Genomic DNA, 121,896 nt, shown 5'->3' with positions numbered 1-121,896 from the left:
ACACACACACACACACATATCCTAGCAAGTCATCCAATTTCTTTTTGCCTCAGGCTACTTTTTAGGATTAACTCATGTCCTAGATTGGTTATGATGTATATCAGTAGCGAAACTTCCCACAAAGGGGAAGTCTCTACGTGGACAAGATCACAGACATACACATACGTGTCCATACACATATGTGGGAAATGGGGGCTGAATAAATTTCACAAGCCCTTTTGTGGAGTCAGAAGGAGATATCTGTGTCTTTTCAGGGGTCCAATCTGGTTTCAATGACAACAAGCTTAGTACTTAGAGGGAGTATTTGATTTTTGAAATGACCGAGGCAGCCACCTACCACACCGATCCTTCCTGTATTTAACTGTGCAACTCAATTTCACACCGCCAAGTCACAAAGCACTGTGTGCTTGGGGACAAGTTGGCATTTACCTGTATCAGGTCTCGGTAATACCATCTGGTGCTCAGGAAGCCAAGTCTTTTCGACAGCGAGTTGCCATCTGGTGCCTGCTAATAGAACAATTGGGTAACATGCCCAACTGTCCTGAATGCTCAGTAAATGGCATCCAGGAAATTCCAAGGCTCCCGATTAACAAGAGCAGGGCAGCTTTGGGAGGACGGCGGGCATCCTTGGCTGATGGCACTGTACACATTCAGTGGGGGGCCTATGCGGACTCTCAGAGGAACTTGAGAGGAAAACTGCAGTAGCTTACCTTAATTTTTCCCGTTTCATGAAGCATAATGAATTGAAACACATGGAGGCAGTGATGAGGATGGGATATTCCTGCAACACTTGATCTAGTCTGATTTCAAAAATTCACCAGTCCAGTGTGAATCCTACTGATATTGGCCATCTGTGGCAATCAAGAATTCCCATTAAGAGTCTAATCTTTTACAACAGTTGTGCTTTTGTTTCAGGACATTTAATAATTGTTTGGACTGAAGTCCTCAAATTAATCTTGCCCCTGCCCCGCCCCAGACATTTTGGTAAGAGGATGGAAGGATAGCAACAACTTACATGACGCAATCCCATGCTAGCCAGTACTTCTCTGGTTCAATCTGTGACTTAATGAACTTTTCACAGAGGTTCCATAATCACTCCCCACACTCAGCCAGGCTCAAACTGGTTTTTCACATTAATGTTCAATGCTAAGCCTGCTTTCCTGAGTACAAGTGTGTGTGGATTACAAGGAGAGGAGAGGAGAGAGAGGGAGGCCACAAAAACCAGGCTAGCCAAGCTCGATCATCTTAACAGGTAGTGTTGAAATACCTTTATTTCTTTTTTTCCTTTTTTTTTTTTTTTTTTTTTTTTGCATTCTTGGTTCCCTGCTCAAAGCTACTGTTCAAAATAAGACTCTTCTACAAAACAAAAGAAAACCAAAATCTCTCCAAAATTAGACATTTAAGTATCTCATGGCTGTACTGCTAAAAATTAAATAAAGCTTTCCCCATAGAACTTCCTCAATTTACAAAAAAGCCCCAAACCCCAAACACTAAGCTTTTAAATCCCATATTTCTTTTCACTCTAAATTGCAACCGTTCTATCATGTCCATCCTTCACAGAATCTGTCTGCTTCCCTCAATTTGTTTTTCCAACTGAAGGGTATCAGGCAACAAAATGCAGTTATCTTGAAATGCACACCTGTTAGGCAACCCAAAGGCTGCGGCATAGATTGCCCCCCATCCCTCCCCCTCCCCGAATCACAAACTGTCGGAGGCATTTTTCTCTGATAAAGAAGACAAACTGAATGAGGTATCATCAGGCTCTGGCGAGGCGTGATGGAAATCCAGCTCTTCTAATTCAGGAGGTAAATCTGACAGCAGGGCCTGGGTCAGAAAAAAAAATCAATTTTTTTGGATTAGTATATGGACAGATTCTCCTAGGTTTATGTTAAAAGTTGCAAGCATCTCATTTTGGATTTATTCCTAGGGATTTAGAGAAAGAAGCCTCTGTCTGCATGGTTTTCTGGTGAGAACAGAACACATTTCTTATCTGACAGGGAAATTTTCATCGACAATTTAATAATTATAAAGCAGGAGATAGTGAGGAGCATGGATTATACAAGAGAGGTACTCTGGACAAAGGGGAAATCAGGAGGGAAGATGAGTAACCATTCTCCAACAAGTACTTTGGAGAGCTTGAGGCATCTCTAGTTTGTCACGACTAATGCAGTAGGGCCTGATAATCATCGTTAAAGAGCCTGAAAATTGTGGGCCTTATTAAACTCTGCCAGTGCCAGTTATGCTCTCCATCACTGAGACAATTTCCATTTCATTGCAAATGATTTTGCATTTTGGTGGGAGAATAAGTGCCTTCGGCAGATGACAACTTCAAAATGGACCAGGCATCCTTTCTACAAGCCATGGCCCAATCCACAGGTGACTCAGTAACCACCTGGGACCCAGACACACCACTGAATCCAGACGGTTAAGTGATCTGTCTGGAACGATGTGTGGCAAACGGGCTGCCTGGGCAGACCACCGGGGACTCACCTCTGCCATTGGCCAATTGTTTTGGCAGAATGAGCAGAACTAGTATCTGCCCACTCCAAACAAATAGTCTTTATTTGGCTGGCTTCTCCACGGCCATCTTGCCATTAGGACTTGGAAATCAAGGAGCCATTTGGCCATTCCCTCAACTGAAAACAACACGGTAGCTTTAGGCAATTTCTAGTCCTTAGTTGGGGTCCAAGACTAAGGAATGTGAACAAATTCAAGAAAGGACTTGTGTGAAGACATAAGATCTTCTGATGAGATAAGGCAAGATACATTTCCTTCTTTGAAAAGGCAAACTGAGGGGCAGCTAAGTGGCTCAGTGGATAGAGCACAGGCTCAAAGTCAGGAGTTCAAATCTGGCCTCAGACACTTAAAGCTTCCTAGCTACATGACCCCAGGCAAAAAAAAAAAAAAAAAAAAGTAAAATGCATTTTAGCCTACCATGCCTGAAATGAGAAACATACTCCTTGGATAGATTATGTTACAGAGACCTAGCCAAGTTACTTTAAGGCCTGTGTGGAAATGAGGCTTTCATTACCGAAGCAGGGCTGCCATTTATTCTGCTCAGTTTCAAAATCTGAACTTCTGGCTGAAATGGAGATTACTGATACAGAAAGGTCATCTCCAAAGTACCACGTGCCTTCTCAAATGCCGTATCCCAGTAACGGGATGCAGAGACTTTCATCTCCGGCATGTTGGTTAACCTCTAACCAAGGTCGGATACAAGAAAGTCATTACTGGCACTGGCTAGACAGAATCTGTGCAAAATAAACGACTGGACTTAGTTCAATTTGTAATTGCCAAGCATCCTCATTAAGGAAGGCAAACCGCTGCAACAGACACTAACGAGACCTTTTGTAAAGATTTTCAGGAGATATAGCAGGGGCCAAAAGGACGTGAGACAACTGCATTATCAAATCTAGGAGTAATAATTTCAAGTCTGGGAAGAGGATTATGTATTTGTTCAACACTGAATTACCCATGGCTGACTAATGTCAGTGTCTCGTGAAGTATGAAGACTTGGGTCTCAGAGGCAACATGTCTCCCTATTTATATTTATTTATGGATGTGTATGTATATGTATAGAGAAAACAAATAAAACCGAGTGCTGAGGCATACAGTTGACTAAGAAGTGGTGATTTTCAATGTCTCACTGTGACCTTGGCTTTTAATATTAATACCCTGAACAAATTTCCGGCCTAGTTTCACTGCCTATATTACAGAGCAAAGAAAGTAAACCAGTGACTTTACTGACACCGCTTTCCCTTCGATTGCTATAGGTCTTGCAAGCGGAGACAAGTGGAGTCTGGCTGAGATAGTCCCATGTCAGTCTCTGTAATGTTAATCAGAGGCCCCTGTGGGGGTGGAGAGGGGCAGAGGCATGGGGGGGAGGGGAGAATGACAAACTTTTTGATAGTTATTGCTCTTTACCCTCATGTAAAGGTGAAGGAATCAAAGTTCAGGGAAGAAAGCTGATAGACTCACCCCTCTCTATCTCTGTCTGTCTGTCTCTCTCTCTCACATGCACACACACTATGTAAGTTTCCTTGATGTCTTTTGTTTTTCACAAGAGATATTTCCTCCTAGCCATGTCCTTGCTCCCCATGGGCCAAGCAAAACCATGTAACATAGCTGGTTGTATCTGAGGGAGTATGCAACATTTAGAGCCATGGTCCTTGACCTTTTTATCAAGGAGACAGAAAGAGCTTTCATCAAGTGTCTTCAGGAACCAGTTTTTTCTCTCTTTGTTTTAGAGAACTTTTAGTGATGCCTTTGGTTTTTATATCACAGTCATTTCAAAATATCCCTCCCTTCCCCACCAGAAACTCAACCATTCCTCACAATAAAGAAAACCAGCTGAGTAAAAACAACTGCTTTAATGGCTGTGGCTGCCAACGTCTGTAATAGTCTGGGGCTATGGTATGGTGCTCATCATCATCCTTATTATCATGGATTAGAAACCCAGAACCTGCAATCTCTCTTTCACCAAGGAGTCTCCAACTTTTTCAACAACATGCTGTTGAGGCAAAAAATTCTGTGCCTCACCTGCCCTTCCTGTTTCTCTCTGTCACGGCAAAGACAAGCAAAACATAGTTATCAATATTTACAAGAAAATGATACTGCCTTATGATATGCTAACAATATTATACTCTATTTCAAAATTATTAAATGTCAAATTTATTCCTTCCTTCCAGTAATGGAACTATAGTCATGTGACTTGTTAGCAAGACAAACAGTCCTTAGGCCGCCTGAAGACCACAGCACACCATACTTTGAGATTCCCAGGCTAACCACTGGCCACCAAAAGAGGTCTTTATTCATTATTCAGGCATCCGCCATCAGCACCACGTCTCTACACCTCTAGCTCCCCTTACCAGAGAAGAGAGAAAGGAGGGAAGGTTTGACCCACTGTTGGCAATAATAATAAAAACAGCAACAACAATGATAATGGTGTGGATCGGTTCATGCCACTTTGGTACTTTACAGTTTGCAAACCCCCTTTCATAGATTGGAACCTCATAACAACTCCCAAGAGTTACTGGACATTATTATCATGATATCCATTTTGCATCTGAAGAAACTAAGGCACCGAGAAGGTAAATGTCTTACCCAGAAGTCAAAGTTATCATTGCAGCACAGACTGTGGATCACATGAGCAACTTCCTTTTTCTTTTTCAACTAAAAATGAATGTGTTTGTTCACATATTTAAATACCACTGGTGATTCCAAATCAACTGCATAACTAATTCGTAGGACTATGGCCTTAGAGTCTAGGACCACTTTCCGAAGGTCAGGGCCAGGATTGGATCACATTTTGTTCTTTACAATTATCCAGACTGCATAATGCCCCGGGCCTGTATTCTAAAGCACCACCATTAGTCCTTAGAGCCTATACTTGAGCTTTCTGAGAATGAAGGGACTGCAGAGTCCCATTACATACATGCAATTGAGAGCAATTCACTTGAACCAAGTTGGTAGGGGTAATTAAAAGGTTGATTGAACTGAGGCCGGAGGCAGATGGAAGAAGACTGGGTTAAATCTCATGAGTGAGTTACCTCTTTGGCCTTAAGTTTCCTAGCTGAGGTTTCCTCTAGAGTACAGAGAAAGACATTTATGAGAAGCACGGCCTGTTAGACTTGGGCGGCAACTCAATCTTCCACATGATGTAAGAGAGAGGAATGCTGGGCCTGGAGTAAAGAGAACTGGGTACGAAGCCACATTCTGCCCCATAATATATGTGTGACCATAAGCAAGACTCTTCCCTTTTCTAAGCCTCAATTTCCTCAGCTGAAAAATGAAAGAGTTGGATCAGGTTTTCACTAGAGGTCTATGATCCTCTGATCCTTGAGTTTCTTGGGATGGGCTAAGTGTGGCCCTGCCTTGGGACAGAGACACAAACGCAATGAGTCCTAGGATTTCTTATACCTCGAAGAACATTCCCTGAGAAAGGCTTCTTTGTTCCTTGAGCTGCTAATATATGTCCTATGTTCTATCCCAGATTAGTGATCCAACATATGGTAAAACCTAGCTCCATTTTAGCATAAAGGGCTTTGTGAAAAATTCATCCTAGCAAGATTAAGAAATTATTAGAAAAAATGAAGAGGGCAAAAGTCTTCATTTTAACAATTCAAATATAAAAAGGTAATGGTGCCCACTGATGCCCCTGAATCACTCGGTTTTTAAGAATGTCTCATGATTCCCCATCCAAAAGCAAGGATACAAACTGACCAAATGTGCCAGTCCACCTTCTTGTCTTTCCACGAAAGGATTGTGCCCAAAATCTGAAGAGGGAGTGAATGAAATTTTGTTCCCGGGGCCAGGGTGGGGAGAGGGCAAATCCCAGCCTGACAGACCCTTCTTCAGTGCAAAACCACAAGGAAGAATAGATGTGACAGAATATGCAGGTAAGTAGTAGTGTGTCCCACTTATCATGATACACTGCAGCCTCCCGGTCTCTTCTCTGACTTACCTGCTGTTGTTCTTTATCATCAGTCTTCATGGCTAGAATCAAGCTTCTCACAAATGTCTGGAGTTTAAAGTACTTCTGTTTCTGAATCTCCAGCTCATTTTCCATGAATCTGACTTCTTCATTCTGCAGGCCGAGACAGAAACAGCCCCAATGACATTAGCATATGTGAAAGGTGGAAATTCTGAAAATCTATCAATGCAAAGGGACAAGGGAGAAAATCTAGTTCTAACAGGGGAGAATATAATGAAGTGAGCTAAATTATTCCAGTGCTCAAAGATTGGCCCTTAATAGAATCGCCATAGAAAACATCCCTCAGGATAAAGATGATCAAGTCTGAGTTTGCAAGGTCAAAAATTCTGTCACAAGTGAAACTGGTAAAGGAAGAGGAAATAAACTCAACGAAACAAGAAACAATTCCATTCATAGAAAATCCCCCAAAGTCTAATGAGCACTTAGATTAGGATTAACAACAGACAGACCCTTATTAACTGAGAGCAAGGAGGCGAGGGAGAATCTTATAGCCTTCTTAATAAAATGAGGTACTGGGAATAGCTAAATATGTCACTCTCTGACAAGATGGCCTGGAAAGCACAATTGAGATTGTGAGGACTAATTTAGGGGCTGCATAGAAGCTTGATTCCTGGATCTTCTCATACAACAAACTGGGGACCTAACTTCTCCTAAGCACTCATATCAGCGGGGTGCAACCTGGCCAAAGTTCTCACTTGGAAAGTCAGGAAACCTCAGCTCTAAACCTGGCCCATGTGACCCTGAGCAAGTCATCTCTTTGGAGACTCAACTTTTCTCATCTATATAATGGGCACCATACCTGCCCTAGTAGAGCAGATGGCCTCGGTCCTAATCCTGGTTCAACTATTTATGAGCTGTGTGACCTTGGCCAAGCCTCTTAATTCAACAAATATTTATTAATTGAACCTTCCTACATACCGGGCACAGAGAATACAAAGACAAAAAAGGGAATGGCTGACCTTTCTCATTTGTAAAAGAAGGAGAGTGGTCTAGATGGCATCCCAAAGGCCATTTCCAATTTCTGATCCCACACACTTATCGAGCGCAAATTAAATAATGGACATGAAAGTGTTTGGGAGAAAAATTAATTAAAAACATAAGTTGCTGTTTATTAGTCTCCAGTTAAAGTGCATCAGGGATATACACTTCACTTAGGCAACTCAGGCCAGACAATCAGAGAAAGGGAGAACTGAAAGGGCCCTTCTGAATCATCTCTCAGCTCTCTCATTGTATAGAGGATGGAACTGAGGGAATTAAAGTAGCTTATCCAAGGTCACAGAACTAGAAAAATAAATAGTACCAGAATTCAAACCCAAGATTTCTGACAAGTATCTGACTTATGCTTATTTAGCATGAGGTGACAAGATGAGAGAGACATGGGGTCAGATTGATGGACACTGAAGCCCACCTGGGGTGGTGGTTTCAACTAGTACAGGAGACTAGCAAAAGGGTTCTTAACAGTATAGACTAAAGGCCAGAGCCAAGATGGCAGAATAAAGGTAGGGACCCATCTGAGCTCTCTAAAAATCCCCTCCAACTATGAAATAACCCACCAAATAAAATTCTGCAGTGGCAGGACCAACAAAAGGTCAGGAGAAAACAATTTTTCAGTCCAAAACAACTTAGGAGGTTGACAGAAAAACTCTGTTAATCAGGAGTGGTGGTTGGACCTAGAACACAGTGCAGGCTGGACATCGGCAAATCAGCACTGGGTCTGGAGGGCAACTGCATTGGCTGGTCAGAAGGAAATTAAAGAGGACCCTTTGCTGGCACTGGGAACAGAGTTCTATTATACTCGGTCCCAGGGTGAGGAGAAGCACTCACTAAGCGCTTACAGCCAAAGGGATGGGGACTTTGGTCACAGTTCCAGGGTGGAGAGGATGTTTTTGACTACATGAAAGTAGGACAGTATCCTCTCTGCTCTGTAAGCAGAGCCCAACTTTAACAGAAAGTTAAAAGTCAAGAAATAGGCTAAAAATGATCAAATGACAACAAAAGAGAACCTGACCATAGACACTTCCTATGATGACAGGGAAGATCAAGACAGTAACTCAAAAGAAGAAAACAAAATCAAAATGGCTGCAGGCAAAGCTTTTAAAAAAATGTGAATTGGTGACATGACACACAAAATCTTCTTAGAGGACTTCAAAATGAATTTTAAAAATCAAATAAGACAGATAGTGGGAAAATTGAGAAAAGAAATGAGGAATGCAAACAAATTAAGAAAACAGAGTCAACAGCCTGGTAGAAGAGGCACAAAAAATAATAAAGAAAACAAAAGAGAATTAGCCTAATGGCAAAAGAGGCACAAAAATCCCCTGAAGAGAACAACTTGTTAAAAAGCAGAACTAGATAAATGGAAAAGGAGGTGTAAAAGCTCACTGAAGAAAATGATTCCTTAAAAATCAGAAGTGAGCAAGTGGAAACTAACAACTCCATGAGATATTAAAAAAATAATAAAACAAAATCAAAAGAATAAAAAAAACAGAAGAAAATTTGAAATATCTGATTTGAAAAAAATAACTGACCTGGAAAATTGATCAAGGAGAGATAACTACCTAAGAGTTATGATCAAAAAAAGAGCTTATACATGATAATTCAAGAAATTATCAAGAAAAACTGCTCTGATATCTTAGAATCAGAAGGTCAAATAAAAATTGAAAGCACCCACTGATCATTTCCTGAAAAAGATCCCAAAATATATACTCCAAGGAATATTATGACCACATTTTAGAGCTCACAAGTCAAGGAGAAAATATTGCAAGTAGCAGGAAAGAAACAATTCAAATATTGTAAAGCCAGTTGAGATAACACAAGATTTAGCAGCTTCCATATTAAAGGATAAGAGGGCTTGGAATGTGATATATTAGAGGACAAGGGAGCTAGGATGACAAGGAAGAATCATCTACAAGGCAAAAGTGAGTCTAATTCTTCAGGGGAGAAAAACGGATATTTAATGAAAAAGAAGACTTTCAAGCATTTCTGATAAAAATACCAAAGCTGAATAAAAAATATGACTTTTGGATACAGGACTCAAGGGAAGCATAAAAATGGTAAACAAGAAAAACAAATAATGATTCAATGAGTTTAAAATGTTTTTATTCCTACATGGGAAGATTATACTTGTAACTCCTAAGAATCTTGTCATTATTAAGGCAGTTAGGAGTATGCACAGACAAGGAGAACAAGAAAGAGTTGACTATGACATGATTTCAAAAAAAGATTAAGGAATGATAAAGAAAGAAAGATGTACTGGGAGAAGAGTTAGGTAGAGTGGAATAAAATTATGTAATATGAAAGAAATTGAAAGGAAGAGCTTTTACAGTGAAGAGGAACACAAAGGCAGTACCACATTGAACCTTACTGGTTCAAAGAAGGAATAATTAGCACACTTGCTTAGGTACAGAAATCCATCTTGCCCCATAGGGAAGCAGTAGAAAAAGGGAATAAGAGAAGGGAAGAATGATAAAGGGAAGGGTGGATGGGAAGAGGTGATGATTGGAAGCAAAACAGACTTTTGAGAAGGGAGAGCTCTGGTGAAAGGAGACAGAGAAAATAGGATGGAGGGCAATACACAATCATAACTAGATATGAATGGGATGAACTTATCCATAAAGCAGAATCAGATAGCAGAGTGGTTTTAAAAACCAGAACCCAATAAGATGTTGTTTCCAAGAAACAGACTTGAAGCAGAAAAACACATATAAAATAAAGGTAAGGAGCTGGAGCAGAATTATTATGAATAATTATGAATAATTATTATGAATAATAAGCTGAAGTAAAAAAAATAGAGGTAATAATAATGATCTCAGACAAAACAAAAGTAAAATATATCCAATTAAAAGAGATAAGCAGGGAAACTACATTTTGCTAAAAGGTACCATAGCCAGTGAAATAATATCAATATTAAATATATATGCATCAAATGGTATAGCATCCAAATTCCTCAAGGAAAATTCTTCAAGGAAAAATTAAATGAGTTACAGATGGAAATAAGACAACAGAACTATCAGCGAGGGAGTTCAACTTTCCATTCTTAGAACTAGATACATCTAACCATAAAATAAAGAAGAAAGAAATTAAGGAGATGAATAGAATTTTATAAGGATTAGTTGATAGACCTCTGGGGAAAATTGAATAGGAATAGATAGAAATATATTTTATCCTCAGCAGTTCAGGACAACTGAATTACCATGCACCAGGGCATAAAAACCTCACAACCAAACACAGAAAATCCAAAATATGTAAACTTTTCAAATCATAATACAATAAAATTATATTCAATAAAGAGCTGTGCAAACATTAAAAATTAGTCTATTTTTCTTTCTCTGTTTTGACTCTTCCTGGTTTAGGTAACAGTAGAATATTTGGGTCATAGAAGGAATTTGACAGGACTCCATCTTTACCTATTTTTCCAAATAGTTTACACAGTATTGGAATTAATTGTTCTTTAAATGTTTGGTAGAATTTACTTGTGAATCCATCTGGCCCTGGAGATTTTTTCTTAGAGAGTTCATTAATGTTTTTTTTTCAATTTCTTTTTCTAAAATTTATTTATTTCTTCTTTTGTTAATCTGGACAATTTTTATTTTTGTAAAGTTTCACCCAATTCAGTTGGATTGTCAGACTTGCTGCCTTATAGCTGGGTAAAACAGTTCCTAATTATTGCTTTATTTTCTTTGTCACTGATGGTTAAGTTCGCTCTTTTCATTTTTGATGCTGGTGCTTTGTTTTTTTCTTTCCTTTTTCTAATCAAATTAACCAAAGATCTATCTATTTTGTTGTGTTTTTTTTCCCCATAAAAACCAACTCAGTTTTATTTATTAGTTCAATAGTTTTCTTAGATTCAATTTTGTTAATCTTTCCTTTGATTTTCAAAATTTCAAATTTGGTATTTAATTGGGATTTTTAAATCTGTTATTTTCCTAGCTTTTTTAGTTGCATAAAAATTAATTAGAACTGAAATAATCCAATCCCAAAGAATGAGTGAGTCAAAGAACAAATCAAGAAACAATTTCACTAAAGAGAATAACAACAATGAGATACCATACCAAAATCTGAGACAGAAAATTTATAGCTCTAAACAGTTACATCAATAAAACAGAGAAAGAAGAGATCAATGAATTGGGTATGCAACTAAAAAAAAAAAGCTAGAAAAAAAAAACAAATTAAAAACCCCCAATTAAACACCAAAGTAGAAATCAAAGGAGAGATTGATAAAAGTGAAAGAAAACCATTGAACTAAAAAGTAAAACTAGGAACTGGTTTTGTGGAAGAAAAAAAACCAAAAAAACAAAGAAGCAACAACCACAAAATAGATAAACCATTGGTTAAGCTATTAAAAAAAAATTGCCAGTATCAAAAATGAAAAGGGTGACTTCACCACCAATGAAGAGGAAGTTAAAGCAATTATTAGCAGGTTTTTTGCTCATATATATGCCAATAAATCTAACAATCTAAGTGAAATGGATGAATATTTATAAAAATATAAATTGTCCAGATTAACAGAAGAGGAAATACGATACTTAAATAGCCATTTTAGAAAACTAAATTGAACAAGCCATCAATGAGCTCCCTAAGAAAAAGTTCCCAGGATTAGATGGACTCACTAGTGAATTCTACTCAACATTTAAAGAAGAATTAATTCTAATACTATATAAGCTTTTTGGGAAAATAGGCAAAGAAGGATTCAAACCACATTCCTTTTAACACACAAATATGGTGCTGATACCTAAGACAGGAAAAGCAAAAACAAAGGAAGAAAACTCTAGATCAAATTCTTCAATGCATATCTATACAAAAATTTAAAATAAACAACTATCAAGATTATAGCAATACATCACACAGATCATACACTATTGACTAGCTAAGACTTATATTAAGAATTCAGGGCTGGTTCAATATCAGTAAATCTATCAGCATACATGACCATATCAGTAACAAAAAACATGATTATCTTGGCAGATGTAGAAAACAACTTTTGACTAAATAAAGCAGTTATTGTTATTAAAAATATTTGAAAAGGTAGGAATAAATAGAGTTTTCATTTAAATGATTAATATCTGTCCCAAACTATCAGCAAGCATTTTCTGTAATGGGGATAAGCCAAAAGCCTTCCCAGTAAGATCAGAGGTGAAGCAGGGATGTCCATTATCACTACCATTATTCAATATTGTATTTGAAATGCTTACTATAGCCATGAGAAGAAAAAGAAATTATAGGATGGCCATGAGGACACACAACTGTCACTCTTTGCAGATGATATGTTGGTATACTTGGAGAATCCTAAAGAATTAACTAAAAAACTAGTTGAAAAATAAATAATTTCAGCAAGGTGCAGGATGTAAAATGAACCCACATAAATTATCAGCTTATTACCAAAAAAAAAAAAAAAAAGCCAGCAGCAAGGGATAGAAAAAGAAATTCCACTTAAAATAACTGGAGACAATATAAAGTACTTGGGAGTCTACTTGCCAAGACAAACCTAGGAACTATACAACACAGTTATAAAACACTTTTCATATAAATCTAGTCAGATCTAAATAATTGTAAAAATATTACTTGCTCATGAGTAGCCCTAGCCAATACAATAAAAATGACAATTCTACTTAAATTAATTGACTTGTTCATTAAATTAAATTACCCAAAAATGATTTTATGGAGCTAGGAAAAAAATGACAAAATTCACATGGAAGAAGAAAAGGTCAAAAAACATCAAGGAAGATCAAAAATTCAAGGGAAAATGTGAATGAAGGTGGCCTAGCAGTACTAGATTTCAAATTGTATTAAAATTGGCAATTATAAAAAAAAATCTGGTACTTGCTAAATAAAGACAGTGGTAGATCAGTGGAATAGATTAGGGGCCCACTATACAGTACCAAATGACCACTGTAATCTAGAGTTTGACAAACTCAAAGAGCCAAGATTTTGAGACAAGAACTCATGAGTTGACAGAAATTCCTGGGAAAATTGAAAAGCAGCTGGACAGGAACTAGGCATAGACCATATATCTCACACCATATATCAAGATAAGGTCAAAGTTGGTACATGATTTAAACATCATGGATGACATAAAAAACAAATGAGAGAAGCATGTAATATTTTACCTGCCAGATCTATGAATGAGAGAAGAGAGAAGAATGACAAAACAAGAGATACAGAACATTATGGGATGTAAAATGGATCATTGTGATTATATTAAATTAAAAAGGTTTTGTACAAACAAAACCAGTGCAGCCAAGATCAGAAGAAAAGCAGAAAACTGGAAAAATTTTGGAGCAAGTGTCTCTGATAAAGGCCTCATTTCTCTAATATATAGAGAACTGAGTAAAATTTATAAGAATACAAGTCATTCCCCCAATTGAGAAATGGTCAAAGGATACGAACAGGCAGATTTCAGAAGAATCAAAGCTATCTATAGCCCTGTGAAAAAACACTCTAAACTATCACTAAAAAAATTAGAAAAATACAAATTTAAATAACTCGAAAACAACCTTATACCTATCAGATTGGCTAATATGACAGAAAAGGAAAATGACAAATGTTGGAGGGAATGTGGAAATACTAGGATACTAAAGTGCTGCTGGTGGAGTTGTGATCTGATTCAACTTTTCTGAAGAGCAATTTGGAACTATTCCAAAAAGACTATAAAACTGTACATACCCTTTGATGTAGCAATACTATTAGCTCTATATCCCAAAGAGATGAAAAAAAAAAACAAAAAGAAAAAAGGACATGTTTAAAAATATTTATAGAACAATTTGGAATTATGCTCAAAGTGTTATAAAACCACACACTGTCTGACCCAACAATATCACTATTACGTCTATGCCAAAGGAGTTTAAAAGGGAAAAGGACTTATTTAGCAAATAAATAATAATAGCTCTTTTTTTGTGGTGGCAAAGAGTCGGAAATTGAGGGGATGCCAAACAACCAGGGAATGACTGAGCAAGCTGTGGTATATGATTATGATAGAATCTTATAGTACTATAAAAAACAAAGAGCAGGCTGCTTTCAAAAAAATCTGGGAAGACTTACATAATCTGATGCAAAGTAAAATGAGAAGAATCATGAGAACATTGTATATATTGACAGCAATGTTGTAATGATGTAAATGACTCAGCTATTCTCAGCAATACAACGACCCAGACAATTCCAAAGAACCTACAATGAAAATTGCTATCCACCTACAGAGAAAGAACTGATGGAGTCTGAATACAGCTGGAAGTATAGTTTTCGAAACTTTATTTTTCTTGGTTTTTTGGTGTGTCTTTTCTTTCACAACACATCTAATATGTTTTGCATGACTACACATGTATGATCTATATCAAATTAATTGCCTTCTGAAGGAGGGGAGAGGGAAAGGAGGGAAGAAGAGAATTTGGAATTCAAAAATTTTAAAAATAAATGTTAACTGTTTTTATGTGTAATTGGAAGAAATAAATAACACATTAAACAATTTTAAAATAGTGCTAATTAGGAGCTACATAAAAACATGCCGACAATTAAGAGTTTCTTGGCATTTTGGCTGTCGTGACTGAGGTGGTCAAGGGAAAAATCATATCCTATGCACGAAATCTGTTGGCAGCAACATTTACCATGCTGCCTCTGGGATCTGCCTTTGCAGACGGCTTGATCAGAAATAAATCATCTGTACAAACAGAGTTCCTTATCAAGAGGCATTTTGTATTGACAAGCAGGGTTACTACAAGCTTGGCAATAAAATTGCACATGTCCTGCTTCTAGCAGGCAGGCCTCATTTAAGGCCTCTAGCATTTATTAGTAGTAGTTGTCAAGACAGCAGTATTAGTAAAGTGCTATCCAGGAAGACTTTTTTTTTTTTTCTATAAAGCATCATTATCTTCCATTTGGTCTTTATGCAGTACTGTCCTGGCTGCACTCACAATCCATTAAAGATCACTTTTAAAAAATTAATTCATGCTTATAAAGGTCATAGAGTGTTTGCAGATTCGGGCCCCTGATTTTTCAGACAAATTTTAAGGAACCATGTAGTGTTTTGAAAATATAAACAGCTTTCAAATCACTTTCCAGGCCCTTCTAAGGGCTGCTCTTTGCAAATATACCGACCATTTTCTAGATTATCTATAATTTGTTATGTGTAGCCCAAGTAATTTCCGGGGGAAAAGAGGGGTCTGCCTGTAGGAGGCATGGAAATAAGAACACTGACTACTGAGTTACCCACACCACAATGAGCTCATTTGTTTTGCTGCTAAATCCACTCAATTAGATGGAAGCTCTCATCCAACCGGATGATATACAGGAAGAATTTGAGAGGATCTTTGAAGAGCAAGGAAGGCAACTACCAACACAGTAGACAGATCCCTCAGCCTGAATTTGGGAGGATCCAACTTCTAATCAGCCTCAGATACTATTAGCTGTGTGACTCTAGGTAAGTCCCTTAATGTCTTTCTGCCTCACTTTTTTTAACTATAAAATGGGAATAAAAACAGCATCTATCTCCCAGGGATTTTGTGAGGATCAAATGGAAATAATATTTGGAAAGTACTTGCTAGTGCCTGGCAAAGAGTAGGTGCTTATAAATGTTTGCTTCCTTTCTTCCCTGCTCACTCCATCACTGACCCTGTTTACAGCTGCCAAAGTTAAGGTAGTTTTTTCGACCAAAACAATTGGATCTCAGGGCCTATGCCTACCACCCTGCAGCACATAAGAACTTGGTCTTGGCTTGGCACTCCTACACAATATGGGTTTCCAAAGCTACAACCCAGTCGGAAGCTTCCAAATGTCTATACTCGGTGTCAATGGGTAGCAATGAGAGAATACACAAAGAAGGTATTCTTTTCATTCGTAACATAGAATCACAAGAATAACATGTAGATTCAACTCAGTGCTTAGGGAAAAAAAAGACTGAGTAATTTATAATTAGCACCAAACAGAAAAGCTGAATTGATTTAATAACACCTAGTGCCTGTATCTCAGCGCTGCAGGGGTTGGGGGTGGGGGAGGAGGATCCTTCCCAGGATGACATTCTACTACATAAATCAACATTAAACTTAAAAAAAAAAATTACTTGTCTAGGGGCGCCAAATAACTCTGTGTGTGTGTGTGTGTGTGTGTGTGTGTGTGTGTGTGTGTGTAGGCGTTTGCACGCACAGTGTAATAATTTCTTTTAAGCAGGGTAAAGGTAAAATACACATTATGATCCAATACAGATTAGGCTGTCAAAAACAAAAACTGGCATTGCAATTTGCTTTTCAATGCAGCCTTCCTTGGGAAGCAGGGCAGCAAGGTGCCTAAATGAATGGAATTGGCAAACACGCCAATACCAGTTCTGCAATTCTCTGGCTACTCTACATGGACTGGTGTTTGTGAGTTCCAACAAAGTCGCTCATGGGGTTATGGGGGAGGAAGGGAGGACTCAAAAGCCCCTCCTCCCCCCAAGTAACAGTGAAATAGCTCGTTGTTCCCTACAGCACCTGCTACAATGAAAAGGGCCAGGATACTAAATGCCCTTTACAGCCTGGCACAAAAGCTAATTGGCATAACTGGACTATACAACCTCCTCTGGGCCAGGCCTTCAAACTTCCTCAAGCAGCTCAGAAGCCTCAGGGAAAGGAGCCTTAGGAACTGAGCTTACTAAATAAGTCCTGAGCCCACTCTCATCTGCATCCTTGGAGAATCACTTCACAGCTGCACAATGTGGCCCTCTGACCTGGAGTCAGAGATTGTACAGCTACAGGGGCCCTTCCACAATTTAGTCTCCATTCTAATCCCCTTCCACAGACTAGAGGTAGAGAGAGAGGCTTGCCGGAGTTGTTAATTGACTGCAAATGTCAATTATAACAGATGCAGAGCTGACTCCAAGTGGTAGCTTTTGAGGGTTATCAGCTTCCAAATTGGGGTACTGGAGCAAACCACATGATGCCCAGAGCTCTGCATCCTGGAGGTGCCTGCTCAGTGTTTCTTCCCCCTCCCCCCCACTAAATAGTATTTTATTTTTTCCAAGTACATGTAAAGACAATTTTCAACATTCATTTTTCTAAGATTTTGAGTTCCAATTTTTTTCTCCCTCCCAAAGACAACACACAATCTGATATAGGTTATACATGTACAATCATTTTAAACATATTTCCATATTAGTTGTTGTGAAAGAAAAATCAAAACAAAAAGAAAAACCATGAGAAAGAAAAAAAAAACTAACAAAAAAGGTGAAAATACTATGATTTGATCCTCATTCAGTCTCCATAGTTCTCTCCCTGGATGCAGATGGCATTTTCCATCCCAAGTCTACTGGAATTGTATTTGTGTATTTCTGAGAAGAGCCAAGTCCATCAGAGTTGATATCAGATCATCCCATAATCTTGGGTTGCCTTGTACAATGTTCTCTTGGTTCTACTTACTTCACTTAGCATCGGTTCACGTAAGTCTCTCCAGACTTTTCTGAAATCAGCCTGCTCATCGTTTCTTATACAACAATAACATTCCATTATATTCATATCCCATAATTTACTCATTCCCCAATTGATGGACATTCATTCAATTTCCAGTTCCTTGCCACTACAAAAAGCTGGTCAATGTTTCTTGAGTCACTGAATGACATATAAGAGGGATGAGAACATGCTTGTCTGCCAGAAGTGCTCACTTGAGTAATTCTTAGCAGCAAAGACAACTTTAGGTAAACCCACAATTAAATTGTCCTCCCTGACCTTCTTTGCAAAGATTTCTTAAAAGATGGATTCTTTCTGTATTTGTGTTCTTCAATATCTGAAAATCTGATGTTTTAGGAACATTTGGAAAACGGAATCTGGCCAATGAAAAAAACTAGCAAAACTGAAGTGACCTGTCTGCTGTCTTTTCCAATTAAATGCTACTCTCAGTTAACATCTCTTGATTGTCCAGCTCTGCTCTGAACACTACAGGTGCTCAAAGGAAAGAATTCGGGGCATCAAAAGGAGTCAGAGAAAGCTACAAAGTTCTCCCAGGGTAGAGGCTTCCCATTCACCAACAGATGGCATGAACACCTACGTGGCCAACATATGGACATAAAAGACTGATCGTTGATGTCAAAATTTAATAAAAACAAACAAAGTTATGTACAGCATCCTGTCACAACAAGCCATTCAGTTCAGTGACAAGTGACATTAAGAAAAGGTCATCTCTATTCATATTCATTCTGTACTCTCCTTAGCCATTAAAAACGCTCTGAAGATTCTTTTTTGAAATGGCCCATAGAACAGGTAAATTACCATATAAAGAAAATAATTTACTCTTTAGGACAAATCCTATTCCAAGAAAAAATTACAAAAGGCTTTTGGCTACCCCAAAAGGTGCCAGAACAAAAATATCATGGTATGAGTGGTTCCTGCATCATCGCCATTTGAAAAAAATCCATTTTGATACAAACAGATTTGATGATTAAAAAGAAAAAATGTTTGGCACCATGAGTTCCTCCCCCTCCCCCAGTCCATAACCACTGGTCTCACCAAAATCTATTTCCTTTAGCTCCCTTAATGTGAGGGAGCTGATGAAATACCTTGGGGAACTGATCTTCTTCTCAGAAGGAAGGAGCACAGGTCTGGGGCCAACAAGGACCATTAATACCTTGGGGTTATTGAGATGTTTAGTTGTCTATAGGTTTCATTCTCCCTCCATTGAGAGATGAGTTCCTTTAAGACAGGGACCATATTTTGTTTTGTCTTATATCCCCCAGGCTGACACAACGATTTGTATACAGTAGAACCTTAATAAATACTCATTAGATTGTTTCAGATAAGATAGGATGAGAGTTGGAAATACAGAATTCAAAGTTACTTTTACTGACACCAAATGATATTGACAAAATTAAGATAAAAAATATAATTTCTACCTTATAATCCAAGAGAGAACTCATTTGTTCCACTTCTGAATTACTTATCATATCACTTTCTTCATCATCAATTATTTCTATTTTCTGCAACACAGGTAGAAAAGTGTTAATAAACATATAAGGTTTTTGCTATTATACACAACCCTCCCCAGTGTGAGCATATACAATTGGTTTTTGATGATCTGTGTGGAGATCATCCACTCTGGAGAACTGGAATAAACTCTGCATTCGAGGCCAACCTCTTTGTACTGTGGTGGATGATTTCCCTGTACCTTTTGTGAATATGTGCCAAAAACAGAAACTCATTTCAATATTAAGAGAATCATGGAATCTCAGGCTGGGTGGGACCCTCGTGATCATCCCGTTCAATTGTTCATTCACTGAGGTGACCCCTCTGTAGCCTTCTCTTTGGCGAGCTCTCCTTGAACACTTTGAGTGCCAGGAAGCTCTCTACTTGGGCCTCCATTTATTAGATCATTAAAGGCGGGATGTTGGCCAAATGACCTCTGAAGTCCCTCTTAGCTGCCATCTCCCATGGCAAACCATTCATATTTGGATAGCTCTCATCATAAGGACGCTCTTCATAGCCTTGTATCAAAATCTCTCGCGCTAACTTCATCTTTAAAGCAGCAACAATAACAAGTCCAAGCCAGCCAGAGGACACTCCAAAGCCAAATCTACAGGATTGTTATTATCTGTTATTTTCGACGATCCATGCCACTGCTTCTTTCCATTAGGCTAGATAATTGAGAGCTGACTGTACAATTGAAAGGGGCTTTTAGGATTCAATGCTGAAAAAATGCTTGATAATTTGTTTCCTTCGGTGGCCAATAACCACTAAACAAAGAGAGGAATAAAAACTAGAAAACACCACACTCTGGCATTAAGGTATTTGAACCACAGCATTGCATGCACAGTAATGCACTCAATAAATATCTATTGAATGATCGAATCTCCCTCTTGCCAGAGACCCAGACTGCCGGCAGAAAACAATCTAGCCAGAGAGGCAAGTTCGCTAAGAACTGAAATGTCTGGGTTCGGGTTAAACCAAGCCAAAGAGTCCTCTAGAGATTCAGAGCCAGATCTCTCTCCCTTGAACTCAGGAAAAACACAAGAATCAAAAAACCTAATAGTCTCCAATTCTCTCGACTCTCGAAACAGAGGACCAAATTAATGCAAAGCCAGAGCTGGGCACTAGGCAGCCTTTAAGAAAAGAGTACATTAACAGCAATATGTCATAGACAGAAGCTGAGATGAGGCTTCCCACCCAGCAATATATATGGTGATTAAAAGTCATAGGCAAAGTTCGAAAGATCATATTTGATATATTGCCTATGAGGATACAATACCATTATGGGGCTTGTGACCTGAAGGCTTCTGAGTCAATAGGATGGCTGCAGTGAAATTGCTTTCTACTGCTGCCTAGAGATGAATCTAATGTTTTGTTTTCTGTTATAATCACAATAAACTTGGGGCTTAATCATGAAGGGTCGCATCGGACTTTGGAGCTGGTCTTTTTTTTTTTTTTTGATCTGGTTCGGACTCTGGGAAAAGCAATTGGGAAATTTTACTGTCGCCTAATCTGTAGGGAGTGGGCATGGACCACCCTAGAGATTTCAGCCCACAAATAGGCATTCGAAGCCTGGGTAATTTGTCATCCATAAATAATTGGGGGCACTAAAAGGGTACAGGCAGAGGCGAGCAACCTTTGAAAGTTTGGAGTTTGGTCTTTGAAAATCAATTGTTCTTGAAAAATTAGGTGCCTAAGTGACTGTGAGTCATCCCATGCCATGACTTCATTCATTATCTTCAAATGTCTGCTGCAGAGGAGACACAGTGCAGAGAGAGACAGGCTACAAAACAAGCATTTCTTTAAGGGGGAAGAGTTTTATATCTGTCCAGCCTCCAACTGGCATCTTACAATGTAATGGAAATCTACAGCACGGCTCTGCTGTTTATGCTGGGGGGAGATGATCCTGTGGAATTTCAGAACGTTATTAACACAATTCATAACAGGAGAAAATCATTACTCCCTTCTTGAGGAAAAAAAATACAACTCCTAGAATAAAGCAAAAACATCTTCCCATTTGTTGCTGCATTACAGATTGGGGGTGGTGGTGCAATATTTGAATGGAAAAGAGCTAGTGCTAGCACTCGCCAGCATGGACACCAGTGAAGTCCAATTTGCAACGCTACGCCTCTTCTAGAGCTTTGGGTGTTGTGGATGTGGAAGTAATAATGAAGATGTTGACGAGACTGTCCTTTGCATAACTCTTTTCACTTTGCAAAACGCTCTAATGTGCCTTCAGGGTCAATCCTCATAATCTTTTAAGGTTAACAGTGCAAGAATTTCTTCTTCTCATTTTCTGGGGGAGAAAATGTTAGCTCAAAGATGAGGGACTTAGACCTGGAAAGAACCTCAGACCTCATCTGGCCCCAACCCCTTCATTTCAAAGATGAAGAAACTGAAGGCTGAAGAAATTAGGTGATTTTTTCCAAGGTAACACACCCAGGAAGCGGCAGAGGAAGGACCTGAACTGAAGCTCACTGGCTCCAAAGCCAGTTTGCTTTTTATTGTCCCATACTGCTTCCCTAAAAGAAACTGAATGACATGTCCAAGGTAGCCCAGCTAGTACTGGGAGTCAGAACTCTGATTTGGATCACTTTGCCTAATCCAGCGAACGTCACCGATACTACAATCTAACTCCTGAGCTAGGCTGAGAAAGTGCTTTCACAGACTCCCAGTATTTGTGAGATGGGACGGGCCCATGCTTGAAATGACACTTAGACTAGCAGTTCTCAAACTTTTGTTCTCAGTATCTTTAGACTATTAAAAACAATTAAGGATCTGTCCAAAACTTTTTGTTCATGTGGGTTACATTTAGAGATACTTACCCTATTAGAAAAAAAATGAATTTGGAATTAGTAGATCCTCTCCAGGGGTTTCAGAGACCACACTTCAAGAAGCACTGACTTAGCCCATACTGTCATGAGGTCATTTGGCAGCCTTGTCCGGCCCCCCCACCCCCCTTCACCACCCACTGCTAGAAGACCTATCAGGAAGGACACCAGAGCCAGTATCTATACCACATTTTAAGGTTTGCAAAGCACTTTACAAATATTTTCTTATTTGGTCCAGACAACAACCCTGAGAGGGAGATGCAATTGTTACCCCCATTTTAAACTGAGGCAGTGTCTTGACCAGGGCCAAATGAGCTAGTAAGTATCTGAGGCACACTTAAACTTCAGGCTTCTGACTAGGGACCCAGTGTGCTCTCCACTGCATCCACCAGCTGGAGACCACTACCTCTTCCCAAGGCAGCAACTCCCACTTTTAGACAGCTCTTGTTGACAGAGATTCTCCTGATATAAAGATGAAATTTACTGCTTTGTAACATCCAAAGTTCTCTCCCAGTTCTGCTTTGGGGGCCAAACAGAACAAATGTAATTTCTCTTGTGTGACAGCTACCTTTCAAATACTTGAAGAGCTATAATTTTCCTAGTCATCTTCTTTTTTCAGATAAAAAGGCCCAAGTCCTTTCAATCACTTTTTATAGGTCTGCCCTGGGTTTGAGGCCTTTTGCCTTCCTGGCTGCATCTTCTTGAAGCTCTCTAACTTAGCCAATTCCTTCTTAAACTGGGACACCCAGATGTGAACCCGATACTAGCAAAGTGGTGTCTTTTTTCTGTAAGCTTGGCTTCTAGCAGCGTAGGCCCAAGTCTTGTGAGCTTTTGGGTTGCGACATCACACACTGCTGACTTTGGTCAAGTCTGTAGTCCACTCAAAACCCCAGATCTTTTTCTAAACAAATTCTAAACAAATCATTTAACTATGCCTTCCCTAGGGAGGCCAGTTTACTGAACCCAAGCGTAAAACTTAACATGTACTTATACTGAAGTTCATATGATATTTTGCTCCTGATCTTGACCTTATCCTCCAGTGTGTTGACTCTTTCTCCCCTTGCCCTCTAGCTTTGTGGCCTCTGCAAATGTGATGAGCAAGCTAAAGCACCTCTACCCAAGTCATTGAGAAGGAACTATTCTGAGTCTAGCCATTCCAAATACATTGAATTACATCACTTTCTAGTTCATATCTCTCCGTTTTTTCCATAACAGTAACATCAGATACCTTGCTAAATGCTCTGCTAAAATCTAAGTAAATTAGATACTATGTAAATGTGAGCTGTTACTACTAACAAAATGGGGGTGAAGAAGAGTTTTCCAGCAATGAGGAAAACAACTGAAACAATTTCTTCACCTATAGGTCTTATTATTAACAGCTCAGTGTGAAGCCCCTTTGTGATTTAAAAGCAGAAACTTGGAAAGGATAATACCCCTATGTAATCTGGGTAGTGGTAGCTAGGTGGCATGGTGCTTAGACCACTGGGCTCGGAATTACGAAGACTCCTCTTCATGAGTTCAAATCCAACCTCAGATACTTTCTAGCTGTATGATCTTAGGCAAGTCACTCCACCCTATCTGCCTCAGGTTCTTCATCCATAAAGCGAGCTGGAGTGGGAAATGGCAGACCCCTCCAGCATCTTTGCTAAGAAAACCCCAAATGCGCTCATGAAGGGTTGGTTGGGAAAGAGTGAACAACAACAAAAGGTACTGGGGAAAGTATTTAGGAGATTGCATAAGCTGTTTGAAATAACACAGAGTCCATTGGGGCTACAAGACAATGTGACTGATGTAATTTATGGGGAGTGAAAATTCTAAAAGGGGGGGGGGAGGGAGAGAGAGGAAAGAGAACTTAGTAAGCAGGATACAAGAGAAATCGCTTGACTTGAGTGATTTCAAGTGCATGTGTATCTGTATATGTTTATGTGCATGAGAGTGATTCTGTCCTATCCAGGATATCATCATCATCAGCCAGGAGGACTATTTAGGTCTCTTGGTAAAGTGGAGGTCAACCAGCAAGGGAAAGGAAGCGGACTTGACTGTTTATGGACTAAAGTTTGAGGTTTTTTACATTTTCTCTTAGGTTAAATCAAATGTGTTCTAAGTATGATGTTTTGCTAGCCTGAGCACTTGACTGGGAGCTAAAGTCCATTTTTCTTTTTCACAAAGAGCAAGACAAGAGACAAATTCTGACATCCCCAAGGGAAACTGGGGGAATACATGAGGTTTTATTAAATAGAGGTCACCAAGATTGAACCCAGTCCATTTTAGCCTCGAGTTGTGGAAATGAGCAACATATTATTATTACCCATTGTAACATTCTAATGGCAAAAATCCACAAATGGGGGCCAGGGTGAGTCTAGGGAGCAATGCCACGTACATTAGAAAATCAGCCTCAGGAGCCGTATTTTTAAGAGTTGAGCATAAGCACCAAATGCTGACTTATTGGAACCAAAGCGAACACACAGGGCTCTTTTTTAATGTGCCTTAGTTTAAAGTTGGTCCTGGGATCTGAATCAATCACCATTTATTAAGGTGCTGGACATTGTGCTAAGTGCCAAATGTCTCGATAGCATCTAGAGAGAAATGGGTACCATTAAAAGAATGTCAACACTCTTGCCTAGGACAGGGTTTGGGCAAACTATGCCCTTTGAGGCTGTCATTTATTGAGTGGCAAACTCTGACAAATAACTTAACTTTGTGGAGCCTTGCTTTCTTTACATAATATTCTTCACTAATTTTAAAACAACTTGATAGAATCATTGTGACAACTGTATTAGATGATGCACGTATTGTGCTTTGTAGCTATAAAGCACTAATGTAAAGGAATCCTTCTTATTCTCAGTTTAAGGTATGGTATGACATAATGGAAAGAGGGTTGGTCTTGGAGCTCTCAATACTTAGGTTAAAGTTTATCCTCTGCAATAGCTGGCAAATGACTTCAACGCTTAGTGCCTCTCTCAGGCTTTAAGCTGTGTGGATGAATCGAAGAGCTCCATTCTCCATCCCAATGAAATCACAGCTCTGGAGCGGTTTTTCCTTCTCACTCCCTTTCCCCCAACAACAAAGACTCTTATTTATATTTTCAAAAGCTGGTTTGATTCATATGTACATATATGTACACAGACTCCTTGTTCATCTGCCTCTAATGCTTTCTTTTTTCATCATTTCAAACTTTACTAGGTTGTTAAAGGGGTCCCACTTCCCCCAGAAAGACAAGAAATTTCCAAATACTCCAAACACTGGAGATGCCCTAAGAACTGATATGATTCAAAGAGGCAGAGGTGTAGAGCCCCAAGCCAGGAAGGCCTGAATACAAGCTCGAGCACTAACAATGGCTTCCTTCATGTTCTGGTGCTTAATTCCGTTTTCATCCTACCATCTGTCCAAAGAGGAGAATTCTGCTGCTTTCCAAGGGGGCTGAAGAAAAACGATTTCTTAGGTGTAAAATGCTGTATGAATACCGAGCATTCATTAGCTATTTACATTTGTGACTCCCTGAAAAGAATAATTTCCGGAACAGAAATGACAACATAAAAAAACTTCCCTTTCTAACAATGCTGACATTGTCACTCACTGGAAATGTCTGTCCTTTTATAAGCCTGCCATTTGGTTCCAAGGGTATTTCAAAGCATACATACCACGTTGTCTGTGGACACTGCGCTGGGGTCTTCTTCCTTGTGCCTACTCACTTCACTTGGAACTGCTTCACTGGGTTCTTCTATGGAAATGAAAAAGCCACCATTGGTTATATGCTCAAAGTTGCATACTCCTTCAAGGTGACATTTATCACCTGTATTCTTAGAAAGGCATTTTGAGAGACAGGGACACAGAGCAACATATAGGACTCAAGTCAGGGAGGAGTGCTGAGGAGTGCTGACTCACAGTTAAGTTATACAGACACTTCCTGGGCCTCTATCTTTCCCTTTACCAAAAAACAAAAACAAAAAAACACTGCAAAAATGCTAGTGTTTCTAGAACATCGTGACCTGGAGATCTAGTCAATATTTTCAAGGCCTTTGGTTTCATCAGATGGAGCTATCCTTCTATAAGCCATTTGTTCTTCAACAGACATTGGTTGTTTAAAGCGAGGAGGTAGAATTAAATCTTGGGAATTATTTATCTAGCATTTGGATAGTCTTAGCTGTTTAGGGGAATTTTCTATTTTCAGAAAGAGCCAAAAATGGGATTCTATCAGGTCGGAGAACCCTGAGAGTAGAAAATCACTCCACCAGTATAGCTCAGCAACTTGTCTGTAAATTACAATCTTGGAGAGTTGCTGAGAGGGAGGGGAAAAAAAAAGCTAAGTGACTTACCCAGGATCACACAGTTAGAACAGGTTAGAGACAGGCCTTAAACTCAAGCCTTTCAATCTCAAAGGATGACGCCCTATCCAAAATACCACAATCTTTCTTGAAGGAGTATTAAACAAAGCAACTTTTTGGATGAAATGTTGTCCCCACTATACAAGTGGGCAAAGTCGGACCAAGAAAGCCTAATTACATTGATTGAACCCTCTTCTTCCTAGGAGGTAAAAAGAGCCCATTCCCATTGCTGATCAGGCATCTCCACCCAGAGGTGAAGCTGAAGAGGGAAAGGTCCCTGGCAGGGAGAGATTCTAATTTGAAAACTGAGGTGGTTTTTTCCATTGGATGGAGTTGCTTCACTGAGGAAGCCCTGACTTTCCCCCAACACATAGCATAGTGCTCTCTCCATACATACTTGTACCAAGACTTCAAGAAACCCAAATGTCATCAATGTAGGCTCTCCTGTATAGGTGTGGCTCAAAGCTCTTCCACATCTGAGCAAAGGATCTCTGTGAATCATCGCAGCTGAAAAAAAGTCTCACCTCTTAATCAAACTTCTGTTGAGAAACCCTTCCATGTTCTGCAGAGCTCCGACAACACATGTACCATCCATGTCCTTGCCACACAGACTTGAAAGAGCTAGCGCTCCACTCACATAATCTTCATAAACCCACAATCACTTCCATGGCAAGGCCTTAGAACAGTAGTTCTCAATCTTATTGACTCAACACTCTTAAAAATTGTTGAGGACCCCTCAGCCAAGAACTTTTGTTCATGTAGGTTATCTCTATTGACATTTACCCTATCAAAAATTGAAACAGTGAAGTTATTACCATGAAAATAAATTTTGATCTTGCTGAAGATCATACTTTGAGAACTATTATCTTAAAATAAAAGCCTTGAGTTGAGCTCCTAAGTATTACCTGGACAAGGAGAAGGGTACTTCTATTTCTTCAGAGTTAGCTATTACATTAGCCTTATTAATCAATAGCAAAATATGTGTCAGCTCTCTCACGGGTTTTTTCCAAGTCCATGATTCCCCACAGTAATGGGAAGACAAGGAAAGACTAATTCCAAGGCTTAGTGAAGAGAAGTACAATGTATTGAGAGAACTCTTAACACATTTTTAAAGCCAAGCCAACATATAAGTAAAAGTAAGACAATTTTCTTGGAAGAAGAAATTTATCTTGTTAATGATTTTGACATTTCAAAGCATTCTTATAAATCAGCCAACTGATATGGGGTAAAGGTGAGCAAGGTGTCATCAGCTTAGCTGTGACTCCTCCTCATCAGTGACTTCATGTGTATTATTTCTGGAAGTCTGGATAGATTTCTGCTCTCACTTTCTCATAACTTTGGGCATCAACAAGCTTTCCATAAAAACTTTCCCTGCCTGAGTCTTCACATCCTGAAAGTGGTACATAAAAGCTACTGGAGGATTTCAAGATTAAAAGGGTACACGAAGAAAAGGGATGTCACAAAAGCACATTTTTCATGTCTTGATCTTTAGAAAAGAAGAGACTTTATGAAATGGAAAATAAACAAACACTTAGCTGTCGGTTAGTCAAATTCCAGAGAGCCTGCTAGACAAAGTCAGTAACGTTCCAACTAGGAAACTGGCTGGAGAATTCTTTCATGAGCCTAACAGAGCTCAAAAGGGGCATCCCAATGAAATTTAATGTAAGAGGGGCTAACTGGGCTAGTCTTCCAAAAACTTTCCTTAGGATGGTGGTTGGAAGGCTCTGAAAGCTTTCTTGACAACTGTACTCATTTTTCTCTTCATGAACCAAAAGTTTTTGAAGCTTGTCTTTTGAAACAAGACTAAGGGGCTTGACCAACGACAGCATGGTGTAGTAGAGAGAACTCAGGGTGTAGAGGCCAAAAACTTGGATTAGAATCCTAGATCTGTAATTCGGTCATTACCTACCTGGGTCATCTGGAGAAAGTCATTTAATGTGAAGCTCAGATTCCTCATCTGTAAACTGAAAGTGTGGGACTAGATGATCTCTAAGGCCCCATTTAGGGCTAAGCTGCATGAACTTGTGTTGTTACCTGAGCCAGGATCTGAAGTTGGGGGAGGCAAACAGAGCAATCCCAGTGAGTTTCCTGTCATTTCTCACCATGCCTCCTCCTCCTCCACATTTCTGCGGATGGGAGAGAGAAGGATAAAGGGGAGATAACAAAATGAGAAAAGAGAAGGGATGAGATGTGCAAAGTACAGTATTCCCTAGCAGGGAGATAAGGAGCTGAAGTTGTGGAAAGAATCATCAATGTTTTAACAGAAGGTTATACTTTTTAAAGAACAGATGATTCTCAAAAGGTTTTTTTCTCCTTCAATTTTGGGCATGATTTTTACTAGATATAGAGATCATCTCTTGGCCCCAGAAGAACACGTCTCCTCTTTTTAAAGAGAAGTCAAGAGAACATTCACATTGCAGAAATTCATCAATGAATCTGCCTGAAGGACACCTACATAGATCAGAAACTAGCTGGGTTTGCTGGCTTGGGAATGAGAAGAGCAAAAGACTGCATGATCTCTTCTGATTTTCGAGACTTTTGGAGTATGAGGTGTGTTAATATATGAGGCAGATCCCTGAAGAGAAGAGTCGTGATAGTGAAGACCAGGTGGATAATTACAAAAATCACAGCTCGAAGACCCAAGGACATTCACTAATTATTCCTTCAGGGCAAGAAGTGGAACCAAATCTTATTAATTATTTACCTAGAACTTTAGCTGCTAGTTATTTGGGGGTATTACCAGAAGCAATTATATGATGAAATGCTATCCCCATTGTAGAGATGGGAAAACTGGGGCACAGAGAGACTAATTATGTGTACTGAATCTTTTTCTTCCAAGGAGATCAAAATAGCTTTTCTGAGTGAGGGCTGCTGATGCAGCACCTCTAGCCCAGAGGTGAAGTTAAAGAGGAAAAGTTCATTGTCTCTGGTGATGTGAAAGTGAAAATGGAGAATTTTTTTTTCCTAAAGACAATATCTAGCCCCTTGATGCTTAGATTCGTTAATAACAAACAGACAAACTTTAAAAGTCATAAGCCCATATATTTTTAAATCCCTGAGAGAGCAGAAAAGTGTAGCTGGCACAATCTCAGGCTTTGACTGTTGTCTTCTGCAGTGAAACAACTGTTGTTGGGTTAGCCCTGCTCCCTGCAGCTTTGGGGCACCAAAGCGATACAGTGGAGAGAGAGCCTTGAGTCTGTAGTCAGGAAAGCCTCAGTTCAATTCTAGCCTCAGATACTTGCTAACTTGATTGCCTCACAGTTTCCTTGAATATCAAATGGGGATCAAAATCACACCTGTTTCCCAAGATGGCTATGGAAATTATTTATGAAGAGCTTAGCATAGTGCCTGGCACCAAAGTAGAGTTTTGGTTTTGGGATTTTTTTTTTTTTAATTCTCACTTCCTTCTAATTTTCCTTCGTGAGCCAGAAATCAGGAGACTGAGGGTCTGCCCCCTAAAAAATGGGTTGTTTTTATCACTTCCTTTTTCAAGCTTTAGGTGCTCTCCAAAGATCCCTCCTAGCTTTCCCCAACCACTCCCACACCCCCCACCTTGGCCATGAACCAAAGGACTGACTTAGGCTAAGTTTTCCTTTTGTCCTTTTATTTCTACCTCGGGATTCCTACTGGGATCCGGCTTTCCTAGAATCCTAGGCTATCACAATGCCCTCTGGGGAGATTCAAAAGGAATTTGTTTTTTGCTCTGATGTGCATTTTGGTGAGCGAGCTCTCCTCTAATGTTTCAGTGGCATCCACTTGGTCCAGTGGCTGCAACACTGGATTCCTCTCAGTTGTATAGTTTTGGGCACTTGGCAGGGGAAGTGAATAAGATTGTAAAGTTGCTAGCTAGAGGAAACCTCCCACGAAAGATTTGGTAATGAACCCAAGAGGCAGTACAGTACAATGGGAAGTGCTGGGAGAGATCTGTTTTTTGAATTTCCCCCTCCCCTCCAATAATTTACTAGCTAGGTGACCACTGTCACTTTATCTCTGTTCAGGTCTGTTACCTCATCTGGAAAATTCAGCTAATAATAGTTAATGGGGGTAGGGGGAGGGTCCAGTGAGGTAAAGTGTAGCCAGCACTTTGGAAGCCTAAAAACATGAGATAAATGCCGGCTAATGTTATTTGCTTATTGTAATGTTCAGGCCCTGAGAATGGGACCTGGTTAGCCTGGGAGAGCTCCGTTTCTTTTGAGGTTAGATAATATTAGGCCAGGCCAGATGACACAATCGCACTTAATCGCGACATTCAAACCAATCAGATTAGCATTCTCTCTGAACAAAATGAGCAAGAGAATAGGCTGGAACTAGGGGTCAGCTCTCTACACAAGGCTCCTTTCAGCCTGGGAAATGCTTTTATGCTTTTCTGTTGCAATTTCTGAGGAGAATAAAAAGGTTTCCATGCAGCTGTGAAAAATAAGCCACTGAGAGGAATTGGAGGCAATCTCACTTTTCATCAAGTGTTCTCTGCGGCGGGCATTAAATCCTCTCTCCCCTTTCTCTCATTAGGTCTTGATTACCATGCCAGCTGTCTAAGAGAACACACTATTCAGTGATAAAGGATGCCAGTGGAGAAGCCGTGGTCCACTGGCAACTTTAAAATGAACTTTCACTTTTTTCCAGTTTAGATTTTTCTTCTGGGATCTGGAGAGGGGTGGGGAGCAGAGAGAATGACAACCTACCTTTCTTGGTTTTCCCAGTCTCTCTCTGGTCCCTGTTATTTCTTTGCTTTCTTCTTCCCTTATAATATAGGGCTGTCAAACCTTGTTTCCCATCCTCCCAAGTCCAAAGACTAACATCTACTGGCTTCCAAGCACTCCCCCTGATGCTACTGGATGTTCCTTTATGAATTATCCTAAACAGAAGGAAAATACCCAAGATTTCCCAAGCCACATTTTGGTTCCAAAGATTATCTCATGGAGCAAGCCCTGGACTGCAAATGAGATGGCATGTAATATGAATTCTGTTTCTTGGTAAGCCACTGTCACTCTGTGCCTCGGTTTCTCTATTCAATTCTTTCATCTGTCTTTAGTATTAAAACAGCAGATATAGTCAACCTCGCTTCTCTCCCCTCAAACCCAAAGGCCAAACAATCACATACTGGATCTGGTGATGACCTTGTGGAGAATGGTTTCTTTCTCGTGGTTTAGTAGGCTGTGGGGGTGGAAGGGATAGGAGAAGTTTGGATTGTTCTCACTGGGAGTTTGGTAAGGAAAGAAGGAAAGAGATGGGATGGTAGCTTGACGGGAGAGGGGAGGGGACAGGAGCAAAGCTAGTTGCTTGTTGTTGTCATCTTTTAGAGCATAGAAGAGAACAAAATGTGTTTCTAGATGAAGGGGGAAAAGACCCACTGGGGAGGAGAGAGTCTGAAGACTGCAGATGAAGGGAGGCTGAATGGTGCGGCATGTTCCCCAAAGAGAAGGAAAAGGACTAGGCTGAGGCTTAGGGTTTTAGAAGTGAGACTCCTTTTAGGGAGCAGAAGGCCATCTCTGCCTCTGAGATAACAGAGGAGGAAAGGATGGGAGAGGCCACTGGGAGGATTAGATGGGTACAACTAAGTTCCTGTGTGACAGTCTAAATAGAGTCAGTAGAAAAATATCAGCAAGATTATCTGCTGATGGGGAGAGGGGCTTAGCAGTAAGAGGAAAAGATCTGCTACAGTTCCCGTGAGGCTACAATATTGCCAAGGGCTTCTCAAGCTATCCTTGGGAGTCAAGTAAGGTATTTCTGCACATCAGGGAAGGTCTAGGGAACAGAAATCTGTATTGAATCCAGTGCCAGAGATCTCAGTATTTTTTTCCAGCAGTCTTTGGCACCTCAGGGAATAGGAGCAGAGGAGGCAGATGGCAGAATCCCAGAGCTGAGAGTTAACAGGGCCCACATATTCAAAAGTCCAGGGGACAAGGAATTTAGAGTTAGAGGAGGGAGCATGCTGAAGTGGCTGATCATAAGGTAAAGACTGGTTAGAAAGGAAAGTAGGGTAGACTTGGTTTGATAAGGAGAGCGGGGAAGAGTCAAAAGGCCAAAGGTCTCCACATGGGCAAGAAACAAGGATGGAAGGAGTAAAGAAGTGGGAAATGCTGAAGGAGAGGAGATTGTAATCAGGATCTGGAATCTCAAAACTCAGGAGCTGGAAGAGAACTTAGAGGCCATCAAATCTCTCTCCATTTTATAGATGAATAAACTGAGACAAAAAAGAAGTTAAAGGACTTGCCCAGGATGACCCGGCTAGTAAGTGTCAACACAGGATTTGAACTGGAGACTTCCTGACTCTAAGTCCAGCATTCTATCTACTATTCTCTGATGCCTTGATGGTGATGTAATTTCAAGGGATAGTGAAACCTATGGTATGGCTATCCTATTGGGTGCTGGAAGTCTAAGTGAACAAAGAAGTTACAGAAATTGAGTTTGAGAAAGGATAAAGATGGGGTGTTGCAGGGGCCATGAGTGTGACTAGGTGAATCTCTGAGGGGGATGGCCAGCGAGAACATGATCCGGATGCCAAAATCACAGCAAAATGTTGAACTGTAACTAGGTGCGTGACAGCAACAAAGATCAAGAGATGGTGAGGTCAGATGACTCAAACTTCAAAAGAGAGACGAGTGGGTACCAGTAGTTTGTGGGAAGTATTAGATAGGAGGAAGCAAGGAGTTCATCTATGTGTGGGAGAAAATACAGGGTGTCTCAAAATTTTCAATGTAATAATATTAAATTTTAATAGCTTAACATTGTATTAGATCTTTTGGTACATTCTGCACATTTTCTGGGGTTCTGAAAGATTATCAGAACAGAGCTCTTTTTTTCCCTGTTTGAAGTCAAATGAAGCACTGTGTTCCTAAACAAATATTCCAGTGACATTTAAAATATTTGATTCTTGATTTAATGGTCCTGTTGATTGTAAGATTAGAGACCCAGAGCAGGGCTCTTTCCATGATATCATTATTAGTTTTTCAGGATGGTGGGGTCTTGATCCCATATACCTGATTCACATGCCCAAAAAGAATCAAAACAAATGTTTTCTCAGTACTGGTATAAAACCTGTGGCAAGAAGCAGAAATTCCAAATTTGGATTAAGTTTAGGTGAAAATATATTCTGTCTTATAGCCTGATGTAGAAGGATATTAAGAAGAGACATTTTTAAAAAATCAATTTCTGTTTAAATGCTTAACAAAACGTGTGGACCTTAAGTGCAAAGGCTGAAAACCAAGTCAAATAACCACTGAACAGTAGCCCTTTGTCAAGGCTATTTATTAAGAGATGCAGCAAGCAGAGTACCTTGAGAGCTTCCTTCAGATAAACAGATGGATACTTCATCATTTCTGTCGTTATCCTCCACTACCTCAGGCCCAGCTTCCTCTCCTGATGCTAGTGCAGACAAAGGGCCCGACTCTGGCTGCTCCGAGAAGTCAGCAGGACCACCTCTGGGAGGTGGAACTTCAATTCCCATTAAACGATACTTTCTTCTTCGATTCCCAATCCAAGTCTTTATAAGGGAGATACAATAGAAACTTTTGAACACATAGAAAGCTCATTAGTTCGCAGCATGCAAAGAAAGGAAAGACTCTGAGTAAAACAGAGTGGGCTTTTGATTTAAATGAGAAACAGGAAAAAAGCAAAATACACTGAATAACGACTGGCTCTATTCACCTTTAAATAACACTTTACAATTCACAAAGAGCTTTCCTCACAACCATCCTGAGAAGGATTTTGGTTGTTTTTCTGTGAGTCAATGAAGTATAAGCAATATGACGATATGCTCACTTCAAAACAGCTTAGATGCAAAATCATATTTATTTAAAACACCCACAATGCCAAGCAACATGGAGTTCATTACTTTTTTTTTTCCCAGAGAAAATAATCTGCCACATCTTTCAAAAGAAAAACAGATTGGTTGGGTTCCCAAAGGAACTGCGCATGTAAGCTATAACTAAAGCTTATGTCCCATTTCCAATCTTGCTTTTCCTAGGTGAAAATCTGCCTTTCCCTACCAGCTCAGTACTTCAAGTAGCTTCAAAGCCAGGTTAATTATATTGATAATTAATCTGCATCTCAAGATCCTCCCATAATTTCCACAATGCTCATTTTTGTGGCTACAATGTGTGGCCTCACTGTTCTGGTCAATGTCATTCCATAAGACAAGTCAAAATATTATTTCTTTTTTTCCCTCCTAAAGCTATCTGTGAGATAGTACAGAAAACTAATCAATGGAATGCAGTGATTTCCTGCTCTGATTTGAATACGGTTAAAAATAGTTCATATCAACGAGGCTTTCTTCTGTACTGGAGGGCCATCAATGTGGAGGAAATGACCTCCAGCGTTAGAATTGAATGTGCCTCCGAGCTCAAAGATTCTTGAAGGTCTTCTAAGACCTTCATCTACAATTTTACAGATGTAGAAAGGCTTGAGAGAGCACAGGTGGCCAGTCTTAGGTCATAGAGTTCATTCACAGGCTTGGTCTCTGGGCTCCCCAGCAAGTCAGGGTCTCAATACAATGCCTCATCTATTTGGACCTAATTTTAGGGACAAAACTCATTTCACATAAGAAGAAAAATCAAAGACTAAGACTAGGAAGACGTATTTGTTTTCATTTTTGCCTGAGTATTTTCCTTTCAAATTCAGGAAGTGTAGTCTCTTGAATGTATTCAGTATTCAATACTAAATATACACTCCAAAACACATGGATTGTTTTTGTGAAGTCCCAAGTGAAAATTACCCCGTAGGAAAGAAAAATATTTATGTATATTAATTTTCCTGGCTTTGCTAACTTCTCCCCTAGGAGAAATACTCGTTTAAACAGTAGAATTCCATTTAAATTCCCCATTACATTGTCTCTGTGAAAAAGTACTGTTACACTTCAGAAAACTTAGAAGCTGGAACTTCTTACCACGACCCCACTTAATTGTCACATACTTCCTATATTTCCTAACTGAATATTGATTGTTTATCAAGCAATAACAAAAAAAAATTTTCCTATACTCAGGAAAAATCATGGTAGGGACAGAAGTGGGAAGATGTGGATTCTCAAAGAGATTCCTAAACTTGTTCAGATCATACTGAATGGGAAGGAGCTAAGGGATAATGAAAGAAAAGGGGGTATGAGGTCTACAAGCCCAACTCAATTTTTCTGGGGGTTATACATGCATCAGCTGCATATGGACAAAAGGCAAACTGTCCCTCAGAATGAATATTGGGCTTCAGCATCATTTGTATAATGTGTGGGAGCTAAGTTTTCTTCTGTGGAGAAACATCTTTCAAATTATAATGGAAAGCACCGAGAAAATATGATTCTATGAATACACAGAATCCAAGTTGTATTGTGTGATATTACAGGATCACACAATCATTGAGTTGAAAGGACCTTTGAGGTCATTTAGTCTACCAACCACTCCAAATCAGAAGCTCTTCTATGTCTACACTGAAAAGCTCATCCTCTTTTCTTTGCACAAATATTTCCAGTGATGGCAGACTCCTGATTTTGTGAGGCAAACCATTCCATTGTTAAACAGTTTTTTCAGAAATTTCTTTCTTACAATGATCCAAGCCAGACTTCCCCATATCCCTCAGTCTTAGCTTTGCCTTCTGGAGCAAAACAAAGTAAGCCCACTCCCTTTTATATGTGAGTCCTTCAGGCATTTGAAGATGGCAAATACATCTTCCTTTTTTAGGCCAGACACTCCCAGTTCCTTCAAGGATTCTCAGACAAGATGGTTCCCAGACCCTTTGCCATCCCATATTTTGCACAAATCTTGCAGATTGATTAACTTAGTGAGTTGTGTTGCAGCCCCCTGGACTGACCCCCCCCCCCCCCGGCCTCTCCCTTTATCATTTGAAAATGCTGGGCAGTCTAGCTCAAACTTCAGTGCTCTTTTCCTGGAGAGAAATATATTGAGAGCAGTAGAAAGGGTTGTGGCCTAAGAATCAGGAACTCAAGACTTAGTCCTGGCTCTGCCTCCAACTAGCTATGTGTTTGACCAAATCACTATGTGTCCCTGGGCCTTGGTTTCCTCATCTGTAACAGGCAAGGATTGGACCAGATGATTTCTCAGCATCTTTTCAGTCACCAAGACCAGATGACAGAGGTTGCTGTGTGCACTTGGAGCATAACTTTCCAGGAATATATCTAACTTAAAGTCAAACTGTATTATGAGCAAAAAGCCAACCTTCTTTTTAAAGAGATTTCAAATAAATCCTGCTACTCTGAAAGTAAACACCATGCAAAATGATGAAAAACAAATCTGCTTTCTGAGAAGTTTTATCTCAATTTGGAAAAATCACTTTGACAGTGTTTTGCCAACATTCAAACATATGCCCATCATTCAAGTGCTTGGGCGCACAAGGGCGGATTTGGATATCGATACGCTGTGACCCTGTCCCATGTGGGAGAGCTCCTCCACTAAAACTACATGTGCCATGAGAGACCTTTGAGTCCCAGGCATATTACCCAGCATCCTGCATACAGCAGGCGATCAATATAAATCTGCTGATGAGAAACAAGCTGTACATTAAAGACCCATCAAAGAACCAAAGGCAAATAACACAGAAGTCTGGGAGAGAAAGGTCCTGAGACTTCCTCCTAACAAGGAAATGGTAAACTAGCTGTGGAAGGGAGTGTATTCATAACATTTGGAGAGGTACAGACCACAGACGCTTTAGGGAGAAATTATTGTGGGTAGGAAAGATCTCTGAAGACCTTATTGGGGAATGGCTGAGAATTGAATGGACCTTGAGCTAAGAAATGAGTTTTTTTTGTTTGTTTGTTTTTTTGTTTTTGTTTTTGTTTTTGTTTTTTTTTTAAAGAAACAAAGATCAGTAGGCAAAATAGAAAAGAACTAAGCTCTACCAAGTCTTCTCCCCTTCTCACCAATCATAAGCCAAAGACCTCAGGATGAGGTACAAGTGGTTGGAAAATTCAGCTCAATGTTTCTATGGATGACTTAAATGCCTACTATGAGCTTGGGACAGTAAAGAGCTTAAAGGGTGTTTGGGGAGGAATGAAGTTATTTAATGCTAGAGAACAGGTCATCTTTGCCCTCTAGATCTCCTATAGAAGTCCACTGGGCCCTACACTGCACACTCCCTCACTTGATGGAAGCTTCTAGCATTCAACTCAAGAGGTTGCTTAGATTCTTCCTTATGGGAGAGAAGAGGGTAGCAAATGTGGAGTGAACTCTTGCTTGGCACTTGAACTCTTGAGGCACTGAGTGCCTCATTGGAGGGGACGCCTTCAAGGAGAACTGAGAAGCCCAGAGCGAGATGGGGCTTTAGAAGCCCACCCAGTCTATCTGTATACCTGAACAGGAAGTGGTAGTCGCCTGGCCTTGGCCTGAAGAGCACTAAGGAGGGCAGGCTCACTACCTCTCCGTGGTGTCCATTTCATGTTGGGATCACTCTCATTTTTGGAAAGGTTTTCCTTACTTCAATGTGGCTCTTGGCAATTTCTACTCATCGCTCTGCGTTAGTGCCCAGAACTGAGTACAATACTCCAGATATGGTTGACCAGAGAAAAGGGAGACCAATGCCTCCTTACCTGCATACTAGACCTGAGAGCACATGAGCTTTCCAGGAAGCCATATGCCACCAGTAACTCAGCATAAACGTTGAAACGTCAGAGAGCATTTTTCAACACAACTATCGTGTAGCCCATGCCCACCTGGCACAGAGGGGGAGAATCCAGAACCACGATTTTCCTTGTATGAAATGCTTTTCAATGGAAGAAGAATTGAGAGACTCATTTCTTAACTCTAGGTCCACTCAGCTCTCAGCCACTCCCCAACAAGACCTTCAGAGATCCTTCCTGCCCACAATAATTTCTCCCTAAAGCATTCATGGTTTGTACCTCTCCAAATGTTATGAATACACTCCTTTCTACAGCTGGTTCGCTGTTTCAAAAGGCTTTGTCCTATCTCCTCAACTTTATCAAAAGCTCCTAAGGAATGGGAACTATACACTCTGTTCCCTTCTGAATCATAGGTACCTTAGTACTGGGCTAGGTACAGAGTAGACCCATAGAATTAATTGGTTTTTACTATTTTACATAGCAGATAATCCAATCAGCTCAGCTACAAGGCAATGTGTTGTGGCTTTGAGCCATCTTTTTAGCAGGGGGTGGGAGTGAACTAGGGAAGGGCTGTATCACGGGTAACGCCAACCTCAACTTTCTGTCACCAGCCCAATAAAGGGAAGGAGAAGACCCTTCAAACCAATTCAAAGCAATCAAGTGCCAAAGCCTCTCTCCCCGGTGAGGAAAGCAGGACTCCTTCCCTTCCTGGTTCCTTCCTTGCCCACAAACACCCACTCTTCCTGGTATGGCAGCACATAGTTGGAAGGACCTCAGTAGGCTGGGCCTCTAGTTCCACCCAGACCCTCTACAATATACCTGATGAGTGGTCCACATATCCAACTATTCCCCTCTACTTATACAGCCACCTCCTTGGTTTAAACCTTGGGGACTGCAATGGTCTCCTGATGGCCTCCCTGCCTTAACCCTCTCCCAACTCCAGTCCATTCTCTACACAACTGCCAAAATGATTTTCTTCCAGCACAGATCTGCCCACGTCACCCTGACTTCCCCCACCCTCGTATCAACTTCAGTGGTCCCCTATTACCTCTAGAATCCAAAGGCCTCCAGTAAAAGGTGGGATGTTAGTTGAGACTTAAAGGAAACCAGGAAGGGGAGGTGAGGAGATTGAAAAATAGAAGTTCCTCATTCTTTTTATTTGTATCCTCAGCATCAGGCATCTTGCCTTGCCATATAGTAGGAGGCTAATAAATGCTGACTGATCAATCATTCAGTCTTTCCTCAAAGGTCTACACCGAGGGGGAAGCGTGTGACAAAGGAGCCAGAGGAGAGGACTCGGAAAGAGCACTGGATGGCAAACCAGAGTAGCCTAGCTTTCAAACCTGTCTCTGGAAGAGGCCGCATGCTTTGGGAAAGTGACTTCATCTCTCTGGACCTCAGTTTCTTCCTCTGCTAATGGCAAAGCTAGTCCAGGTGCTTCCTTGGTTCCTGAGGAGTTTTAAGTTAGCTGGCTTGTGCAAATAGGGAGATTTCTTTCCAGCACAGGATTTCTTAACACTAGCACCCATCAGCTGCTTTCACAAGGATGTGGCCTATCCTACTTAGCTGTTGCCATGACTTATGACTTTTTCCCTTTTTTGCAGCCCTCCTCAAGTGGCTTCCTGGGACTGGCACAGCCTTCCATAGTACCTAGGCAGTTGTGACATCATGTTCTACAAAGGGAATCTGGTCTCAGACAGGTGCATTAGATGGCATCTTTTGGTCCACTATGACCCTCAAAGGCCTCCACTTCACTAGACTGGACAAAGGTCTGTTCTCCTAACACTACCCGCCTCCCCATCTTCCATATCTGCAAAATGGAGGCGTTAAACTGTCTATATAAGGTCCCTTCCAGTTCTGATTTCTCATTCTGTGATCTATAGAAAAGTCTTCCTTTTCTCCTCAGACCTCATATAGCAGTTGGCTTTTCAATTCCCAAATGCATTTATGGTATACTATAGTATAGGCCAGCCATATGTGTTAGTCACTCTCCTACTAGGCCATAAAGGTTATGGGTACAGGTACTCCGTCTTCCTTAAATTTTGCTTCACTCCTGTGCCCAGCATGGTACTCTGTACATGGTATGTGACTGAAACCAGCTGGTCAACTAATCTTATTGTCCATTCTGTCTATCTTATATACACCGAGTAGCCCCAAACTCTTAGTGCAGTTTTCAACTTTAATAGCTTATTAAAAGGAGAAATAAAGTTATTTAAGCCTTAATATGTTCCATTTACACTGAGACTTTGAGGATACCCATTTTCACAGATGAGATAGCATGATGTTATGTCCCCTTTCACCTTTCCTATGCTGCCCGGGTCCAAGAGTAAAAGCAAAAGGGATCAGATGAACGGCCAGATTGCTCTGGGAGCGATAGCTCCAAATTCTGGCGCCTCTTTGCCCCCACTCGGTGACAGAGGTTGGCTTTATCGCTCATGCTCTTGCTTTGCTGAGATGGGCTTTTGGCAGCATTTCGAAAGTAAGAGTCCAGCCTGATCATAAATCCTCTTGCTCTAGAGCTGTCCTGGCTTCCATCAACCCTCTTATTGTTAATTCCCATCTGGATTCAAGGAAAAGAAACAACTGAACCTTTTGCAGGCAGCTCTGTTCTCCACCCCTGCCAGTATCTCAGAGCATGAGGCAGGACAAGACTGGGAAGTCAGAGGACTCACTTCTGCAGCTTTCTGTCTTTGAGCCTCAGTATTCTCACCTACAAAAGAACAGCTTTAGACTAGGTGGTCTCCAAGGTCTCTGCTAACTCAAAAACTGATAACCCTGTGACCTTTGCCCTCATGGTCATTCTCTCTCTCTGCCTGACTCTGTTTCTCTCCCTGAATGTTTATAAGAAAATGCTTCAGAGACCTTCCTCTGAAGAGCATTACATTTGGGCCACTTTCTTCCAACTAGTACTTCCTCTTGGTCTTCTGGGATCATTGTCATCACTGAAATTTTATGTAAACTCCTTGCAAATGGAATGTCAAATGTGGCCTTGGGGCTGATCAATATAATCTTCAGCTGGAGGCTTTTATCTCCATACAGCAGGAACAAGCTGAGAGTGCTTCGGAACATGTTTCTTCATTACCTACCATGTGCCGTCTATTTCGGGTCGCCTCATGCAACTTTAAAAGGCATGCTTCCACACTCCCCTTCCACCTCCATCAGAGAAGGATCACAAGTCTTACCCGGACTATTTCACAGTCAACATTTAATTCTGCAGCAACTGCTTCAATTTTCTCTCTGCAAACAGAGCCCAAACTTGTCATGCCATTGTCCCAATATTTCTTGAGGGTGGCTAAATCGCGGTCGCTGAACTGGGTGCGGTCCTGGAGCTGCAAAACAGAATGTTCTCATTAGAAGCCTGGAATGAAAGGATTGGACCGAGCGGCTGCCCAGGATGAGATGTGCCTGGCTGACCAGCTCAGAGCATCTCTTTGATGTTTAATGGGATCAGCTAGCCTTCCTGAGCACATGTGGTGATGGGCTTTGGGTTTCACAGGATTCAGAGTCAGAGAGGACCTTCTCTGGCCCTGTCTTCCAGCCCCCCCTCCTTAATGGATGATGACACCGAGTCCCACAGAGGTTAGTAAGGAACCTGGCTCAAACCTAGGGCTTCTGATTTCCCAGCCACAGTTCTTTTGAGGACACCCCACTGCCTGGAGATATAACAATGGAAGTCATTTTTGGAAATGGGGATTTTCCACAACATTTAACATGATGTGGCAGGGGTCGCATCAGTCAAACCTTTCCAAGGGGAGGGCTTTTAAACCAAGCTCATCTCAATCTGCCTTCCACAGGCTTCCTTTCAGCACTCTCATTAGGGACAACAGGAAAGAGACCACAAATCCAGCCCTGCCAGAAGAGCTCTAATATGGCAGCAGACTCCCTTTTCATCTCACTCCTTCTAAGCATGACACAAACACCTCATACTTGGAGTATGGCTTTTGCCAATAAACAAGGGCTTTAGCAATTGCCTTCATTCAACCAATCTATAAGGCCCCCTTGCAAATTGGGGAGCAAGACAGAGGCAGTGGGATACAACAGAAAGAAAGAAGGATCTGGGTTTGAAATACTGCTTCCTACCCTCCCCCGTACTACCTGGGTGACCACAAGCAAGACATTTACCCTGCCTGGGTCTCAGTTTCCTCAAAGGAGAGATCTGAACCAGAGGAAGCTTCTGATGATCTTGTGATCTGGGTTCAAATCACGGCCTTTCCACTTATTGCTCACTTTTAGGAAAAAATCACTTCCCTTTCCAAGGCTCACGTTGTCACCCTCCATCTCACAGAGAAGGAACTGGGCAAAGGAGAAAATAATCTGTCCAGTGTTACCCTGGGAGGCCACGCCAAAGCTCAGACAAGGCAGGACCGGTAATCGTTTGTCCGGTGACCTACTCACTAGGCCGCCAATTACTATTTATGCTTTTGTAATAGCCCAGGATGATTCCAATTAGCAAGGGGCAGGGCAGTCATCCTGAAAACCTTGGAGAGAAGGTACTTCTTCAAGGGAAAAGACACCCTGCCGTGGGAGCCATTGGCTCCCCTCTAGCATGCTGACCGTTCAAAGGGAAAGAGGTCTTGGGTCCATCCGGGAACTGAAAAGCTCTTCTTCTGCTCACAGACTGTGGGAAAATGATCCTAACATGCTAGAACATCTCAATAGGCAAAGGTCAGGTAAACAAGGGGAGACCACATGCAGGATACTTTTGAAAGGCTTATGGGAAGTACATCTTGTCACTTGGGGGAAAGCAATCTAGAAATTTCACAGTTACTCTTCAGAGAATGAACTTCTATCAAATAGGAAATAATCACTTATCTAGTGCTTTCAGGTTTACAAAGTGCTTAAAAAATTCATTCTCTCAATCGATTCTCCCAATAAGCCTATGAGGTCAGGACTATAGAGATCACCCTCATTTTAGAGAGGAGGGAAGTAAAGTTTATAAAGTTTAAATGACTTGCCCAGCATGCCACAACCAGGAAGTGTCAGAAGTAGGATCTGAATCCAAGTTTTTCCTGATTCCAAGGCCAGCACTCTGTCACTGCATCACTCTGTCTCTCCAATTAAAGTGGATCTCTTCATAAGAAATGTATTGCTACAGTTATTCGTATGAGTCAATATTATCTGCTAAGTCTGTTTTTCTCCTGTCCTTGAAAAAAACCTAATGATTAGTAACATTCATTACAAGTACTAGTACTAAATTACATCTTCCCAATAAGTGAATCAAAATATCCTATCCAACTTTTTCTAATCAAGAGGAGAAACTCTTGAAGTGATTTATAACATAAAAATCTCATTAGGTACTTGGACCAGACTGATTGCAAAATAGATGGAGAGCTGAGATGTCTCAAAAGAAAAGAGGATGCAAAGAAATTGTAGAAAGGTCCTGGGTAGATGTAGCTCACCCAGCAGAATGACCAGACTAAATACTCATATAATTTTCCATTGTCCCAAATGCCCCGATGCAAGCTAATGTGCATTCCTGCCAGTCTGAAAGGAATAATAAACAGAACGCTGAGCACACTCAGCCAATTAATTTGTAATTCATTTAGAGGGCATCCAAAGCCGCCTAGTCCCCTAAATTGAACTAAATAAAAACTGATTTGATTTGCTGGAAATGTGCTGGGGTCTCAACATTAGCAGCACTGAAATCGACCTATTTTGACAATGCCTCTTAAGTAGAAGCTTATTGGGAAAGAGCAATTATTTTTAAGGCTCCTAAGAGCATATTTTAACTAAGAAAATAAATAAGGTAATAAAAATCAATTAGCATTAAAACTTCAAATGCCCCTTTGGAAAAGGAAAAGGGGCTAGGGTTTAAGGGAGAAAGGAATTTCTCATAGAGTAGTCAGGAAAAAACCCAACTCAGAGTGACCTCTGTCTTTCACTAGTTGTACCGGATTCAAAGGCGCAGGCTTCATGTAGTAGATACTGTCCAAGGACTAATGATACAGCCTAATGCAACAAACTCAAGCACCTACTATGTGTGAGTGCCTGCCTAGACTTCCCTGGCTAAAGCAAAGGATTATCTTCCTAAATTGGCAAAAAGAGCTCTTTGGTGATCAGATCGAAGAAATAGAAGAGGTTTGGCCCAAATGACTAGATGACTATTAACGTCACTTTGCACATGCAGTCCAAGGGAGGCTGAGGCCATGGAACATTTTTGGCCTTTGTATCGGCTGTGGAGGCACATCTGGCTAGTGAATCCCTGCTTTGGAATCGGGGGTGCAGAGCTCCTGTTCTAAGTAACAGGAATCTCCCTGTCTTTCATTTATTGTTTTCTAAGAGTTTCTTTTAGAGTCATCATTTATTTACATAAAGAAAACTACGGCAATTGGCACGCAGAAAATTAAAAGCGGTGCACGTAAATCCAAAGAATAATATGGGAAAGGTCTGCCCAAGGGAGAAGCCCTTCTGGGAATCAGTAGAAATCCTGGGGTCTCATCTTTTAGAACAAATCAACCCCAGGGGGCATGGATAAAATGGAAAGATCACTGAACTTGGCTCTAGTCTCTCTGGGGCCACAGTGTCCTAATCTAGAAAATGGAAGGTAGACTAGATGACCATCAAGGTCTTTTGAGCTCTCCATGGTCCATGGCAGCCCATAGCCTAAGACTTTCTCCTGTCAGGCTTAGGAGCAGACAAAACCCTTTAGCAAATTGGGGACAATTGGGAGATAATTCTAAGCTGCATCACTGGATTAAATTACATTGGAATTGAACTGTCTTATCTTTATTTATAAATAACCTTGACATGAGGAGCTGTGGTGGAGAGGTGTCAAGACAGGTTTCAGAAATCTGATCATCTAGAGAGGATGGAAGAGGTAGGAAGAAGGGAAAAAATGACTGGTAATTGGATTCTGTTGGATACCCTGTCACAAACAGCTGCAGGCAGCTTGTTTGAATTGGGCCATTGACAGGAAGCTGCTAATTGCCAATCAAAGGCAGCTGAACAAACTAGCATCATCTCTGCAGAAAAGACAGGAGGCCCATTATAAATAAGGTCTAGCTTGAGACCCCTGAAGCCTCCCCTTCCCACCCCACCCTATGATCTTGAAAGCTACCAACAAGAATGACAGAGAACTAAGGATCTCACTTCCAGGCGGTATGGAGGGCAAGGGGTGTTTTGCAATAACCTATAGAGAGTGTACTACGCCTATGTTTATTCCCATGACGAGTAACAGGATGTACGTATACAATAGTTCATTCTCCTTCCTAAGAAGGAGGCAAAAGGACTAAAGGAATAACTCTCTACTCTCCAGGCTCTTGGGGAGAATGAAGTCTTCCATGAGACAATGGGGGAAAAAAGGCTTTAAAGATAAAACAAAGAAGGAAAAGAAGCAGAGGGGGCAGAGGGGATCCACCTGGAGCTGAGTGGAAAAAATGGACAATTTGACAAAATGATGAAAGCAAATAAGAGAAGTCAATGAACATCAAACAACCCATTTTTGATAGAGTAACTAGTAGCCTGATAGATTGAGGGAATGCTTGATTAGCAGCAAAGCACTGGAAAAGTTCTCTAGTGCTACACTTTTACGAAAAAAATAAAGAGAGGTGGGAGCGAGATCATAGTCTAGTTCGGTGGCTCAGGACAAGTTGAATGACAAGACTCAAAGGGTAGTCGGGAACACTGGTCAATGTTAGAAGCACGGGGGAGGTCTCTAGCAGAGTGCTCCAGGGATCTGTACTTGGCATAGTACCATTCAACACTTTGGTGAGTGATTTGTTTACAGGCATTTGTAATTTTCTTATCAAATGTGCAGAAGACAATTTACAGTTGGCTATGTTTATTACAGTTTTCTAAAAACTTTCCTGATTTTATGGTCATACCATATGTACACACAGTCTGTAGACGCTGTATACCCCCTTCAGCAGTTTGGTGAAAGAAGAGGCATCAAAGTGTAAGGAGAACTCTCAAGCTGATAATCTCTGACAGTTATGCATGAGGAAAAATATTCCCATAGAACAAAACCATTACTTGATATGGTACCAATCATAAGGAGAAGGGGAGGGAGAAAAGGGGAGGAAGGGGGGGGGAAGAGAGAGAGAGAGAGAGAATGAATGAGAATACAGTCCATAATACCCTTGATTAAAAGACTCAATAAATCAAAATAGTAATCTAGCTTGAATACAACAATCTATTTGCTAATATCCCCCAACACTCTCTAGGGTGGTTCTTCAAATAGAGAAATTCAGCTTTTATCAATCTCTTTGATTAAGCACAATCCCCAGATTTGTGAGTAAAACACATCCACTTTCCTTGACAGAAGAAAGAGGAACCTCTCCTGGAGGGCATCCTCCCCACCCCCACAGGCCTGGGATGCTGGGATGCGGCAGGTCCTTCGACTTTCATGCAATAAGATTTTTCTAAGGGGGGAAATAAACAAAATGGAGGTGGCTGAGGAGCTATCCTTGCCAAACAGTGTTGTAGATGGAAAAGCCAGGCCGAGCCAAAGTACTGCAGTTGAAGGTGTGGCCATGGCAGAGGACGGATGGCTATGTTCTGTAACTGGCAGCCCGGGCTGCCTGCGTATTTGCTGTACTGCCCAATTCCGGGAATTCCTTTGTGAAATCCATTTTTCTCTTTCAGAAATGGAAAATGCCACCTGATACAAGATCTGTTCTATGTCCCTTAAGACAATTAGAAGCAAGTCTTTGGCTAAAGGCAAATAGTTGTATTGTCATCATTAGAAAAATCATTTCAAAGGCTCCCCCCTCCATAATAAATGGTTGCGTGTTCTTTGCACATAGTAGGTGTACACACACACACATGCATACACACAGTGCAAACAGACACACATGTGCCCAATGAAGCAATCAAATTATTTTAACAGGGCTTTACCTGAGCTTCAATTCACAAGAGAATGGAACAACAGAGGTAAAAAATATTAATAATATACACAAAATTCATTTTCCTCAAACTACTGGTCCTGAGTAATAGTGCAAGTAGTGTAACAATATAATGAAGTTAATTGGGTGTATGACCACTAAAAGAAAACCAGACAGATGCAAAATAAATGGACCTTATTAATATCAGAAACAATTCTTAGCTACATTATTACACGCGGGAGATCTAGCCATCCCTGTAAACCTACAGGTCTCTCCACTTCCTATTAAATTTTAAAGCATCTGATGGGGGGCAATCCATCTAGCTGAGAGAGGCTGAAGAAGCAGGGTTCATTACATTATCTATGACACTCACAGATAGATAAACTTGGGCCGTCATTTTTTACAATGATTTTTATAAGCGAGCCATAACTTTTCCTTGTTTGCTTTCCTTCCAAAGTACTTTGTACTTATGAAACATAATGCACCTCCAATATCCTGGTCGGTACAAACCTCTCTCGCTGGGCTGCCTTATTAGAACTAATATAGTCCTCTGGTGATGCTCCTAAAGGAGCATCATAAATCTTCACAATGTAGCCATGCAGCCAAGGCTTCTGGAAGGCTACATTCCTCTTTCTTTCTTTTAATCAGCAATAAACTCCAGGCCCGAAACGGATATTGCCAAGCTAACATTTCAATGTTTTTGCTCGTCACTCAAGCCCTTTCGATTACTGCTACCTATCTGCTAGAGGACTGTCACAGAGAATGATGTGAGACAGAAATGGGGGGGGAGAAGAATCCCTTTAATTGACAAGCAGAAGGAGGTGGTGGTAGCGGGGAGGGGGGGGAGGGAGGAGAGATATCTATATGATCACTTCCAGGAATAAAACTACTGAACACAGAACACCAGACTCGTTAAGGAAGTCTCTAGAGTGATCTCATATTCTCTGGACAGGAACATCAAAGTTTCTCTTCCAAAGTTAGCAGGCAACAAGCGAAAACCATATTCCAAGAATTGTTGTTCAGTGTTAAGGAAGTAACCTCCCAAGTAAGAATGATAAGTGGCCCCCACCCCACCTCCCAACTCAATTACCCAATGTTCCCTAGAAGCCAGAGATGGAACAAGTCAGATATACAGGGTGCTTTATCCTCCATCATAGTCTATTAAGTAGATTCATCCAATCTCAGAAGATGATCTCCATCCCCCAAAGTACCAAGTGGTCTGTATGGGTAACCTGCACTTTTAAAACAAGATGGATTTTATGGCAGACTGGAAATTTGCCTGCAAGCTTTGTGGAGGTAGGGATAGATGGAGATTCCGGAACTGAGAGAGGCCTTTGAAGCTGCTTAGTCCAACCTCCCTAAATCTCATCACATTGCTTCTCTTGTATCCTGGTAGTGTGAATTTGCATATTTGCAAAATAGGGAACATGGCATCCCTCTAGCTATCTGCACCAGAGGATCAAATAGCCTCCAGAATGGAACAAATGAAACAAAACAGTAGTGGTTAATTCCCTGGCCAAGGTAAGGCACTGCTTGGTGGGTATTCCCATCCCTGGGATTTTTTTAGGAGGTAGTTGGGGGAGCTACTGAGGCCATACGACATTTCCTTATGTGAACCTCAGGATTATGATCCCCTGAACTGAAGACGTAGCAAACTGTTGTAGGGCCTTTTGCATATGGGAACTGGTTAGCCGCACCCTCTCCCTACTTTCCCCCTAGCCTGTCACTTCTAGCTCGAGCAACTAGGAAATGTAAGACAAGCAAGAAGCATGAAATATACAATACAGAATATATAGACATAGTCTAATTGCAAAAAACTATGCACATGTCTATATTGTTGTTGAAAGGGCAACCCTCTGCATGCATGCCTTGTACCTCTAAAGACAATCGCCACACTGTTTGGGATGAGAAATGAGGCAATTTCAGTACAAATACTTTGTTCAGATACTTTTCTAAATCTGCATGTTATTGTGGGAAAAGCACAGACAGATTTTCTACATCAGCTTGTTTTCTTGTGTTTTTGTGCAGTGTTATATCAGGTCACCAATATGCTCTGCTTAATATGTGACATAAAGAAATGCTTAATGAAAAGGACTTTCTGCATAACTTTAAATGCGGCAAGAAATCGATGGCCAGCCTTTTGCTGGAAAAGATGTTTTGTCAGCCAGCCAATTAACATTTATTGACTGTCCGCTGGGTGCATGGTACGGGATTGTGTGGCAGCATTGTTTACAGAGGTCTGCGGTAGAAAAAAAATTAAATAACTAAAAAACAACCCACCAGTCTGCTCTGAGTGTCTTGGAAATTTACTGAAAGACAAAGCATTTGCAATCTAAGTTCCTTCCCAATCAAACTTGTCTCTCCTCAATTCTTTTTCCTCTAGCTAAAGCTTCATTGCAGACCATTTCTTTTAGGACTGTCTCTTTAAAATTTCTTCATCTTCTTGTGCTAAAGTCTAACCAATATTTTAAATTGTTTTTGTAAGTTATTAAAATTGGAAAGGCTCAACAGTTTGAATCTCTGCCTAGACTTGATGGGATGAGGGGGCAGAAGGGCCCCTACCTGGGAATGGGCAAATATACTCATGAAAATTAGAAATTTGATTTGTAGCAACTGTGAGTCAAGACTAATTTAATTTAATAAAAACTCTATTTAACAGGAAATTACCCTGCCACCCCAACCCCCCACCTGCAGGTGAAAGGGAAAAAAATAGATATAATTATTCAGGCTACTCTGTATTAACAATATTCATACTTTTGAAAGTGGCTGTGTTAAGGTAACCTATGTCTCATTACCATTCCCCAGCTTTGACTTGTTTTTTCTTTATTGAAAAGATGTCAACTTTAATAACTATGGCTCATCCACAAATATATTTTTTAATAACATTTTCAGAATGCATAGCAGAAACAAGATCACAAGGCTATGCCAAAGAGTTGAGCTTATTTCATGCAAACATAGCCCAAGCCTCTTCTTTTCAGAAAGCATCACAGAGAGCCCTTGGGAGGAATGGGAGGAAGGCCTCAGCACCCAAATAGCTTGGACTGGTACATCAAGGCAGTGGCCAACATATTAGATCCTCCAGGGGAGGAGTGGTGGGATTGGAATCACCTTGGAAAATACTAGCCACTTAAACTTAAGCTTGGAAAATTGAAGGGCACGGTGAAAAAATTATTACCTTCATTGGCAAGTGGGGAAATGGAAGACTGTCTCTTGGCTTATAAGTGGCCACCCAGCTTCTGATTTCCAAGCTGTTGTTTTACCTGGAGCTTTGAACCTTACACTGGCACTATGCTGACTTCTGACCCAGTGTGACCACTGGAACCAATTTCCCAGATTTCTAAGTATCTGTAAGTTGAGTTTTCTAGGACTGCACAGAGGAAACACAACCAAGCCACTCAGAACAAATCTTCATTGTTTCTAAAAATATGAGAATCTGGTTAAATTATTTAAAAAACAGAGATTTTTATGGCACTTAAAGACCCAAAGTAAAAGCTTCTTGAAATGAAAAAATGGATTGTCCCAAAGATTTCAATAACTCCTGAAATAATGTTACCAAATATTTTTTTTCTTGGTAGGGGGGAAGGCTTGTGATTTCACAATAGGGAGGGGGACTACTGATGTGGAAATAAATAATCTCTTCTGAGTGAAGATAGGTGATTTCTCATATGCAAAAAAAATGTTTGTGATAGCCCTTTTTGTAGTGGCAAGGAACTTGAAAGTGGATGCCCAACAGTTGGAGAATGGCTGAATAAATTATGGTATATGAATGTGATGGAACATGATTGTTCTATAAGAAAAGATCAGCAGGATGATTTCAGAGAGGCCTGGAGAGACTAACAGGAACTGATGCTCAGTGAAGTGAGCAGAACCAGGAGATCATTGTACACGGCAACAACAAGATTATGTGATGATCAACTCTGATGGACGTGGCCCTCTTCAACAATGACGTGATTCAGACCAATGCCAATAGACTTGTGATGGAGAGAGCCATCTGCATCCAGAGAGAGGACTATGGGGACTGAGTGTGGATCACAATGCAGTATTTTTACCATTTTTTGTTGTTGTTTGCTTGCTTTTTTCTCCACTTTTTTCTTTTTTGATCTGATTTACCTTGTGCAGCATGATAAATGTGGAAATATATATAGAAGAATTGTATGTGTTTAACATATATTGGATTACTGTCTGAGGCAGAGGGAAGGGGAGAAGGGAGGGAGAAAAATTTGGAACATAAGATTTTGCAAGGGGGAATGTTGAAACCTACCTTTGCAAATATTTTGAAAATAGAAAGCTAATATTTTTTTTTAAAGAAGATGTTATTTTTGTTTAGAGAACTAACTTTAGAAAACAGAGGAGGGGGCCCACATCTGAGAGAGGCCTCAGCCTCACCTGACTGAGTCTAATTGTTGTGAACTACTCTTATCAAGCTCCATCCATCTCAGTTTTAACAATAATTTCCTTAAAAGGAGAATTTGTACAGCCACAAGACCTCCCCCCCACATCTGAAATGCTCAGTTTTCTAGCTCCCAGTCATTCACTGGAGTAAACAAATCCAAAGCTAGAGAACTTCTTTCCCTCCTTCAACTCCCAGAAGTAGCATTTTGAAAATTTAAGATCTGCTGCAGAATCCCATTGCAGGAGCTACTCATATCTTTATAGCAATCGATCAAAGAATCATGGCATCTCAGAGTTGGAAAGGACCTCAGAGGCCATCTAGTCCAACCTATAACTAAACAAGGATTCCTTCCACATCACACTTGACAAGTGGTCATTAACCCTTCATCTGAAAGGCTTCTAGTGAGGGTGAACTCACTCCTCCTGAGGCTGCCTATTCCACTTTTGGCCAGCTCTAATTGCTACCAAGTTTTTTTTCTCGACATCAGGCCAAAATTTCAGTCTTTGTATCTGCTACTTATTACTCCCAGTTCTGGCCTCTGAGGCCAAACAGAACAAATCAATTCCTTCTTTCACTTGACTTGAAGACAGCCATCAGGTCTCCCCTAAATCTTTTTTTTTTCTCCAGGCTAAACATCCCCAGTTCCTTCTAGCATGGCATAGTCCCAAAGCCCTTTGCCATCTGGTTGCCCTCCAGCTTCCAGTGCTCCCGATTTTCCAGATGTAGTGTACCCCGGGCCAAGCACAGAAAAGACTGCAACCTCCCTCGCCTTGGGCACTGTGTCTCAGTTAGAGTGCCACTTAAGACTGCGTTTGCTCTTTTGGCCACCATATTAACTTTGCAGTCCACTAAAGCTTAGAAGTCTTCTTCAAATATGCAGCCACACTCCCCCATCATGTACTTGGGACACTGATTTTTTTTAAACTGAGTATAAAATGTACATTCAGGCCTATCAAATCTATGCAATTGAAGCATCATCTATCCTACATCTCTTCACTACCCCCCCACCCACAAGAATAGCGTGAGTGATTTGGGTAAAATGCTTTGCTAAAATATGAGTTAATTGTATCTATAGCATCCTCCTGAATAGCTGATGGATAGTAAATTTTTTTGCTCACAAAATCCTGCCTGTTTTCCTTCTCATGTTTTCAATAAGGATCGCCTCAAACACATGCACAGACCATTTTCAAGGACTTTCTAGGCTTCAGAAAACAAACATGGGAGTCAGTAGTTACAGATGGCTTCTCAGTCAGTGTCTCTGCTAATCTGTCCTTTTGTTTGTTTGTCCTTTTCTATTCTCTTGAAGCTTTTCCCTCTTTGAGATAAAATCTGAAGGGGCTAGAGAAAGCAAGTGTTCCAAAAATCTCATTTAAAAGACAAGGAGCCCAAGGCCCAGAGAATCCAAATGACAAGGCTATAGAGCCAACTGGTAGCAAAGTTAGGTCTAGAACCCACATGTCTCCTCTATGCTTCTCACCCACATGCTTTCTTTCTGTCCTACACAAACTCCAAAAGACACCCAACTCTGCTGCAGGACAAAATTTAACTATAGATCGGGGCTTTTGAGCCAGTATCTAATCAGGAAGAATATGTAATGTCAAAGGTCAAGTCCAACTAGCACCTGGGTAGAAACTACCTCTCCATCTCTAACAAGGGGTCACTGAGCCTCTGCTCAAAGAAGTCCAGGGATCTGAAACTCAACTCCGGTGGCAGTTTGTTCCAGTATGGGGCAGCTCTGTTAGCACTTTTTCCCATCTAAGTCAGTTGAAATTTCTTTCTCTATAGCTTCCACCTGTTCAACCCCCTGAGGCCAAGGAGAACAAGTTTTATTTCCACCTAAGAGCTCTTCCATATTTGAGGATGACTATCCCGTCTCCCCTCAAGTCCTAATTGAGCTAAACAGTTCTACTTCTTTCCAGTGATACTCCTATTGTTGCTAGTTATCCTCTTCTGTACATGCTCTAGTCTGTCTTGGTCCCCTCTCCCTAAAACATGATGCCCAGAACTCAGCACAACACTCCAGACCATGGTCTGGACAGAGGGCAGAAAGAAGGGAACTACCATACCTCCCTAGTATCTGGATACTACACTTCTCTCTTAATGTAGCTCAAGATCATGGCAGCTTCATTTTGGCTGCCATGTCACATTGTTGATTTGTAGAGAGCTGCTTGTCTGCTAAAATCCAGGACTTTTTCATAGGTACTATTATTTTGCTATTCCTCCTCCATCCTGACTTGGATTTTAAAGATCAGCTATACAGTATAGGACTTTAAATGTATCTCTATCAAATGTCATCGAATTTAGATTCATTTTAGGTTGTCAAAAACCTGTTGGATCTCGATTCTATTATCTAATCTAGGTTGGCCATGCCTTCTAGTCTCAAGTCATTCATAAATTTGATAAGTCATTTATCTCCGTCTTTATCCGAGTCACTGATAAAAATGTTGGAAAACATGGCACTAAGAACATAGTCTAGGTCATGTGGTCCTCAACTTATCTTTCAACTACTGGTAAGTGGGAGAAAATTTACATAAACAATATCAAGAAGGCAGAGAAATTTAAAAACAAAGTCTTTTAGGAAGTTTCTATTTATTTCACATTCCTCAAAGCAGTGAATGAAGTAACTCTATTCATCTCACATTCTCTTTCACAAACATTTCAAAAATAAATCTCATTTAATCATATTTGCTCATTTGTTGATGATGTCATCACATAAACAACAGTTACCATGGACTAGGGCTATATCTGTACTGGGCCAATAATTCTGTTCTGGGCTCTTGAAGCTACTTGTTTGGCTCCAGAGAATTGAAGGAAGGAAGGAAGTTATTCAAAAGTGATTCTGTGAAGGGCCAAATATCCACAGGCCCACATACTATGGGTCATTCTGTGGAAAATAGCGTAGTTATACGGAACCTTTGTTCTACTGGTATTCATTTGAATTGAATTTTCCCTGTACCTAGTCTAAGATAGTAATATGAGTGAAGAAGATGCAAAGTCAACTGCACAATTTTCCAATATTGCTTGCTGCAAAAATCATTCTAAAAAGAAAAAAAAAGATTTTGAAAAGTACTGAGAGATACGACATCATGGAACATAAGCACTGCAATGAACCATGTAATTCAATAAGACCATCTCTCTTATTCTGCCAGTCTTATGGGACTAGCTTAAAGTCATCCAGAAAGTGACTGAGCTGGGTCTAGAACCCATGTCTCCTGACCTGCAATCCCCTCTATGCTACTTCCTTTTGACTTTAGGTCAAAAACATCTTTTCTTGTCAAAGACTACTGAATGCAATGCACTACAGTGTTCCCGGAACAACTTTATTCCCACGTCAAAAAAAAACTCAACTGAATCAGACTAACAAGACTTGTGAGATGGGTTCCATTGGAGATAAATACAAAAATGTATCCAAAAATGTATCTGCTTATAAAACAGACCTGCTACCGTTTTTGAATAATTATTTTCCCAATTAAAAAAAAAAGATATCTTAAAACGGATTCTTCCCTTTTCTCCCTTATCTACAAAAGTTAATGTGAACAGTAAGAAAGTATCTTATGAAAAGTAATAATCTTGATGCAAAGTTCAAATATATATTCAATACATTTCTTTTTTGTCGAGGAAAAATACCATCTCTTGAGCAGCTCTTTACTATCTGTGCCATTCAAACCTTTCCTTAGCACCTCAATCTTATGACTTCACTGGCAAGTACTGAATGTACTTTGACCTTCTACAGATGTTTTATTTGCAAATGTAGATGGAGAACTAGGTATTCTTTATATTAAAAAATGAATCAAAAGAAGATTAATTGATTTTACAAGGCACATATCTCAAATGTCCATTTTCTTCTGTTCCCAAGGCAGTCTGTTGAAATATTATTGAAAAAGATGAGTTTCAAGAAACTGCAATACCTAATAACTATCGTCCATCAAGTAGGGGAAAAACATGGGAAAAGCTGCACCTATAAATACAGGCTTCTGTTTTCCTTGCCGATGTAACTAACTCACTTTGAAACCGATTTCAAATTATTCATATAGTCTATAATAGTTTATTTAGTCTGTAATAAGTATAGCACATAAATATGCACCATCAAAATAGTGCCAACCTGTTGCAGAAGGTGATACAACTATCAAACTTCAGTGGTGGTAAAATGGTAGTCTTATATCCACCAAAATGGCCCTGATCACTGGTGTACCCAAGCAAGAAGGAGGTTCACTTCAAGGTAACAACCACAAAAACAGACATTACTCAGGTATTTTGTAGTTGGCAAAGCATTTGAAATCTATGTTCTCACTTGAACTTCACTATTCCCCTGTGAGTTGGGCACTACAGCTATTATCACCATGTGACATATGAGGAAACTGAGGATCGGAAGTGGGAACTATGTTGCTTGGTGGTAGAGGTGAAATGCAAACCTCTGTCCTTCTGGACTCCAACGCTTTATCCACCACAGCAAACCGCCTCGAGTTTTGGCCTTGCTTTTTAAACTAATACAATTTCAATTTTACATGTAATTTAATAATTACCCCAAAATTAATATCAAGCAGAGTGAACAAAGGGCTCCTAAATAATCCTTTCTTACATCCTCATATTTTCAGAGGAGATTTACAGCATTATTGCAGCCTGGAGATTTATGGTCCCAACTCAGCATGGCTTCCTTCCTGTATTTGCCAAATTGTACTAATGCCCATAACATTGAGTGCAAATGAAACTAAGGAAGAATAAACACTCAAACAGATTTTTTAAAGGTATTTAACAGCTGATTTCCCAAAAGCATTTTTATAATTATTTTTAAAAGGAAAGTAAACTAGAGGTTCAAGGGGTTAGCTTAATGATCCTCCCTCCTTCCCACTCTTTCCTTGAACATGACTCCTTATACTTTCTTTGTTTGAAAATGGTTTAATGTTCCAGATAGTGGTTATTACTTCTTTATTAGGTTTCTTAGACACCCTAAGATGACTCAGGTCTCTTTTTCGTGAAATTGGAGATATGTTGTGATAGAACTTGGACAATAGTTTGTCATGTTCAAATCAGGCAAGCTTTACTTTCAACAGCAAGATTCTCTCAGGATTTAAATAACACAAAATATAATTTTAAGGGCTCTAAGAAGTTGGTGTATGCAGAGGAGAGCAAGAGGAAATGAAGAAGGATTCAAACCAAAGTGAAATAAATTTGATTGGTTTTCAAAATTGGGTGTCTTAACAAAAAGAGAAAAGGAGTTCATTGGGCAAAGTTAGGCTTAATGGTACAAAGCCCACTGCTGACTTTCCGAAGTAGAGTTCCCATCTAGCAGTTTGAATTCTCTTGGTGGAGCCTGCAGGCCTTCCCAAGCTGTGGACCTTGCTCTCAGAACTTCCTGCATTTTCCAGCTCTCTTCCCATATTCAGTTCATTTAATGCTATTCCATTGACTGAATTAGATAATCAATCATTGAATACTCACAAAAAAAAAAATGTTTAGGGATACAAATACAAAAACAAAACAAAACAAAACAAAACAAAAAACCCAAACCAACCATGGAAACAGGAAATCCAGTCCTCTTCCTCTGAAAGTACAGAAAGGCTACAATTTGGTGAGAAACGGTCCAGGTAAAACATCTTAAGGACACCCATATCCACTGCCATCTTTTGCCCAAATCATCCAGGTAGGAAGCCAGTCTGAATGGCTGCCACACCAAAGCTCAGTTTTCTATAATGAGCCCGTTTCCGTGCCACAGCCAACTTTCTCATGCTGCTTTGATAATATGGGTGCAACAAATTTGATTAAATAAGAAATCTTCATTGCCAGATGTGCTCACAAGTCACTGTCCATTTAGCAGTCAATCTATTTAACAAAGGCTTCCTTTTGGTATGGTGCCTATATACAGAAATTATATGCAAATACAACACACGATAACACATTCTTAATAAAGCTTGACGTGTTCTTCAAGATGTGTTGGGGTGGGAATGGGGGTGGAAGTAGGGGAGGGAGCTATTGCTTTATAGTGCTTTCGTGAAAAACTGGAGAGCTATGGGCATGCAAGTTAGCAATTTCTCTGGAGCTCTCATCCTCAAGACTCAGTCCTCAGTGCAAACCAGAACTGAGTATCTAGGCCTTAGAAAGATGCCAAACAGAAGCACAGTGAGGGAATGAAGAGGTTAGCAGAGAGGTTCAAAAGAAAAGAGGTAGAGACAGGGATGTTAGTTAAGTCAGATCATTCAGGGAACAGGAGAAGAAAAGGAGAGAGAAGAGATTGAGGGTAATTAGACTGGGAGGAATCTGAGTGGATTAAGGGCTGGAGAGAACAGAGCATCAAGGTTTATTGTCTATAGAACTGATGGGGAGAGGGACCAGTCACCCCATCTAGCATTCCCAAATCTCTGTAATACAATGCAAATGTTTCTCGAATCTGATTACTGAAAACCAGAGGAGGACCAAAAGAGAGATGGGTATAACCTGAGGGTTTATTAGGCTCCCCTGAACATTCAAATACAAAGTGATAGGAGAAACTATTTAACAAAGATTAGAAATTCCTTCTAATTTTAGTCCCAATCAAGATTCAATTGTTAAGCCAAATTAGCTGGCACCAATCAGACCCAGGAAAACTTACCAATTAAGAGTTTATGAAAATGATTTTCCAGCTGTAACAACCTGTTGCAAGACTTTCTTAGGTATGCTGATTGCAGTATTTTTTTAAAGGTTACCATTATTTGGTGGAATTTGTAAACATTGTGCAAATATTACTTCAAAATATAGCCTCTGAGGTAAAACAATCTTAATGAAGTTCTATATTCCCAGCATTACAAAACCAGGGCAGTTTTCTACATGGCATTCCTAACAACAATAAGGAAGGTATGACCCGCTTGCTGCTTTATATAAAAATTTACTTACTGCTCTTTTTCTAGAACACCCTGTAATCCAAGGCACAGTAAGGTTTCCTGAAATCTGTGGAAACAACAAATGGAGTCTCGGTCAGGTAGACATTGACACGGGTGGGAGGTAGATCAACATGAAAGAGATGGGTCTATTTCCAGAGCACATCCCCTATGCCAACCAAAGTGATTCCTTCATTTACCCCAAGAGATCTAAAGGACTTTCTTAATTTTAGAAGGGAGGTGACAAGGTCCCCCTAGAAATTTAGAAATATTTTCATAACATTGCATTGTGGAATTATTTGGGCAACTGAGGAAACAGGCTGGTTTTGTTTTAATTCTATACACAATAAAGTTATTAAAAACAAAAGCAAAAATATGGCAGAAATTATAGACATGTGCTCCACAGTATTGAGAAAGATGACCTCAGTTTACTTTTCAGAATCGTCACTGGACTGACCCTACACAAGTATTTTTTCCAAGTATTCTTGGAAGTGAAGTTTTGCTCAAACAATAAAATATCTCAAAGTCCCCACTCCCACCCTTCTACCAAAAAAAAAAAAAATCACAGAAAGAGATTATCATCCAAATGGTTATAGTTGGTAGAAGTAAGTTTACTCCTCTTTTAGGAAATGCTACAATCCCTTTTCTCAGAGATTCATTAACTTCAAGAAAGTTTCAACTACAGAAAAGACCTATGAATAGAGAGAAGGGGGAAGGGAAATATGAGTCAGAGGCATAATTCTTCCATGTCAAATTTCTCTAGAGAGAAGAACACTTCTCTAAAAAGACCTGTCACATTCGGGTGCTCAATGCTGATAAAGAGGTTTTAGATAATACCATCACCTTACTCTTAAACAGGGCTTTCAGAGAGCTCAGGCCACTTCAAATTTCTGCAAATGAACTGCAATCATTTCCCATGAATGTAAAGGGACTCAGAGCTTTAATTACAGTTGGGAGGGGTAGGTGAAGAGGATTCATTTGACCCATTATGGCTGTTGAGGACGAATTTCTCAACCCACTCTCAACTGCCCCCACTGACCTACAGAAAAGATAACTGAATGCAAGCTGCCAAATCCCATTAGATAGGATAATAGTCCAACTCTGAAAAGAACTGACCAATGCATCCCACCACTGTCACCTGGAAAGTGGGAGGAGGGGGAGAATAGCACTCCAAAGCTGGCCCCAGGGAATGTGGGTGGGTAAACTAGAATTTATAGAGAAGCCACCAAGTACCAGGAAGTTGCAGGACTAAGACCGGGGATACAAAGAAAGGCAACGCAAAGAAACAATCAAGGAAAGGTAAGGATAAAAGTGCTCTACTCTAGAACAGCACCAAGCACATAACTTAGCCCCAGGACAACCTTAGGCTCGAGGCACCTTAGGGTCCCTAGGGTACACCATCAAAGGCTGAACTCAAACTGGTCGGGAGTTTTCTTAGCCAGGCAGAGCCAGAACCAAACTTTTCTCTGTAGATGCAAGAGCTGTCTATCAGGAAAAGCCATTCTTTTTGATAAATTATACCCAGGGCTGGTCCATTATATCTACCGACAAGAAAACTGCCTCTTGGAGATGTGAGAGAGTGCCTGTGTACAATAATTCAAACATTGGGAAAAAACCATTACTGTGCCTGTGCTACCAGGACTGTGATCTGTCTTTAAGATAATAATAGGCAAATCACATTAGGCTACTCAGCAGCCATTCATTCTACAAACAGTGAAGTGCTTGCTTTGGTAAAATCCTGGGCTGAGCTAAGGGAGACAGTTGAGTTAAGACATGCTTATTTTCATGGGGTTTACAATACAGCAGGATGACATGAGCCCCAAACATAATTCTAACACAAAATGTTCCATGCTTGGTACAACAGAGTACTTAGCACATGATGTGTAAGGTCATTGCCAGCTGGGAACATCAAGAAAAACTTCATGGAAGACATGGCCTGAGGTTTTAAAACACTTTTAAAAGCATGGACAGGAGCTTAAAAGAAGAGGAAGGAAGGAAGAGGACATGTTCTAGCCATAGAGAAGACAATGAGAGAAGTGCGAGACACAAGACAGCTCAGGGCGCAGAGAGATGGCAATTCAGTTAAAGAGTACACGTAGGAGAGTGATCTGAGATAGGCTGGAAAGAGACATGGAAATGTCAGGCAAAAAAGTTCAAACTTGATTCAGAAGGCAAGAGGGAATCAATGAATATCTGGGGGGAAGAGCCATATGAGGAGATCCATAGATAGAAAAGATTATGCTGGCGGCATAGGAAGGATGGATTGAAGGGGAAGAGAAAAGAGAGGCTAGGGGAAGCTAGGGGATGCTACAGTGGAAAGAGGATTGGCCCTGAAGTCAGGAAGATTTATCTTCTGGAGTTCAGACCTGGCCTCAGACGTTTCCTAGCTGGGTGACCCTATTCAAGTCACTTAATCCTGTTTGCCTCAGGGGAGCTGGAGGAGGAAATTGCATCCAAAATGTTTGCCAAGAAAATCTCAAATGGGGTCACGAAGAATTGGCCACTGAAAGGAAAGAATAACACAGAGCCAGTAGGAATAGGGAAGGAAATGGATGGGAGATATATTGCAGGGGTGGAATCAACTGGCCATGATAAATGACTTAACAGAGGAGGTGAAGGTGAGTTTTGAAAACCTTCCTATAAGTACTCTATCCCCTAGCTTCTCAAATTGTGGTTTGTGATCCCCTCATTGTTTATTATCAGTTAATGTTTGATTTGTATATATATTTTATAGACCTGTGGTCACATAAAATTTGTTTGGGCGAAAAGGGGTCAAGAGTGGCAAAAGCTTAAGAGGTCCTGCTCTATCCTACCCCTACTATGTGATGTCCCCAATTCTTAGTCAGTTTGCATATGTGCTCAGTAAATCAAGCTAACTAAAATATAAGGCAAAAATTATCACTAAATCAATCAAGAGACATTTACTAAGCATCTACTAGGTGCCATGTACTGTGCTCAGTAATGGAAAGTACAAAGGTGAAAGGAAGTTTGCTGAAAGGAAAGCAATCGATATCTAGCATTCTTGAGCTAAATAAAAATGATTTGGATTTTCAACAATTTTGGATTATCTTCTCTTGGTGAGGCTAATTGAGAGCTTGCTATACATAATTGCTACTTAAAATACGTAAAACTAAATGAACTGCAAAAAACAATAACTACCGCAAGATTATACTTGAAATAATCAAAGGCACGTATATAATAAACTTGGTAATTGAATTTATATAAACAGTGACAGGGCCCGTCTGTGACTATAAAAATGTGTTTCTATGTTAAAATCAATTATGTGTAGCTAAGAAAATGGGTTAGTTCCATAAGCACTGGTCACTTCCAATGTCCCACAATTTTAAAAAAAATTACAAATACTAAGTCCACATAATAAAGTTTGGACAGAATTAAGTTCCTTCCTTTATAAAGTAGTCACCAACAGTTACCACAACAAGCAACTGTCAAATTCAATTAACCTTGGCTTTAGTTAGCCAACATGTACTTACTATGTGCTAAGTAAGCCCTGTGCCAAATGGTAAGGATACAAAAGAAAGCTCAAGCCCTTTATCCTCAAATAACTCATCATTATCAATCGCAAATAGCTATGTATAGGCAGGATATATGCAGGGAAATGGAAGGTAATCTCAGAGGGTCAGGCACATGCTAGTGGTGGCAGTGGGGAAGCAAAGGTATGAAAAAAGAAGGCTGAATCTTAAAGGAGGCCAAGAAAGAGAGGCGGTAGCAGTGAGGAGGGAGAACCCGTGAAAATTCATGGAGTCACATGCAAGGAAGAGCAAGAAGGTAAGCACTGATCATTTGATGCCTGGAATGGAGTAAATGCTATATAATCGTTAATATCATCATCGTCGTCATCATTGTAGTGGAAAGACACAAAGTATAAGAAGACTAGGAAGATAAGGAAGTTTGGCTAAATGAGGTTTAGTTATAAAACCAAAGAGACCCAAGAGCTAACAGGGAACCAGTGGAGTTTATGGAGTATGGTGATGATGGGGTCAGACCTGCGATTAGGGAGATCACTTTGGCAGTTGAATGCAGGAAGGACTAGAGTGGGGAGAAACTTGAGGCAGGGAGACCAACCAACTATTGCAGTAGCCTAGGCATGGGATGATATAGGCCCATGACAGACTGTTGGCTATCTGAACGGAAACAGGGCAAAGTATGTTACGGATGTTGTCAAAGTGGAAATGACGGGATTTAGCAACAGATCGAATGTGTGGGATGAGAAGAAAGCATCAAGGACTGACACTGAGCCTGGGTGATGAGAAGTAACAGTTAAGGGAAAGCATGGAAGACAATGGGTTTGGGGGAAAAGACAATTAGTTCTATTTTAGATATGTTCAACTGGAGTTGTCTACAGAACATCCAGTTCATGATATACAATCGGTAGTTAGTAGTGTGAGTCTGGAAGTCATGAGAGAGGTTAGAGCTGGATAGGTACGTGTCAAAAGAGCTGATAGCGGAACCAGGAGACCTAATGAGATCACCAAATAAGAGTAGAAAAGGAGCAGAAAAGAGAACATTGGACAGAGCCTCAGGGACACCCAAATCACATTTGTATTTCCATACATTCATGGTACAAATAATTTGGTAATTAAGCAGAGGAGTCAAGTTTTCAAAGTGCTTTGAAACAAACTCCCTCTCAACTACAAAGCCCCCAAACTCTGGAAGCTATGTTTTCCCCTTCTCCATAGTCACTATCTCTGGGAGACTATACACTTATTATCCAGCAAGGGTGCCATCAGTCCAAATCTTTTGGGCCGTCCCCTGCTGGAATGATATCCAGAACCAGAAGCACACACAGAAATCAGTATAATTATTTTATAGTCATTCAACACCTTCAACTGTGTTACTTTGCTCGGTCACATTATTCACCCACCTTGGCTACAAATGTTCTTTTGGCCATTTTCAAAAACTAAACTGACCCTCAAAGGACAAGAAAGCATTCAAAGGATTTAGGATTCAAAAAAAATGGGTCATCGACTCATGCCAGTTTTAACGAGGAACTCTAATCATTTAAGATTCTAGTGGAATGTAGGCTCCTTGAAGGCAGGGACTATGTCATTTAAGAAGAAATCCCTCTATACATCTTCTAGGAGCAGCCCTTAGTATGATGCAGGTGTTTGGTAAGTGTTTTCTGAATGAATGGCTATATCAGCATTTCTACTACTGCTCCAAATTGGCTGCTTTGAAGGGTTCAGTGCCTAATGTGGATATCTACAATTTGGTCACAATACTTTGATAAAAGGCACACTTCAGAGAGCATTCCTCCTTTGATCTTGAAAATTACCCAGTTGGAAAAACAATTCTGCACCTAGGTTAATTAACCCATTTTTAATATTTCAGATCCATTTATGAAAGGGGGAAAAAAGATGCTACCTGAAATATCTTTCACATTATAGGAAGTATAAAAGTAGATATCTTATTAAGTTCCGTTTCATTAAAATGGATTTGATTAACTAAAGCAATCATCAAGATTCAACTAACATCCAACCAGATAGCTGCTCACTGACTTTCTGCAACAAGAGATTCATAAATCAAAGCGTTACCTCTCTGTCAGCTACAGCTTTGGCATGAGCTGGGTATTAAAACATATCCATCACTCAGGTTTAATCTGCAGGGTTTCCTAAGCTTTTCTGAAGTGGTGTCTTTGAATCCTTAGGTTAATGAAAGAAAACGTGAATACCGCGTATAGCATAAAACCTGCTGCTAAGCATGCAGTAGGCACTCAATAAATGGGAGACTGACTGAATTCTGGATATGGTCTTGTAGTATTCACTAACTACCATATGTTGAGCGCTAAGAGAGGACATCACGTAAGAGATGAGAATCTCACGGGAGGAAAAAGGGCCTGCTCCTGGATGGGAACTGAGTATCAGTGGACAGAGGAGAAAGTTCCCTTGAGACATTTAAAAACTGTAGTTCTCCCTCTTCCCTCCATTCAGTCTTTTGGTAATGAGACTTAAGAACCCCCCAACAACAAATAATACTTTCAACACCATAGCCTCTAGCTAAACAACTCACACAGTTTTAAAGCACATTAATTTTTCTTCTGTTCAGTGATCCGTAACTAGTGCCTGGGAAACTTTAGCATCCCTGAAAGCTCTGGCAACTGACAACTAAGCTGCTTTGCAGTTTTTTTCCACATGATTTTAGCAGCTGACCTTTTACAAACCACAAGAGATAGAGATCAGGTAAATTGGAATTCCATGCTGTTTCCAATGGGATTCTAAAAGAACAATACACAATATACAAACCTCATTTTAGCAGCAGCTGCTAAAAATAATGGCAAAATTAAAGGGGAACTCAACAATACCCCATTCAGAGTGACTTTATCTCCTTATGCATTGGTTTGAGGGGTGAAAAAAAAAGGCTATAAGAACTCTGAACAGTAACTTTTCCTGAATGCATATACTATTTTATCAAATAGGATCAAATATGGCCACATTGGATACTTGTTATGGCCATTTTTGGTTTTCCTTTTTAAAAATGTACTGATCTCATCATTATCTGCTGAATTATGAGCATTTTCTTTATTAAGCAGAACTATCAAGAATCCTGAATGAGAAGTTATAACTTTTCCCCATCTAGCATCTTGTTGTTCTTGCTGCTCCTCCTTCCAGGAAGTACATCCCCTTTTATTTTCTCTAGCTTTCTCTCTTTTACCCAAAGTGGGAATTTAAACAGATTTTTTTTTAAAAGACCCAACTACAACAAAACAAAACATGCCTGGCTGCTGTCCTAAATGTAAGTGGCCTGGCAAATTCACACTGTGATTTCCTCTTTAGAGGAATAAAAACAAATAAGGATTGAAAACAGGTCTGTTTAAGACCCAAAAGTCTTGGCAAATCCAGAAACAATACTGTTTTAGCAGGTATTTCTCCCCTAAAGGAAGAAAAGAAGGAGGGATATGCCAGATACTACAGGTATAACCTACAGTTCCTTTCTCCACCCCACACCCCACCATGGTTCTGAAGGTTGGCCCAAACCGGGAACCTCCACCATCTGGACTTCTTTGAGGTCTTTTCCTTTAATTTCCACCAGATAATCTTTTTTTCTTCAAGAGAGTCCTTATCAAGCCTTCAGTGCTATTCTCCTGGCTAATCTAAGCAGCCAGGGGCAAAGCTGAAGCAATGACGGGGAGGGGGGGGGAAAGACACATCTCTTTTTGCACATTGGGACGGGGAATATATTGCCAAAAATATGATATTCAGAGTATCCCTCAAGTCAGCATAGTTTTAAGTTCCAAACTATTAAAGCTTCAAACAGCACTGACTTTGGAGGGGTCCTATATGGCTAGCACCTTTGCACATAGGTTATGGAAACAGAACTGGCAAGTACAAGCAAGGTGGGGTAGCTTGTCAATGATTGCTTCTGTGCAGATGCTGTGCACGGTGAGACACATGAGCTAGGTGCACATCTAGGTAAATGGGAGAGAAACAGAGGGGGGTGCTGGGCTTGGAATGGGGAACAGAGGGGCAGCTAGATCAGCGTGCTATTGCCCAGGCAACACCTGAAGAACAAGATTGTGGTCCTCTAGAACAGAGGTGTTGACCCCAGATTCAAATGGAATTGGAAAATATTTAAAGGTAATAACAGCTACCACTTCTTTAGTGCCTACTGTAAATCAGGCCCTGTGCTAGGTACTCTATAGATAGAATCTCATTTGCTCTCACAAAAACCTGGGGAGGTAAGGGCTATTATGATCCCCATTTTACAGATGGGGAAACTGAGGTAAACAGCAGTTAGATGCCTTGCCCAGGATTACACAGCTAGTAAGTGTCTGAAGACGGATTTGAACTCACAAGGAGGACTCTTCCTGACTCCAGGCCCAGCGCTCTATCCACAGTGTCATCTAGCTATCCCAAAATAAAATACATACAAAGATAATGTTATATCGACAATGTTAATAATATGTGGTTTTCTAAGTCAATATGCACCCTGCAGGGCTATACTTCTATTTCCAAAATGTTTGGGAACTGAGGGGAAAATCTGTGTGAGAATCACACTGGACAAAAAGGTGTGGAGAGGGAAGACGTCCACCTGGGACCTAGAAGGCCCTTCGAAAGGACCGAAAGAAGCAACTTTTCTGTGTGTGTCTTTAAAGGCCCATATGAAATAGAGGAAGATGTAATAACAAGATGTACTTAAGTCCACAAATACTGGACAGAGTAGGAACAGACTACCAAAACACTGTCACTAATGAGGATGCTTTGTGTTTATAAAGTGCCTTTTAGAGGGACTCAAAGTGCTTTCCTTCCATTAGCTCATAAGATCTAATGAAATCCCTGAGATGGGAATGCAGTAAGTTCAAAGCCAAAATAAGAATAGCAATAATAAATCTTGAATTTATATAGCACCTTGCCTCCAAAAGCTCTAAGCTCTTCACATAGATGGTCATTAATTATTCATCTTTAATCAGCACAGTAAGCCTATCTATGATATACAGATGGCTTGACATTGAGGAGAACTGCACAGTGAGTCAAACTCCTGGGCCCGATGTGACTGCACGTCTCCCCCAAAGGCGTGGATTCTATCTAGGGTAAGACCAGAGAGTCTTCAAGATGGAACACCCCCAAGCCAAAGCACCCTGTCACCACAGTAGGTTCTGAGGCCTGCTGGGGATTATTGTTTCTGAAGCTGACAGAACTTCAAGATGGGACCGAGGCAGATCTGATGCCAAATTCTCTGGTTCCCTTGGATGTCTTACAATCTGTACACAGCATGGCACACTGGAAAGAATGCTACTCCTGGAAGCAGGGGGATGTAGAATTGAATTCTGTCATGACCAGTGACTATCTCTAGGACAGGGTCAAGTTATTTGATTTCTTCAATCCCTCAGTTTCCTCATTTGTAAATGATAACCAGAGTCCCTGCCTCAGGGTTGTTGAGAAATTCAAATGAGCTAATCATTGTCTCCCAAGAAGGGTTGTAGGTATGCTCAAATTTGATTAAATATTTTTAAAGTGAGGAGAGATGAAAGAAAAGTACTACTACACAGATGCTAGAACCAGAATGGAAGTGACATGTATCATGTACCCATCCACCCACCAGACAAACAATTCTGAGTGTTAAGTGTGTGCATACCATTGGGTTCTGGGAATAATGGCAGAGCCAGGAGATCCATCTAGAGCACTCTCTTTCATACAGTAAGTATTCGTTATCTATTCACAATTTTATTAGCCATCATGCCGCAGAAAGATGCTGGGCACTTTCCTCATCAGATTTCATGGAACTCAGAACTACCTATTCTGGCGGTTAGGGCAGGATACCTGCTGATATGCCAAGCTCTGAGTTTTCATCCATATATAAACACTGAAGAAGAAGAGGGATGGAACAGTTTTTCCTCACTAGGACTAGGAAGACAAAATGATCTCATGACATAGGTGCAAATGGCCTAGCATCATCTTAGGTACAGAAAGGCATCATGGCTCCAGAAAGAAGCAATTTCCAAAGCAGCTTTGGGGCAGGTATAGAATGAGGAAGTCCATGACCAAGTCTCTCAGAGATGTAGCTAACTAGCAAATGGCCTAATGAAGTAACAAGAAAAAACAAGATCAATTCTGGACCTCAGTGTTCCTTTAATTTGTATAATTTCCTATAGATGTATGTTCTTATATAAACTAGTCTGATAAACATTTATCATGATGGCTTTCTGGAACAGATATCAATAGTTTCTCATCAGCCCTCAGGGACTAGTAGGAAAATTGAAATCATCTTTGCATTGTATTTGAACACAGCACCCATCCATGTGGTGGTGACTATCTAAATTGCAGGCATAGGCCTTATTAAAGCAGATTTCTTCATCTTAATTTGGCTCTGGACATCTCTGGGATTTTGCCCTTTTCAGAATTTTCAAATTTTTAAAAGATTAAAATACAGAGCATTGCAAAAGAAACCAGTTCCATTGAAATATGGTTAGCAGAACTTGTTTTTTCCTCAAAAATTCATGGCCCCCAGGCTATGGACCCTTGCCTTAAAGGAACAATCCAGGTTAAAGAGGATGTAACTAGCTAATTCAATCCAATTTTAGTGACAGAAAGCTTTGTACTTCCCATAAGGCTGCCACCATTTCCTGACAAATCAACCACATTTCAAACCTTATGGGAAATCTGCCAAAGTGTTAAAATGACTATCTTCAATGGAAAAAAGTCAGCATTTCTAAAAAGGGCAGAGGAAATACAAGATTCTCCAGGATATGACACCAAAACACCAAGCCTTGAAGAGAAAAAAAATTCTCAAGATGTCTCCAAACTATGAGATATTTGACCCAAAACTCAATCTGAGGAATGATCAAAAGTAAAGAGACTTTGATACTTTTGTCAAGAAAACCCACACAGACAAAAAGACACACACACACACACACACACACACACACACAACAACAACAACAACAACAACAACAACAACAACAACAAAAACCAAGGAAACAAAACTTGCAAATTACCTGATAATTATTTTGGTTTTGTGACAGCCTCAATTGGTTTGATGATACAAAATGTGGAGAAAAATGACTTCGTGATGGATTAGCACTGCTGTACAGTGTACTGGATGGTGTATGCAATGAGGTCCGTGGGGCCAAGTGATAGTCTCTGTGATAGAGTACATTGTCAGGCAAGTCTCTGGCATTCACCAATTGTGAATTTGCCATATTTCTTCCTGGTCCAGTCAAAGTTGCACTTTGGTTCTCAGCTCGAAGGGAACTGCCTTCATAAAACCGTGAGTAGTTTGGGATCTGGGCTCCCATCAAGGCCAACTCTTCTTCTCGGGCATATTCATCATCAACATCACCCGTCTCCATTGCAATGGACAGGTAATTCCCTTCTGCTGAGCTAGGCTTGTGTATGGGTTGCCCTCCAAGCATTTTTTGTGGATAGTCACTAACCGCCAATGAAAACACTTCTCGGATTTCCAGGTTTTGGGCATTACAGTAAGGGTCTCTGATACCTGCCCTTTGTCCAGATGAGCTGTGTGGCATGAGACTTGAATGCTCGGGCTTATATGACCTTTGGCCCCCCATGGGTTCTGTTTTGCAAGGTCGGTGGCACGCCGTTGATTTCTGAGGTAATGGCATTTCAGCAGCTTGGACTGAGGCACCTCCGTAGTTTTTCTTGGCCTGGTTATATACAGTGTTCCCAGAATTTAGTACGCTGGTCTGTCTTGACAAAATAATTGTCTTCTCACCCAGGAGCAGTGAGGCATTTTTACAGTGTGCCATTTGCCTCTGCACAGGAACATGCAGCTGAAATTCCGGGTCATTTTTCCCCAAGGATCTCTGAATGGGGATTTTATGAGTTTCTGTCATTTGAACATTTGTCTGTTTGGTGGATCCTTGCCTACTGGAAGAAGTAGCTGGGTTGTAGATACCAGTCACTATGACATCATTGTTAGAAGCCCAAGAAGACTGCTGGCTTGGGGGTCGAGTGGCATTGACATTGACAATGTTTCTGACAGCCATGTCTGGAGATGCTTGAGGGGTACCAGGTATAGTCCCCTGGGGTTGAGGATCCAGACTCTGCATTCTTGCTGCTCATTTTTCTTCTCTTGTTGCCAACCCAAGTCTGGAAAGACAAAAAAAAAATCCATATGAAAAACCAAAGACCCTAACAGCTGGCAAGCAAGCTTCATTCTTTAAAAAATAAACTGTGTTCACATTTCCCATCAGACCACTTTTAGCTAAAAGATAAGAAGAGCCAAATAAAAGATCTCTCCAAAAATTAATTATGATCAGAGTATACACAGACACTTGGTGGATACTTCAAACCTTCTCCAAAGTGTACTGTGGCACCTAGCCTTTATATAAGGAAGATGTTTTATGATGGCCAAGCCTCAATTGCATCGTGCTTTGATTCTTGGTAAGATTTACTTGTTGTTTTTTTAATGTTAATTTATACAAGACAGAAGACCAATGCTAGTCTAAAAATGGAAGTGAGGGAACAGAAAGAATACTGGACCTCAAGTCAGAAGGCACCTATGTTTGATTGTTGGCAGTTCCACTTACTGGACAAGCAACACTAAACAATTTTAAAAAAACTTTTCTGAGCTCTAGTTTCTTCATATGTATAATGAAGATAATACTACACAATAATATACAAAAAAGATACTAAGATGTGGTGGACCAGCTCTGTATCTGACACCAACTACTACTGGGCAAATCACTTAACTTCTCAGGGGGTTTCCCCCTCTCAACTCTCTAAGACTAAGTTACAGAGAATTTGTAGGTCGTATCAGAAAGAGGGAGCTGTCACATCTGTTATTGTGAGATTCAGGCCCCAGATGATTCTTCCCTGCCTCCCATGGGTGTAGCATAAAACTGAAAGTGCTAGATAACTGTGAGTTAGCATTAGCACCACCTGAAACATTGTTGGCATTTTTGTGCCTGTTGAGAAATTCTAGAAAGAGGGGCCTGTGCTTTGATGACCAGCTTTTGTCCAAATGAAGACAATACCAAGGCCGCTATGCCGGCTTCAAACTTGTTTTGATTGAGCTGAAGTAAAGAGCAGAAGAAAAGCCTCTAGAGTACCACTGTTGAATACTAAGAGCTCTGCAAAGGCCTCATTTGAAAGCCTTTGGATTGGAGATGAGGGGATGAGATCAGCTCAAAAATCTTGAAAATTTTGGGATCCTAGAAGTCTTGCAATGGCTGAGCAAAACTGTCTAGCAAAACTATTCTGGCAAAGATATATTTTAAAGCAGGGTCCAAAGGGGAAAAATATCTACGTTCGGTGTCTTTGGCTTTAATAACTAAGTAAACAAAACTTCCATTTTCATGTTGATCCCACGTAGAAATATGTTAAATTTTATTGGTATCTGGCAACCTTTTGGTGATTTCTCTAATTTAGAAAATTAAACATGGGCACCATGCTATATATATACATTCATCTAACAAACAGATAAGTAATTCTTAGTGTCTATATCTAAAAAATGGAGGAGTTGAATTAGATTATCTCTATGGTCCCTTCTCACTACAAATCTTATGATTTTAAAACAGAGGGGAAAAAATGGAAACATTAAAACAGAAAAGTCTCTTCCCTGAAGTATTCCCTGATCCTCCTCGGCTTAGTGTCTTTTTCCTCTCCAAATAGTCCTGGAGCATTTTGTCTGGCTCTCTTCTTTCCCCTATCACATCCTATCTTTATAATCCTTAACTAGGCTTCATGGTGTATTCCCAACTCCCTCATTTCCTCTCCAGCCCCATACCAAGTTTCTAAAGGGCAGAGATTGTGTGATTTTTTTTCCCTTAATGTATCTCCAAAGCCTAGTATAATGCCTTATACTAAGCAGGCACAAAATGCCTAATTCTCTAAGAAACTCTGAAATGGTTAGCCCCAGCTTCTTGGAGAGAAGTTTTGGAACAAATCTGCTCCCCGCCACCCTCCATCTCTGAAGCACCATGGTTTTTTTGCCATGCAAACTTGAATTGGGTTCATGCAGAATAACCTGAAAACACTGGAAACTTAAGGGTTATTTTGTACTGTTACATTGGAGAACTGAAAGAGGCACATGGCAAAAACTAAATTATATAAAAATCCTAAAGAGTTAGAAAACTTGTCCATATAGAATAAAGCTGAGCTTCAAAAAGTAGGCAAAAAAACCCCAAAGATTTCCAAGCAGCCAAAAGACATCATCACAAAAGCCTGTGCACTGAAACTCATGCATGTGCTCACAAGAAATTCTCTCAGGTCCTCACTGGGAGCCTCTTTCCTACTACTTTACACACAATTCGAAGGAGCTTGGTTTTTGAGTTTAACAAACCCACAGCAGATTAAAAGTGCCATTTCAAAAGGTAGATGAGATGGGCTACTATAGACAGAAGTGAGAAGTGATATCTGACAGCCTGACAAAGGACGGAAAAAAACCCTAACTACCAGAAGCAGACAAAAGAATTGAAAAAGAACTGCAGTTCTTGGGGGCCTTGGAGTGTGAGGCAAAGGGCCCTAACACACTAATTGGCCCTGAGGGCGTCACTGTTTCACAGCAGTGTACAGTGATTGATGTTCATGGTGATGCCTCTGAGTCATCAAGGAAAGGTTAAATGATGGTCAATATCCTTTGTTTGAGAATGCAAGGAAGTGGGAAATACAATTTAGGAAGATCTCTTTCCAAAATGGTTGACATAAAAAAAGCAAACAATTCATATGGTGGAGTAAACCCTCAGCAATCCAGAATGACTCATTCCCCAAGGGTTCTGCATCAGCCAAGGTCTAACTGTTATTTCTATAGGAAAACAGAAAAAAGTTTGAGTCTTAGGAAGAAGTCAACAGCTCAAGCATGTATGTTTGATGTACACTATTCTACTATACAAATGTTCTATTGTTCTGAGATGGACAAATGGGTCAAGTGATAATATTAGAATCTTGGTTAAGAGCTGACAAAGCAACGCTACACAGAACACAAAAGCAAGATTTTTCTGATGCTGACCCTTCGTTTCCATACACATCTCTTTAAACTCAATTTGATGCTTAGCAACTTCCTCTCAGTGACCCTCTTCCCCTTCTCTCTTCCAGTCTCACACAAGATTTCTTGTCATTTTGTTGGTCTAATATTTGAAAATCTTCATGTAGGAAATGCTGTTTACAAGCTCTCTGAACCAGAGATTTGGAGTTCTTTGGAGAAGGGGTACTGTGAATCAAATGCATAAACGACTGAAAGAAAGGAGACCAAATTCTCTCCCAACTCTCTCTTTTCCTCTGTCTCTGTCTTATTGTGTCTATGTGTCTATCTCTATCTCTCTCTTTTCCCGTCCCTCCCTCCCTTCCTCCCTTTCTCTCTCTCTCTGTGTCTCTCTCAGAGCAGGGGTGAAGGCTTGACAGTTCTCTTCAGCCTGGCCTGGAAAAATCACCCAAGTCCTGTTGGAGTGTGGTTTCAAAAGTATGAATTTCTGTATTCTTTACACTAACCTGGAATGGTGAGCATGCATAAAACTTTACAAATTTCTAATGCTTTGGTTCAAATCTTATTTGTAAATTTATGTTGAAGGCATCGATTTTCTTTATTCCCATTAAGTCCATTCCCTGTTTTGGCACTGGCAACAGCACAATTCTACATCTTTGTATTTTAACGCACTCTCGATTTTCAAGCACAAAAAAACAAGTTATTAGAGGAAGATTGCAATGAGCAATTGGAAATATGAAAGCTAAGAGTCTGCCATACAACTGCCCAAGAACACTTTTTACATCAAAGTAACTGGAAGATAAAAGGGAGAAAAAAACAAAAGGAAGTCACACTTCAAAAATGAGAATTTGATCTGACAAAATGGGATCTCATCAACCTGAGCTACTATTACTTATTCTTTTTTATTAAATACCCTAAATACAACCAAGAGGAGGCTTGTATAATAGCCACTTTTTTTTCCAAAATGATTTCTTTTTTTTTTTTTCTTTTATTTATTTATTAAAAAAAAAAAAAAAAAAAAACAACTACAAGGTTAAGTCAAGGTATTCTTTGCAATACAACACTGTGCTACCCAGGGAATACATTCTGGTCCTCACATAAATCTATTTTGGTTGAAGGTTGAGTTTAGCAAACAGGAAAGCTATGTTCTCAATTTGTTTTTCCTATGATTAGTGATACAAATCCCTATTTGAAAAGAACATGTTCTCTGATTGAAGGAAATGTACTCTCCAAAGTATTCTGTTTGAGAAGAGATTTCAATCTTTAAATTTCTTTGAAGACATTCCACAGAAAAATACATTAAAATAGGACGTACATTCTCTCTCTCAAATTACTCTAAAAGAATGCCAAGGTTAAGAAATCTGCTCTTCTTTGCCCCACTGACTTTGGTGTCAGAGGGTAGATGAGCTTCTATGAACAAGTATGAAAGGATTGATGAATTTGAGGTTTGCCCCCCACTAACCCACTGGATTGAGGCTTTTTGGCATGTATATTGCTTGGTTTCTCTAAAATGGCTAACAAGTATGATTAAGACAACTCAACTGCTCTGGGTGCAAAATGATCATTCACATTGCAAGGCCATGTTTTTCTGGGAATGCCCAACTCATTCAACAACCTGATGAAATGAATATATTTTTATCAAACTAAAAACCAAAAAGAAAATCTTTTCCTAAAACAGATCAATAAATGTCAGTGCCACCAGTGCCTGTGGCCATTTGATTGTATCAGGTGTACAGACTTCTTGGGAGAGCTACATCCACAGAATAGGGAACACTGGGTCAGGCACATCAGGGGCCCCTCAGATAACTGAAATCAATCTTTAGGAAAAGGTCAAATTTCATTAAAGACTTAATGATAGCCAAAAAGGAAGAAGCAACCCTCAAGAAATTCATTTATTCCATGTAAGATCTGCCCACCCCCCCATCCTCCCCCAACAAAGACTTTCATGCTCCCAAGACATTCACAGGAACATCAATACAGACTACAGGTGGAGTGCTCTCACTACAAAAATTAGCATTAAGTTATACAAAGTTCTTGAGAAAGTCAGTGCCTTCATCATGCCCAGCAGTTGGTTTCACTTTAAACAAATATCATTTGTTATGAAATGGTGTCAATTCAAGGGTGGAAGACCTCTGTACTTACCCTGACTACACTGAAGTCCAGCTTAGTTTCTTGCGCACACTGTAATATGAGCTGAAAGCAATTTTTACTTTGATTTGTCATCCCATTTTCATAATAACGCTGCAAAATCCTTTGTTGCTCTACAGTAAATACCGAACGCAGATTCATCTAAAAATAAAAGAAGATACTCTGAACATTGGAAGCAATCGTTTGAGACGGACGAATTTGCAGGCTCTCATTTATCTGGACAAGTTCAAGCTACCAAGCTAAAAGGCTTTTCTCAGTGAATTAATCCCCACTAAAGGGCAATAAGTTACTTGGGCTATGGGGAGACAGCTCTTGCTGATAAAATGCACATCAGGTGAAGACTTACTGTATTTGTTCAGAGAAAGTATCGACTTAAAAGACTGCCAAATAAATGGAGAGTCCTTATCTGGTTAGTTTAATGGATGAAAAAAAAAAAGAAAGAAATAGGGCTTTTTTCACCAAAAGCAATATACATACATGGCCAGTAAAGGTTGGCATCATTATGGCCATACTTGGTCAGTTTCCACCAAGACCAATAGCTGTTCTCAGTCAGGTAAGACCATGTCTGACAGATATCTGTCTTACAACCAGAAACAAATCAGTGTTTTTATTTTTCCTTCTTTCCGGGAGTAAAGTTGTCCTTTGGGGAAAAACCAAAATACTCTCCTTTAAAGCTATAATGTTTATGGAAATATTGTCAAATAACCTGCCAGGTATGAGTGGGAGGCTCTTTCAGCAGTACTAACCAATGTTGTGATTTTGATATCCATATAAAGCATAGAAATCAAAATCCCAAATCATGCACATTCAATGGAAAATAAGCCATATTTAATCTATGCCCCTTCAGGTTAAATTAACACTGGATCTTAATTAGACTGCAAGGAAAAACAAAGCATACTTTCTTCTTGCACCACAGGCTAGATGTTTTAATCCTAAAGGGAAAACAACCATGGACTTGCCACTGAGAGATGACAGGTTCCTCCTTTAGAATAAGTGTATTTTACTTGTGTATTTCAGAAAAGGACAATTCCTAGATTCTGGCCAAGGCAAACTCCAGATCTTTCTTGGAGTGGTCACTGAAATGAATATTTCTAAAAGAAGGCAAGTCTGTCTTAAGTAGAATGGATCATAAAAAAAAAAAAAAACCCAAGAAGAAACAGGGGAAGAAAGAAGCCAATGTCCCCAAGAAACAACAATATTATAGCCAAATCAGAAGGAAGTCTGTCCTGGCAACTGTAAATAGAGACCACTCAGTACATGGGCATATGAACTGAAATTGATTTTCCCTTCTCAGAAGAGTTTAAACAACCAGTCCAGTGAAGAAATGAGAAAGGACCCATAATGCCTGCTTTCCTCAGCAGCTGACAGGGTACCTGCCTTCCTTCTTTGCCCACACACACGCATCTCCCTACCTCCAGGAGACTTATGGTAAGAATAAAGTGGAGTGGTGGGGTACCAGAAAGGGGAGGATAGTTGGGTCCCTGCCCCGATTGGCCTGGTGAGTTCAGAAACCCAAGTGTCCATCTGTTTCATGAAGAGGGGTCTCCTTAAGGTCCCCAGCCACATGAGGGGGATTTTCCAGCATATTTGGGTCAGTGGGCAGTGGCATCATCTACAAAAGCGTCGGCTAACTACCACTGCTGCCACCTCCAAGAACCCCAACTCCTTTCCGTTCCCAAGAGGAAAGAACCTGGGAGATAAGAGATCTGGTGTGCCAACAAGGCAGCCTACTTCTCCTGATCTGAACAAACTGTAGGATCTTGTAGTCATTGGGAGATGAGAGCCTTTCTCTTTGGTTTTATAAAAATATATTCATTTCGGCAGGTTGTTCAGGTGAGTGGGGCTCGTGATTTTCCAATGGAAATGCTATAGTCACCTGTTGAAGCAATGTAGTTGTGTTCCTTTGGGGTTTAGCTAGAACCGGTTCAATTTAACATACTTTTATTATGCACCAGAAATGTGCAGAGCACTTTACAAGGCACTGGTGGGATACAGTCCATTTAAATCACAGTGGTCAATTTATATTCGTGGTGGGCATTTACTGCTGCAGCTTTGCCCCTCCCTAACGGGACAGTAATGGTAGCATAAAGCCTAGGAGTGGAAGGCGATGGACGACACCTAGGTGGGACAGCACGTGTCCAAATTGGGGGAGATGTCTTCCTATTGGCATGACTCCAGGAAAATAATGGCCACTTTCTCAATCGTGAGGGCAGTCTCACAAATCCCAGCAGGTTCTCCATTACTGACACTATTAGCTAAATACAGTGGCTCCAGCTCTGGTAAAAGACAACACCGTGACCTTTTCCATTTTCTCCATAAATTCAGTAGCATCAGCAGGAAGACCACTTTGCTCAGGAGATCTATTATTTATCTTCCAAATTAAAGGAAGCTAATTCTTTCCCACAACAACTAGATAACCCTACAAGAACAAGATAAGTTGTCATTATCTCCACCCACCCCAGTTATCTTGGGCAGTGAAGAAGCAAGATACCCAACTGTTCAGCTAAAGCTCTGAATCATCAGCAAGACAAGTTTTTTACAATCTTACTCTTACAGGTAGGATTCTTATTTATCAAAAGCAGAAGAAAAAAAATCACATTGGGGATCCCACAGGCATTAGGCTACATGGGAAAAGGAAAAAGAAAAGGAAAAAATAGAAACTAAATAATGAAAAATGTGCTATGTCCTTAGGTAAGTCAAAAGGCAGATCACGTCCTCAGCCTTTCTATCTGGGACTCCAGCCTGAAGCTCAATTCTGAGGATAAGGGCAAAGAGAATCCCCATATCATGACTACAAAAACAAAAAATCATTTTCCCTTTCTGAGATTTAGTTTCCTCACGGGTAAAATGGAAATAGCACCATCTTTCCAATCTATCTCAAAAGGCTATTCTGAGGACTGAAAGAAATGAAGTATTCACTCAACAAACATTTATTTAGCTCGGAACAGGATAACAAAGCACTGTGCTGGGTTCTGGGGAAAGAGATTTAGATAAGATATGGTTTCTATCCTCATGAAATTTACAATCTGGGAAAGGGATAAGCCAAAAACAGATTATGATAACATGCAGCAACTGTGTTACTTGTATGCAAAAGCATTTGGCAAATTAAGGGTTTTTTCTTACTAGCATTATTAGAACAACTAGGCCTTTTCCTTGCTGTATTACCACTTCAAAATATTCCTGAGGTAACTGTCAAAAGCTAAGAAAAGACTGGGCACAGTAATTGAATGGGAATAGCACTAAACTGGGTACAAATTCCTAAGAATTCACTGACTCAGGGCTTAGCACGGTGCCCGGCACATAGTAGATCCTAAATGAGGGGTAACTGACTGACTGATTCATATAGCACTTTAACATCTGCAAAACCCTTGGAAAATATTACTTCAATGGAACCTCACAATCACAAAAGGGAAGTGTTGTGACTACTCTCATCCCTATTTTATAGATGAAGAAACTGAAGCTGAGAGACACTGACTTGGTAGGATTCAAGTCCACATCCTTCCTGACTCCAAATCCAATTTCCTCTCCATTACATGAATCAGAACCATCTCCTAACCCTGCTCTTGCTGACACACAGTGATTTGGGGTATTAACCCGCTGCTTTAGACCTCAGTGTCCACCAAAATAAAACTTAAAAAAAAAAAAAAAGGCAATTCCTCCCTCCACAGGTTTACATGATATAAATGGATCAAATAATTGTACCTTCTTAGGAGAGAATGACTAAGCCAAACAAATCAAGACATTGTACCGGATATGAATATTATGGAATATTATTGTTCTGTAAGAAATGACCAACAAGATGATTTCAGAAAGGCCTGGAGAGAGCTGCATGAACTGATGCTGAGTGAAATGAGCAGGACCAGGAGATTATATACTTCAGCAACAATACTATATGATGATCAATTCTGACAGACGTGGCCCTCTTCAACAATGAGATGAACCAAATCAGTTCCAATAGAGCAGTAATGAACTGAACTAGCTACACCCAGGGAAAGAACTCTGGGAGATGACTATGAACCACTACATGGAATTCCCAATCCCCCTATTTCTATCCGCCTGCATTGTGGATTTCCTTCACAGGCTAATTGTACACTGTTTCAAAGTCTGATTCTTTTTGTACAGCAAAACAACTGTTTGGTCATGTATACATATATTGTATTTAACTTATACTTTCACATATTGAACATGTATTGGTTAACCTGCCGTCTAGGGGAGGGGGTGGGGGAAGGAGGGGAAAAGTTGAAACAAAAGGTTTTGCAATTGTCAGTGCTGGAAAATCACCTATGCATAAGATTTTTGTAAAAATAAAATCCAATTAAAAAAAAAAAGACATTGTACTGGGAGCCTCTCTGTAAAGCCATGCTGGAGGAACAGGTCACCTACTACCTTTGTAACCTTAAGGGAGTAGTTTAACCTCTCTGGACTCCTCTCCTCAGCTCTTAAGATCAAGAGACTGGATTGGTTGACCTCTCCTCTCCCTTTCAAGCTAAATCTGTGAGCTTGTGAACATGCCAAGTAATTGCTTTGAGATTAATTTATACTTATGCCCTTTGGAGATTTCAGGTACTTAAGACTAGAGAAATGCACTGTGTACATAGTCTCATTCTAGAGCAAATAGTATTACAATTCCAGTCTAAGCAGAGACAGTCTAGCACCCACAATCTTCTCCCTCTTTATGCTGAAAGCTAAAACAGTACTTCATTAAAGACATGTCAAATATGACCATTTTTTAAAGTGTGGGGCAGCTGGGTGGCACTGCAATGGATAGAGTACTGGGACTGAAGTCCACAAGAAGCATCTTCGTGAGTTCAAATCTGACCTCAGGTATTTAATAGCTGTGTAATCCTGAAGATGTCATTTTTACCCTGTTTGCCTCAATTTCCTTGTTTGTAAAATGAGCTGGAGAAGGAAATGGCCAACTACTTCAGTAGCTGTAGCTAGAAAATCTTAAAAGGGGTCACAGACACAGCTAAAATGACTAAACAATAAGCACAGCATGGGGAGGGGGGGAGGGCAGAGGTGTTTGAATATGACGAGGAATTTTCCTGGGACACTCCAAGAATCCAGTTATTTTCACAGCTTTACCCTGAAAGGCAGACACTTTATCCTGCTGGCAAATGAATCCCAAGCTTTAAGCCATGGATTTTAAGTCCTGACAGTACAAGGTCACTGAAGAGCTAGGGCCATTCTTCATCAGAGCTAATACGTCTACCAAAACAAGTTTCTACCAACGTAAATTCTCCATGTAGCTTGGATCGAAAGTAAACACTGTTCATCTCCTGCCCCAAACTGTCATTATCTTGGACTTAAACTGCTGGGGAAATTCACCCTGGAGCTAAATGCAATGAAGAAATAACTGCTCTAATAATTCCCAGAGATAGTTGGCACAATATCTGCACTTTATGAATGAAAGGTGGCATGGAAATATAAAAACATATACTATCAAAAAGAGTAGGACTCATCTCCCCTATGCAGAAACTATAATTAATGTTCATAAGGTAAGTGAGTCATCAAAGAAGAAAATTCAATTATCTTTTATAGGCCCTATTTAAGCAAGTCAGACGTATGTGTGATAAACCATCAAGCATTTATTAAAATGCCTACTGTGTGCCAGGAGCTGTGCCACATGCTGGGAATAACTAGAAAAAAACAAAGAGTCCCTGCCCTCATGGAGCTTACATTCTATGTCAAGAGGGAGAGAACATGGAAATAACTAGGTCCATATAAGATACATGCAGAGTAAATAGAAGGCAATTATAGAGGGACAAACACTAGCAACTGGGGGACCAGGAAAAGCCTCCCATAGAAAGTGGTCCATGAAGCTGCTTCTTAATGGAAGAAGGGGACCGGAGGTAAAGGTGACGAGAAAGAGCATTCCAGACATGGTGAATAACTTCCACTCAAAAAATGGCTAAAATGTTTTATTGTGTTTAAAGAGCTTAATGGATGTAAAACACAGCATAAGCTATCCTAAAAATCTGCCTCTTCAGAATGATTCAATCCCCAAGGGATCAAGATGATATGGTCTTGACTGCACTCAGGTAAACTTAAGTAATAAAAACCAGAGAGGTTAAAAGGCTTATTATTTGTCCAAATTATGCAGAAGTACACAGGGTTCAAATACCACATCAAGCATGCAGAAGCATGATCAAGAGGCTTTTAGAACAGGAATGCCAGGAAATGGAGTATTATTCAGTTCAGTTAAATATTTTCCTTAACCAAATTTTTGTTTGAAACTTTCCTATTCATATAATTATTTATACAAAAAAAAGAGAGAAACAGGATGGATGGTCTGTACTATAGCAGATTCCTAACCCATAATATCAATGCCAAAGTACTGCTCCTTCCCAAAGGTTAAATAAACTTTAGTTTTATTGGGCTTTGTGTACCATTCCTTAGAGAAGAGTATGATCTCAACTGCTAAAAGGTAATATCAATGCATTTTGATTTAGGGCAGAACAAAAAATGAGCATGCTATTCTGTGAATCTGGTGTTCTCTCTGGAAATAAAATATCAAGATTTAATCCTCCTTGCTGTTGGCATGGTGAAAAGTATCTAAAGAGTTAGACTGATATCCTACTTACTGACCTAGGACCTGGAGCACTTCCTGAGGCCTCAGTTTCTTCAGCTGTAAAATGAGGAACTCTAATGTCCCTTCTGGCTCCAGACCTACAATCTTATTATCCATAATCAGTTTTGAAATAATTGGAAAAAAAACCTATAGCACAGTTTCAATTTGTGATTATTAGATATCCACACCCATGTAATGAGGAGAGGTCAAAAGGGGCCTTGTCATGAGGCTCCACTACCCAAGCTTCAACTCTTTGGTGACTTTTTCTGGCTGTTGTGACCCACCATGTTCCTGCCCCTCCACCACCCTTCTCCAGGAGTCCACCTTCCCATCTAATTTTTGGGGTCAGTGTTCCTAGGCTATTTTGCAAATCATTCAACTTTTGAAGGTATTACAAAAGCAGGAAATCTATGTTAAGTTGTGCGGTATGACTAATGGAGTGCTAAGCTGAGAGGCAGGAAAGCTTGGGTTCAAATCCCATCCCTGACAATTTCTAACTACAAGATTTTGAGCAACTTAACCTCTGTGAGCCTCTCCATCTCCAACTTCTTTACAGTCTTCAGTTTCAAATAGGGATGCCGACAATATCTATTTCACAGAGTTATCAGGAAGTTCAGATAAAAGAATTATGGTAAATTTTGCAAGCCTTAGAACATTCTACGTAAGGGCCAGCTGTCATAAAGTAGATCACAGAATGACCATGTTCTTTAAGAATCTTTTGGAAACATCTTTTTGTTATGTAAAAACATAGTGATCAAAGCCTCTACTCCTGAGAACCAGCATGTGAACAAGTCATTCTCATAACCAAGATTTCCAGATAGCAGAGGAGTCACCCCTGTGAGCACTCAAGCTTTTTTTGTTTCCTCCATTTGTTGTCGAAATATTTCAAAAAAGCAGTCTCTATTTCCCCGTCTTCTCTGAGGGAAGATACTAAACAGATTTTCTTGAGATCTTATAATTATAATCACAGAATTAAGATGTAAAAGCTTAGTGAAAACTTCTCACAAGAAAATTAGCCTTGAGGGGTAAATCATTTTACCCAGAGTCACACATCTTGCAATTAGAGTTAGAAGGGCAAGGTAAAGATCTAGGTAGGTGTCCTGGCTAGGTGCTTTCACAATGATTAGATTACCTCATACAGCAAATGGCACAGGTTCTATTGAACATGTGAAGGGCTATTTGTCCCACAAATACTCTGAACAGGCACAGGTTAATTTTAAGCTGATACATACAATCCATACACACACAATCACACACACACACACACACACACACACACATATATATACACACACACACACATATATATATACAACACACACACACTACTAAATATACTACACATATATTTTCAATCTCTTCCTTACTGCTAGCAATTACAATTACTTTTCAATGGATTCATCCCTAACTCCATCCCTTCCATTTTTCTCATTAATCTCAGAAATATCAACTAATCCAGCTCATAAAGAGCAAAGAGTTTTGAAGTTGAGCCCTGAAGATCCTGCCTGCCTATGAGAAAAACTCAGAATTTTTCAGGAACTAGGTGGCTTCCCCTTTGGCCATTCAGAGCTCTCCTTCTTACTTCCTTTTTGCCTTTTTGTGATGCTCCCAAGAGAGCAGGATGCTCAGTGTCTGTGTCTGGTAAGATAGTATGGTAACCATCTTTTCTTCTCAAAGGCATTTGTAGGGTTAAAAAAGGGACTTCATTTTACTGCCCTCAATTCACACTGAGAAAGAGTTGGAAATAAAGTTTGATTAAAATCAGCATATTTGAAGATCCTGCCAGTAGGGGTTTTGGCAAAGTGATACAATTTATTCCATTAATAGCTTAATGAACCAAATGTCAGAGACATTACTCTAGTTTTCATTCTGCTTAATGCTGATTAAACAAGTCAAACAGAAACATTAGATTAAATATTTAAATTGTTATTAGTAATATTACTTTATCAAGTAAGCAGTAACACTGAGGAGAAATAAGCCTTTGAATTGGTTCTAGAGCCTTTGGCTCCTGGTGCTAAATAAACTTGAGTGCTTCCTAAGTCTTTCCAAAAAACACCAAGGTTACCAAGATCAGGGAGTGGTCAGAGTCTATTCAGTGGTCAGGTGTTCCTGTGCTTAAAGCTGCAAAGGATAATGGGGGAACAGTTGGGAGATTCCTTAGAGGAGGCCATTCAATCTAATCCCTCACTTTAGATAAGGGATAAGGCAACTGAGAGACCTAGGGAAAAGAAATGCCAGGCCCACAGTCACTTGCCTATTGAGTGTCTGAGGCAGGATTTAAACTAAGGTGTTCTTGACTCCAAGGTCAGTTCTTGATCCACTTCATCACACTGGTTGAAGGGGATTGCAATGCTCAGTGATCTACCCAACATGGAACTCTCTGCTGAACTCAAATAAAGGGGTACAAAGAAGTGTAGCAAAGGAAAGAAGAAGAATCCCTTTCCTCTTCACATGACTGTGCATTTTCCTGATTCCAAAGATTAGGGGCTCTAAGTATAGCCAGAGGAAGAAACAAATTGAACTGGACTCAGAAAAGCCTATAAAAGGCAAAGAACCCACGGACCCACAGTCTCTTTGTGTGTCTCTCTAGTAATGTGCTAGAGAATTACCTACCCACTTTTGGCAAGGACTGAACTGTGTCATTATCTTATCTTTAGTCTGAAGAAGAAACAGAGTTATCTGCTAACTCTGGGGGAAAAAAAGAAAAAAAAATCAATTCCTCATCTGCAAAATGAGGAATTTGGGACTAAACGTTCCCTCCGGTCCCTTCCAGCTCTAATAATCTATGAGTCTGTAATTTCTAGCCTATGAAAAGATAAATTTCATTATAACAACAGTACTGACTGGAATAACAATATCTGCTCTCAAACTACCACACTGGAAATCTCCATATGTGCTAAGCAAGTCATATCTGGAAGATGCTGCACAGGCAATGAGGGTTAAAACAAAAAGGGCATCTTTTTTTTCCTCAAATGCCATATTTCCTAACCCTTTCTCCTTTTGGCCCACCAGAAAAGGGTTAACCAGATCTCTAATGCTGTGAAATCCCACACAATTTAAGCTTTAGTCTCTTTTCACAGACAGTGAAGTTATAAAATAAATGGATGGATAAAAAATAAACAGATGGATCTAGAATAGCTATTCCCTAGAAAAGCCAATCGATGGGAGAACATTCAACTGATAACTCATCAGAAGCCCACTTGCAATTTCACGGATTTCCTAATATGAAGAAACACACCTAATATAGTTTGTCTTGGAAGTCAATAGCTGCCCTTAAGGAAAAAAAAAAAATTCAGCTCTGAGCCAAATGAGAAGTTCAAATTAATACCTGTAAATGAAAAGCTGAGCCACAAACAAGATTGCTGATGTCAAGCTCCCTTCAGAATTATACTAAATAATCACTGTCTTTCACATATAGGTGTCTTCCATCGCTGCCAGTCTTCAACATCCACTCAACCATCTGGGTGCAAATACTTTGAATTATGGATTCAATGCACACTCCAGAGTTTGCCTGCCCCATCATCAATCAATTCTTCTCAAAATGGGCAGGGTGGTGAGAGCGTAGTTTAAAAACATAACAAAACGCCAAAGTCTGTTCTTACTGAAGGTTTTGCACAGTTGGTGATTGCCAAACATTATTTTTTGAGCACCATCCTTCCTTTTGCCAATGGCCCAGCAACAGTACCATAGGAAAAATACATCTGGTCAAAACCAGGTGATCTTTTCTCCTGGGAATCAGTATTGTTCTATGGCCTAAGATCCCTACCACAGATGGATAAATAGGAGGCAGGATAAGCAAATATGAGCTAGTCTCTCCTCTAAGAAATGCCAGGGAAGGTTGAGTACATCCCCCTTTTGGGAAGTGTGAAAGCCAATGCTCTTGGAAAAATTGCCACCCCGCTTTCATATAAAATATTTCTTGTCTAACTCTGTAGCATTTGAGATGTCCTTTTCTTACTCCTCACTCTTACTACGTGACCATCCAGTCTCCTTTTCCATACTTGATCTGCTTTATATGCAAAAATCATAAAAAAGTAAAGGGAAATGCTTTTTGAAAAGAGAACCATTCATTATAAATCACAGACCAAAATAATGGTTGATGAAAGCAAGTTCATAGTACCAGTTGATATAGAAATGGCAAAATGTCATTATATTGTAAGCAGAAAATCCTTTACTGTGTATAACTTCTTGTAAGAGAAAATTTTGGGGAAAAATTCTGCCATGGTTAATGTGAATAATCCCTCAAGAGCAGATAGTAGTGCTCTTTTCCTTGCCCTCCCATCCTTTGGATTTGGGATTCTTGTCCTTTCATAAATCCTTCATAGAGGATTTTTCCCCACCCCAGTATGGACAGTACTATGGACCTTAAAATATCAACCATTATTTTGGTCTGTGATTTATAATGAATGGTTCTCTTTTCAAAAAGCATTTCCCTTTACTTTTTTCTTTACCTTTAAATTAACTTGTCAGAAGTTGCAAAAACAATAAAAAACATATTTCAACAAATTCTAACGACATGTCCAGCAACAGATACAACATGCACTTTACTAGTATGAAAGGATGGAAAGTTATGTTCGCTGGGCCAAAATTGCTGATTGTATTTTGTGTACATCCTTTCTTCTTCCCTTTTAAAGAAATAATTGGCCTCTATTTCTTCACTGGAAATATGAAACACCTTAGCTCACAACTTTGTCAAGAAATTGGACACTGACTTCAAAGAAATCCTACTTTTAAAAACTACTTTAGAGATAACATGTAGTATTTGTCTTTGTAGTATTAGAACTTAGTGAGTTTTTATAGGAAACTCAATGGAGATAGATTTATACAAAGGAGATCTATCTCTACCAAAAAGGCTCAAGACCACAGAGCTTAATACTTGCAGCAGGAAAAGACAATCATTAGCAAGCTGATGAATTTGCTCTGTTTATAATTATATTGTGAATGTTCATAATTTTTTTATTTTCATTAGACCCTTATACCTTGATTACAACTGCCAATATGTGAAAATACTTAGAAAATTCTCAATCACTGGAAGACACTGAAATTATTCTACCTTTGTTGAAATGACTACCTACACACGACTAGAGATAGCAACTGACATGTAAACAGAGACCCAATGAATGAATTTGCTGGCTGGTCATCTGCTTTGGTATTCAGTTATAGGATCCCAGGGATAGACATAAGAACTAGACTTGAGACTTCATTGGTATAAGCCACTCTCCAGTGTGAAAACTCCTTTTATCAAGGCAGGTCAGCATCTTTTTGCAACTTAAGAGTCTTTGGGAGTTTGCTAGAACACTGAAAGGCCATGTGATTTGCCCATGGTCCTATGGACATTATGTCTCAGAGTTCACAGGTGGTACTTGAACTCAGCCAAATTTTCCTGGCTTTAAGGGAATCTCTGCATCTTAAATGCAGAAAATATATTACAACTAAAGGCCAAAACTTGTTAAAATCTGTAGGACATAGAACAACATAGTGGGCAGGCTTCAGACAATTATTCAATGAATAGGTTGTTTTTGTTTACATTACTATGCCCTCAGCTAATGAAGCAAAAAAAACTTCCTCCATTATTACAGCCACAAGTTAATGAAAGTGCTCCTATTTCCACAAGCACAGTAGGTTCAAATCTGACAAGCCTTACATTTCACACTAGGGAGCAGTAAGTTTAAAGTGTTTCTTTTCATTTGTTAATCCCATTCAGAGAGAAGCTAGAGCATCTCTAGCCTTATACAAAGGGAATGTGATTTCCAACTATTCATTATACCAGAATAATCTGGATGTCGTAAAGAGTCCATTACAATGGGATTTTGCCTTTATTACCTCTACCTCCTTCCATTTTCCCAGCTCCTATGCTAAATAGCCCAGCCAAAGTTTGGTCAAGTAGTTAGATTCTGTTTTGGAAAGACTGAAATTGTATTTCTTTACTTAGGTTTTTACTAGGCCTAGATTTTGCTGTGGTTTTTCAAATCAGATTAACAGAGTGCATTTTCCCAGAACAGAGAAACACACGTATGCTTAGAATGTCACCTAGATAGGAACAGAAAGAGTCCTTTGTAGCTCTAATTCCATACTAACCTATTAGAAGGGGGGGGGGGAGAACTTCCAAATACCTGAGAGAAATTCTTCTTGTAAGTAGGTATCTAGTTCTTGGGAGTTAATAAAATCTCTCAAACCTCAATGTCTACTTATAAATCTATGGCATCATGTAAAAACTAATTCATCAAATCAGAGCCACAATGATAGTACTGTAAAGAGATTTTAAAGCTGAGAGGGACCTCAAAAAATCAAGTCTATGTGATGGAAAGTGCCATCTGCATCCAGAGAGAGAACTATGGAAACTGAATATTTAGTAGATCAAAGCATAGTATTTTATCCTTTTTGTTGTTGATGTTGTTTGTTTGCTTGTTTTTTTCTTATGGTTTTTTTTCCCTTTTGATCTGATTTTTCTTGCAAAGCATGATGAATATGGAAATATGTTTAGAAGAACTGCATATATTTAATCTATATTGGCTTTCTGGCTGTCTTAGGGAGGGAGGAGGTGGGAAAAGAGGAAGCAAAATTTGGAACACAAGGTTTTATAAAGGTGAATACTGAAAACTATCTTTGCATGTATTTGGACAAATAAATACTACTTTTTAAAAAGACCCTATGTATCATTAAAAAAATCAATAACATATATTTTAACATATTTAATATATATTGGATTACTTGCTATCTAGGGGAGGGGGTGGGGGGAAGGAGGAGAAAATTTAGAATACAAGGTTTTGCAAGGGTCAATGCTGAAAAATGTATCTATTCATGTTTTAAAAATAAAAAAACTTTAGTAAAAAAAAAAAAAAATATATATATATATACACACACATATATACATTCACACACACACACGCACACATCAAATCCAATCCTCTCGTTTAATTTTTTTTTCTGGTCATCAATTTAGGGAACTCCTAATGTGAAAAATTCCTCCACGGAGGCAAATCAATAATTCCTCTATAATTTTAAATCTTGGAGAATTCTCTGGAGACAGAAAGGTAAAACTGCTTGCTTTATCAAAAGTTGATCTTAAACCCTTAAACTCCAAAACTGGCCCTCTAACCAGCCAAATAAGATTGAATGAGATAATATCTGCAAAGTGCTGAGCACAGTGCCCGGCACATAGTAGGTTCATGATGCATGCTTGTTCCCTTCCCCTTCCCCTTTCTAACTACTCCACCATGATGCCTTACATCCCATCATTTTGGAGATGAGAAAACTGGGCTAGATAGGTGAAACGATTTGCTTAATGTCACGGCTAATTAGAAACAATCTTCCAATTCCCAGTTCAGTGCTCTTGCCCAAAATTAGCTGATTGTCTTTAGACTAAGAGGCTGAACTCTGTGATTAAAGAGTCCACACAACACAGCCCGAAGACAAATCTAATGACAAGAGGAATAACTACCTTTTTCTAAACCTGTAGAATTACTATAATCTCATATCATCACCATACATGGATAGATGATTTCAAAAGTAGACTGGGGTTCCTGGGTACCAACAAGGGCAAGAGGAATGAGTTGAGGGACTGCAGCAAAAGTGAATCCAATCCTGATACTATATAGAACACAATACTGGCCAACGTCTTATGGGACAGTACAATACAATAAATGGAACAAATATGTATTAAATGATGTCGGCACAGGGAAGACAGAACATTTCAATGAGCCATGGTCCCTTATCCTCAAGAAAATTAGGAGAAGAGGAAGATGTAAACAGACTATTATAAAATACACACATCTAAGTCCGTTAGGGGGTTACAAAACCAAGGCCCTTGAGAGGTCTGAATGGGAGGGGGGGCCATAATAAGCCAGGGGAGAATACAAAGAGACTTTAAGAGGTACCATTTGAGTTGGGACTGAAAAGAAATGAAGGAATTCAATAGGCAAGGAGGAGGGAGGACATTCCAAGCCCAGAGAACAATCTGAACAAAAGCATGACAAGCACGCTTGGTCGTTCTGATTCTGTTGACATCATTCAATTCAGGTAGCTTGACAGCCATTTGCAAGAAAAGACCACCATGGCTGCTTGGAAGGTATTACATTCACTTGTGTTTTTCCTACACATCTTGCTTCAATATAACTGTCAGGCCTGAGAGATTGGAATAGAAACTTGCAAAGCAATTCCCTCGCTTCCAGTCAGTAGTTTCAAAGGATGCTGAGAGATACAAAAGAGGCGACCACTTTTTGTCATCACTTGGAGATCATTTGCCCTTCATTTAACAAGCATTTATTAAGCATCTATTGTGGACAAGCACCATTAATGTAGGGTGCGCTGTGCAAGTCTTAAACCAATTTCAAAAGGGTCAGGAGAATGAGAAGAACAAAAAGATATCACTTCCTTTGAAATAGAAGGTGGGAGAGTAAGCATTAAACTTCAGGGAGATGGCAATCATTAAGGTACTGCCTCATGAAGAAGGGCCAACAACTGTTTTGAGGGGTTTGCTTGTACATAATATATTTTATTAATTTTATGTGTTTTGTCAATTATTTTTGTGTGCTCATTCATATCTGTCATTTATACCTTAGATTATAAACTCCCAGAGGGCAAGGACCGATCAATCTAATATACCAAGCATGTCTTACAGCATAAAGGTTCTGGAGTTATAACCTGAGGACACAAAACCCCAAATGACAAACAGCTCATGTAGTCAAAGAATTCATGTTTCACTAGGTGGATACAATAGGAAGACCTAAACATTTGCAAGATTATTTGAAGAGGAACCAAGGATATATAACGGGCCCATTTGTACAGCACTCAACTTAGTGCTTCACACAGAATTTTACTCATCAAAGGCTTTCAACAATGATGACAAGTAGATATCAACTGAGGGGGCAGGACTGACAATCCGTTTCACTAATATGACCCCAGCTAGCTGACTTTTTAGCCTTCCCATAACCCTATCGATTTAGCTTGCAGGGGGTTTTGTTGGATTCTTAATGAATATGGAACCTCTTTGCAATGTTAAAACCTAAATCTTTAAGATAACACAAATGTCCCTCAAAGGGTCTTGCTGCCTAATAAGAAGACAATTCACCTGCTCCTGGAGAGATTTTCCTCTCTAAGTAGATGGAGTCCTGCTCCCAGGGAGAAGTTGATACTGAAACAGGTCACAACTAAGCTCACAGGATCCAAAGCTAGAAGGGACCACAAAGGTTATCTAGGCTTATATCTTCATTTAAGAGAGGAGGAAACTGAGGTCCAGATGATCCGGACAAGCCAGGCTTCATGCCACAGAAAGAATTCCATTGTAAGGTCTTCACCAATGCAATGCTGGAGGGAAACAGCCATAATATTTTTCTTCTGCTCCCCCAGTGCCAAACCTTGAAACATTCTAAGCTGCAGGCAATCAAATTTAAAGAGAGATGTCAACTGATTTCATCTCGGCCTCCTCTCTATTCTTGCCACATGTCTCTAAGCACTGGAATCTCACAGCAGCCTTCAAGGATATAAGAACTTTTAAGGAGCCACTGTATCAAGAATAGTTTTCAATAGATATAGATGCACTAGGGCACTAATTGGTCCCTTAGAAAGCTGTGGAATCCACTCTAACAAGTGCTCAGCTGGAGAAAACCAGACTAAAACTGACCCACTCCATCATCTTACTGTGAATCACCGATACAAGGAGAGTTGAGAGCTCATCCAAAATAGATCACAGGTGTATTTGGAGGAGGACTTTTTTTTTGATAACTGACTGCCCGCTATTCAAAGGTGGCTTTCTGTTTCTATTATGTCTTCCTCAAAGTTTGGGCCAGACAAAAATCAAAGATACTTGTAATTCCTGTAATCCCTTCAAGCCTGTTCTGGCAAAACTGATTCTCCTACAGTTTACAGAAGTGCTTCTGGGCTTGCCCCAATTCCCCTTCTGTTCAGTTTCACTGTTCTGTTTAGCCTCTGTTCAGCTTGGCCAAGGAGAGTGCAGAGTTGTTTTAAAGAGACCTTTAAAGGATGCTTTCTGCCCATGTGGGAGTGAGAACATATTACCAATGTATAGTAGCAACAAATATCCTTAGCCAAACAACAGAAAAACCAAAACAATACCAGAGCTCACAAAGCCATTCCAGAACTATAAGCTATCCTTGGCTAGAACTCGACTAAGAGAAATCCTCTCATTTTCTCTTAATTATTTACTTATTCCAATCTCTCGCTGTCCCTTAAATGTCCTTCTTGTTTTTATCATTCAACCTCCTCTTTCTTGGTCTGGAGGTAAATACCCGAACAATCTCTTAAGGAGCTCTCCTCTTCTCTCCCCTCCTCTTTCCAGATACAAATTTTCACCTCTGCAGAGGGAAGAAGGAACATGCTACAAAGCCTGTGACATTGGAGAAAGTTTAAAGGTAGGGAGAAAAGTGAAATATTAATAAGTGTACCCTCATCCTATCTGTCCAAGCTAAACCCCACCAATGGGTTAAGCTTACCCCTCTCCCCACTCATTAAGTCTGGGTCCCTGATATCTCCCAAACCCAGCAGACCCCTTTCTACCTCTGTGCCTTCCTCTAAATCCTTTCTATCACCTGAAATACCCTCATAAATACCCACTGTACCAGGAGTTGTAAGGGAAGTGCTATAGAAACTAGGTATCAATGGAAGATACCAATTAATACTTGCCAACCAAATGAGAAGCAAGTCAGCCCCACTTCACTCATTCACAGTATCAGAGTGCCTTTTCCAATAGTCTTCCAAATGGTGCACTTTTCATTATTTACTTTGGGGCATAGCTGAAGAGCCAAAAGGATTCCTTTTCCACCTTCTCTGAAAACAGAACATCTGGGCTAAGATGGTCTAAATAATTTCCTTATTCTCTGTAACTCCTAGGAAGATGCAGAGTTTTGGTGGTTGCTAGAACAATAGCTGGAGTCCCTCAGAAATGAGAGGAGAAGCCGCCCTGGGCACACAGATGAGCATGGCTGTTGGATACTATTGTTTGCATGACAAGAGAGCATAAGGGGCAGTTTGCCTGAATATATGCCACTTTGTGATCTGTCACTTGGAAATTTTCTATGAAGACAGTTGCACCTCAGACACCCCCCCCCCAAAAGGGCAACTGCCATGGAATTTTGTCACATGGTTCTCTATTCCCCACCTCTCTGAACCTCTGGTTTTTACCCAGCCCCCTTTGTGGTGCTAGGAAATTTATACCAGGGGACTTCTTCATCAGAGCTAAGGGTTGACTAACCTAACTCAGAAATAATTGCATATTAAAGGGAGCTCAAGATGTCCCCCATGGCTCCTCACTGCACTGATCTTTCTCTTTTTTCCAAAAGAAAGATTCTCTCTGGCCCCAAACAATCCACACAAACAGACTTTACTACAATGCAAATGTGCAAAGGAGAAGACAATTGATTGCCATCTTGCCACTCAGTGATCTTCCAATATCTCTATGGAATAGGTAGGTCAAGTGCCCAGCATCTTTTCCTTGAGTACCAGCTGTGCTCTTGGCACTTAGCAGAAGATTTTATGAGCTGCTATGGCTGACTGGACCGGCAAAGTAACCTTCATTTCAAGGCAATTCCCAATCAAAGGTTGGGTGCCTGCCACTCAAAAATCTGAAATAATTTTTATGGGTGAGTATAAGATTGGTAAGATTTCCCTACATTAATGTATTGACTTACTATTTATTCATCCAAAAAAGACTTATGAAGTGTGTACTGTGTGTCAGGAATTTTGCAAGGCATTAAAGAAATAAAGACAAAAACAAAATGGTTCCCGCTCTCAAGGAGTTTACTTATATTCAGTTAGGACAAACATCGTGAACAAAGACCAGTAATACAAAATAAATGGAAATTAATTTTCTGGGTGAGGTTCTAGTAACTAGAAGAATCTGGATAAGCCTCATAAAAGACAAGGTACTTAAGCTGAGTCTTGAGGAAAGGGGAATTCTAGAGACAGGGGCGAGGAGAGTACACCCCAAGCATGAGGGACAGCCTCTGCTAATACAGGTGGGAAATGAATGATATCCCATTGGCCAGTTTGCTTAGAAGACAATGCAAAAAGTAAAGTGCAACGGGCCCATTGCAGGTAGGCTGCAGCTATAATGAAAAGGGATCTCAATGTACCCTTCAATTCTGAATGGATAGGAGCAGAGAAGGATAGTGGGTTTGAGCAAGGCATGAGTAGCAATAGGGCAGGAGACAAAGAATTTGGTCACAGAGGACTCTGTGTAATTGAGCTGCTTAACTACAGACTTAAGACTGCAAAAGGAGGAAAAATAAAGAAAGAACAAGACTTGATCCTGGGAGATAATTTGAGTGTTAGAGGGTCTGAAAGTTATGGTGAGAAGGAAAAACAGGGTTAGGAGGCAGGAAGCAAAAGAAAAAAAAAAATGAAAGGACAGGAGCCCGTAGTCTCATAAAGGAATTCCAGAGTTCTTGGCCATGAAAATGGAACACCTGGGTAGCGGTGAGATATGGATATATGATCCTTGGTGCTGCTGAGGTGGAGAAGACCTGAAGAACAGGTCATAGGAGATGAAGAGGAGGATCAACTGAGGCCATTATGTTGGAAGGAACATCAACATGGGTTAGAGTAGAAAATGCTTTCTGTTGGTGCAATAGTCCTGGAGGCATAGCTAAAATCCAGGAATGTGAGCCTTTATTCTAGCAGAACATAAGCTTCTTGAGGACAGGGAATATTTTTCCTTTGTGTGTCTGGAGCACTGCACATAGTTGGCATTTAATAAATGCTTCCTGAATGAGACAGGATCTCTGCTTTACTATGCTCTGCTCCTGAAATCAATGTCAAGCATTCAAATTGTGATCCTATTCTGAGCAACTGTAAATAAGATAACAAAGCATAGGCATAATTAATGTGTTATTTTCTGTGATATGATTAAGAGTCTCAGAAACAGAGTGACCCCAAGGTAGTTTTTCCATTGTTTACCCAAAATTCCATTCTATAAGCTTCAACTGGGACTTCCTGACATAGAATGCATTTTAATGATGCAGTGACAAGCATGCTAAATTTGGAGTAAAAAAACAAAAAACAAAAAAAACCCTTGCTTCTCCCACTTTTTTACTTGTGTGACCTTGGACAGGTCATTTGCCTTCCCTGAGCCTCAGTTTCCCCATCTGTAAAATTATGGGTTTAGACTAGATGGCTCTCAGATCCTTCATACCTCTAAATCTATAATCCTATAAGTCTCTGATGCAGATTGATTTGATAGGTCTTAGGATAGTCCTTAAATTGGAATCAACAAACACCGGAGTCTGTGGATCATGAACTTGGAAGGGAAAAAACTTAACATTTTAATTTTTACTAACTTCAGATTAAAATTTAGCATTTCTTCTCATAATTTAAATGTGTTATTCTAAAAAGGGGTCCAGAGGTTTTACCAGATTGCCAAAGGACCTCATAAAACAAAAAGGTTAAAACCTATCTTCAAGAAATCACAAAGCCTTTTTTTATATCACAGAATTTGTAGGACAGTAAATGGGATGAAGGGAAGAAACTGGATGGCATAGCAGGGCAAAGACTTGTAGGAGATCTGCCTTTGAGTCTGCCAAGTAACTTACTAGGCAAACTGGTTCAAATCACTTACCCCCACTAGGCCTTACTTTCCTCACTTCTAACTTGAAGGGATTATACCAGATAACCTCAAAGGTACTCCAACATTTGATCATCTCACCCTTTCTTCACTAACTCAAAACAAGATCTGACTTCTCAACTTCTATCAGTAGTTCCACCATTCACTCAGTTGCTCAAGGTTTTAAACACTTGGTGTAATCTTTGATTCTTCTCTCAACACTTCCAGCCAGTTATCAAGGCTTACCACTGTCACCTTCCTAAGATCTCTGACACTTCCTTTCCATTATATTACCATTGTTCTAATAAAATTTCAGTCATGTCAAAATCTTTGTGACCATATTTAGGAAGAGTGGCAGAGATGCTGGAGCGCTTTCCCATTTCCTTCTGCAACTCATTCTACAGAGGAGGAAACTGAGGCAAACAGGGTTAAATGACTGTCCACGGTCACACAGCTGGGAAGTGTCAGAGGCCAGATTCAAATTCATGAAGATGAGTCTTCTTGACTCCAGACTCACCACTCTCTCCACTGTTCCACTAACTGCATTGCTACCACTTAAATTCATGCCTTCATTACTAGTTAATAGTATGGATTTTTACAACAGACTCCTGGCAAATCTCTACGTCAGCCACAATGATGCTAGATAACTCTTTTTTGTGCACAGATCTAGTCATGTCACTCCACTGCTCAAAATTCCTCTATGGCTTACTATAGTCTTCCAAATAAAGTTCAATCAGGGCCCTATAGAGTCTGGTTCTCTTATACCTTTCCAGCCTTCTCTATTCCCATCTGTTTGCACTATGTTCTAGCTCCTAGCATCTTCAACTGTGGTTCACAAGCCCATAGGGGTCTTGTAACTGAATGTGGGGGGTCACAAATTAAAGATTTATTTTAAAATCTAATTTAAATTGAAATGGTTGATTTGTATACCTCTTTTATATACCTATATACATGGGGTCACATAAAAAATTTTTGAATGAAAAGAAGTCACAAATGGAAGAAGTTTAAGAAACCCTGCTCTACAATTTGGAACTATGCCCAAAGAGCTATAAAACTGTGCATCCCCTTTGATCCAGCAGTGTTTCTCCTGGGCCTGTATCCAAAAGAAACCATAAAAAAGGGAGAAGGACTCATATGTGCAAAAATGTTTGTGGCAGCCCATTTTGTAGTGGCAAGGAACTGGAAACTGGGTGGATGCCCATCAATTGGAGAATGGCTGAATAAATTGTGGTATAAGAATGTTAAGGAATATTATTGTTCTATAAGAAATGATCAGCAGGATGATTTCAGAGAGGCCTGGAGAGACTTACAGGAATTGAGGCTGACTGAAATGAGCAGAACCAAGAGAACATTGTACATGGCAACAACACGATTATGTGATGGACAACTCTGATGAATTTGGCTCTTTTCAACAATGAGGAAATTCAAGGCAATTCCAATAGACTTGCAATGGAGAGAGCCATCTGCATCCAGAGAGGACTATGGGGGCTCAATGTAGACCTAGTATTTTTGCCTTTTTTGTTACTGGCTTTTTTTTTTCCTTTTTGATCTTATTTGCCTTGTGCAGCATGATAAATATGGGAATATGTTTAGAAGAACTGCAGGTTTAATCTAAATTGGATTACTAGGGGAGAGAGGTGAGGGTAAGGGATTGAGAAAAATTTGAAACACATGGTTTTGCAAGGCCGAATGTTAAAAACTATCATTGCATGTATTTTGAAAATAAAAAGCTGTTATTAATTTAAAAAAAGAAAAAAAAAAAAAAAGGAATTCCTGCTTTGATTAGCCTGGACTACTTATCAGCCCCAGTGCACCTTTCATGCACTCACTTCTGTGTCTTTGTATTTCCATTTCCTACATTGGGGATGCTGTTCCTCCAATCTTTTCCTGTTAAAATCATATCCTTCCTTTAAATTAGTAGTGCCAAAGTCAAATAGAAATAGGGACCTCTAATACATACATAAGGACTGCTATGGGCCCGATATTGACACTTTTAAAATGTAATATTACCTATGTGTTATTGTATTTTTATTAATTTTGTTAAATACTTCCCAATTATATTTTAAGCTGGTTCAGGGGGCAATCAGGGATATAATGGGCCAAATGCACCCATGAGCAGTGTGTTTGATACCTCTGCTTTAAAGGATGCTCATCTGCCCCATCTTCCATGATGCTTTCCTTGATCCTTCCAGTCAATAACCATTCTTTAGCCTGAGACTCCAGAGTATCCAGGTTGTACTTCTCTTATGCATTTATGTATAATTTATGTATAATTCATTTAACAAGCATTTATAAAGCACCTACTGTGTGCAGAACACTGTTACATGCTAAGAAAGATACCAAGTTTAAATACAACAGTTCTTGCACTCACAGAATTTACAATTTAGGAGGGGAATGACACACACATAAAAATAGAGAATTATTACAATATCATGTATAAATGACTACATTAGAGATTTTAAAAATAAAGTTTAGACCATTGAGATGGCATGTGAAATATCTGCAATGGACTCTCAAGGACGGCTAGGAATCAAAGATATTCAAGACTCAAGAAATAAGCAAAGGCATAGAAAAGCAAGCCTCCTCAATTCTAGTGACTTCTCTTTGTTAATCATTTCCAATTTAGCCCATATAGAGCTTGCTTTGTATGTGCTGGTTTGCATGTGGTAGATTATTAACTCCTTGAAGGCTGTCTTTTGCCTCTTTTGGTATCTCCAGCACTTAACACAAGGCCTAACACATAATAGGTGATTAAAAATTGCTTACTAAGTGATTGATTGTGGGAGGGGCAGAGATTACCTGAAGTATACTGAAGTATAGAGTTTGTGGCGGAAAGTAATATGAAATGAGGCTGGCAAGGGAGGATGGCTCCACATTTTGGAGGGCCTTTAATGCTAGGCAAAGACATTTGTACTTTAATTGTTAAGACAGTTACAGTTATTTGCTTATGTGTAATATCCTCACTATTACTGGATTGTGAATTCTATGAACTCAAGACCTTTTTATATAACTATGTTTGGATTATCCCCCTAAAACGAGTTGGGCTAGTCAAGCAGAAAAAAATGACAAATGAGAGATGGACAGCAAAGTGATATATTGGTACCCCCAAGTTATAAAAAGAATGAGAAGGCCTCTTATATGTGGGTTCTTCATGTCAGATTCATGGAAAGGCATAAATAAGAATCTTTCTGGGACATAATAGAGAGTCACCCTTAGAAAAGGGAAGAACTAAACTCCAGTGTACCCCTGATACATATTGGCCGAGTGACCCTGAGAGTGTCACTTAAATTTTCAGCATCCCAGGCAACTCTCTAATACGACACACAGCCATCATCACTACCAATCTTCATCATCAGAGAAAGTTTCCACATGCCAATGTGGAAATAGGTCCAGACATGCTCTTCTCTCTCCCAATATATCAAGAATCACGCGGAATGAAAGGAAAGAAAGATTGGGATCTTATGGGTGGGCAAAATACTCACAGCAAAGAAGCCACACGTATAGTGAAGAAGTCAAGTTTTTTTCTTCTGGTACCTAGCATAGCACCCTACACAAACAATTCAGTTGTTTCAAGGCTGTCTTTAATTCCATCAGGGAGGGCACTCTGTGCAGTTATGATGACAACTCTTTTCTTAATGAGTTACTGTGGTCAAAAGAAAAATATTTCCTATTGGTTAAAGGTCTTGGTGACGTTTCTTTCAATATTTAATTAGATTGGTTTTCCCCCAACAAACACATAATCTGTCCCCACAGCCATACATTTCAGATTGATTGGACCTGCTGGTATGGTTATGGTGAGCACAACCTTCAAGAATGTAGGGTTACCTCCACATCACAATGAGGCATCCAAGTAGGACTGTGATTGAGGACTCTGCACATAGTATGCTTGCTGAAGGTAAAGGACCCTAACTAATACCAGTTGATCTAATTTCTCCTTTAACCAAACAGGCATGGTAATATAGAGGAAAGAACACTGGATTTGATTTCAGAGGAACTAGGTTGAAATCCTGTGTGAAATTTTGGGTAAGTGGATTGATTTCAATTTTGTCAACTCTAAAATGGGGGTGACAATATCTATAGTATCTGCCTCAAGGGTTGTGAGAACCAAATGAGAAGTAAAAGATGTATGACACTTAGAAAACCTTGAAATGCTGTATAAATGTCAACTCTATAGATCCTTTATATATTATCATAAAGAAAAATGCATTATTATATTCTTATGGTCCATTAACAAAGCTCTAAACTCACACATACAAGGTTTGATCTTGAAGGCTTTTTAATCATTCTATGGTTCATGCTCCTACCTAGGTCTCCCCAGAGGGACATCAGAATTTTGGCTCATGTTTAGGTCTCCACAAACAAGGGAAGAAAGCCATCAGTCTCCACGAAAGCACTCAGGCTAACAAAACATTAAATATACAATGAATTTTATTTAATCCAACAGAAAACTCAAAGGACTCATACCTGAGGCCTTAAACAATCTCTTCTGGTATGGCCTTCCTTTCCCAGGAACCTATACAATCCTGTAGACCAAGATGTTAAACACACTGGCAGCCTACTACCCTCCCTAGTGTACTGGAACCAGATTAAAATATAACTGGGAAATATTTAACAAAATAGAATAAAACAAAGATAATGTCAATAATTAGTTTCTAAGTCAGCATGCACTTGCAAGGATCCTTTTGTATGGATTAGTGGCCCCCAATTTCTATTTGAGTTTTATACTACTGCTCTAGATTTCCAGTACTACTTTTAAGTGCTTTCCCCAAGCAGAAAAAAAAAAACAAAACCCCAAAACTCAGAATTGCTTGAGAGTGAAGTAACCTTCCTTCTGGCAGTCCTCCATCTCTACAGGTATCTGTACAGTCCACATAACTTACAGTATCCCTTTGGACGAAGCTTTGTCAATGGCTCCCTGTCATGTTGATGTTTTTCCCTATTTATATATGTTCTAACAACTCATCTCCTACCCTTCCAGACTTCCATCCCATACTGGTTCCTCTCCTCTATCTCTCCATCAGTCTGTATTTCCGCACCAGTCTATGTCTCCACCTGGTGCCGATTCCTCTATTCCCTGGGGATCATGTGGTCCTGTGCCTTCATTTTTTAGGTGGTAGGGGGTATGAATGTCTTGAATTCCTAATGGTTTACATCTTCGTCTGCCTCTGGTTTCTGAGTGTATAGTGGTGGGCTATACAAGGAAATTATCTGTGTGTAAATTTATTTCTTCTCTTCTCTATCCCCCCTTCAGGTGGACCTGTCTGAACCTTCTAACTTCTTCCTCAGTTCAGAAAGACCTCTTTCCAGTTCTCTCCAGGGTACCTTATTTCCTCCAGAATGCAGTATAAAATCTTCTGTTTGGCTTTCAAAGAACTTCTCAGCCTCCACTTTCTCATGCCTTTTTAGTCTTCTTCTACCTTACTCCTCCCACTTTCCCATATCTTTTCAGTGACATCCAGCCTCCTTGCTGCTCTTCAAACAAACTACACACTATTTCCTTACCCCATGCATTTCACTTCATATCCCTGTTTCCTAGAATGCTATCCCTCCTTGTTTCTTCTTCTGGGCTTTTCTAGCTTCCTTCAAAACTCAAGTAGAATCCTACTTAGTAGAAGCCTTTTTTGGTCTTCCTTTAATGCTAGTATCTTCCTCTGTGATTAGCTCCAATTTAACCTATGTTTTATTTGTTCATAATTGTTTATATTTAATTTCCCCATTAGATTGCTCTAGAGGGCAGGGATTGTTTTTTTTTTCTTTTGTATACTTGATGTTCCTGATAACTTCTCTCTTGTGGAAACCTACAGTTGTGCTGTCTTCAATTCACATCCTAGTGTGAGTTTACACTTACTGTCTTCTGCATGCATCATTAAAATGCATTCTGTGTCAGGAAGTCCCAGTTAAAACTTATAGAATGGAACTCTGGCTAAACAATGGAAAAACTACATTGGAGTTACTGTGCTTCTGAGCCTCTTAACCAAATCACAGAAAAATAACACATTAATTATGCCTATGCTTTGTTATCTTATTTACAGTTGCTCAGAATAGGATCACAATTTGAATGCTTGACATTGATTTCAGGAGCAGAGCAGAGTAAAGCAGAGATCCTGTCTCATTCAGGAAGCATTTATTAAATGCCAACTATGTGCAGTGCTCCAGACACACAAAGAAAAAAGGAAAAATAGTCCCTGTCCTCAAGAAGCTTATGTTCTGCTAGAATAAAGGCTCACATTCCTGGATTTCAGCTATGCCTGCAGGAGAATTACACCAACAGAAAGCATTTTCTACTGCATACAATGCCAGTTCAGTTCCTTGATGCACTTGGTTTTAAATCCAGTTCTGCCACTTACTGTTAACTTTCGTAGAAGTCACTTAACCTATATGAACCTCAATTTTCTCATCTACCCAATGAAGGGATTGGACTCACTTGTCTTGATGTTATCTTATAGTTCTAAATCTATGGTCTGATGATAATCATGGGTTGTGTGGCTATGAAAGCTTCTCTCCAGAAGCTTTAGTACCCATTTCTCCTAACTCTATTTATTCTCTTTTTTGTGGCTGTGTGGGTTCCTTTTAAAGGCCAAACAAAAGAGCAGAGCTCAAGTAAAATATAATCAAAACAGAAGGAAGGCATCATCAATGGGGAAAGGAAAATCAGGGGAATTTACACTTTAAAACATAAGTTAGGGGAAAAGGAGCAAATGCTTGAGAACACCTTTGAAATGCTTATTGAGAGGAATTATAATTCAGTAAAGATTTGTGGGGAGGGGAAATAAACACATTACATGTTCATACTTTGTTAGCCATGAGCTTCCCCACCCCAAACATGGGAAGTATTATTTTAGCATATTCTATACCATCTATAGATCACCAGATTTGAGCCTATCTGACTAATTTGCCAGTGTCTAGTAAAAAAAAGACACCATGAATACTATGATAAATGGACACAAATGTTAAAAAAAAAAAAAAAAAAAAAAGCCTAGGTGAACAGTATAAATTAGAGAGAGAGAGGAAAAAAAAAATTGATGACTAACAGAGAAAGGATCTTCTCTTATTAGGATCAAAATACAGTTTACTTCTGATGGCCTACAACAGTGATTTTTTAGATTTTTCATATGTTGATTTTGAATTCTTTCAAGTTGAGTCATCATACGTGTATATGTGTACATGCTTGGAAGTTGTGATTTAGGGCAAATTTCTGAAGTTCCCTGGGCCTCAGTTTTTTCATGTGCCTCTAAATTTGTGATCCTATGTTCAGTCAGTCAAGGCTTGAATTTAGCCTTGAAAGATGGTGAGCCACAGAAGGGAAAGTATTCCAGATGTGTGTGTGTGTGCTTTTGAGAAGGGGATTGGGGAGTGAGAATGGGTAAAAACCCAAGAGAAGGGGCTAAAGTGTGAATGAGTAGGGTATATGTGTTTGGGGGACAATGAGGAGACAGCAATGAGGAATAGTGACAAATAAAAATGGAGAATTAAGATGGGACCCTGAGGGTAGTTAGGCAGAAAAATTTAGTTGTGGTATAGCAGGCAATAGAGAGGCAATAAAAGCTTCTGAGAAGGGAAACAGCATCATAGAAGTAGGATTTGAAGATTATGCTGGCAGAGATATACAGGATGAAGTAGGAAAAGGAAAGGGAATGGGGGAGACTTAAGAGTTTGTCATTGTTTTGAGATTGTGGCAGCGGGAACTAAGATGGCGGCAGTGGAGACAAAAGCAAAAAAAACCCAAACCTACCGGGATGTGCTGAATACCTTCAAAAAAAGAATGGCAAAATTATATTTTGATAGTACGCTTTCACTAGGGGTCCAAAGCCACAAAATGGACAGTCAACTTCTTCAGCCAATAGCACTTAGTTCTTGTGGCGTACAGAAGGCACCGGCCATCTTGAATTGCTGACTACTCACTCTACGTGCCACAGAATTCGTTGTTCGTTTATTCTCAGTCTCTGAGTAAGGCAACCCCACTGAGTGAGAGGTCACTCCAAATTAGAAGAGCTTATATAGCTTTGGGACAATTGAGACAAGGGTGTGGGACCTAAAAGAGGAAACTCAGACATGTGGCTTCAACTTGGAAAGGGTATAGCAGAAGGGAGGGAAAATCCTACGCAGAAGGCCCCACGACCACGTGAGGCTCCTCAAATCCAGCTGCAGGTAGGGAGTCATTGCTTAGCATGAAAAAATGGGGTTCTAATTGCAGAGGAAGTAGCAAGGTGGGCTTAAGAGAAACTAAGAGAATGGAGTCAATGGCAAGTAGACCAAAATAACCTGACAATGATGCTGTCCTTTGGAAGAGTTGATGTTATTACCCCACCCACACAAATCCCATCCCTACCAGGTTCATCTTTAGCTTTCCAACTAGGTTTCCTTCCAACTTCACCAGTCTCCTCCTCCTCCTCCTCCTCCTCTTCCTCCTCCAGTCCTCAGGCAGAGTGCAGCCCCAAGTCCAGCGTAGAAGTGCGCTTGCGCACGCTAGCCCGCCCCTCACCGCGCGCCCCACCCTCGCGCAGGTGGGACTGCGCAGGCGCAGCGCCCTCCGCGCGTAAGAGTCGGGCTGTGGGAAAGCTACTGTCCAGTACAATCTAGAAGCGGCAGAATTCGCCCCCCTCTTAAGTGAGGAAAAGGCGCCACCTCCTCCTCTCCTCCTCCTCCTCCTCCGGCGAGGCCAGGCCAGGCGAGGCAAGGGGCGAGCCCCGAACCCGGCAACTCCGGGGCCCCAGGCCCCGGGCCCCCTGGGCTGTGCCCGCGGCAGCCCCCTCCCCAGCTCCGCTCCACCCCGCCGCCGCCCGGGCCCTGAGGGGAGCAACGCTGGGCTCTGGGGGCCCCGCGCAGCTGCTCGACCGCCGTGGCTCCGCAGGCCTCGGCCCCTGAGGGCCCCCCACTGGGCGGACCAGTAGCTCACTGCCCTGCCCCCCCCTGCCCTTCACCCCCAGCCCACTCCACTAGGTGCGGGGCTTACCTCGGGCGTGATGGGAAAGCGGCCGTAATCCGAGGCTCCCCGGGGCGGGCTAGCGCCGGGCAGGGCGGATTCAGCGAGATTTTTCCTGGGTCTCCACCGCCGCCTCAGACAATGAAATCAGCGTGTCCGATCATCAATTCTCATCATGATCGTGACGTCACAGCAGACAGCGGCCAATGGGAGCCCGAGATCAGCTCCGGACAGTCCCCGGCCTCAGCCCAGAACCCACGAGAGGGGGGAAGGGGAGATGGCCGCCTGCAGCGGGGGGAGCCTCCTCCCCTCCCAGACCTGGCTGTGGCCATAGCGAGGACTCTTGGTGTCTGCCACTCCCTCTCTGAACAGCACCGATCACCAAGCATCCCTGCCGCTGCAGGAGCTAGAGATAAGCTTGTTGGGCTGGTACTGCCAGCTTTTCAAACTTGACAATCATCTACAGGAGCAACCTAATTCTTGCACGCTGCCAAGAGCACGTGATTATGGGTAGCTATGGGGTTCTTTATATTATTAATACAGTGTTGGAGGGGGGAGACATCCATTTGGAGTTAATAAAATCCATAAACATTCAACAAGCCCCACTAAAAACTCCCATCAAAATGATTTCCTATTTACTGGAATTGCAATGAATTCAGATGAAGTCTAGCTGATTTGCCCATACAAAAAGAAGACCCCCCCCCCCAAACCGGAAAGGACATTAGAGACTATCTAGCCCAAGTCTTTCATTTGATAGATGAGTAAAATGAGGTCTGGGTCCTAGAGTAACCCCTTGTTCAAATTTCAAGTCCTGAGTTCTTTCCACATCGACTCCCCAAGCTTTCTGGTTTAAATGGGAATGTCTTGTGAGTAATGGTTAGTGTCTTCTTGTCCGGGAGCATAAGGACACTCATGTCCCACTTTGGGATTCCAGCGTCTGCCTTCTTATACATCCAGTAGGGTTCCAACTGAGAAAACAGTCCACAAGTACTAAAGTGTTATGTCCTACATGTGCTACATATTGTGAATGGGTAAAAGAAAAGGAGATGTGATTGGAAAAAACAGGTCTTTACCTTGCAGAAGTTTACAGTATTGTTTGGGGCAAGGATAATGAGGATAGCAGACTGAAACAGAGAAAAATTACACATTGAATATTTGAACTCCAATAAAATCCCCAGATGCCTCATCATTGCAGGAATGTAATCCTGGGGTTTTGAAGCTATATCAACAACCTATAAACCCTGACAGATCACCTTGATCCTGTTGAACTGGAAAGATTTTTGAGTACTGATCCAGGAACAGACTGTATGTCTCATGTCTTATGTCTTTTGAAGACCAGTCTAGCTAAGGTCAGAAAAGCTTATTAACAAATTGATCAGTTTTCAGACCAAGCAACTCTCAACAGAATGGTTGATGTGGATGGCTCAGTTACACAGATGAAAGAAATCACAGGTACTGAAATGATGGATTGTGTTCTAAGTCATAAGATATAAACTATGCCAAAATGGATTGCTGTAATTGAGGAAGACTTCATGAAGAAGGTAGGGCTTGAGATAGGCTTAAGTAAATGACAAGTGAAAATAAAAATGCGGAAGGAAGAAGCTATGGCAGCTATGATGTTATCACTATTATTAGACCATAAAGTCCTATATAGTTTAATACAAAAAAACAATGAGCAATGCAAGACAGTATATAATTAAGTGAAGGGAGGGGCTTCTAAGGTATAATAGATAAAACATCACATGCACACACACACACACACACACACACACACACACACACACAGGATCTCAAGTGCTATGCAGCATAGCCTTACTGGACAGAATTAGAACCTAGGAGTAGATGCTAGAGATGGGAAACAAAGGGAGACACATTTCAATTCAATGTAATATAGCCCCTAAGCACAGGAATTTTAAAAGGAGGAAGTCTGTCTATTATGGGAGCCTTGAATTATGTGGGAGATGGGACTGGATTACCTCTAAAGTTAATTAAAACTTGGAAATAATTCAAATCAGGTACCTAAGGAATATAAGAAAGAGTTCTCAGGAAGAAACTTGGATTCTTGATAATCTTGAAGCAGGTATGGAATGTCTCTGGGTAGTAAGTGGTGAAATAAATTCTAGGTGGGAACAGCATGAAGGAGATAATGTTGGCTGGTGCTATATTCAGCATATGAACCTGAAAATGGAATTTGTTACAGAATTGCTTAGTACAGTCCAGTCTTGTATATTCCTGTCCCAAATAAAACAAAACAGGGCAAATTGAGGTTTCTAAAGATTTAATTTTGCCAAATAATACTTTTCCCCCAATGATTGTGAACTATCTTGAGTCTGCTAACAACCAGGGCAACTATTGATAAGTGAGATTATTACGACACAATTTATAAATAGCAATAAAATGCTAACGATATATCTTGTTAGGTTTTAAAAATGAACTTTGAAGCTATTTATTTACCATTTGTGGATTGCTGAGGCCTTTTTTTTCTCCCCTTTCCTACTGCCCACCTTTTGATCATTGCTCTGCTTATTGACATCTCCACCAGAGGGAGTGCAGGAGCATGGAGAAAAATTGAAAACAAGCCAATTTTGTTTATTTCTCTGTTCATTCAATTTTAAAATGTTATAGGAAAGAAGGTTGGAATATTAAGACCAGGAATTGTCCATGGATTTAAGTTATCCATGATCATTTTATTTCACATTACTTTAGATTGCAAAAGTGACAAGAAAGCTCTTAGGAAGGTTGGTCTTTTCTTAGGAAAGCTGCTTTGAGAGGTAAGGTGTCCAAGGACAACCCTTTTGTGAAAAGCTCTCTTGAGTCATCAGCATTTCCTCTCTCTAAGGAATTCCTCATGCAGTGTAGGTCACCTCTCTTTGGGTCTTCTAACAATTAGGAAGTTTTTGTTTTTGCAATTTGCTTATAAAGTGAACCTCATTTTACAGGCTAGATACAGTCCTGAAAGCTCCACATTAAGCAAATTCCTATAAAGTAACTCCACCCTGCCCCCTTATAATATTGTGTTTACACATATGCAAGGGAAGGCTGGAAGCCAGTCTGACCATTACCTGAATACCACAAGCAAGGGATATGAATAACTAGCATCTATTCTCCTTGATCTGTACTTAATTTCAATCCTTGGAACTGGTACAAGAGAAACTTTCAATGCACTGCTTTCCTACTTTCCCAACAATAACAGGCTAATGAAGGAAAAAAAAAAGAAAATAGAACATGAGAGGATTACTTCTCAATACTTTGACCTCTAGATTTTTCCAAAACTGTTTTCCTCCCTTCTTCCATCAATGCAAAATGAAAGGAAAAAATAGGAGAGATAAATATCAGCTCTTCTTACTGCAGGTCAGTATAATGTATAAAAAAATTAGAAAACTAACAATGAGGTGATTCAGGCCAATTCCAATAGACTTGTGATGGAGAGAGCCATCTACATCCAGAAAAAACTGTGAGAACTGAATGATGTGTAGCACACCACAGTATTTTCACCTTTTTGTTGTTGTTGTTGTTTGCTTGCTTTTTTTCTTTCTCATTATTTTTTCCTTTTTGCTTTGATTTCTCTTGTGCATCATGATAAATGTGGAAGAACTGTATATGTTTATTTAACCTATATTGGATTATTTGCTTTCTAAGGGAAGGGATGGTGGGAAGAGAGGGAGAAAAATTTGGAGCACAAGATTTTGCAAGGGCAAATGTTAAACACTATCTTTGCATATATTTTGAAAATAAACAGCTATTATTTTAAAAAAGGAAATACACATACATACATGAATGTGCTGCATAAATAAAATTTATTCTTAGGGAGAAAATCTAGAAAATTATATATATTTATACATGTGTGTGATATAGTGTGTACATGTATGTATCTATAACATAATATGTATATACACACACATGTATGTGTATATGTCTGTGTATGCGTGTATAATATTTATGTGTGTATATTCAAAAAAATTCCTTTAATTCATTTCTTTCTTGAGTTTGCATTGAATTCTTTCCTTGATTTTCTAATTTCATTGTAGTCAACCTATGTTTGTAGCAGGGAGGAAGGGTCCCTTATTTGCCAGTCACTGAAAGGTTTAAGGTGATCAATGAACAGATTTCTTAGGCTTGGACAAAGAATGGGTTCCTCCTTACAAAGTCATAGTCATTCTGAACCCTGCACTTCATTCATTGGACTATTTAAGAATGTTTGACAGGATCATAGGATAGAATGGAAAATGTCAGACCTGGGCTGGATCTCAGAACATATTGTTAGAGATGGAAAGGATCTTAAACAAAGAACATTAGATCTTGAAGGGACTTTAGAATCATGACCTTAGACTGATATAATCTAACCCCCACATTTTACACATGAAGAAACTGAGGCTCCTAGAGAGGTAGTAACTCACACAGGGTCATAAATTTACTGGCAAAACTGGAGTCTTCCAAGTTCAAATCCACAGCGCTTTTCACTACACCATGCTGCCTTATCACTGTTCTTAGTCTTTCTCCCTTTTGCACCCTTTCTTCCATATATACTATGAAGAGCTAAGGATATAGGGAGTTTCTTTAGTCCTGTTGAACAAACAAGATAAACAGATTCTCTGCTTTAATAAACAAAATGCTTTTTGGAGAGGTACACAAGATGAGGCTTTGGCCAGCCATGTAGTTTTAGGAGAAGTTGGCAGAAGGGAAATTTTATAAAATCATGATTTAGGGTTTGGGAAAAATGAGGGGAAAGAATAAGTTTGGAGAAATCTTAGAATGAAGTGTCAACCTCAAATGAAAAGTAACTATATAGACATAGTGTCTATGTTTCAGGAAGGATGTCGGCAGTTTAGATTACAGAGTAGCTCAGCACATTTTTCTTACTTAGAACACATATCTGCTCAATGGGGAAAGTGAAATACAAAGAGGCTAAGTGACTTGTCTAAGATCAATGGATCAGTAATTGATTAAATAGCACTGCATGGTGAATGAGAGTTGATGCACCTCAAAATGCCCCTGCCAGCTTACATTCAACTCAAATGTCAGTTCTTGGGAGTATGGACAACTGGAGGGGACTACTGTGGGACCTGGATGAGAAAGGATTGGGCTGGGGGCAAAGCATTTATTTGTTTAGGGAGGGAAATCTAAATCTGCAACAGGGGTGGACTCGACCCAGAGATATGCCTGGAAACTGACAGAAAATGGAGAGCCAAAGGTTCTAGAACCAGGTGAATAGCTAATAGTTTGAACACATATTAGCAAATAACATTGTCTGAAGAATACAAGTAGCTAGGCAAGGCATGAAAAGAGCAGGCAAGTGTTGGAAAGGACAAAATCAAAGTGGTAATAGGTCCAGAATCCAGGTGATACAAAGTCACTATCAAGAGTTGAGAAACATCAAGAAGCCTGACCTAGGAAAGCTGGCAGAAAGTATGCCACAGGGCAGACCAAGCCAGTGGTCCGAATCAAAACAAAGGAAAACCAACCAAAGTTGTATCACGGGGCTAAGGAAGTAGGTGGTCAAGAATCCCTGGAGATGGTCAAGAAAGAAATGATCAGAATCTGGAATGACAAAACAGCACATAAGTCGAGCAGGGGCAAAGCCTAGTAAAAAGAAGTTTAATAACCGAAACAGTTGTTCTGTCTTGGGGTTACAGCTTTTATAATCCCAGTGTGGCTAATCTGGACCCAGAAAGTGGGAGCAGGTAATTGGAAGCATGGAACTGAGGTCGAAGATGTGGGTGGCAGAAGCAATAGCTTTTGGCAGGCAGATCCTGACAATAACACCCAAAGGAAAACATCACATATTTTAAAACCTTTTTTGGGGAGACATTGCAATTGCCTTCCAAGTTTAAACTAGCATTATTGTTTCAATTAGTGTATTTTTTCAAAGTGACGTACACCAAGTGATTTGGTATGATAAATGTTCATGATTTCTTTTCGGAAAATAATACAACTGGCTTCTGTTACTGAGGATGTGGAAATGCCACATCATCAATAAAATTGGCCTTATAAAAGTTTTATTTTTAATTCCTGTTATTTTTCCTTCAATAAAACCCTCAGTCTGCTTCAGAGTATCGATCAATGTTATGTTGCCTAGATTCACATCCCTCTGCTGATCACTATAATTTAGGTTCATTTTGTCAACCCAAAAGTATTTGATGGCACAATACATAGGAGAGGGACAGTAATGAGCTGGTTTAAATTGTACTGCAAGGTAGTCCATTTTCCCAGTTGGTTGTGATACTTGAGTGCTTTCTATGGGCTCTAAAAATCTAAATCTACACACTGTTAGCAGTATAGATTTCCAATTAGGATTCTGCAATTAGAATGATAAGAGCAGTTTCTTAACATATAACATATACAATTGGCAGCCTAGCCTGCAGTTATTCAAGCCTACTCTAGAGTTTATCCTTCAAAATTGTAGCTGTGGTTTTAGTTTTAGACCCTCAATATATTCTGCATTCACTGCACCTTAGAAACCTGGTCACTCTGCCAGTGGAATGAGGGAGGGAAAGAGGTACATTCTGGGAAATGTAGCTGATGTAAAAATAAAATATATCAATACAAATTATTTTTCTAAAAAATAAATGGCATTTGACAATTTGTTCCAAGAAATAAAGGTTTTTAGTTTCTCTCTCTTTTTAAATTCAGAGATGGAACTTAGGATAAAGGTGAATATTAGAAGAACCAAATAGCTTGGTTACTTAGCAGCATGGCAGTATATCACAAAATGTAAAGGATCCTAGGCATTTGCTAAATATAATACTTTATATTTAAGGGAAGAAATTGTATTTGGATGGCACAGATATATGGTAAATTGTTACTGTCATTTCTACAATAGCCCAGATATAGTCAGTATTTTAGTGTTTAAAACAACTACAAAACAATTGCTACTCCTCCCAGGAGTCTCTCTCACTTGTGACTCTCCTAAGCTTGATTCCAGAGTACCACTGAATGTGTATTACCTTTCACAAACTCATCTTCCAGCTCACTTATCCCTAGGGGGAAAAGTTCTTAAATGAAATCTCCATCCCCAACTTGCTCTACTTCATCATTCTGGTTAAAATTATGATTTGGTAGGGAGTGGAGAAGAAGAACATAGATATTTATTTTTACATCAGCTACATTTCCCAGAATGTACCTCTTTCCCTCCCTCTCCGAGAGAGCCATCCTCTAAAACAAAATTTTTTTAAGAAAAGGGAAAAACAATTTAGCAAAACTAGTCAATGTAACAAAAGAAAGTCTAATGTTATATGTAATATTCCATATTCATAGTCTTTTTTCTCAGCAAAGTAGTACAAGGGGAGATGACTTCTCAAGCATATCTCTCCTTTGGCATCTAGCTATGTCATTATAATTTTGCCCCATTCAGTTTTGATAATTTTGTTGCTCTTTCCTTTTATATTGTTGTAGCCTTTGTATGTATTATTTCCCTGGCTCTACTTACTTTACTTTTAATCAATTCATAAGTCTGTTGTTGTTCAGTCTGACTCGTCATGACCTCATATGGGATTTTCTTGGCAAAGATACTGAAGTGGTTTGCCATTTCCTTCTCAATTCATGTCTCACAATGCTTTCATCATATTCATAATTTCTTACACCATGGCAATATTTCATTCTGTCCATGAACCCAGACTTGTTTAGCCATTGCACAATAGATGGACATTTAGTACTTTTCAGGCTCTTTGCTGCTACAAGTATTGCCATAAATATTTTAATATATATTAGGTCTTTCTTTTTGTCATTGACCTTCTGGGGGTATATGCCTACCAATGGAATCTTTGGACCAAAGTGTATTGTCCAATGCCATTTCAAATTATAGAACTGAGGAAGAAATTACTTTTTAGATCTGTGGATCAATAGTTTTAAAATGAGAATTATTTTCTCTGATAAAAAAAATAAATTATTTTCTCTAAGATATGTATGTAATTGATTCAGATTTATGAGGAAAAGAACTATTGCTCAGTAGATAAGAAGACAAAAGATCCAGGTCTCAAAGGAAGAAAATTCTCATAGCTATAGGAAAAAAATATTCTAAGTCACTTATAATGAGAAAAAATGCAAAGTAAAATAGCTTAGGTGCTACATCATACCCATCAGACTGGCAAAATGGCAAAAAAAAAAGAAAGTTATAAATATTGGAGAATTTTTGAAAGGAATATAATGGTATATCATTTCTCTATAAGAAATAACTTAAGGTACAGTTTCAGAGAAATCTAGGAAGACTTTCTGAACTGATATAAAATAAAGTGAAAAGACCAGGAAAATAATGTATGCAATAAAAATATTGTAAAGAAAAACACTTTTGAAAGGAAAAAAAAAGAAAACCATAAGTACTCTGATTTAATGATCTAGTATTTCTCTAGATCATTAATGTAGTTATAAATTGTTGTTCACCTCCTGTCAGAGGGAAAATGCATCCAAGATACAAAACAAAGCATATATTTTGGCTTGTGTGGGAATTTGTTTTGCTTGAGTAGGCATATTTATTACAAGGATTTTGGTTTTTCTTTTTCAATTTTGGGGTCCTTTTTTCATCTGGGACCAAGGGGCCAGTAATAGGATTGCCCCTGCCCCCCCAAAAAAGGAAAGAAAGAAAATAGGGTCATTAAAACTTTTTTTTTTAAATATTGTTTTTAACTTCATTTTTGAAAAATTTTGAATTCTGAAATATTTCCCTCTTTCTGCCCCTCCCCCACCCATTGAGTACTATAATGTCAATTGTACTTGTGGGACATGTTTCCATATTGGTCATGTTATTATTTTTTTAAAGCAATTGGAAAAATTAAGAAAGTAAAAATTTTACTCTTTGAAACATTTTTGGAAAAATGCATAGGAGAGAATGTAATGAAGGTTAGAAGAAAATATACATAAGCAAGACAGCTTTGACAGTTACAAGTTGAATTCATGATATACTTAAAAGGAAGAGTCAGTTTTATGTATAGTCCTCTTTCTGTTTTTTTTGGTTGTTGTTTTTTGTATATTTTGTTTTTCTGTATATTTCTGCATATAGAAATACTAATTTAATTTGATGGGTTGTTAAGCTCAACATAAAAAGATGAATTTTAAAAAAACTTATTGCATGGCAAAATAAAATCATAGGATTGTAAAGGATCTAAGGAGTTCAAGTTCATTCTCCAGCCTCCAAATGTAATCTGTTGAAATACAAAGATTTAAAATTTATAAACAAAGTTTAGTGTTATAATGAAATTATATAACAAATTTAATGTGACATTTAATGATATCCCACTTATACTTATATGATCCAAGGCTGATGTTTCCTGTACAATCCCTCAAATTCTGAGTTTGGAGAAAGGGATTCTGGCTTGAATCCAAATTCTACTACCTATATAACCTTAAGCAAATCACTTAAACCCTGTGGGCCTTGGGTTTATCATCTGTAAAAGGAAGATTAAAAGGCCTATAAGGTCCCTTCTAGCAAGAAATCTTTAATTCTGTCATCTTCCCACTCCAATCCTTCCACATGGGATTCATGAGCAACATATCTAACTTTTCTCTCATCTTTATCACCTACTAAGAAAGATAAGCCTTAGGTGGCCTAGGTGCCAAAGGGCTTAAGGCAGAAGAATGGACTAAACAGTGCTTCATACAAGTCAGGATCATTAATTGGGATAATTAAAAAAAAGGAAGACATTCTCAGGACCCAACACCAGTACCCCATAGGAGATCCAAGTCTTTGGGGTTTGCAGATACTTCATAGAGATCCTGAAACCCATCCAATAGAATTCCTGACGATGTATTATTTCCTCTATTGATCTTAAGGAGTTAGTTTTTCAAACTTTTTTCTGAAATTTTTACAGCAAGTTTCTATGATAAAGGCCTCATTTCTCAAGTATATAGAGAACTGAATCAAATTTATAACATGGCTCTCATTGACAATGAGGTGATTCAAGAGTAGTTCCAAAGGTCTTGTGACGAAGAGAGCTAACTGCACCCAGAGAGGGGACAGTGGGAACTGATTGTGGACCACAGCATAGGATTTTCACTCTTTTTGTTGTTGTTTGCTTGTATTTTGTTTTCTTTTTCATTTTTTTCCTTTTTAATCTGATTTTTCTTGTGCAGCATATTTGTGGAAATATGTATAGAGGAATTGGACATGTTTAACATATTGGATCACTTGCCTACTTCTGGAGAGAGTGGGGAGAAGGGAGGGAAAAATTAGAGCACAGGGTTTTGTTAGGGGTGAATGTCGAAAATTATCCATGTGTATATTTTGAAAATAAAAAGGTTTAATTTTAAAATAAGAAGACATTCAATAAAACTTGAAAAAAAAAGAATACAAATAATCCCCTAATAAATAAATGGCCAAAGAATATGAACAGACACTTTTCAGACAAGGAAATCAAAGTTCTCTATAATCATATGAAAAAAATGTTCTAAATCACTATTGAGTAGAGAAATGCAAATTAAAACAACTTTGAGGTACCAGCTCATGGCCATCAGATTGGATAATATGACAGAAAAAGAAAATGACAAATGTTAGAGGGAGTGAAGGAAAATTGGGACACTAATGAACCACTGGTGGAGTTATAAACTGATCCAACCATTTTGAAGAGTAATTTGAACTATTCCCAAAAGACTACAAAATAATAAAGACTTTGACCCAGCAATAGCATTACCAAGTTGATATCCCAAAGAGATTTTTAAGAAAGGAAAAGGATCTCTTTGTAGAAAAACATTTATAGCAATTCTTTTGGGAATTGCAAATTGAAGAGATGCCCATCAACTAGGGAATGGCTGAGCAACTTGTAGTATTTGATTATGATGGAATATTATTTTGCTATAAGAAATGAAGAGCAAGATGCTTTTGGAAAAACCTGGAAAGACTTAGATGAATTGATGCAAAATAAAGTGATTAGAACCAGCAGGACACTATACACAGTAACAACAACATTGTATGATGATCAATTATGATAGACTTAGCTCTTCTCAGCAATACAGTAATCCAAGACAATTTGAAAGGACTCATGATGAAAAATGCTATCCATCTCCAGAGAAAGAACTGATAAAGTTTGAGTACAGATCAAAGCATGCTTTTTTGCTTTCTTTATTTTTCTTGCTTTATAAAAAAAATTTTGGTCTGTGTTTTCTTTACAGCATAATTAATATAGAAATACATTTTATATGACAAGTATAACATATCAGAATGTTTGCTTTCTCTTCCCCCCCATTTTATTTTGTTTGTCTTTTTTTAAATTTTATAATTATAAAATTTTTGACAGTATATATGCATGAGTAATTTTTTATAACATTATCCCTTGTATTCATTTTTCCAAATTTTGCCCTTTCTCCCTCCCTCCCCTCCCTCCCCCCGATGACAGGCAATCCCATACATTTTACATATGTTACAGCATAACCTAGATACAATATATGTGTGTAAATCCAATTTTCTTGTTGCCCGTTAAGTATTAGATTCCGAAAGTATAAGTAACCTGGGTAGACAGACAGCAGTGCTAACAATTTACATTCACTTCCCAGTGTTCCTTCTCTGGGTGTAATTGTTTCTGTCCATCATTGATCAACTGGAAGTGAGTTGGATCTTCTTTATGTTGAAGATCTCCACTTCCATCAGAATACATCCTCATACAGCATTGTTGTTGAAGTGTATAGTGATCTTCTGCTTCTGTTCATTTCACTCAGCATTAGTTCATGTAAATCTCTCCAAACCTCTCTGTATTCCTCCTGTTGATCATTTCTTACAGAACAATAATATTCCATAACCTTCATATACCATAATTTACCCAACCATTCTCCAATTGATGGACATCCAGAATGCTTGCCTTCTCAATGAGGGGAGGAGAGGGAGAAAAGGAGAGCATTTTGAACTCAAAATAAAAAAAACCAAATGTTTAAACAATTTTACATGTAATTGAGAAAAAAAAATTAAACTTCTTCTAGTACCACTAAGAACTCTGTACTCCTTGAAGTTTTCTGGTATTTTTGGTCCATTTCTCCTTACCTTTCTTGCTCTTCTGGACCCTAAAGCCTTATCCTATCAGCAAGGAGATCCTAATCTTGCCTACAAATAAAACAGTATCTGAAATTCTCCTCTCCTTATGGGTTAATTGTCACATAAAACAAAATGTTTTATGTATCTAGTGTTTTAAGTACCCCCAAACTGGCTTGAAGGCAAGACCCACATTTGCATATTTGCTTAAATTTTGTAATGCACATCAAAGAGTTTGACTAAGAATTTTTTTCTTTTTTTCTTTTGTTTTATTTTATCATAGCTTTTTATTTACAAAACATATGCATGGGTAATTTTTCAACATTGACCCTTGCAAAACCTTCTGTTCCAAATTTTTCCCTCCTTCCCCTCCCCCCTTCCCCTAGGTGGCAGGTAGTCTAATATATGTTAAATATGTCAAAATATATGTTAAATCTAATATATTTATACATATTTATACAGTTATTTTACTGCACAAGAAAAATAGGATCTAGAAAGAAAAAAAAACCTGGAAAGAAAAACAAAAATGCAAGCAAGCAACAGAGAGAGTGAAAATGCTATGTTGTGGTCCATACTCAGTTCCCATAGTCCTCTCTTTGGGTGTAGATGGTTCTCTTAATTACTGAATAATTGGAACTGGTTTGAATCATCTCATTGTTGAAGAGAGCTACGTCCATCAGAGTTGACCATTGTATAGTCTTGTTATTTCTGTGTATAATGATCTCCTGGTTCTGCTCATTTCACTCAGCATCAGTTCATGTCAGTCTCTCCAGTCTTCTCTGTATTCATCCTGTTGGTCGTTTCTTACAGAATAATAATATTCCATCACTTTGATATACCATAATTTATTCAGCCATTCTCCAAGTGATGGGCATCCTTTCAGTTTCCAGTTCCTTGCCGCTACAAAAAGGGCTGCCCCAAACATTTTTGTACATGTGGGTCCCTTTCCCTCCTTTAAGATCTCTTTGGGATATAAGCCTAGTATTAACACTGCTGGGTCAAAGGGTATGTACAGTTCAATAACTTTTTTGAGCATAGTTTCAAATTACTCTCCAGAATGTTTGGATCTGTTCACAGCTCCACCAACAATGTATCAGTGTCCCAGTTCTCCCTTATCCCCCACAACATTCGTCTTATCTTTTCCTGTCATCTTAGTCAATCTGAGAGGTGTATGGTGGTATCTCATGAGTTGTCTTAATTTGCATTTCTCTGCTGAATAGTGATTTGGAACACCTTTTTATATCACTAGAAATACTTTCAATTTTTTCATCTGAAAATTGTTCATATCCTTTGACCATTTATCAATTGGAGAATGGTTTGATTTCTTATAAATTTGAGTCAATTCTCTGTATATTTTAGAAATGAGGCCTTTTTGATTAAGAAATTTAAAAAAAATCAGGAGGGTAAAATTAGTAGTCAGTTTTGGATAAATAGTTCTTGAAACTAACTACTTGCCAAAGATGGCAGGCAATGTCAAGAGATCTGGCAATTGGTAGTAGTAGGTTTACTTACAGGACTGGCAAGAACAAGGTATCTCAGAGGGGTTGGGGATAGAGAACAGGGCAAAGTAGCAAGAGAGAAAGATGTGGGCACTGGAAAATGAAATTGGGCTCTGATACAGGGATATTAGGGGCTTAGTTATAATGGATAAAGTTAGAGTCACATTGCTATAGTCAGGGACAAGGTCAACGCAGAGAGAGGAAGATGAGTCATCTGAGCTGCTTTCTAAAGATTTCTATATATTCTCTGCTTAAAGACTAGATTATTCCTAAGGCATAGGTTATGACTAAACTTGTTAATAAGGGCTAAATAACTAGAGTCCTTTAGATGTAGATGTAGTAGGAAGGGAATAAAATTAATTGTCACAAAAGATAATTTTAAATCCTTCATAGAATCCACAAAAATTTCCCAAATCTATTTTCTTTATGGCCAGAATGCAGACTTGGGACTCCATCTCGTAGTGTCAGTTAAATAGGAGATTTGGTTAATGGTCTAAATGCAAGACTGGTAGAAGCATGAATCTGTCTATTGGATATAGAAGACAAAGTCAAAAGACTGAGATTTTGGAAGCTGAGGTATGGGAAGTCTAGGAGAATCATCTGTCTAGGAAATCTAGTAATCTAGAAGGAGGTGTCATTTATGCAGCATTGCAGCCTGCAGTACTCTAGCTGCAGCTCAAGTCAGATTAAAATGCAATTGGGAAATATTTAGCAAAATAAAAATATGATGGAATGTAGGTAATATTAACTTATGGTTTTCTAAGTCAATATATTGCCTGGCAAGGAGTAAGATTTGGAAAGAGACAATAAAGGACTTTAACTCCTGACTGCATTTTGGGATTATTGAACTGAACTGAAACCAAGGCTGCCTCCAGAAGCTCCCCAAGAGATCTGCACTCAGAGAACGACTATGACTTAGAAAAACAGAACATTACATTTATGTACAGTTTAGTGGCCTCTGTTCCTATTTGAGTGTGACATAATCGGTTCAAAGAGTTGATATCCAGTAGAACAAGTTTGGGTTCTAGAGATTAGTGACTGAAAGTTCTAAGAGCGAGGGAGCTTGATATTTCCTTAAGACTGGCCTGGCTCTAAGCAAGATTTTTATTGTTCTGTTCTGAAGCTAGTGTTCATTCATCCAGTAAATATTTACATGCTATATAGTTGTACCAATGGTATCTCAGGCCTCAAGGAGCCTTCAGATAAGGTTGAGGATATAAAACCTTGCTCTACAGAATCAGATGGGGAAAGGAAAATTCAGGATAGTTGGTATTGATTAATGCATGGAGACTGGACAAGACTTTGAACACTCTGGAAGATTTACTTCAGTTCAATTTAGCAAACATTTATTAGTAACAGATTAGTAGTAAGAATAGTAGAGTTAAAAAATAACAAGGACTACATGCCTCAAGTTTCCATTCTTTTGAGTGTGGTGTTAGACTGTAGTTTAAGCCTTCATCGTTCTATGCAAGAGTCTGCTAATTCTATTTGCTTACTCAAGCCTTTCCTCAATCCAATCCATCTCGACAGCTGTTAAAGTGAGTTTCCCAAAGTGCTGTTCTGACCATGTCACCCCCTTTTTGTTCAACAAACACCAGTTAACTCTATGATCAAATAGAAAATCTTTTGTTTGATAACAGTGCCTTCACAAGTCCAGCCAACCTAGTCTTATTGTTCCTTATATGCAACTTTATTTCCCACCTCTGTGCCTTTTGCACAGAATGTCCCCCATGCTAGGAATACACTCCCTTCTCTCTTCTACCACTTGGAATCCCTGGCCTCCATGACTACACGAAAGCATTATCTTCTATACGAAGCCTTTTCTGGTCCTCTTGGCTGCTAATGCCATAACCTCTCCTCTCAACCAAAGTTATCTAGTATCTGTTTTATATGTTTCCTGTACATATGTACATGTGTGTGTTATCTCCCCCACTAGAATGTCAGCTCCTTGAAGATATTTTAAAATGTTTTAAAAGCTATTTTGCTTTGTCTTTATACACTTAGCATCTAGCACAATACCTGGCACAAAGTAGGTACTTATTAAGTGCTTGTTGATTGATCCAATTCTACTTAGATAAAGAAATACAAGAGAACTTTGATCAAGGACAGAACTGCAACAACTTGAAGGAATCAAGAAAGACTTCCTATAGGAAGTGACACTTGATTTGAGTGTTGAAGGAAACTAGAGAATCTAGAATCCTAGAGAATCTAGGATGCAGAAGTGAAGCTGATGTGCCTTCCCAACATGAGAGACAGTCTGTGAAAAGCCATGGAGATGAGGAATGCAATGTCAGATTCAAGGAGCAGTTAGTGACTCGTTTGACTTTGTGAAGAAGAATAATGGGAAATGTCTGGAAAGGGAGCTAGTTTATGTAGAACTTCAAATGCCAAGCTGAAAAGCTTGTATTGTCTTATGCAAGCAGTAGAGAACCACTGAAGATTTTTGAGTAATGGGTATTAGTCAGATCTTTGTCTTACGAATATTTGGCAACCACATGGATAATGAATGTAAGATACAAAAGACTGGTGATAGGAAGCTTAATAAGGAGACTGTTTAAATAGTCCAAGTGAAAAGTGAGAAGATACTGAACAAGGGTGGTGTTCGTGTAAGTAGAGAAATGAGTAGGCAGATAAATAGGAAAAAATGTTGTAGACATAATAACAACAAAATTTGGTTGCCAACTGTGTAGGAGTGGGATAGAAGAAGAGGAAATCAGGGTTAACTGAGAATGAAAATCTTAGCCACAGGAATGGTGATAGTACCCTCACTAGGAATGGAGCACTTTGTGGGAGGGCCAAATTTGGAAAGAGAAGAGAAGAGATGTGGACATCCAGCTAGAGATGTTGAGCAGGCATCTAGACACACAGCACTCATGGTCAGGAGAGAGGTTTGGTCTGGATATATAGATGGAGTCCTCTAAGTAGAGATGACGATCGAACCCGTGGTTGCTGATCTGACCCACTTGGGGTCTTTTGCAAAGTTAATGTTGAGTCTTCAAGCTCATCTCCTATTTGGATGGCCCCTAACAAAACTATATTCTGATTTAGTACCCTGTGTTCAAACCTTAATGGGGCAGGGGAAGTTTTAGATTCTGGCTCTGGGCCTGCCACTGTGTATTACTTTTGTCAAACCTTTTTTCCTCCCTGGGCCTCATATGTACACAATGTGGGGATTGAACTATATGACTTCAAAGGCTCTAACATTCTTTGTTCCTGACTGTCTTAAATAATTAGGGAATGTTAGTTTCAAATTTAGACAGAATACATCTTCTATTGTTGAAGCTTTCCAAGCTTTTATATTAAGACCATGTTCTATGTTTCCTTGATCTTATGAACATTATATGTGTAATATGACAACCTAGTGGAAAATAGAGATGACCAGATATTCTAACTGGTAGTGGTGAGGACCACATTGCAAATTACTTCAATGGTGCTTGTCTTTGGAAAGGATGTGGTTTTGACATTTTAAGTTACACTTAAATCATTAAAATTATAGTTTTCTTCATATTCATTGCATTTTCTAAAGAGCCCTTGATTACACCGGCCACGCCTGGGGGAAAACACCATCACCCATTTAATTCTAACATCCCGACTTGACAACATTGTGTTGATTTACCAGTTTGCAATCTAGTGAGACTTTCTTACTGTGTTAAGTAATGAGGTGATGTGCCATCTGCTGGCAAGCTTTCCAGTATCTCATTTGTACACATTTAAACAACTCTTGGCTTGGCAAATCTAATCCTGAAAGAAGATACTTTGTGGTTATATGTTATGCATTTTTATGGCACCTGAAACTCTCTAAGGCATTTGGCAGCTCTGGGTATAATTCAAAAGGCAAAGCGAGTGTCTCAGGGTACAAATAAAAGAAAGGCTTCACTTAAGAGTATCCATCACATAAAGGAATGGCATTTTCCTCTACCCTGCCCGTCTCACCCCAGGAAGATGTCCTGGGCTGGGGGACTAAAGAGAAGTCTCTGGCTCCACCTTTGCAGATATGATTTTTCAAGGCTGGCTCCCAATGAAATCGCTGCTGCCACAGGACTTATTACAGTGGTCAATGCAGAGCAAAGGTCTGCAGAAGGAAATTCAATTTCCAATCTTTTCCTACTCTCATAGCAGCAGGCCACACTTTCTCACATTCTCACTCTCACATGGTGCCAGTAGATTCAGACTTAAAGTCCTATATAAAAGATAGAGTGTTTATCAGTTACTGACTCTAATGGCATTTTTAACCCCCTTCAGTAACCAGGGAAGCTTTTCATTTATACCCATGACGAGCAACACCGTTCTGCTAGCAATTTCAGTTACCCTGTGCTCTCTTCAGGGGTTTAGATTTCAGCCTCAGAAATTTCCTCACACTTCACTTATAAATCCTGCCTCCGGATCTGCAAAGTAAATAACATATCTATATATGTATGTGCAATGAGAATTTCAATTATATAGCAATACTTTTAATTCTTTTTTTAAAGATTTTTTCTGGTTATACATGCATGTTAACTTTTCTAATACACACTTCTTTATGAATCATGTTGAGAAAAAAAAATCAGAACAAAAGAGGAAAAAAACCACAGGAGGAAAAAAAAAAAGAAATGAATATAGCATGTGTTGATTTGCATTCAATCTTTCTAGTTCTCTTTCTAGATGCAATTGGCATTTTCTATCCAAAGTTT

General features: G+C 39.6%; 1 protein-coding gene across 1 annotated transcript; it reads right to left on the bottom strand.

The window, feature by feature from the left end:
- Nucleotides 1-1,240: 1,240 nt before the first annotated feature.
- HDX (highly divergent homeobox) lies at nucleotides 1,241-103,290 on the bottom strand. The gene is given in 11 exon segments (XM_074278324.1): nucleotides 1,241-1,824; nucleotides 6,464-6,586; nucleotides 19,338-19,421; nucleotides 25,880-25,959; nucleotides 33,839-34,046; nucleotides 41,303-41,449; nucleotides 58,203-58,256; nucleotides 68,637-69,686; nucleotides 69,688-69,750; nucleotides 74,726-74,872; nucleotides 103,187-103,290. Coding segments are annotated over 11 exon segments (2,091 nt in total). The 5' UTR covers nucleotides 103,196-103,290; the 3' UTR covers nucleotides 1,241-1,698.
- Nucleotides 103,291-121,896: the final 18,606 nt, after the last annotated feature.

Source organism: Sminthopsis crassicaudata, chromosome X (genome assembly GCF_048593235.1).
Source record: "Sminthopsis crassicaudata isolate SCR6 chromosome X, ASM4859323v1, whole genome shotgun sequence".
NCBI classification, from domain to species: domain Eukaryota; kingdom Metazoa; phylum Chordata; class Mammalia; order Dasyuromorphia; family Dasyuridae; genus Sminthopsis; species Sminthopsis crassicaudata.
The sequence above is the reverse complement of the archived record's forward strand: the minus strand, read 5'-3'. Positions and strand labels throughout refer to the sequence as shown.